Here is a 105,187-nt window from a genome sequence, read left to right as displayed (position 1 = left end):
TGTTATAGAAAAATACTTCAATTATATCAAATCCAATAACCCTGTAAAAGGAACAACTGTTTCTTTAATTGATTTTTTTTTCTCAAATTGATTCATGATCAGTATCATCCTAGTAATACTCAATTCCCATGGCCAAAAACCATAAAATTTGAATTAATTACATGATCAGTACTACAACATCCATTGCCTATATAAATTCACTCTTTTGTACACGATGCCTAAAATTAAATTATTTAAAGCAGCACAAGCAGAAATCAATTTATCACAACTTGATTCTGTTGATCACAAACTTTCGTCTTTCAAACTTCGTACACATCGAACTGACATTGGTCCTTTCAACATCGTAAATCTGTTCTTCATTTGTCCTATTACTCTCTCATGTGGATTCTTACAGACGATATTTTCCTTGATAAGTCAACCCCTGAGGCAGCCAATTGCTTTTTACCTTTGGTGAATACAGGGATAATTAATTCGGCTGAGCACTTTGTCACAAAGTCTTCTGCTAGCATGAAGCAAGATCTGGCAAAATCTGATCACCAAGTAAATGAATTCTCACACTGACTTGAACCCAGTGTTTTCGTGACCTGTGTGGTATTAGTACCATAACAAAAACAAATTGATTCAAATCAATCTTGATAATTCAATTTAATATACAGGAAATATCTTCACAATTCATCTTAGGACTTTTTTTCTATGAAATCATAACGCCGTTATCAGCCAAATCAGAAGCGACGTTACAAACGGCGACGCTATCTATTCCTTGATTTTTAAAATTTAGTTAATTGTGTAGCCATTGAAAATGCTGGTTAACTTACAAGCAAAATTGAATTATGTAGTTTGATTGTGATTACAAAATATAATAGACAACTCTCATGGTAAACTAGAGCTACCATGGGAGTGTGTACCTAGTAAAAGTTTCCTCTCTTTAGTCTGCCACCCATTCCATGCTCCTTGGCTCCCCATCTCCCCGCTTTCACTTTCCTCTTCTTCCTGACGTTAGTTAGTTTCTTTTTATGTGCTAATCCTGTATTGAGTCCTAATCATCAGTAATAGAATCTTACATGGGTCTGTAAAGTGGACAGGGATATCCCAACCTGAGTGAAAGATTTTGGCCTAATCAACCCGATGCTTGCCGAAGATTGATGGTCAAAATTTTTCACAAGGGCTGAGATATCCCTGTCCACCTGACTGGCCCATGTAAGATTCTTTTTCTCCCATACTTTACAGAGAAATGGTGAAAATTCAGTCGACATTAACGCCACATTTATTGATGACGTCACTATCTAGTGCATGTGAGCTGGTTTTTTCCCTAGCCCGGAAAAAGACAGAGTAATCTTTCCCTAGCAACCGCGGGATAACCCTGTCAAGTAAGAGAGAATAAACCATTATCATCCTATAAATAACGTAATAGATATAAGTAGATTCACTTCTATCATACATTTAACTAATATCACTGTGTATAGAAGATTGGATTGATGACACACACACACACACACACACACACAACACACACACACACACACCTTGTTGTGTGTGTGTGTGTGTGTATGTATGTATATATATATGTATGTATGTATGTATGTATGTATGTGATGGTATGTGATGGTATGTATGTATGTATGTATGTATGTATGTATGTATGTGTGTGTGTGTATGTGTGTGTGTGTATGTATGTATGTATGTATGTATGTATGTATGTATGTATGTATGTATCTATGTATGTATGTACATGTATGTATGTATGTATGTATGTATGTATGTATGTATGTATGTATGTATGTATGTTTGTATATATGTATGTATGTATGTATGTGTGTATGTATATATATTGCATGAATCGGTATTTTTATGAAAATGAAAAGAATAAAAGAAAATGCTCAAAAAATTTAATATTCTCAACTCTGAGTGGAAAAAAAGGCAGTCAGAGTAGAGACTCACTGTGTATTCTTGACTTGCAGACAGTCACTGTCATTGTTCACATTAGTTTCATAACTTGTTTTGTGTTGACTTCTAAAGTTAAGTGAATTGATATTATTGTTTTAAAATGTGATATGGAATTTGATTTTCAGAAATATTCCAAGTTGATGTTTAAATCAATCTAAAACTTAGTTTTGATCAATTCATCGGAGTCCTTTGATAATTAATATGACAAATATTAATCCATGATCTTAGCATGAATATTGATCAATTCATTTTCACAGTTTCTTGGATTATATTACAGTGATTTCATTTGAACATTCAACCCTGAAGTAGAAATAAGTACTATTAATGACTCTTGGTTAAAATAACGAACTTACTACAAGTGTACTAGTACTTGACTTCATTGCTTGTAATTTCAATAATAAGTAAAAATTAGTTAAAATACAAATATGGGGTCAGTGCGTCCTTTATGTCTATATACATTCTCAGTCACATACACACAATAAAACACGTTATTTACAACAAAACACTTTATTTGTACCAAAAGATAATAATAGCAAGTACAAAGACAGTTTAGCAAGTAGAAATATAAGGTACTTGCTGTTTTTAGCAAGTGACAAAAAAAGTAAAATTCGAGTCCTGAAATGAATACTAAGGTTATCGGGCGGAAACCATGTATTTATCGGTTTTGACGATTTTAAAGTCCCATAACTCTTGCAAATATTGATGGATTTTTGCTAGTATTAAACCCATTTCAAAACCATTGCTGTCCGGAGTACATTTACAGTGACCAGTCCATTTTCCAGGTTTGGTCGCCCATCATCATCAAATCATTGTCAACCGAAGAAAAACACTTCCAATCGTATTTATTAAACAAATGAAATGAATAAGGTGAAGGATGGGGACGTTCGATGAAAGTGTGTTTTTTTATGTCGATTAATTTTTTTTTTTCGTGTGCTTTGTTGCCGAGAAGAAGGAACACGACGCCGGTACGCTTCCTACTGATGATGCGAATAACTTCATCAGTAAAGGTCTGCCAGCCATACTCGGCATGTGAGTTAGCCCAGCCATTCGTGGCATGTGAGTCAGGTTCATTGGCTCTACAAGACAAGAGAAAGCCAAACATCATTGAAAATAGTATTACTATAATATAACAGATCTTGTCATAATCCATGGGGTGGGTCTGTGATGACTGCATGCTTTTTCTAAATTAATTTGGAAATACAAGGAGTCATTTTACTTCATTTTGGCAAGAATAGTGGTACACATACAACATGTATAAGTTTTGAAGAGAAATTCCAGAGGTAAACTGTTTCTTGGTGTAATTGGACTAAAATTTGAAATATGTAATATCCATTGCATCCAAGTTCACTATTATAGTAGTTTCAAAAATCCCCCATACAAAATCCTGTTAGGCCTACTGAACCATAAAATCAACGTCACCTACTCAGCCACAGCACCTACTGGAACGCCTTTGAATTAAACGAGGAATGCCAATACGATACTTACTGAAATGTCAGTACAGTATTGAGCAGAAAAACCCCTCTTTTGGCCCATGCTGTCAAATCTCCGTGATTAGGGGTTTTAAAATGCGGATATTCATTGGTCAACAGTTTATATATGTTCTGCAATGATGGCGGTACTTCAAATCCGCATCCGCGTGGTACAGAGAACGCCAGCCCCATGGCCTGAAAATGAGTAACCAATAAAAACATTGCAAAATTATTAAGGTATTAGGCCCTAAAATAGTGATATTATGCATGACTATATTCGGTCTTTGCATATCACAGAGTTATCTCCCTGGCGGGTAGGTATCCATTGTGACGTCATTGTTTTGTGAGCGAAACTCACGTCGTATTATCTGAAATGTATGAGTGACGTTACGCTCGCAAACACATGATGTCACAATCAATAACCTACCCGCAAGGGCCGATTACTCTGATATTATGCATGCCTATATATCACATCTTAGAGCTCTAGGTGTACTTAAACATAATTAAGATGATAGAAGATGTCTCTGCATCAGGCCTAACATTATATATTACTGTTGACTAGTAAATTGTGGTGTCATTTTGGCAAAATATGACAAAAAATGTACATTTCAATATAACAAGCCGACATAGGTTAAAACATATATATATATATTTCTGTTACACTTCAGAGATTATGTGCTTGCTGAAAATTTTACATGAACTGGTATTGATCAAGAATAAAGCAATTATATTTTTATAACTTTTTAGTAACTAAGAGTAATTCTTACCATGCCAGGTGTAGGGTATGGATCCTGTCCAACAATAACTACTTTCACCTGCAAGACAATAAGATTGATTTACATTATACTTTTTTTCATTGTGGAATTGTGATCAGTTAAGCAAGTAATGCCCAGCAACCTGTCTGAACATTCATAATCATCCCTCAATTGTGTATGTGGCAGATGATTAACATATCATGGTCTTTAGCACAGAATTGACATAGTAATTGTCTAACATATATTTCTACCAGCATACGTCGTGTCATTCCAGTCTCAGGCTAAATGTTCTGTGAAAGGAATTTAAATAAGCTTTCAATTTGTTTATGTTTATGTCCCGAAAATACTGTTTAAACTATTGGTATTCCATTGGTAGAATATGACCTTCTGGACGTTTTATTGGTCAAGAATTTAAACTTTGACCCGAACTCCTTAAATCTCAGTTTCACATTAAAAGACGTTCAGTAAGTTGGAATGTATGGAATAGTTATTAAAATTGATTTGTTATTAATACATCCTTTCTACCATTAAAGATGCTCCACCTTATAAACGTTATTCATCATCGGATTATAATTGGTGGTTAATTGTGTATATGAATTCCAATTAACACAAAACAAGAGGCCCAGAGGGCCTGTATCGCACACCTGGTTTGTAATGCTAAGTAATGTTCTGAATACAGGATCATTGTTTCTTTTCTGAAGGAATTGGAATATTTACCTCTAATTCTCCTATTGGGCCCCACTCTTTCTGCTCTAGATGGTCAAAGCCAAAAACAGAGCCAACATTTAGGCAAAATCTATACTTGTCCTAGAGTTCTGCATGGATTGTTAAAAAAACAATTTATATAAACTCTGTTCCCCTTCTCATAAGGATGTTTTTGGCAAAATTTGGTTTCAATCCATGCATAACTCTAGGACTAGTAGCAATTTATATAATTAACCTCTATTTCCTATTTTGGGCCCCGCCCCACCTGCCTCCGGGAGTCAGAGCCAAAATTTATACAAACTCTGTTCCCCTTTCTCCAAGGATGTTCCTGGCCAAATTTGGTTACATTACATGCAGAACTCTATGACTAGTAGTGATTTAAAGGATTTACCTCTATTTCCTTTATTGGGCCCCACCCCTCCTGCCCCCGGGGGAACAGAGCCAACATTTATACAAACTATGTTTTCCCTTCCTCCAAGGATCGTTTTGCCCAAATTCAGTTACAATCCATGCATGACTCCATGACAAGAAGCGATTTAAATGGTCTATCTCTATTTCCCCTTTTAGGCCCCGCCCCTCCTGCCATTGGTGTCAGAGCCAAAATTTATACAAACTCTGTTCCCCTTCCCCTTAGGATGTTTCTGGCCAAATTTGGTTACAATCTATGTAGAACTCTATGACTAGTAGCGATTTAAAGAAATGTTGACGGACGGACGACGGACGCCGCGCCATGACATAAGCTCACCGGCCTTTACTTCGGGCTAAAACAATGTTTTTAATTCCATCTTCCTTGTCGAATGAGGACACATTAAACAGATGTGGGACGTGTAAGCGGGATAGCTTTGCATTTGAGCAACAGTCCTTCATTTGAGTGATCATTTTGTTACGCAAATGCAGGATTCTGTGAAATGAAAATAGATAAAGTTGTTTTAAAAATTGTATGAAACTATAAATATGTCTGTTTTACATTAAGTGCTTCCTAACTGCTTCCTAACCTTAATTTTCAGCATGGAATCTTCCTCCACAACAGGTGTGCGTAGCACTTTCGTTTATTATCATTTGGACTATTGCAAGGAGATGGTTTACGTCCTTGATGTATCGTAATAAATACTTTCCTTTACTTCATCAGAACTTTAAGTGTGAAATTATTTTGAACTTTGTTAATTATGTGCTTTGTTATTATCATATTGATACGATAGACATGTTTCGCTGTTCAAAATAGACATTTCTACCATCGACAGAGACACAGACTCGGAGTGCGACTTCAGCGGTTTGAGGGGTCATCTCACAATGCATAACAATTTATCTTTGTATCTTTCTCTTACATTATAGTTACAAATTCGCAAATTGCGGCGAATTTATAATATCTACATTTAAAACTTGTAGTTTTGCAGCGTCATAGAATCTACGATAAAAATCAAAGATCCGTACACTTATCTCGGTTGAGATGCGTATGAACAAGTCATTTCGTCACATCAATTATTCATACATATGCTGTTAGGGAGAAATGACTATCTATATACAAAAAGATTATATTAGCTCTGAACGATATTTCATTTTACCTTTATGATTGACCAATCAGAGAGGTCACCGGAACCACAGGGATCTGAGAATTACTTACAGTTTATATAATCATGGACCCACCAGAGTGCCCTAAGACCATTTTTAGACGTTTTAGAGCTCTATATAAAAAACCCGATTAAAAGCATACTCTACATGGTACTATATACGAGAAGGGTGGAAACTCACAGACTCAAAATTTCTAACCGCCTACCTTTATCGGCTATAAAACCACATTTCTAGTACATCGTCATAACAAGAGGCCCAGAGGGCCTGTATTGCTCACCTGGTTTGTAATGCCAAGTAATGTTCTGAATACAGGTTCATTGTTTCTTTTCTGAAGGAATTTTAATATTAACCTCTAAATCCCCTATTGGGCCCCACCCCTCCTGCCCCCAGGGTGTCAGAGCCAAAATTTATACAAGTTCTGTTCCCCTTCCCCCAAGGATGTTTATGGCCAAATTTGGTCACAAATTTTGCCTCTATTTCCCCTATTGGGCCCCACCCCTCCAGCCCCTGGGGGGCCAGAGCCAAAATTTATACAAGTTATGTTCCTCTTCCCCCAAGGATGTTTGTGGCCAAATTTGGTTACAATCCATGCAGAACTCTATGACTAGTAGTGATTTAAAGGATTTACCTCTATTTCCCCTATTGGGCCCCGCCCTTCCCGCCCCCGGGGGTCAGAGCCAAAATTTATACAAGTTATGTTCCTCTTCCCCCAAGGATGTTTGTGGCCAAATTTGGTTACAATCCATGTAAAACTCTAGGACAAGTAGTGATTTAAAGGATTTACTTCTATTTCCCCTATTGGGCCCCGCCCTTCCCGCCCCCGGGAAGTCTGAGCCAAAATTTATACAAGTTCTGTTCCCCTTCCCCCAAGGATGTTTGTGGCTAATTTTGGTTACAATCCATGCTGAACTCTAGGACAAGTAGCGATTTAAAGGATTTACCTCTATTTCCCCTATTGGGCCCCGCCCCTCCTGCCCTCGGGGTACCAGAACCAAAATGTATACAAGCTCTGTACCCCCTTCCCCAAGGATGTTTGTGGCCAAATTTGGTTACAATCCATGCAGAACTCTAGGACAAGTAGCGATTTATAGGATTTACCTCTATTTCCCCTATTGGGCCCCGCCCCTCCTGCCCCCGGGGGGGTCAGAGCCAAAATTTATACAAGTTCTGTTCCCCTTCCCCTAAGGATGTTTGTGGCCAAATTTGGTTACAATCCATGCAGAACTCTATGACTAGTAGCGATTTAAAGGAAATGTTGACGGACAGACGGACGCCGACGGACGACGGACGACGGACGCCGCGCCATGACATAAGCTCACCGGCCCTTCGGGCCAGGTGAGCTAAAAACGGTTACTACCGTTGGAAAGAGCGATAATTTTCCTTTTAAAATCATCCTACACATATATACAAAGTGCCATAATTAAGATAATATAAGCCCCATTATGACAAACATCTTGAAAATCATCGAATTAAAATTCAAACTGTCTGTGTGGCCGATAAAATATGCATGAGCGAGGCTTCAGATGCAATCTCATTGGCCGGATATAAAAAGTCTCTTCTCGGGACGTTGTACATCTATATATATGGATTTCGCTGTTACTATTCAAACATAAACAACTGCGGACTTTTTAATAGTTTGAATCAATTCTCTATGTGAAACCAAATCTTAAATGGATTATTTGATTTGTACCTTGAAAGGTTTGCTTTCTTCTGAAAGGCTTGGTAAATGATGATAGTGTATTCATTCCAATCAGAAACATTTAAAGTCATTCAAGTTCCTATCGATAGATAAATGTATTTCAATATTATTTATATTCAAAATGAAATGCACGTGCACTCTTTATACATACTTCATAGCAATTTGTTGATTTGTTTAGATATACATGTATGAATCCTGAATGTGCACAAAATTTCAAATAAAAATAAATTTGAAATGCCCTGCATGTAAATCTTAAAATGTTGATAAGCTGATGACAACAAAAGGTAATCACTTTAGGTGTTGCTCGTCAAAATGAAGAGGAAACTAAATGAATTTTTATGTGAATTGTATTCCATCGCTTTGTTAAGCAAATGGTTTATAGATTGATGACAACTATATACAAATAATTCATACCCATACATCAAACAATGCTGTGATACAAATACACTATGATGATGCATGATACTGCAGTTATTAATGTAAAAATGCATAGAAGAAAATATTTTTTTTTAGAAACACAGAATCGGGGATCCTATATATCAAAAACTGGAAAGAAAACCTGGCTTATATACACATGTATTGTATACATGTATATTGTTTATTTATTATATATAAATATAATACACTTAGGTTTAGGCTAATAAAAATTCTCTAGTGTTTGGTATGCATCTTAAACGATGTTTTTGTAAATATCATATGAAATCACAGAAGCTACCACACCGCCCAAACCAAAAGAAAACTATTTTCAAATCTTGATATTTCCAATTACTTTTTCAAGCCGACAGATATCTTGTGTATCATCCACACTAGCCTCACTGAATTGTCGCTTTAATATGGGAATGGCTCTGACAGTGACACATATCCTTTGAAAAACAGTAAAAAAATATTTACACTATGTATATTATGTAAGGCACATCATAAATAAATATGATTGTAGGAGAATTTGAAGACATAATTGTTTGTTATTTGGTATGAAATACGGGTGGATAATACATTAGAATTTTATGAAAAATGATTCTTTTAGGTCCACTTTCAGACATTAATCAATTCATAATCTATGATCTTTTCTAATCAGTGACATTTTCCCTACATGATTTTATGTGTCCTTCTATATTTATCATCATTATTATTATTTAATTACACAAACAATCCAAATTACTATGCAGTATTACTGTAACAACAAGTATTTATTATGTGTGAATGTTGAATATATCTGTATAAAAGAGGCAGAGAGTGGTGCAAGTTAGGTGAATATGGTGTTCCTTAATATGCGTAAATGTGTTTTTCCCCTCGAAAATTAGAATGAAACGGAATGAAAGTCTCCCTTCTGACTATTTTATGTACTGTATACAGCAAACATGAAAAACAAGTTGAACAACAAATGTTAGTCCTATCAAATTGTAATATCAATACTACTAAACAATAACAACCCCTCTTAGATCCAAATTACAAGTTTGTATTTTCAGTACTGGCCTATCAGTTTCAGAATTTAATACACTCAACCCCATATCAGTTACTACAATAACCTACTTAGTCCCTTTTACCCATGAGCGGCCTCCCCAGTAATACTGTCGCCCATCCTTCCCCCGTACCCTGTTACACGACACCTCCCATGATTCAAGATTTCAAGATTTCAAGATTTTATTTATTCACTCATGACATATGTACATATGCAACAAGAGGTCAAAAGGAACAAAAATAATAATTATAAAAATGAAAATAAAGAAGGAAATAATAGATGGATACAGTCATCAAAAGGCAAATTTAAATACATTGAAACTAACAATTCTATTTTTCCTTATATAGTTTAAAGAAGCTTAATTACTCTCTGAATAAAACTACTTACTTTACTTAATAGAGCTGTATTGCAGATAGTAAACATTCCTTTCATTTTGTGATAATTATGATTAGTAAAGTAGTATCTTGGCATATAAATTCCTCGTAATGCTACAACAGATTCATGATTACATACATATAGATAGTGGTACTCATCTCCAATACAATTTGTACAGAGAGGACATAACTTTTCCTCGCGAGTGATGTTGTTCCATCTGCCTGTCTCTATAGGGAATTTTAAATTAGAAGTTCTAAATTTACACAGATATTTACGTTGGTTATGATTAAGTTTTAAAAGGTATGGTTCAAAATTGAATTGAGACTTAAAAAAGAATACATTTGACCTCGCGAGGAACTGTCAATTTCATGATACCATTTTTAATAAATTGATCTTGTAGTCTTTGTTTAATAATTGTTTTAAGATAATTTCTATTAACTGTACAAGATAGTTGAAGTGACCAAATATCATTAAACCCAGTATTATTCAATATATCTCTAATATATAATAACCACCTAGAACTGAATACGGAGTCCTGATGCAACTTATACAATAATTTATACATTGTAGTAGATAATTTCGTTTCCCCCGTTACGAGTTTATGCCAGAACATAATCATTTTTGTTTTTATTTCAATTTCTAAAGGGAACCTGCCCAATTCACCGTATACCATATAATTTGGTGTACTAATACGGACATTTAAAATCCGTTTACAAAATTGTAAGTGTAATTTTTTTATATTCTTAATATTTTCGAAACCCCAGATTTCACATGCATATAATAAAATTGGCATCACAAGTGCATCAAATAGTTTTAACTGTAGATCTATCGGTAATGAAACATTTCTGATTATGAGCATTCGCAATTGAAGTTTTTACACAGGATTGTAAAGCCTATATTTCAGTTCCCAAAGCCGCACTGTCCATATACTCACCAGTACTAATGTGAAACGCCTACACAAGTTTCGTTAATCAAGCTAACAAGACTAAGTCCAGAATATAAAAGAGAAAACACAGTGCAAGCTATAAACAGCTCACACATGAGAAATTATACACACATGCGTAACCAGTCAACCGAAACGTAAACAGTACACCTGTATAAATTTCTGCGAATTAGTCACAGATTACGTAATCATGGACCCACCAAAGTGCCCTTTCTACTCGTATAAGGTATCATGTATAGGATGATTTAACACCGTGATATTCGTCTCTCCTTAAACCACTCTCCAATGCTACCAACAGTGTTGCTGATCCATCTTCTAAGAATAAGCAGATGTTTTTATTCATATATCATCAAGTTAAATTTGTATAAATTATCATTGATAGCACCATCCTCTTCCCTCCTTCCTACTCCTCCAAGATCTACCCCTCAAGCTCCCCTTCCACACCCCATTTTTTTTCTTCTTCTTCTTTTCTCTCTCTCTTTCTTCTTCTTCTTTTTCTCTCTCTCTTTCCTCTCTATACTCTAATATTCACCCAAAGAAATGTAATTAAAGGAGTAAGAAATGATAATTTTACTTTATAAATTATATATAATTACCTCTCACCACTGGAAGAGGAAAGCAATAGGTTAGGTGAGGCACCCTCGTCAGCCAATATATAAATTGTCTGGAATCTAACTGTAGTTGAGAGGTAAAATTGTGTGTCCATGTGTTTGTTCATATTTAATATTCTACACAACTGTACTGTACAAACAAACATACCAGTATTCATGTGCTTCTTAAAACAGGGTTCAAGTAGTCAAGAAAAGGCAATTTAAGTCAGAACATTTCATATTTTTACAAACCATTTTGAATGATAGTTAGTTCCATTATAGTCCAAAAATTAACACTTGTTTACTTTGCCATGAACTCTATCTCAGACCATCTGAAACTTTACAGCTTAAAATGCCTCAATTAAAAATAGGCCTGAGATTACAAATGCAGTTTTATGAAGTTTCAAGTTTTCTTGCTTTTACTTATTTTTTCTTCTGCTTGAACCCTGCAGTTTTACATTGTGTCTTTTGAATTTAAATACGTGTAAAAGTTGTGAGTTGAATGGATCCCCTCCTGTGTGAGGGCAACTTATTGTATCATTTCTCTTTTAAGTAATAAAAATCTTTTTTTTTCCTAAAAAAAAAACACCGTGTTTTGATTTAGACCTCTTAACGTCTGAAAATGGTCTTACGGCACTCTGGTCGGTCCATGATTATATAATCTGTAACTAATGCTCAGATCCCTGTGTCAGAAGTGGGGTACGGAGAAATAAGTATGTTTACCGGGATCCGGTAGCATGACATCGCAGAATGGACGGCCTAACTCCCAAGTACGCATTTATACGCATTTTTATGTCGGTGTTGAGAAAATAGCAATATCTCCCTTATTTCTTGAGTTATCGGGATACTGTTAACATGTTGTAAAACAACAGAAAATAACCGACAACTTTTGTCTAAACAAAAATTCATTTGGCAACGTCTTTGTTCTCTTTCAGTGAATTGAAAAGTCATGCTAACTTAATTCTGAGAATTTTTAAATTGTTGACGTCGTGTGTCAGACGGCGTAACCGCCGGAGCGTAGATTCGAAATTGTGTCTCGAAATATGCAACAAGTAGCAAGAATTAATACTTGTATTTCACATTTTTGTAGTTGATATTGTCAATTTTATGTGTGACCACTTATATTGAAAGAAATCCACTCTTCAAACAATAATTTTCTCGTAGATTAAGTACATGTAATAAGTATATTGTGTACTACACAGTAAACTTAATCCTAATACAAAATAAAAAAAAATATTTACTATACATTTCAAAATACTCAAATATGTAATTCATAACATGCCGAAATAAGTTTTCTGTCGCCTCTACAAATTAGATAATGACTTCGACGGAAATCGCGGCACGGTACAATTTCTAACTTTAACTTCGTCGGTACAAAACAAGCACATGTGAGATCAAGATGGGCATAGATTTTTAGTTGATTTTCTCAAACTATAAATTTATTCACAAAAGAAATTTATTATTAGAATATGAATTTTAAAACATCGTTTGATATATGTGACGAAGAAAAAGAAATGTATATTGGATTCCACTTCGGGTCAAAATCTGACACGGCATGTTGATGTGTTGCTTGAAATTCCAGACATATGCATCTTTAAGAAGAAAAAATGTGTGCAGTAACACTATATAAGACTTGCCCAATGTCACAATAACTATCTATTATTTGTCAGGTTAAGTGTCAATGATGACTCATCTCATTTTTGTTTGAAAGAAGACAAAGTTACTTAGATTCTAAGATCAGTAGCGTGACAGCACGTTTGTTTAAATTCCATCTAACAAAACAAAGGATCAAATATCGAGACTGGTAAGTGTAAAGGACATTTCAAGGTGTGTTCTCTTAACTATGCATTACACAATTTTAAATCCTGTACAGGTAAAAAACAAATGTACGGTGGCCCGTTTGAGCCGTCAAATTACTGCTTTTGATTGAAGTAGAACTAGTTGTACGACCATTTACTCTGAAGCAGTTGTGCATTTATCTACTTCAAGTAAACGGTCATGCACTCTTTATCAAGTTATAAATGTACAATGCACAACTACTTAATCAGCGGCCATCGTAAAACCGAGAACCGTGTCTAACGCATCATACAATGCATTATATGTATACATGCCTTGCATCCCTTACAATGAATTCCACCACAGCGGAAACAGAGACGGTCCGTGCGCAGCGGATAAAACTATAGCTATTATATCAACTCGTTTTAAACAAATATATAAATAGTGAGGCTCGTCTCCAACACAATCAATACGAAAGGGACATACAATGTGATATGTCCTGGCGTTTTGGTTCCCCTTAGTGGAGGGTACATTCCTGGAATATCACTGATCGGTGTTCTTACACTTTTAGTCAAAGTGTTACACTCACGTCGATACTGTTCCCTGGTTGGTCGGCCAATCAGAAACGTTTTGCAAACTGGTCGTCGCCTGAGCTGTGTGGGAGATCAAAGGATTGCCGTTTATAAGTTTTCCTTAATAATAAGCGGTATGCTGTAATACAGATGCAGTCTTTGTATAGATGTTATTTGACTTCATTATCAGTTCGATCCATACTATCATTTCAATGAAAAAATACAGTACACAGCCTCATTCAATGAAAATAGTCTCAAATGATTATTTTAATTATTTCAAAATACTATAATAAAATCCATATCCATGTATATGAAACATGCTTATGAGCAGAAAATTCAATGTAGTGTTTGAGGTATATCTGATGGTGTGTTAAATTTGTTAATGAATTAGTGTGTATACGTAACTCCACTCTGCTGCTGTTGGACACCTTCACTAACTGCAGGTAAACGACCAATCAGAATGAGCGGGAAGGGCTTTCAACCAAAACCACAAACAAACCGTTACTTGTCTTTTGTTCACGGTTACTTCAAACGAAAGGAAGGCAGTGCGATTCGGCCGTGGTGCAATTCATTGTAGCGCTATTGTATTCAATATTACGGTGGCTGATTTATGCCATTTCGTCTTTTCGTCATTTCGACCCGAAAAGACGAAAATTAAAAACCTTAATTCTCGTCTTTTCGTCTTTTCGCCCCGAAAAGACGAAAATTAACAAATTAAATTTCGTCATTTCGCGGCGAAAAGATGAGAAGACGAAAACTCAAACACGAAAAGACGAAAGTGAAGCACGCTAATTAGCGCCTTTAATTTTCGTCTTTTCGCCTTCAAAAATTCTCGTCTTTTCGGGACGAAAAGACGAAAATTAACAAACCTTAATTTTCGTCTTTTCGCCCCGAAAAATTACAAATTACAGATATACTTTGTCATCTTTCATATACGACGGAGATTATAATGTTATTTCTAATGTACAATTATGATGAAGACCATGTCATGTATGTAGTCAAAATGTCTTTTCAAATAATACACAGTATATTGTACCCACTGATTGACTGTTATAATTAACGGTATTTGAGCAATTTCTTGGTACAAGTTCTTCCTTTAAACTCAAAGTCTTCACGAGTTGTCTTTCAGAAATTATTTTGTTAACAAGTTGATCCGTGGTTCAAACGCTTTCAAATATTACCCGCCGACAACTTTTTTTTCCAAGTTGTATAGGGGAGGCAACTCCTGTATGTGCTATGTTTAGCATCTTAAGTTCAGTATGTGCATATACACGGCAATGTTTTGATAAGCGTAAGTGCGAAATAGGGCGATTAGAACACAAAAAATAACATTAATGAATTAAAAAAAATGTACTAATCAAGCTAAAGGATTTGCGGAATGATGAATCTGTTAATGGCACGTGGCACATGCCACGTGTGAGAAAACTACGTAACTGCTGTAAACATACATGTTGACTTCTGTTTTAAAACTTCTAATCTTAGTTATTGACGAAGAACCTTGTAATACTATCAATTTAATAAATCGATTGTTATCATAAACTACTTTGATGCTTCCATATTGAACAATTAAGTCAATATTAAGATAAAAAGATTTAAAAATGACTTCCACACGAAAAGACGAAAAGACGAAAATTAAGATAGTTAAATTTCGTCTTATCGGGGCGAAAAGACGAAAAGACGAAAATTAAGGTTTGTTAATTTTCGTCTTTTTGCCGCGAAAAGACGAAATTTAAATTTGTTAAATTTCGTCTTTTCGCCCCGAAAAGACGAAATTTAAGGTTTTTTAATTCTCGTCTTTTCGGGGCGAAAAGACGAAATGGCACAAATCAGCCACCGTAATTATGAGCATTTTTTAAAACTATATGTGTTTATACTTAGTTACTTAGAGTGTACCATACATTTCATTTGATGCTTGTACAAACAGAGACTGCCATTTAAAGGATATAATTCAGTAATAGCATTCTTAATGGTTTTTACAAATGTGTCTTATTGAAAACTTACAGGTACGTCAGTTTGGACTACATGTGTATGGACATCAGTGGGTGACTACCTTAGGAAGATAACCAATCTCCTGTTATGAAACTCACCCAGTTCATCACCATAGTTATCTCATGTGTTTTAACCAAAACTATTTTATACCATGGAATTTTTTTTTATATAAAATCAACGTTTATAATCAGTGTTTTATTTCTTACTTGCCTTTTTCTTATCCCGATCTTTTAGATGCAATCATTGTTTATATCCTGATATTAATGTCTGACCTGTAGTTTGGCCGAAAATGACCCGAGTTGTCGATTGGGCGTAAAACTCAAACAAACAAACAAACATATTCCAATCTGCATTATTAATTAAAAATATCATACTTGTATCTCATTTTTAAGTGCTTTCTAATTTAATTTATACAGTTGTGAACATACACAAGTTATTGTTTAAAAAAGAAAACATGGCAGGACAGACATAATGTATAGATGCATTTACATGGATATTTTATATTCATACATATGTAGTTAAACCAATTGAAAACGTGTACTGAAAGTAGAGTAAAGTGTATGTAATTCTATCAAACGTGCTTGTATGATGTGACCAAAGTCCAAAGATACCAGATACATGTAATCTATATATCTACAATTTAGACAAGACAAAATACACATGCTTGTAGACACAACAGGCCTTTGGCTATACAGATATACGGACACCTCTATATATACATTGTATCTATAGTGACAAAGGCCTGTGTTGGATAACATACATATATAGCTGTGTATCATATATGTAAGGTGCAGTGTTTCTACAAACTAAACAAGACATAACACAAAAGTACCATTGCATGCTATATACAATATGGTCAAGACAGTGGAGGCTCCTGTCCTATACATCTCTTTTCCTTACCTATGGAGACAGAGCATTGTACACACGCATAATACATCTAACCCTATGAAACATTGAAAAGTGTACATATACATACATGCTTTATTTTCCTGTTTCCGTTTATACAGGTAAAATGCAATCCATATAAGTCCCTGAGTGTTACAAACTTTTGCTCTGTCAACGTTTATTCTGTTGATGGTATTGATACTTTTGTGTGGAGGAATAAGGAAAAGGTGACACTAGGTACATTAATAAATTAGTTGCGTTGGTCACTAACAAATTACTGCAGTGTACACACATATGAAGAGTACTGCATTGAAATTTTGATTATATCCAATGGCATATGTAAACATATTCACCTGAATATCTTGACTTTCGAAATACATACATGTAACGAGTCAAACAAAACGTTACATAATAAAAAAAAACCTTTCCATTCGACTGGAGGCCCAAATAAATGTTTCTATAAGCTAAACAAAATATATAGACCTGCTTTCAGTTGCCATGGTAATATTTTAGTGCCAAAATTCAATAATTTGTCATCAACTTTGACCCTGTTCTCTTCAAAAGTCAATATGCAAGTTGAAAGGTAACCAACATTTCAAAATAAAACATTTTTGCTACAGCTAAAGCATGACAAATACATCGCTAAATCAAAACATTTTCAAAAATCGTCGGTTATAAATATTTTTGGTAACCATGGTAACAACCAAAACTAAATTGAAAATATGACATTCAATAGAACTTTCATCTCTTATTCAATGATATACTTGATTATTAAGTTATTAAAAGAACACTTAAATCACTTTCATAGGCTTTAAGAGCTATACATGTACATGTAAGAAACTTTACATTTTTGTGAAAGTCCCAATTTCCGGTTGCTATGGTAACGTCATTAACGCAAAAACATATTTTTTCTTATAAAATCTGAAAAGGGTGTGATATGAAGTTTCTAAATATATATGAGTTGTTAACCAAAATTGTTGGTGCAAAAGGGTGAAAAACCACTTTGAAACAGAATATTAGAATTTCGTGAGTTCCATAAAACATTATAGGGAGAAGGGGTTAAAATTTATATTTTCAATGAAATCAAGTTGATTTGGAAACTCTCCATTCTATAATGAGATAAGTCGTGTTCTATTATCACAAAGTTTTATCAAGGATTTATAAGTGATTCATATACGTCCTTGGTTTTATCAATTATTTTAATCCAAGTATTACAAATACATCTAGATTAAAATATTACAAACCCATTTTTTACATTTTACATTCAGTTTTATTAGACCGCGGATATATCCTTGATTACACTCATTGAAACTCTAGTATGATCATGATTTCATCTATGCAAAATATTGAAAACTGAACATTCGCTATTTCTACCAGGTTAGCCCGAGATACTCTGGCCCTGACACCAGACTTACACATCATGACAGATAGATGTCTGGTTTAGGAAGGACTGTCACTTTTGATACGTATATGAAATAAATTAACTTTTTTGATTCGATTGATTGATATGAATACCAGAGGTATTACAGTCTATATCTAACATACGCTACTATTGAACTATTATCTATTCTATGTCTCAGGTTAATGTACCTTCACAAGTAATATAACTTCGTTTACGGGTACGAGTCACACAGGTAAATTGACGATAACAAATGATTCGGTTTCACCCCTATATATGGCACGACGTCTGATGATCAACCGACCGTGAAATACACATCCGTGATGTCGTATGCCATCCCCTGGGGCGGTATACAGGCGTGAAGGCTATGATACGTAATTACACCTAGGAAGGTGAAGTAAATTTTGTACATTATTCTCTTTACTTCCTCCATTTTAACAAAATACATCATCGGAGCGGTAGATTACGTGTACATGGTAAATTATTTGCTGTACGAGAAAAGTAAAGCTAGAAAATAAGAATTTTTGAATTCAAATGTACAAAGTTTATATTATTTATTCAGTCACCCAATATCGCACAGGTTCTCTACGAAAGTCGTATTGATGTATGTTTTGTTTTGATTTTTGTTTAAAAAATGATCTGATCAACTGCAAAGTTGAAACGATCGCGGCCGTATGTAGTGCAGACCTGTCCATTGATCATATTAATAATTACAGCAAATATCTCAAGTGGTTGTTACACCAGAAACATACATACATATGTATATATGTTTCTGGTTACACGTACATTGTACGATTAATATGGCGAAATCATTCAGTTTTAATGTATTTTTAAATTCTAAGTCCGCGTTAACTACATTAAACTGCAACGTGAAGTGTCGAATTGAAGTGACATTTTCTACAGAACTATAATACATATGTAAGGTATATATGTATTTGATTAGTTATTATAATGAGGTAAAAACGGTATAAAGCTAGTGTATAAATAATCCGAAATAAAAGGCCAAAATAAATTCAAAGTAAAATAAAAAAATCAAATCATTTCTATGGAATATATATTCAGCCGCTATAGGGCCTTCTTCAGTCCGAAATAACACTAACTGATTAGTTATTAAGATTGATATAAATGTATACGGGTCGTAGAGAATGTCAACCACATTGCGTACAGTATCGAGAATCCTAAAATACTATAAAGTGTTGCTAAATATGATGAAATGTAACTATTAGCTGAATCATTTGCATATCATAAACTTACTCACCAGGATCCGCGATGATGAAACCTCGGTGTTACATGGTATACAATACAATGCAATTTACTTTATTTGAGTATCACATCTCAAAATCACATAAAAACCACAGAGAGTTTACATCAAAGTGAAAACTATTTCAAAGTTAGAACCTATGATAATTATATCCAGCCAAACTGGCTTACGAGACACTAATTTGAAGAAAAAAATCACTGTCACACTGAGACAGGTAAATGAATTAAAACTGTACATGAGATCAAGTGAGTTTCATCCTCAACACTATTTAGATGAACATATATAGAGTACACAAATGATCCTGTAATTAAATGTTTCGACTTTTAGCTTAGGTTACCACAACGAAATTTTGCTAAGATTTGTTTATGGTTCATTCTTAAATGTACAATACGTTATATATATCTATTACCATTTATTTGGCCAATGTCATTCCATAGTCGTCGATATCAGTCGGCTGTATCTTCCTGGATAAATATATACCAGGCTTTAAGAAGGCACTGTTTAACATTAGGAATAGGTACATAGAAGTCGATCAACGATCGTTCGGTAAGTTATTTGTCTACCCGACATTCTCAGCTTCTCCATTTCCTTTTGACCACTGATGACTTTTTGAGTCGTCAGCCACAGCATACAAACCTCTATTTTTTGTTTCACATTACAAAATCTCCATCCTAGATCATCTCTTGTGACGACATTGGATGCATTTGTACCGGAACCGAGAAAGTAAAGGAACGCTTTTTTAACAAACTGGACGAAACGGTATTTATGAATAGAATATTTAAAACATTGGCAAGACGGTAGATTTTGCTAGTTCTCGTGCGGGCATTTCCATATTCAGAAATTCGGTAAATCAAAATCCAAGATATTTGTATTTGTCGGTAATGTCGATTAGCAGATAACAACAAATAAAATGAAAGTTAGACACCCACTATAGTTGCCATAGCTTATAGTGAAGTATCGTGCAATACCATTTGCGTAAAATAAAATAGAGACATTGAAGGCTATTTCGACAGCCAGGTCGTTTATATAAATCGTAAACATTGTCGGCGAAATATTACAGCCTTGTTTTACACTATTTGTGACGTCAAACCAATCATCAAGGAACAGGTACGTGTCAAATTAGAACTACAGTATAGTTAACTTATGACCGAATCCAACACAAACCCTTATACGTAAATCATTACAAAGACGACCAAGAAATGGAAAAGAACTTTCTATGAATTTAAACAATGAATGCAAACTCCGGAGTAAAGTTTGGTAAATACAGTAGCTGAAAACTATATACATATTGTGTTGCACAGATCGCACAGCACATGCGATGCGGTAGCGATATAGTCGACTTATATTGCGAGCCGTGCTCTCGTCATGGGTCGGTGATCAACACACTAGCGAAGCTCGCCCGCCGGCTCACTGCGCTGTCGCCATAGGGGGTCAGTGAGAACAATGGAAAAGCGGTATTTGCATGGAAAAATAACGCTTTCACGGAAAAATAACGTTTTTAACTTAATCGTAACACGGTCATGTAAATAATCACATGTTCTGTTGATGCTAACAAAGTTCCACATAAAAATCACATAACATGCTGGCAATAACAAGGGAAATTAAAATAATAATCATGCACAATAAATAATAACATCAGCCACTGAATCTTACATCATTTACAAAAGACTAACGCATGCAAAGGTAAAGATAAGTCAGTAGCAAACATATAACGTGAGCTAGAAAATGATAACGTGCTATTAGATAAAAAAAACCCTAAAATTTGAATAATAACAGTAAAACAATTATAACCAACGTAAATATTTAGATAATAACTAATATGATTAAAAATAACTGTTTGAGAACGAAAATTAACAGAATAGAGCTACCATTGTTTACTCCAGGCGCCACTTTCGCTTTACAAAGGGCGATAACTCAAAAAAGTTATATGGATAGCAAGATAGGTCTATACATCGTTGGAGTAGGTCACTGACAGTAAAAGTATACTACCAGGAAATGTGGCTCTTGGTGAGTACATACATTTAAACATACATGTCATCTACAGTCATCAGCTACGTAAAACACCTGTACAACGTCAGGTGCTGGGTTCAAGACTGGCGAGATTTGTCAACTGTACATATCGGACACACACAGCCCGATTACAACTCGACCAAACTCTTTTTCACTATATAACTGAGATTTTATCTGTGTTCTATTTTTATTTCTATAGAGGTGATTTTTGTGACTTTTACAAACATTTAGATAATGAAATTTGTTTCCATTTGAGTAATAATGTGAAAAGTTGCATTAGTGATGTTGCCATGTAAAACTATGACGCCCTTTTTTGGCGAGGTCATTACGACCTCGCCTTTGTGATCGTGGTGCAAATTCTCTTTCAGTCAATTTCCTCAATATGATTGGTTTAGAAATTGCTCGCAGATACTAGCGTTCCTAGCGGCAGTGTATTCAACAACTTTGATTTTACCGGGAATTTCAAATCGCAAATTTTGAAAATGAAAGTTACTGAAATAAGCGTATCTGTAATGTTGAAATGGGAAGAGCAGATTACTGCTTTCATATCCTTACCATGTACACTATCCAAATGATCTTTTGTTTGAATTTTTACGTGAATTGCTTAAGAATGTATCTGAATTTTTACGTGAATTGCTTAAGATGTATCTAGACTTTTCGTCCCGAAAATATTTCGCTCCGAAGTTGGTTCGCCCCACACATTTAGACCCTACTAGTGACAGTTATCCCGCAACGGAAAAAATGAAATCAATATCTCACCTCAAGCATCAAAATTGTTACAATAATGATTTCTGTAATTGGAATCATATTAGATCGGGAGCAAATCAATTTCGGGGCGAAATGGAGATGTGGTGGTAGTTTCATATTATCTTAAAATTCCATATATACAATACAAATTTTTTATCTTTTTATATGCCGATGACACTGTTTTGATATCAGAAACATCTGATGGTCTATAACAAATGTTAAATGAATTTGAACAATATTGCGATTTATGGAAATTAAAACTTAATATCAGAAAGATAAAAGTTGTAATATTCTCAAAACGTAAATTGGCCCAACAACACCAGTTTACTTTATGGAATATGGAATTAGATTAATAAGAAGGGTATACATATCTAGGTATATTTTTAATACTAATGGTAGTGTTTTCAAAAGAAAGGGAAAAACTGCTGAATAAACAATTAAATCCTTGTTTGCTATTTTAAGAAACTACGGAATGTATCTCTTCCTGTTGATCTTAAACTGAAATTTTTTTATTCACTTGTAATGCCAGTTTTATTATACTCGTCAGAAGAATGGGGATTTAAAAATACAAATGTTGTAAAACAATTCATTTGTACTTTTGTAAAAAAATCTTTAAGAAAGTGTAGAAACAATTTCATGGTCTATGGCGAGCTAACAAGATACCCAATTGATATTGAAATAAAATGTAGAATGATTACTTTTGGCCATAACTTCATAACATCAAATAAATTATCAAGTCACATTTATAAATTAATGTATATTTTATATGAAACTGGACCAGTGTTTTGTAATGGCTGTAATATATTGAAGATATTTTATCCAGAGCTGGTTTAAATTATGTTTGGATATATCAATCAACTTGCTGTTTTACAAAAGAATATATAATTACAAAAACTTGTTAAAAGTAAACCAATTGGCCAATTTATTCAGAAATGGTATGACTATATTGGTAAGTCTTCTAGAGGACAGATATATTCTATATTTAAGACATTTTGGCATAGAAAAATATGCCTCTTGTCTGTCTCTACTGCAAAACAATACTTTTTAACTGATCATGATACTGGGGTAGGAAATTGATGAGAATAGCAATTCAGAATGGATATTTTCATTGACATCAAATTAACAAGGAAAATGTTTAAAATGCTATAAAATCATTTGGCATATACCATCATAGGAAATATTAGAATGGGCTCCCAAGATTTTAGCATGTGTCTCTTATTTTATACCTTGGTGTCCAAGGAATCCTCAAAACTAAAAACTGCAGGAAATAACACCAGCCAAATGTATTTCTTATTGCCAAAAGAAAGTGTTGACCTTAGAAATATATTCCTCCTGTCATCGAGACCGAGCCATTTAGTACTTTCAGTACTTTGATTATTAAATCAACTTTATCCATTTTCATTTCACAGAATCCTCCATTTGCGTAACAAAATGATCCCTGTTTAACAAGTTAAATAGACATGAGTATATAAGTCATACATATGTCCTTATCAGGTTAGTAATAATTATATTTTAAATTCCACCTACCTTGTCCAATGGAGTTAAATTAAAGGCATTGAAAATTAAGTCTAGTGGAGGGAAATTCTGTTTCCCATTCGCATAATCTAGTGCTAATTTTTGCTGAAGCTGTTGAAAGTAGGGTTTTGTAAATTCCATCCCTAGTACACATCTCCAGCTGTCGCTCGCTAGATAATGATTTATGTTATATCTAGCCATGTTTGGTATTGAATACATACGTAGAAGAAGGACAGACAAGCAGGGACTATTTCCTGTTATGATACGTTTTTGAAATAGATAACACCGAACGTTCTCGAAGTCGACATGTACGTCACATCCGCCATCTTTGTTTGGGGTAAGTCGGGGAGTTGTGACAATATTACGTAAGTTGCACATTTATCCACCATATATACTAGATGCAAGATACAAGAATTTTTATTAAAAGTCGTGCTTTTTACAACAAAGCAACTTTAGTTCAGTAGAGCTATTCTTACTACTGTAACGAAAATAAAAGAGACATCACAGAGATATATAACAGGAGGAAGCATGCATCACAGAAGGCAGAGTAAAATAACACTAAATTGTTATAGGTCATGCAAACACAAAGCCCATGCATGCAATAAATGGCAAAAGTTAAAAATTGACATGGTACATGCTAATGTAGACCCATCCACAAAACTTTTTTTTGAGTTATCGCCCTTTGAAAAGCGATATTGGGGTCGGGAGTAAAGCAACTTCCGGTTTACATGGAAGGACAGAGAATTGTATAGTAGTAGATCTTTCGCGTAAAACACGTTAATTACGAAACTTTAGAGGTACATGTGTGTTACGTTTGGATCTTGAACTGTTGGTTAAACCACGTGAAAGAATATTGTTAACTGTCAAGTCATATCTAATACAAACGATTCAAAGTCGTCGGTAGCGTGATAATGGCGGTATTACACTGTACATAGTCTATTTGTGTGTAAGCATCTTTGATTTAATTCTAACACTTACAAGTAGCCGTTTTCAGTGAAATAGATCAATAAATATTGTGTCTTCGGCCATGGCACATGTAGAAGTTTGACCTCTCGCCATATACATGATATACACGGTTCTTGATGGTTCTTGACCCCTTTATGCTATAAAATACTATGCTTATGCTAATGATTATTTATAGAATGTGAAACATATGTGTTTAAACTGAATAAAGTATTTAATGTTACCCTAACAACATTTTGTTAAATTGTGTTATGTACACTATACTGTATGTATGTAAACATTTCCCACTATCATAACCAATTGGAACAAACTTTAAATATGAGCATGTGGACTGAAGTTGTCATCTAATAAACCACATCTGAAAGTATGCATGGTTTAAATATTTAATCTTAAATCTATCTTCCTATAGAGTCTTTAATTAAATGAATAGTTATTATGTACATCATAACATGTACAAATGTAGATGCAGACAACATTCGAAAGTGTATGTCTATGTTTTTACAACAATTACATTTAATGCCTGAAATTCTCCTCTAAACTTAAGAAATCGCCTTTTGAAGCTAAAAAACACTTTTGTGAAAAAAATGCCCCTTTGTCTTATTTTCAGCACATTTTAAGACTTACATGTATGGTTGTAAATGTCTTCATATTTATCATACATCTTCTACATATATCTACGATAAACTTAAGCTTTTTTATGATGGAGCTAAAAAAATCTGTTTCACTGAATCTTGCAATAAAATTCGAGGTGTTACAACACTTCTTCAAAATGATAATTTTCTACCAAAATGAGAATGGTCAAATATCCAATTACGCCGCTATTATAAACTTTTCCCAAATTTAAAAGGACTATAGTTTACCCAAAAACCTTTTGTTCCTTTTTTGATTTTATTCCTGGTGTATATAATATATAATGCATATTTGGTTATTACAATGTATGTACACAACTGAGATTTTGTTTTATACTAGTCCAAGGCCATGTCACAGTCATTTGAAAGCAATACAATCTTCAAACCAATGACTTGGACTCTTATAAATCCTTACTTGAAACTAACCTGGATAATAATTAACCATTTCTGGAAGTAATGGTATGGAAAATGTCACTGAATAGAAAAGAGTATAGGTTATGTATCCATGTCTGAAAGAGAATATAAAACAATCATTTTTCATAAATATCTAATGTATTATCCATCCGTATTCCATATCAAATAACAAACAAGTATGTCTTCCAATTCTCCTACAATCATCATTATTTATGAAGTGCTTTACATATTATACTAAGTATAAATATTTTTCTACAGTTTGCCATGGGCTATGTGTCACTGTCATGGTCATTTCTATAAAAGGAAAAATTCAGTGAGGCTAGTGAGGATGATGCACAAGATTTATGCCAGCTTGAAAAAATAATTGGAAATATCAAGATTTGCAGATAGTTTTCTTTTGGTTTGGAACGTGTGCTAGCTTCTGTAATAATAAATTTCACAAGAAATTTACAAAAAAATATCCTAAGATGCATATCAATCACTTTGAAGAACTTTGATCAGCCTAAACGTAAGTGTATTGTATTTATATATAATAAATAACAAATAAATACAATACATGTGTAGATAAGCCAAGTTTTCTTTGCAGTTTTTGATATATAGGATCCCTGATTCTGTGTTTCTGAAGTATGAAGGTACCACACTGGCTAAAATGTGATTCATATATAGATGGATTTCTAGCATAGTTACAATGTACTATGTTCTAAAAAGAGAAAAAAACTTTATTCTGTGCATTTTTATATCAATAACTGCAGTATCATGCATCATCATAGTATATTTGTATCACAGCATGGTATGATGTATGTGCATGTATTATTATTTGTATATAGTTAACATTAAACTATAAATACATTGATTAATTGTTGACAATGTACTTTAATATGTTAACACATAACAATGGAAGAGATTTTAAATTCTTCATGAAGGCGGTGGAATACAACTCACATAAATATACACACATTAAGTACATACATGTACATTCTCTCAGCTTCATCTTCATTTAGACGAGCACCGCCTACCACTGATTACCTTTTGTTGTCATTTGCTTACCAACTTTTAAGATTTACATGTAGATCATTTCAAATGTATTTTTATTTGAAACTATGTTCATATTCAGGATTCACTCATGTATATCTAAATATATCAAAAAATTGCAATGAAGTATATGTAAGGAGAGCATTTCCATTTCATTTTGAATATAGATAATTTAAAAATACATTTATCTTCCTAAAGCATAGGTGTTTAGGACGTTGGTAAGCCAAAGACCCACTATAGACTAATATTTCTATATATTAGTCTATAGTGGGTCTTTGACTTACCAGCGTGCTAAACACCTACTAAAGGGATGATGAATGGCATTGAATGTTTCTGATTGCATTGAATAGACTTTCATTATTTACCAAGTCTTTCAGGAAAAAGCAAACCTTTCAAGGTACAAGTCAAATAATCCATGTAAGATTTGGCTTCACATAAACAATTGATTCAAACTATTACAAGTAGCAGAAACATTGACAACACATGTACAGTGATACATGGATCTGAGAATTAAGTCACAGATTATATAATTATGGACCCACAAGGGTGCCTTAAGACCATTTTTAGGCGTTTTAGGGGTCTAGATCAAAAATCGATAAAAATCATACTCTATATAGTCTTATATAGTACTATGTAGAGTATGATTTTTACCGATTTAGACCCCTAAAAAGCCTCAAAATGGTCTTCGGGCACTCTGTTGAGTCCATAATTATATAATCTGTAACTAATTCTCAGATCCCTGTGCACAGCGATTGCAAGTTTTAACAATTTTATTTCCAGACACTAGGTTGCAGAAAAGAAATATATGTATGCACAAATGTTACCCTATTGATACTTTTGGTTTGAAAGGGGATTTTTATAATGAAAAAAAATACACAATCCTTAATCTACAGTATATTTTTTCTGTGTCCAATTCAAATACAACAACAACCACACAGTAATTCATTTGTTTGAATGATGACACGTATACCAAATATTGACAACTTGTATTAGGTTTTGAGTAAAAATGATTCCAAATGAAATGAAAGAGTCCTATATCATAATAGCCTTGCCTATAATTAATCAAAGGTACATGTACACAGTGCGTTATAAGTTAACAAGTCACCAATTTGGATCATGCACTTACGAATTACTTTTAAACTAACTATAAAGTTTATAGTTACTTTAAAAGTAATTCATACACTACATGTATAACATAAAATCAGTGGCAAAAACAGTTTGTAGAGGGACATCATGATTTTCAAGTTTGGAATTGCTAGAGAATACACAGTTACTTTTTTAAAATTTGCTATCTATACACATATGTTAGATGTTTTAGTGAGAACATTACAGTGACCAGTGTATTACAACATGTTAATTTCGCCATGCTTTAATACAGTCTCGGGAAAGGTGGAAGACGTAGGATCGGACTCATGAAGTCGAATGGACCCTCCAATGAATCTTTTAATATCCACTCACGCCCACTCAAAAAATGAACGAAAAAGTGGGGAAACTATCCAATATCTACGAGAAAAAACACATACATATATGTAGTCCAAAAAGTTTTACCAACAACACAGCAAAGAAACGTGTAACAAATTGGGAAAAATCGATTCATCGACTCAAAAATGCAGATAGTTGTAAGCTGGAAGTGTCTTACTCCGATCAAAGGGAGGATAACTCTAAAATTTCAAGATGGCGGATCAATGTGGATAGGTCTAAAGCATACTCTAAAACAGCAATACAACATCTAAGAAAATAATTAAGAGTACACTAATAAGACTGACATTTGAGACACAAGCAATAAAAATAAGCATCTAAAAAACAAAATAAACAAAACTAAAGTAAGATATGCATTAAAAGCAGCAGGAAAAACACAGAAAGCAACAAATAAGTTCAATATTTACAAAAAATCGTAGTTGGTACAAATGTTGCAGCTTCTTCTGAAGACAGTGATCGATGGATTCGGCCATTCTGATATCATTCGGAAGACTATTCTACACCTGGAGTGCCTCAAAACGGAACGATTTCTTGCCATAACTTGTGGTCCTGACCTGTGGTACTTTTGCCGTGAAGTCATGTCTAAAAGTGTAATGTGAGACTACAAAATTTACGCATTATTATGTGGACTAATACCAAGTAAAATCTTTAAAACTTCAACGGCCATACTTCGTATTCTCCTAACATGAAGGAAATAACACTTATTTCTTTCTAACAGTATGTGTAGAGGGCTAGTAAAATCGCTTTCAATGAAACGAACAGCCCTTTCCTGGATCTTCCCTTGTTTTCTTGCGTTTTCATACTACATAAGTGCCATGCTCAAGGGCAATATCAAAGTTTGAAAAAATAAAAGATTTAAAAATAGTGATTTTGCACTTCTTGCTAAGATAACAGCCAATTCTGTTTAAAATACAAAGTTGTTTTGAGGCTTGTCTACAAATGTTGGCAATATATAAATCGAATTTTAAATCAGAGTCGATGTCAACACCCAATAATATTACAGAACCTTCACATTGAATTTCTTGGTTGCCAATGTTGAAGGAAGGGATGAGGTTTACAGTTCTTTTGCATAAACAGGTTGCTTGAATTTTTTTCCGGATTTGCCTGCATCCAATTTTTACCAAACCAATTTATAAAATTCTGACTCTCTTTTCCCATTGTATTTGAAACAGTGATATTGTCATTACTGGCAAAAGAAAGGGTGTTGTCATCTGCATAGTTATATAAATTACATTTTTCTATATGGTAAAACATGTCATTAATGAAAATGTTAAACAAAAGTGGGCCAACAATCGACCCTTACTCCCTTAGCCAGCTGCTTCCAGGCACTGGTATTGGGCCCCTGCAGACTAGTCCGTTGGAGCCTGTTGCTGAAGTACCTGCGGACAAGATCTTATGATGAACTATTAAGTCCATATGCCCACAGCTTCTCCACCAACAGTCCATCAGGAGGCATTCAAAGGCCTTAGATAGATGCATTTCCTTGGCACCAACATATCTATTGCCATTCAAGGCCTGACGCCAATCCTTCAGGAGTCGCAGCCGAGTAGTCTGGCACCCAAAGCCCTTCCTGAAAGCAGCGAGAAAAGGATTAAAAATTGAATCGAAATATGAACAAAGTTGGTTGTGGATGATCCGTTCAAAAACTTTAGATAGAGAGGGTAAAACACTCACAGGTCTATAATTCTCCTCATTCATTGGATCCTATTTTTTTTATAATAGGGGTAACTTGAGTCTGCTTTTGTCTATCTGGGAATTTATTTTCTGCTATACAGAAATTAACCAAATTTGTTAGGGGCAGTGATAGTGGGTCAGAGCCAAGTTGTAAAATTTTGGCAGGTATACCATCTACGCCAGTTTATTTTTTTTTTTTGATATCTAGTTTTTATTGCTTTGTCGAGCTCTGCGGGCTCTATAGGGGTGAAACCAAATTTGGTGTCTGTACTACGATAGTTTTTGATATCTGGGTTACTAAAATGATTCGACAGGTCATTGCTATTTAGGTCAGCCCCAATACCATTGGCAACGTTTACAAAATATGAATTGAATATTTCGCACACTATAGTTTGGTCAGTGACCACCTTGTCATCTTCACACAAGACAGTGGTGTTTTCTGTACATTCTTTGTTGGACAGAAAAGGCTTGACTGTAGGCCAGAAGTGCTTGGACTTTGGCCCACGAAGAAGTAAAAACGCATACACAGCCTTGCGTAACTTACTGTTAAAAAAGATGGGGGGAGGGGCGGCTTGTTAAATTTGGGTACCTTTTCATTTATAGAAAGGTGTTCGTCAATAACATCTTTAAGCATATGTTCATGGGCTCAGTATATATCATCAGTTTCATAAAATACACATGCTGTATGAAATGTAGATAGGTCTTTTTTTAATTTTGAGGACCCCTAGTCAGGCTATGCTTTCATCGAATCATATCGTTTGATTACAAAGAAGAGTTACCCTCGGATGCAAAAGGAAGTTATATTGAGAAGTTTCACCTCATTGGCGAAGATAAATGCCCCTACAAGGTCCCTGCTTGATACCTGGGTCAATGACCCGAAACAATGGCCGCCATTACATACAGTGCAACGATGTTTACAGTAACATTATCCAATTTCCACGTGAGTATGAGTAATATTAAGTCATCAGTGACTTATAAGACAACAAATCAACATATAATTATCTTAACTGAAATATACGCGACGAAAGTTTTAAATACCTAAATAATCCACCCTAGCGCTGGTATCAATACGGACAGAAGTAGGCCTTTCGATCTATTTTTGGCATTGATACACCTGGCTGAACTGTGATCCACTACATATATTGTAAATGTCACGTGACCACGTCAACATGTGTATATGAGAATATATATAAGAGAAAGATACTGCATGGAACTCCAAAATATACTATATTTTTGTCAGCGAGCTGTGCAATTAATCTATAATAATAAGTATAGTTATACAGGAACAGAGGCTGTCACAGCATGCTATCCTAACCCCCTGGAGTTGAAGACAATATGTATACCTACCTGTGACGCCGAACTGATCATCCTCTCTTGAAAGTAAGGTGTCGCCTTACGTGGTGATGCGGGGAAAAAGGAGAAAAGGGCACTAGGCCTGGTAGCCATGACGACAGATCTTGGGCCTAGAGTTTACATAAGTTATTTATGCAGGAACCTCGTATACCTGTATCCCCATGTATATATTTGTCTGTGAAAGACATTGGGTATCAACACAAGAACTACATGTGCATATAGATCTACATCAAAATACATGTAGTAAAATAATGATTTGTAGTGTATAATCTAAGTATTTACATTTATTTGTACTTGCTAGCGCGCATTATGACGATTGACTGCAAAGCTCTGGCATCTATATAGATCATAGATGCTATAGGAAGATAGTTTAATGCTTAAATGTAGGGATTGAAAATAAAGATAATTAATTAAAATATACATGTACCTGTATATGATAAAAACATTGTGGTTTATGCCTATATCTGTAGGTATAAACGCTAAAATAGATCTATGATTAAAACGTGTCATGCCATTCCACATGATTGAAAGGTACATGCACATGTCATCACTTTAGGGTTATCTTCTGATACTTGTATATAATTTTTGCTGTATATCTTATCTACCATGTACAATGGGGCTTTTTTCTAAACACGATTTCGTCCAGAAATTTCTCATTATAACTTATTATATTAAGTGAATATCTAGATATATACAATCATATTTGCAGGGCGTAACATGTATAACTTGTAAACAAGAATACAAAATGATAACAGCAAACTGTAGATTCACATTTAAATATGAAGATTGTTTAAAACTGTTTAATTTTTACTTTGATTGAGATAAAAAAAATAATTTGAATAAAAAATATCCATTTTGATTTTTCTACCCAGCTGTATGTAAATGAAAAAACATTAGAATTATCATTTAAATGAAGAATTTATTTTACAGGTGTATATTCATTAGAGGCTATGGAAAATTACAGATCCCTGCTGGACGCCCATGTATTCTTTGTCTCTCGATGGGTACAGACAGTTCTTCACAGAAAGACAGTTACAGGAAATATCATTGCAAAGGCCGATGTTAAACCCTCATGGAGGGTAACAGATGAACCTCATTACCGTTGGGTTGCTGTAAAGAGAGATGGACCAGTTATTATTGCCCATTGCGACTATGGCAGGGTAATTACATTTATATCTCTTCATATAATATCATGTTAAGTATTTTATGTGATTAAATTAGATTTTTGTTTGACTTGGGAGGATGTAGAAATGTAATATTCTAAATATATTTTGAGATTATAATAAATTTAATCTAAAGTCTTGATAGATAAATATTCTGCCATTATTGTAATGTGAATAAAAATTAGAAATGAACATTTTGATAAATAAGAAAGATATCTTCTGGCCAGAGATAATCATCAAATAATCGTTTTGAAATGATTTTGTCTCGGAGGTGTTGACAATGGCTGCTGCCCAACAAAGGGCATAACTACTTTTACAGAAACAGTATTACAATTAAATAAGCTTGTTGTTTTATAATTAAACATATAACCACACTCACTGTCTTGGATTGACAACACATATAAGCCAGCACAATTTTGTGGTAAAATCATTCTTAAGTCTTCAAGTTAATATAATATTTAAAAAAAACTCCTTTTTTTTGGCTTTGGGAGACTTGCTCGCATATTGGTGCCCTACTATTCAAGATGTAATCTGCCGTCCGTTTTGGATATACATGTGCAAGGTCTGCCTGTACAGATGAGTCCTGTTTGTGGAACCAGTGCTTCACAAAGGATGTTAAGCCTGCACCAATCTCGGAGATTCAATTCTACAAACAAGAGGCTAAAGATCGTGTAATCAAGAAAAACAGAAAGTAGACAATGCCAACACCTGTCACTGAAGAAGAACAACAGACATTCTTACAGTCATTGAGTACCTTAGGAGAGAATCTGGTTGGGTAAAGCGCATTTAAAGATTTTTCTGGAAATCTTATTGGACTGGGACCAAAACCAGACGACAAGAAACGTCCACTTCCCCTGAGAGAATTGTACAGCAACCAGCATTCAACTGCATGTCTCTGAGTTATGTGACAGAACCTTTAGTACTGTACATATTTCAGCAACTCAATCTAGAAAAGTAGAAGGTTCAGTTCTTTGACATGGCATCACCAGACGTCTGGCCGCACTACAGCTTCAGTGGCAGGGGAGGTAATGAACACTTCTATTTTGAAACCATCAGTGTCAATCCTCAAAAAGATTTGATATACCTAATTATAATAAACACATCATCTCCTAATGTACCTGCCTTGAACTGGGGTGAAAAACTTCATGAGGATGATGGATATAAACTGTACCAAATCTTAATGAAGTTAGACAACAGGGTGGAACTTGAGACAAGGAGAAATCTTCATGACAGATATCACAGATCATCATTTATCATTGAAAGTTGACAATGCAGGATTCATGATACCGGAAAAAAAATTCTGGGGGTTTCACCGGATGGACATTTATATTGTGAGTGTTGCGGGAAAGGCCTTCTGGAAAAAAAAACCATATATAGAATATAAATATATAAAGAAGGTTAATTCAAATGTGATATGTTCTTAATATATATGCACAGAAGGCATGGGGTAATTGAAAATGTAATGGTAATTAATTGTAATGCATTACAATTTTTCAAGTAATTGAATGTAATGTGTAATTGAAGCAAATTTCAATTACATGTAATGGTAATTTAATTAATTACATTACAAAAATGCATGTAATGCTCATTTATTTTTCAATTACATTTCAATTCCATGTGATGTTTTTTAAAGGTCATGAATATAAATAGATTTGTCAGATTATATTTTCCATATTTCTGTTCTCACTAAAGTTTTTATCTTTTCATTTTAGCTTTAATATCCTTGTGATTATTACTATGCATGTCTACCATATAGTTTGATAACAGTTCTTTATTTAGCATTCATTATCATTAGTGAGAACAATGTCTTTCCCACCTATGCCCTTAATTGTATCAAATTAGGTAGAAAATAAAGTTTGATTTAAAGAACAAGGGGTCTATACCAGATATCTGGTTAGAATCACACCTAATGTGAAATTCTAAGTGACACTAGGTATATGGCTTAATAAAAGATTTAGTTTCCAGCACATATTAGTAAAAGAATATGCATTTATATATATAGAAAAACACTATGGGGTAAACTGCATTACAATGACTTTATCACATCTATAGAATTTCAAAGGTGGCAAAGTTAATACATATCATGTAAACACAATTATTACATGTACCTAATATTTCTTTTTCTTTCCATTACTTCTACCAATGTAGACTATCTTAGTATCCGTACTATGTAATATTTCTGATCACTGATATTTGGAAATTTAAAGTACCTTACTAATGAATGCATATCTTAAATTAGTATACAAATGTACATGGATATGTATTGTATGAAGATAGCTATATTTATTATAGTGCCCAGTCCGTGGGATAAAAGTTGTTCTTTTATTAAAAAACTGAAAGTAATGTGTAATTTAATTAATTACATTGGTAAAGTAATGGTAATTTAATTAATTACATTGCAAAATACATGTAATGGTAATGGTAATGCCATTTTAAAATGTAATGTGTAATTTAATTAATTACATTGCTATGTAATTGAACCCATCCCTGAAGGTTAAACTTGTTTGTAATATATCCTATATAGAAGCTAAATATATACCGTATGCACAGGTTAAACTTATCTGTGATATGTCCTACATAGAATGTAAACTTAAACTATATGAATGTGATATTTCATACAAATATAGGAAGGTTATATTTTATGCTGACGCGATATATCTTTAGTGGTGCAGATTTTGTTAATTAGGTTGTTTTTCCTATTAAATTATTGATTTTTTTTTTCAGTTTGATTTTTTTTTGTTACTTCAGATAAATGTTGTATAAAGAGATATTTTGTACTAGGAGCAGTGAACTATCTCCAGTTGTAAATCTGCTAAAATCAGTAGATCTAGAGGTGCAATGATTTATTGTGATACATTCATATCACGATATTTTTTTACAATACAATATTTGATACACTCACAAACATTTATGCTGTTTTTAATATATAATACATTAAACAGAAAATATATCTTCAAAAAATGTTAATGACTGGCTTAGTTTGAAATCTTTTTACATATGTTTGATTGAAATGACTTGTTTCGAATCTAAATGTAATTTAAGTTTGAATTTGCAAGAAGTAAAGTGATCAAATTCATAAAGATAATTTTAGGTACATCATGAATTATTGTATCGTAGCCAAATATTGTGATTTATATATCGAGACATCAGTGTGTTCTTACATAGACAAGTGACAGGTACAAAAACAGTTACATCTGTTATTGTTAATGTCACATTATGGTAACTCTATGATCATGATTAAAGATAGTTTTCTTTTTTAAATAAAATAATTTGACAAGTTTATTGACATATAATTATTACACTTACTGTATTCCCTGTAGTGAGTGCCCCTCTCTTATTTTTGAAGCAATAATTTCATGCCGAAAATACGACAACTGTTTCTTTAATTGATTTTTTTTCTCAAATTGATTCATGATCAGTATCATCCTAGTAATACTCAATTCCCATGGCCAGCTTACCAACAGATTTTGAAACCATAAAATTTGAATTAATTACATGATCAGTACTACAACATCCATTGCCTATATAAATTCACTCTTTTGTACACGATGCCTAAAATTAAATTATTTAAAGCAGCACAAGCAGAAATCAATTTATCACAACTTGATTCTGTTGATCACAAACTTTCGTCTTTCAAACTTCGTACACATCGAACTGACATTGGTCCTTTCAACATCGTAAATCTGTTCTTCATTTGTCCTATTACTCTCTCATGTGGATTCTTACAGACGATATTTTCCTTGATAAGTCAACCCCTGAGGCAGCCAATTGCTTTTTACCTTTGGTGAATACAGGGATAATTAATTCGGCTGAGCACTTTGTCACAAAGTCTTCTGCTAGCATGAAGCAAGATCTGGCAAAATCTGATCACCAAGTAAATGAATTCTCACACTGACTTGAACCCAGTGTTTTCGTGACCTGTGTGGTATTAGTACCATAACAAAAACAAATTGATTCAAATCAATCTTGATAATTCAATTTAATACAGGAAATATCTTCACAATTCATCTTAGGACTTTTTTTCTATGAAATCATAACGCCGTTATCAGCCAAATCAGAAGCGACGTTACAAACGGCGACGCTATCTATTCCTTGATTTTTAAAATTTAGTTAATTGTGTAGCCATTGAAAATGCTGGTTAACTTACAAGCAAAATTGAATTATGTAGTTTGATTGTGATTACAAAATATAATAGACAACTCTCATGGTAAACTAGAGCTACCATGGGAGTGTGTACCTAGTAAAAGTTTCCTCTCTTTAGTCTGCCACCCATTCCATGCTCCTTGGCTCTCCATCTCCCCGCTTTCACTTTCCTCTTCTTCCTGACGTTAGTTAGTTTCTTTTTATGTGCTAATCCTGTATTGAGTCCTAATCATCAGTAATAGAATCTTACATGGGTCTGTAAAGTGGACAGGGATATCCCAACCTGAGTGAAAGATTTTGGCCTAATCAACCCGATGCTTGCCGAAGATTGATGGTCAAAATTTTTCACAAGGGCTGAGATATCCCTGTCCACCTGACTGGCCCATGTAAGATTCTTTTTCTCCCATACTTTACAGAGAAATGGTGAAAATTCAGTCGACATTAACGCCACATTTATTGATGACGTCACTATCTAGTGCATGTGAGCTGGTTTTTTCCCTAGCCCGGAAAAAGACAGAGTAATCTTTCCCTAGCAACCGCGGGATAACCCTGTCAAGTAAGAGAGAATAAACCATTATCATCCTATAAATAACGTAATAGATATAAGTAGATTCACTTCTATCATACATTTAACTAATATCACTGTGTATAGTAGATTGATGACACACACACACACACACACACCCCCACCACACACACACACACACAACACACACACACACACACACACACACACACACACACACACACACCAAGTGTCTGAATTAGGTCCGCACTTTCTATTCTATATCCAGAATGTCTACATTCTATGGCTCCATATATTTCATTATATTTCATAAATTAATCCACATGTCAATTTTTTTTAGAAAAGAACTTCCCGAATTCCAGAATTTTCTTCGCAATAATTCATCATTTGTATGAGGATTTGGCTGTCAAACACACAAGTTGAGATGCATGGAATATTGATGTTTGGCCCTGGATCAACACACTGCCATATCACTACGGACTTTCGTCTGTCCTCCGCACTTGTTGCTGAGGCAGCTTAATGTATATGGTTTGGGTGGGGAATATGTGCATCTATCTCCGTAATAAGAATCAGTAAGTGAAACTGGCTTCCAACTGCAGCAACTTGTTATGGTATCCTTACAAGAATTCCCCATAGGATCAATATTTGGCCCCTCCTTTTCCACTTTTTTTTTAGTAATGTTGGACTATCGATTAATTGTTGTTTAACTATGCTGGCTACAGTAGCATGTGCAATATTTAGAAGGGCCATAAAATAGTTTAATCAGTATTCGAAAATGTTATTATGAAAATATTGAATGGTTTGTTAGGCTCCATAATGCATCAACGTATCTTAATATACCAAATAAATAGCATATTCCTGTACATGCTTAATGAATTTTAATTCCCTGCAGGAAGGGTGTTAGAATTTACCTGCTTCCCCTATTGCATAATCATAAAAGGCGACTATTTTAGTTATCTTTTCTTTCTTCTTCTTAACCTATTCAGTTAGCCGAGACACACTTGTCAGTCTATGAATGTGGTAGTTTCTGCTCCGGCTGAGCGTTCAGCATAAAGGGGCCGGCGACTTTTTCGCCCGGTTATAATTAAGTATCATGTGACTGAGTGGGATTAGACTGGCCACCAGACCCTTAGTTGCTGATAAGACTTCTTTACTAGATTGTCTCCCCCCTAGTTTAAAACTTAGTCTAGAATCAGGCATGCAATAGAGACAAAAATAATCAAGCCAAATTTTAGTGATTTTTTGATATTCTAGAGACTGGTGGCTAGTCTAGAGTGGGATGTGCTTGTTCGGTGTCTTTGTGGGCGTACTTCAGTAAGATAACACTCTAAAAAGGGCAATAGCTCTACTTTAACAAAACGACTCACCACAGATATATCGCAGCCTCTCAAAATACACACGCACATCAAACACGCCACACGTCGCATACACGAGACTGTCCTTAAACGACATTGACTGTTAATACTAGGACGTTAATATAATCACTCAACCAATCAAATTAAATGAATTTTGATTGGTATGGTTTAGGCATATCGTTCATAGAAAAAGAACAATGGTCCCAAATGGTCACTTATACCACAATTTACCTGTATATAAAGACCACTTTTGCTAATGTGTAGCTTTAAACTGCTCTAAAATATCAGCCTACTTGATGTAGAAACAAGCCTAGTACAAACTGTTGCTTTAAAAAGATAGGGGAATGCTTATACAAGTATCACTATGGATTACCTAGTACCGGAATACAGCTGTTGGCATTGCTGAGTAACCTTCGTTGTCGTCGTCAGCCAGATCCATCTATCTTCGAGGGTTCCAACACTTATTTTCTCCGGGTGACGTGACAGTTAGATGGTTAGCATCCAACTTCTATCACATATGTTCATTCACATCCACTGAGTTAACTTCTCTGGCTCCTTCCCCAACCCTCTCATTTCCGTCTTCCAAATTGCACCTCCTGTGATGCCAAGTGCTCCGAACATTCTCTAGTCCAGTATGACTGGTTGAGAAATCCTCGGAGGCAAACCTCTACAGGGAAGGTCTATGCCTGTCAGTCCTTCCTTCCGCATTCACTAGTCAACTAAGCATATTTGTCTTCTTTTGCTCGTGGGCAGATTCACATCTCGTCTCACAGGACGCATTACCAGTTCTCTCTTACTAGGAGATAACATCACTATATCCGGTCATAGTGTGGTATTTGCCATCTCTGGGAAGACTTGCTGTCTCCCTCCGAGAACCACGCGTATCTCCCAGTCATCTGAACGACCCAAAATGTCCAGATTCGTGTTCATTGTTGCATTGCCACTCCCTCTGAATGTACACCTTCCTTACATCCTCTTCAGGATGTAGTTACCTACGCACCTGATCATACTTCCATGTGGAATGCCCTTTAGCCAGTGTCACTTCACACGAACAGATGATTCTATTACTCCTAGACTTCCAGTCTTGTCACTCTGCTGGCATATCTGGTCGTCAACCAGTCCCCATCTATGTAGATTTGTTTCTGGTGACAAGACATCATATATAGCCCTCGGGATTAACTGAAGCGTACATGGGAGTGAATTTCCAGACTAGTTTCCTCTTAAGTCTCTAACCGATTTCAAGCTCCCTGGCTCTCCATCTCCGCCGCTTTTACGTTCTTGGTGCATTCTTCCTGTTGTCCTCTGGATCGACATGAATGTTACCGTTGCTTTGATACTCAATAACTTGATCAGGTCCTTTGACTGCCTTTCACACGACCTGGGGAAGGGTCTGGGTTTCCTGGCCGAATCACATCATAAGCTTAGTAAAGAACAGTAGTATTTTTTGTTCTGCTTGCCGCTCAGCATGAAATGGGCAAAAGTCCCACTATTTCAAGGCGACAACACGAATATACCCCAGTATCCCAAAACATGCAGACATCCACACGGCACACACATTACACATTTCATACAAAGGAGACCGTCCTTAGCCGTGGTTGTTGAACATTAAGACTAGCCAACCAACTAACGGTAACAGACGTTTCCAACTGAAGCATCTGGTGTAGTATCTTTATGGGGTTACTTAAGGTTCAAAATTAGGTCCCCTCCATCTCAATATATTTATTAATGACATTTTTGCTATGTGCTGACGACAATAAAGTAGTCATATATACCATTGTTAGTTAACAAGAACGAACACACTTGTTATAGAAAAATACTTCAATTATATCAAATCCAATAACCCTGTATTGGGTAAAGAAAAAAAAAGTAAAAAACATTAATGTCCGTAACTAGTTCCATTATTCCTACATAATGTTTTGAACATTTATTCCTTTTTGTGTGTAGTAACTACTTGGTTTAATACATGTATGCCATAATATGTAAAATTTATTTCCTTATGAGTATTGCTAAGAACTACAGGGTCGTGAATGTTACGGACACTACACTTTTGCTGTAGTGTCCGTAACCTGATTTCTAACTGCATGGTTTCAGATAGTGTATAACAAACCCTTAACACTGTTTTGACGATTTTAAAGTTCCGTAATTCTGTCAAATATTGACGGATTTTGACCAGTATCAAACCCATTTAATATCTCATTGATATAAAGCAATATAAAAAAACTTGGTTGAAATCGGACATTAAATATTTTTAAAGTTATCGACCGGAAACCACGAATTTATCTGTTTTGACGATTTTAAAGTCCCATAATCTTATAAATATTGACGGATTTTGACCATTATCAAACTCATCCGAGATCACATTGATATGAAATAATACATAAAATTTTGGTTGAAATGGAAAAATAAATACTAAAGTTATCGAGTGGAAACCATGGATTTATCGGTTTTGACGATTTTAAAGTCCCATAAATCTTGTAAATATTGATTGATTTTGGCCAGTATTAAACCCATTTCAAAAACATTACTGTGCGGAGTACATTGGCAGTGACCAGTCCATTTTTGTTTGGTCGCACATCTCATCAAGGCCTCGTCAACCGAAGAAAAACACTTCCAATCGTATTCATTAAACAAATGAAATGAATAAGGAGAAGGATGGGACGTTTGATGACAGTGTGTTTTTTTATGTCGATTAATTTTTTTTTTCGTGTGCTGTTGTTTTCGCCGAAAAGAAGGAACACGACGCCGGCACGCTTCTCACTGATGATGCTAATAACTTGATCAGTAAAGGTCTGCCAGCCATACTTGGAATGTGAGTCAGGTTGTGAGTCAGGTTCTTTGGCTCTACAAGACAAGAGAAAGCCAAACATCATTGAAAATAGTATTACTATAATATAACAGATCTTGTCATAATCCATGGGGTGGGTCTGTGATGACTGCATGCTTTTTCTAAATTAATTTGGAAATACAAGGAGTCATTTTACTTCATTTTGGCAAGAATAGTGGTACACATACAACATGTATAAGTTTTGAAGAGAAATTCCAGAGGTAAACTGTTTCTTGGTGTAATTGGACTAAAATTTGAAATATGTAATATCCATTGCATCCAAGTTCACTATTATAGTAGTTTCAAAAATCCCCCATACAAAATCCTGTTAGGCCTACTGAACCATAAAATCAACGTCACCTACTCAGCCACAGCACCTACTGGAACGCCTTTGAATTAAACGAGGAATGCCAATACGATACTTACTGAAATGTCAGTACAGTATTGAGCAGAAAAACCCCTCTTTTGGCCCATGCTGTCAAATCTCCGTGATTAGGGGTTTTAAAATGCGGATATTCATTGGTCAACAGTTTATATATGTTCTGCAATGATGGCGGTACTTCAAATCCGCATCCGCGTGGTACAGAGAACGCCAGCCCCATGGCCTGAAAATGAGTAACCAATAAAAAACATTGCAAAATTATTAAGGTATTAGGCCCTAAACTAGTGATATTATGCATGACTATATTCGGTCTTTGCATATCACAGAGTTATCTCCCTGGCGGGTAGGTATCCATTGTGACGTCATTGTTTTGTGAGCGAAACTCACGTCTTATTATCTGAAATGTATGAGTGACGTTACGCTCGCAAACACATGATGTCACAATCAATACCTACCCGCAAGGGCCGATTACTCTGATATTATGCATGCCTATATATCACATCTTAGAGCTCTAGGTGTACTTAAACATAATTAAGATGATAGAAGAAGTCTCTGCATCAGGCCTAACATTATGTATTACTGTTGACTAGTTAGTTGTGGTGTCATTTTGGCAAAATATGACAAAAAATGTACATTTCAATATAACAAGCCAACATAGGTTAAAACATATATATATTTCTGTTACACTTCAGAGATTCTGTGCTTGCTGAAAATTTTACATGAACTGGTATTGATCAAGAATAAAGCAATTATATTTTTATAACTTTTTAGTAACTAAGAGTAATTCTTACGTTGCCAGGTGTAGGGTATGGATCCTGTCCAAGAATAACTACTTTCACCTGCAAGACAATAAGATTGATTTACATTATACTTTTGTCATTGTGGAATTGTGATCAGTTAAGCAAGTAATGCCCAGTAACCTGTCTGAACATTCATAATCATCCCTTAATTGTGTATGTGGCAGATGATTAACATATCATTGTCTTTAGCACAGAATTGACAAAGTCATTGTCTAACATATATTTCTACCAGCATACGTCGTGTCATTCCAGTCTCAGGCTAAATGTTCTGTGAAAGGAATTTATATAAGCTTTCAATTTGTTTATGTTTATGTCCCGAAAATACTGTTTAAACTATTGGTATTCCATTGGTAGAATATGACCTTCTGGACGTTTTATTGGTCAAGAATTTAAACTTTGACCCGAACTCCTTAAATCTCAGTTTCACATTAAAAGACGTTCAGTAAGTTGGAATGTATGGAATAGTTATTAAAATTGATTTGTTATTAATACATCCTTTCTACCATTAAAGATGCTCCACCTTATAAACGTTATTCATCATCGGATTATAATTGGTGGTTAATTGTGTATATGAATTCCAATTAACACAAAACAAGAGGCCCAGAGGGCCTGTATCGCACACCTGGTTTGTAATGCTAAGTAATGTTCTGAATACAGGATCATTGTTTCTTTTCTGAAGGAATTGGAATATTTACCTCTAATTCTCCTATTGGGCCCCACTCTTTCTGCTCTAGATGGTCAAAGCCAAAAACAGAGCCAACATTTAGGCAAAATCTATACTTGTCCTAGAGTTCTGCATGGATTGTTAAAAAAACAATTTATATAAACTCTGTTCCCCTTCTCATAAGGATGTTTTTGGCAAAATTTGGTTTCAATCCATGCATAACTCTAGGACTAGTAGCAATTTATATAATTAACCTCTATTTCCTATTTTGGGCCCCGCCCCACCTGCCTCCGGGAGTCAGAGCCAAAATTTATACAAACTCTGTTCCCCTTTCTCCAAGGATGTTCCTGGCCAAATTTGGTTACATTACATGCAGAACTCTATGACTAGTAGTGATTTAAAGGATTTACCTCTATTTCCTTTATTGGGCCCCACCCCTCCTGCCCCCGGGGGAACAGAGCCAACATTTATACAAACTATGTTTCCCTTCCTCCAAGGATCGTTTTGCCCAAATTCAGTTACAATCCATGCATGACTCCATGACAAGAAGCGATTTAAATGGTCTATCTCTATTTCCCCTTTTAGGCCCCGCCCCTCCTGCCATTGGTGTCAGAGCCAAAATTTATACAAACTCTGTTCCCCTTCCCCTTAGGATGTTTCTGGCCAAATTTGGTTACAATCTATGTAGAACTCTATGACTAGTAGCGATTTAAAGAAATGTTGACGGACGGACGACGGACGCCGCGCCATGACATAAGCTCACCGGCCTTTACTTCGGGCTAAAACAATGTTTTTAATTCCATCTTCCTTGTCGAATGAGGACACATTAAACAGATGTGGGACGTGTAAGCGGGATAGCTTTGCATTTGAGCAACAGTCCTTCATTTGAGTGATCATTTTGTTACGCAAATGCAGGATTCTGTGAAATGAAAATAGATAAAGTTGTTTTAAAAATTGTATGAAACTATAAATATGTCTGTTTTACATTAAGTGCTCCCTAACTGCTTCCTAACCTTAATTTTCAGCATGGAATCTTCCTCCACCTAGGTGTGCGTAGCACTTTCGTTTATTATCATTTGGACTATTGCAAGGAGATGGTTTACGTCCTTGATGTATCGTAATAAATACTTTCCTTTACTTCATCAGAACTTTAAGTGATAAATTATTTTGAACTTTGTTAATTATGTGCTTTGTTACATAGAAGTGTGTTTATTATCATATTGATACGATAGACATGTTTCGCTGTTCAAAATAGACATTTCTACCATCGACAGAGACACAGACTCGGAGTGCGACTTCAGCGGTTTGAGGGGTCATCTCACGATGCATAACAATTTATCTTTGTATCTTTCTCTTACATTATAGTTACAAATTCGCAAATTGCGGCGAATTTATAATATCTACATTTAAAACTTGTAGTTTTGCAGCGTCATAGAATCTACGATAAAAATCAAAGATCCGTACACTTATCTCGGTTGAGATGCGTATGAACAAGTCATTTCGTCACATCAATTATTCATACATATGCTGTTAGGGAGAAATGACTATCTATATACAAAAAGATTATATTAGCTCTGAACGATATTTCATTTTACCTTTATGATTGGCCAATCAGAGAGGTCACCGGAACCACAGGGATCTGAGAATTACTTACAGTTTATATAATCATGGACCCACCAGAGTGCCCTAAGACCATTTTTAGACGTATTAGAGCTCTAAATAAAAAAACCGATTAAAATCATACTCTACGTGGTACTATATACGAGAAGGGTGGAAACTCACAGACTCAAAATTTCTAACCGCCTACCTTTATCGGCTATAAAACCACATTTCTAGTACATCGTCATAAAAACGGTTACTACCGTTGGAAAGAGCGATAATTTTCCTTTCAAAATCATCCTACACATATATACAAAGTGCCATAATTAAGATGATATAAGCCCCATTATGACAAACATGAAAATCATCGAATTAAAATTCATACTGTCTGTGTGGCCGATAAAATATGCATGAGCGAGGCTTCAGATGCAATCTCATTGGCCGGATATAAAAAGTCTCTTCTCGGGACGTTGTACATCTATATATATGGATTTCGCTGTTACTATTCAAACATAAACAACTGCGGACTTTTTAATAGTTTGAATCAATTCTCTATGTGAAACCAAATCTTAAATGGATTATTTGATTTGTACCTTGAAAGGTTTGCTTTCTTCTGAAAGGCTTGGTAAATGATGATAGTGTATTCATTCCAATCAGAAACATTTAATGCCATTCAAGTTCCTATAGATAGATAAATGTATTTCAATATTATTTATATTCAAAATGAAATGCACGTGCACTCTTTATACATACTTCATAGCAATTTGTTGATTTGTTTAGATATACATGTATGAATCCTGAATGTGCACAAAATTTCAAATAAAAATAAATTTGAAATGCCCTGCATGTAAATCTTAAAATGTTGATAAGCTGATGACAACAAAAGGTAATCACTTTAGGTGTTGCTCGTCAAAATGAAGAGGAAACTAAATGAATTTTTATGTGAATTGTATTCCATCGCTTTGTTAAGCAAATTGTTTATAGATTGATGACAACTATATACAAATAATCCATACCCATACATCAAACAATGCTGTGATACAAATACGCTATGATGATGCATGATACTGCAGTTATTTATGAAAAAATGCACAGAAGAAATTATATTTTTAGAAACACAGAATCGGGGATCGTATATATCAAAAACTGGAAACTGGAAAGAAAACCTGGCTTATCTACACATGTATTGTATATATTGTTTATTTATTATACATAAATATAATACACTTGGTTTTAGGCTAATCAAAGTTCTCTAGTGTTTGGTATGCATCTTAAACGATGTTTTTGTAAATATCATATGAAATCACAGAAGCTACCACACTGCCCAAACCAAAAGAAAACTATTTTCAAATCTTGATATTTCCAATTACTTTTTCAAGCCGACAGATATCTTGTGTATCATCCACACTAGCCTCACTGAATTGTCGCTTTAATATGGGAATGGCTCTGACAGTGACACATATCCTTTGAAAAACAGTAAAAAAATATTTACACTATGTATATTATGTAAGGCACATCATAAATAAATATGATTGTAGGAGAATTTGAAGACATAATTGTTTGTTATTTGATATGGAATACGGGTGGATAATACATTAGAATTTTATGAAAAATGATTCTTTTAGGTCCACTTTCAGACATTAATCAATTCATAATCTATGATCTTTTCTAATCAGTGACATTTTCCCTACATGATTTTATGTGTCCTTCTATATTTATCATCATTATTATTATTTAATTACACAAACAATCCAAATTACTATGCAGTATTACTGTAACAATAAGTATTTATTATGTGTGAATGTTGAATATATCTGTATAAAAGAGGCAGAGAGTGGTGCAAGTTAGGTGAATATGGTGCTCCTTAATATGCGTAAATGTGTTTTTCCCCTCGGAAATTAGAATGAAACGGAATGAAAGTCTCCCTTCTGACTATTTTATGTACTGTATACAGCAAACATGAAAAACAAGTTGAACAACAAATGTTAGTCCTATCAAATTGTAATATCAATACTATTTAATAACAACAACCCCTCAAATATCCAAATTACAAGTTTGTATTTTCAGTACTGGCCTATCAGTTTCGGAATTTAACTCACTCTAACCCCATATCAGTTACTACAATAACCTACTTAGTCCCTTTTACCCATGAGCGGCCTCCCCAGTAATACTGTCGCCCATCCTTCCCCCATGCCCTGTTACACGACACCTCCCATGAGCATTCGCAATGAAAGTTTTTACACAGGATTGTAAAGCCTATATTTCAGTTCCCAAATCCGCACTGTCCATATACTCACCAGTACTAATGTGAAAAGCCTACACAAGTTTCGTTAATCAAGCTAACAAGACTAAGTCCAGAATATAAAAGAGAAAACACAGTGCAAGCTATAAACAGCTCACACCTGAGAAATTATACACACAAGCGTAACCAGTCAACCGAAACGTAAACAGTACACCTGTATAAATTTCTGCGAATCACGAACAATGGAAATTTGCCCACGAACCAATTTTATTAAAACTAAATGTTACATGTAGCAACATTAATGCAAACCCTTGAAATACGTTTAAAAAATTCAAAAGGTCCCAGGGGCCTGTGCTGTGGCCAAATTAATGTTGCCCAGTAGAGGTGTATGACAGGGTTCCCTTTTTGATCCAAAAAGGTATCAAAATAATGTTTTATGTCATAAAACTGTATTATTTTCTGAAGAGTATAAATAATTACATATTATGATCACAAATATGTAGGCAAAATGTGACAAATAAAATTTTGGCTACATTTTAAAGACAGAAAATATCGAAATTTTGGGTGTTATTTTTGTCCATGTCAATTATCAACAATGGTGATTCACCCATTTCCAGTCTGAGTGCACCAAAAAATATTTTCTAAAAAGTTGGCTCATTACCTGAAGTAAATATTGTGAAAATTTCAGAAAAATTGTGGACCGGTAAATTTGTCGTTTAAATGTTATAATATAGCAAGGTCCATTTTTAGCAGTATTACATCGTGGTCGCACCACGGCCCTTTTCAATCTTAAAATAGAGAAAACAAAGAAAGTAATTTCTTAATCTTATTTAGTACTCATTAGTTACATTAAATGTAAAGTAATATATGATTTGATAACCTGTATATTGTAGAATAATCAAAATATTGAATCACAATAACAAAGTATTTCGGAATTTTTAGGGCATTATCGTTCACTTTTCAAGCTAGATAATGATTGCAACTGCATTCTCAGAAATATTATTTTTATTTACAGCTGAAGGGCATATAGAGTAAAATAATAACAAAATTTAGAAAAAAAAATGGGTGGGAGTAGATTATTATGTAAGAGAATCAAGTTTTTACCAATTTTCACACCTCCAGTGTATAAGTACATATATGTATAATGTTGTTGTTTTTCAAATATTTTGCTTTCAAAGTGTTGGCAATGGCATCAAATCACACCATTACATACAAGTTTTTGTTTAAAAAAAACCATAGACAAATTGATTTTTTTTCGTTCAAAATTGTATTAATTTTACTATATTAAGTATTTCTTAGCAGTTTAATATTTAGATTGTTCAGAACATTTTGTGATCAATCAACTGAAGTTTGATTTCGAGTTTTTGATTTTTTTTCAGAATTTTCATGAATTCCATAAAGATTAACTAAGAATTTTTTTTTCAGTTAAAAAAATAACAGCATCTTTTATGGTTAATGAAACAGTCAAAAGTTTTTGAGGTCCACAGTTTTATTTTTCACATCATACTATCTATCAAAATGGCATAAGTTTAACATTTCAGGCATTAAATTTTGATTTTGTTAGCATGAATCAACATAAATGTTAATCTACCAGAAGCCCTTCAAATAATTGAACTACTGTAGGTTTGTAACATGACCCATGTAACCTGGTAACTCTTCTCTCTCAAACCACACAGTTACAGAATCCCATTTTAATCACTCTTTTCACTGTAAATATGCTCTTTAATGAATCACCATTGTTAATAATTGATATGGCCAAAAATAACACCCAAAATTTCGATATTTTCTGTCTTTAAAATGTAACCAAAATTTTATTTGTCACATTTTGTCTACATATTTGTGATCATAATATGTAATTATTTATACTCTTCAGAAAATAATACAGTTTTATGACATAAAACATTATTTTGATACCTTTTTGAATCGAAAAGGGAACCCTGTCATACACCTCTACTTGGCAACATTAATTTGGCCACAGCACAGGTCCCCTGGGACCTTTTGAATTTTTTAAACGTATTTCAAGGGTTTGCATTAATGTTGCTATATGTAACATTTAGTCTTAATAAAATTGGTTCGTGGGCAAATTTCCATTGTTCGTGAAAGAGGTCCTTTCTGCGAATTAGTCACATATTACGTAATCATGGACCCACCAAAGTGCCCTTTCTTCTCGTATAAGGTATCATGTATAGGATGATTTTAACACCGTGTTTTGATTTAGACCTCTTAACGTCTGAAAATGGTCTTACGGCACTCTGGTGGGTCCATGATTATGTAATCTGTAACTAATGCTCAGATCCCTGTGTCAGAAGTGGGGTACGGAGAAATAAGTATGGACGGCCTAACTCCCAACTACTCATTTCTACGCATTTTTATGTCGGTGTTGAGAAAATAGCAATATCTCCCTTATTTCTTGAGCTATCGGGATACTGTTTACATGTTGTAAAACAACAGAAAATAACCGACAACTTTTATCTAAAACAAAAATTCATTTGGCAACGTCTTTGTTCTCTTTCAGTGAGTTGAAAAATCATGCTAAACTTAATTCTGAGAATTTTTAAATTGTTGACGTCGTGTGTCAGACGGCCTAAGCGCCGGAGCGTAGATTCGAAATTGTGTCTCGAAATATGCAACAAGTAGCAAGAATTAATACTTGCATTTCACAGTGTTTGTAGTTGATATTGTCAATTTTATGTGTGACCACTTATATTGAAAGAAATCCACTCTTCAAACAATAATTTTCTCGTAGATTATGTACATGTAATAAGTATATTGTGTACTACACAGTAAACTTAATCCTAATACAAAATAAAAAAAAATATCTATTTACTATACATACCAAGAAAACCGAGAATCCATTGTTCAAAATACTCAAATATGTAATTCATAACATGCCGAAATAAGTTTTCTATCGCCTCTACAAATTAGATAATGACTTAAACGGAAATCGCGGCACGGTACAATTTCTAACTTTAACTTCATCGGTAAAAACAAGCACATGTGAGATCAAGTTGGGCATAGATTTTTAGTTGATTTTCTCAAACTATAAAATTATTCACAAAAGAAATTTATTATTAGAATATGAATTTTAAATCATCGTTTGATATATGTGACGAAGAAAAAGAAATGTATATTGGATTCCACTTCGGGTCAAAATCTGACACGGCATGTTGATGTGTTGCTTGAAGTTCCAGACATATGCATCTTTTAGAGAAAAAAATGTGCAGTAACACTATACTACTTGCCCAATGTCACAATAACTATCTATTATTTGTCAGGTTAAGTGTCAATGATGACTCATCTCATTTTTGTTTGAAAGAAGACAAAGTTATATAGATTCTAAGATCAGTAGCGTGACAGCACGTTTGTTTAAATTCCATCTAACAAAACAAAGGATCAAATATCGAGACTGGTATGTGTAAAGGACATTTCAAGGTGTGTTCTCATTAACTATGCATTACACAATTTTAAATCCTGTACAGGTAAACTACAAAAATGTACGGTGGCCCGTTTGAGCCGTCAAATTACTACTTTTGATTGAAGTAGAACTAGTTGTACATTTATAACTTGACGAAGTGTACATGACCATATACTCTGAAGTAGTTGTGCATTTATCTACTTCAAGTAAACGGTCATGCACTCTTTATCAAGTTATAAATGTACAATGCACAACTACTTAATCAGCGGCCATCGTAAAACCGAGAACCGTGTCTAACGCATCATACAATGCATTATATGTATACATGCCTTGCATCCCTTACAATGAATTCCACCACAGCGGAAACAGAGACGGTCCGTGCGCAGCGGATAAAACTATAGCTATTATATCAACTCGTTTTAAACAAATATATAAATAGTGAGGCTCGTCTCCAACACAATCAATACGAAAGGGACATACAATGTGATATGTCCTGGCGTTTTGGTTCCCCTTAGTGGAGGGTACATTCCTGGAATACCAATGATCGGTGTTTATGGTATACATGTAGCTACATGTACAGCAAGTAGTCTTACACTTTTAGTCAATCGAAGTGTGACACTCACGTCGATACTGTTCCCTGGTTGATCGGCCAATCAGAAACGTTTTGCAAACTGGTCGTCGCCTGAGCTGTGTGGGAGATCAAAGGATTGCCGTTACAAGTTTTCCTTAATAATAAGCGGTATGCTGTAATACAGATGCAGTCTTCGTATAGATGTTATTTGACTTTATTAGTAGTTCGATCCATACTATCATTTCAATGAAAAATACAGTACACAGCCTCATTCAATGAAAATAGTCTCAAATGATTATTTTAATTATTTCAAAATACTATAATAAAATCCATATCCATGTATATGAAACATGCTTATGAGCAGAAAATTCAATGTAGTGTTTGAGGTATATCTCTGATGGTGTGTTAATTTTTTTAATGAATTAGTGTGTATACGTGACTTCACTCTGCTGCTGTCGGACACCTTCACTAACTGCAGGTAAACGACCAATTAGAATGAGCGGGAAGGGCTTTCAACCAAAACCACAAACAAACCGTTACTTGTTCAAGGTTACTTCAAACGAAAGGAAGGCAGTGCGATTCGGCCGTGGTGCAATTGTATTCAATATTACGGTGGCTGATTTATGCCATTTCGTCTTTTCGTCATTTCGGCCCGAAAAGACGAAAATTAAAAACCTTAATCCTCGTCTTTTCGTCTTTTCGCCAAAATTAACAAATTAAATTTCGTCATTTCGCGGCGAAAAGATGAAAAGACGAAAAGTCAAACACGAAAAGACGAAAGTGAAGCACGCTAATTAGCGCCTTTAATTTTCGTCTTTTCGCCCCGAAAAATTACAGATATACTTTGTCATCTTTCATATACGACGGAGATTATAATGTAATTTCTAATGTACAATTATGATGAAGACCACGTCATGTATGTAGTAGTCAAAATTTCTTTTCAAATAATATACCGTACATTGTACCTACTGATTGACTGTTATAATTAACGGTATTTGAGCAATTTCTTGGTACAAGTCCTTCCTTTAAACTCAAAGTCTTCACGAGTTGTCTTTCAGAATTTATTTTGTTAACAAATTGATCCGTGGTTCAAACGCTTTCAAATATTACCCGCCGACAACTTTTTTTTTTCAAGTTGTATAGGGGAGGCAACTCCTGTAAGTGCTATGTTTAGCATCTTAAGTTCAGTATGTGCATATACACGGCAATGTTTTAATAAGCGTAATTGCGAAATAGGGCGATTAGATTTAAAAAAAAGTATTAATCAAGCTAAAGGATTTTAGCGGAATGATGAATCTGTTAGTGGCACGTGGCACATGCCACGTGTGAGAAATCTACGTAACTGCTGTAAACATACATGTTGACTTCTGTTTTAAAACTTCTAATCTTAGTTATTGACGAAGAACCTTGTAATACTATCAATTTAATAAATCGATTGTTATCATAAACTACTTTGATGCTTCCATATTGAACAATTAAGTCAATATTAAGATAAAACGATTTAAAAATGACTTCCACACGAAAAGACGAAAATTAAGGTTAGTTAAATTTCGTCTAATCGGGGCGAAAAGACGAAAAGACGAAAATTAAGGTTTGTTAATTTTCGTCTTTTTGCCGCGAAAAGACGAAATTTAAATTTGTTAAATTAAAAACGGTATAAAGCTAGTATATAAATAATCCGAAATAAAAGGCCAAAATAAATTCAAAGTAAAATAAAAAAATCAAATCATTTCTATGGAATATATATTCAGCCGCTATAGGGCCTTCTTCAGTCCGAAATAACACTAACTGATTAGTTATTAAGATTGATATAAATGTATACGGGTCGTAGAGAATGTCAACCACATTGCGTACAGTATCGAGAATCCTAAAATACTATAAAGTGTTGCTAAATATGATGAAATGTAACTATTAGCTGAATCATTTGCATATCATAAACTTACTCACCAGGATCCGCGATGATGAAACCTCGGTGTTACATGGTATACAATACAATGCAACTTACTTTATTTGAGTATCCCATCTCAAAATCACATAAAAACCACAGAGAGGTGAAAAAGTGAAAACTATTTCAAAGTTAGAACCTATGATAATGATATACAGCCAAACTGGCTTACGAGACACTAATTTGAAGAAAAAAATCACTGTCACACTGACAGGTAAATGAATTAAAACTGTACATGAGATCAAGTGAGTTTCATCCTCAACACTATTTAGATGAGCATATATAGAGTACACAAATGATCCTGTAATTAAATGTTTCGACTTTTAGCTTAGGTTACCACAACGAAATTTTGCTAAGATTTGTTTATGGTTCATTCTTAAATGTACGATACGTCATATGTTTATTTCCATTTATTCGGCCAATGTCATTCCATAGTCGTCGATATCAGTCGGCTGTATCTTCCTGGATAAATATATACCAGGCTTTAAGAAGGCACTGTTTAACATTAGGAATAGGTACATAGAAGTCGATCAACGATCGTTCGGTAAGTTATTTGTCTACCCGACATTCTCAGCTTCTCCATTTCCTTTTGACCACTGATGACTTTTTGAGTCGTCAGCCACAGCATACAAACCTCTATTTTTTGTTTCACATTACAAAATCTCCATCCTAGATCATCTCTTGTGACGACATTGGATGCATTTGTACCGGAACCGAGAAAGTAAAGGAACGCTTTTTTAACAAACTGGACGAAACGGTATTTATGAATAGAATATTTAAAACATTGGCAAGACGGTAGATTTTGCTAGTTCTCGTGCGGGCATTTCCATATTCAGAAATTCGGTAAATCAAAATCCAAGATATTTGTATTTGTCGGTAATGTCGATTAGCAGATAACAACAAATAAAATGAAAGTTAGACACCCACTATAGTTGCCATAGCTTATAGTGAAGTATCGTGCAATACCATTTGCGTAAAATAAAATAGAGACATTGAAGGCTATTTCGACAGCCAGGTCGTTTATATAAATCGTAAACATTGTCGGCGAAATATTACAGCCTTGTTTTACGCTATTTGTGACGTCAAACCAATCATCAAGGAACAGGTACGTGTCAAATTAGAACTATGTTTTACGCTATTTGTGACGTCAAACCAATCATCAAGGAACAGGTACGTGTCAAATTAGAACTATGTTTTACGCTATTTGTGACGTCAAACCAATCATCAAGGAACAGGTACGTGTCAAATTAGAACTATGTTTTACGCTATTTGTGACGTCAAACCAATCATCAAGGAACAGGTACGTGTCAAATTAGAACTACAGTATAGTTAAGTAATGACAAAATCCATCACAAACCCTTATACATAAATCATTACAAAGACGACCAAGAAATGGAAAAGAATTTTCTATGAATTTAAACAATGAATGCAAACTCCGGAGTAAAGTTTGGTAAATATAGTAGCTGAAAACTATATACATGTTGTGTTGCACAGATCGCACAGCACATGCGATGCGGTAGCGATATAGTCGACTTATATTGCCAGCCGTGCTCTCGTCATGGGTCGGTGATCAACACACTAGCGAAGCTCGCCCGCCGGCTCACTGCGCTGTCGCCATAGGGGGTCACTGAGAACAATGGAGAATGGAGAAGCGGTATTTGCATGGAAAAATAACGCTTTCACGGAAAAATAACTTTTTTAACTTAATCGTAACGCGGTCATGTAAATAATCACATGTTCTGTTGATGCTAACAAAATTCCACATAAAAATCACGTAACATGCTGGCAATAACAAGGGAAATTAAAATAATAACCATGCACAATCAATAATAACATCAGCCACTGAATCTAACATCATTTATAAAAGACTAACGCGTGCAAAGGTAAAGATAAGTCAGTAGCAAACATATAACGTGAGCTAGAAAATGATAACGTGCTATTAGTAAAAAAAAACTAAAATTTGAATAATAACAGTAAAACAATTATAACCAACGTAAATATTTAGATAATAACTAATATGATTAAAAATAACTGTTTGAGAACGAAAATTAACAGAATAGGGCTACCATTGTTTACTCCATGCGCCACTTTCGCTTTACAAAGGGCGATAACTCAAAAAAAGTTATATGGATAGCCAGATAGGTCTATACATCGTTGGAGTAGGTCACTGACAGTAAAAGTATACTACCAGGAAATGTGGCTCTTGGCGAGTACATGCATTTAAACATACATGTCATCTACAGTCATCAGCTACGTAAAACACCTGTACAACGTCAGGTGCTGGGTTCAAGACTGGCGAGATTTGTCAACTACCTATCGGACACACACAGCCCGATTACAACTAGACCAAACTCTTTTTCACTATATAACTGAGATTTTATCTGTGTTCTATTTTTAGCTCCATAGTAAGCAATAGAGATGATTTTTTGTGACTTTTACAAACATTTAGATAATGAAATTTGTTTCCATTTGAGTAATAATGTGAAAAGTTGCATTAGTGATGTTGCCATGTAAAATTATGACGCCCTTTTTTGGCGAGGTCATTACGACCTCGCCTTTGTGATCATGGAGCAAATTCTCTTTCAGTCAATTTCCTCAATATGATTGGTTTAGAAATTGCTCACAGATACTAGCACTCCTAGCGGCAGTGTATTCAACAACTTTGATTTTACCGGCAATTTTAAATCGCAAATTTTGAAAATGAAAGTTACTGAAATAAGCGTATCTGTAATGTTGAAATGGGAAGAGCAGATTACTGCTTTCATATCCTTACCATGTACACTATCCAAATGATCTTTTGTTTGAATTTTTACGTGAATTGCTTAAGATGTATCTAGACTTTTCGTCCCGAAAATATTTCGCTCCGAAGTATCTAGACTTTTCGTCCCGAAAATATTTCGCTCCGAAGTTGGTTCGCCCCACACATTTAGACCCTACTAGTGACAGTTATCCCGCAACGGAAAAAATGAAATCAATATCTCACCTCAAGCATCAAAATTGTTACAATAATGATTTCTGTAATTGGAATCATATTAGATCGGGAGCAAATCAATTTCGGGGCGAAATGGAGATGTGGTGGTAGTTTCATATTATCTTAAAATTCCATATATACAATACAAATTTTTTATCTTTTTATATGCCGATGACACTGTTTTGATATCAGAAACATCTGATGGTCTATAACAAATGTTAAATGAATTTGAACAATATTGCGATTTATGGAAATTAAAACTTAATATCAGAAAGATAAAAGTTGTAATATTCTCAAAACGTAAATTGGCCCAACAACACCAGTTTACTTTATGGAATATGGAATTAGATTAATAAGAAGGGTATACATATCTAGGTATATTTTTAATACTAATGGTAGTGTTTTCAAAAGAAAGGGAAAAACTGCTGAATAAACAATTAAATCCTTGTTTGCTATTTTAAGAAACTACGGAATGTATCTCTTCCTGTTGATCTTAAACTGAAATTTTTTTATTCACTTGTAATGCCAGTTTTATTATACTCGTCAGAAGAATGGGGATTTGAAAATACAAATGTTGTAAACAAATTCATTTGTACTTTTGTAAAAAAATCTTTAAGAAAGTGTACAAACAATCATGGTCTATGGCGAGCTAACAAGATACCCAATTGATATTGAAATAAAATGTAGAATGATTACTTTTGGCCATAACTTCATAACATCAAGTAACATTTATAAATTAATGTATATTTTATATGAAACTGGACCAGTGTTTTATAATGGCTGTAATATGTTGAAGATATTTTATCCAGAGCTGGTTTAAATTATGTTTGGATATATCAATCAACTTGCTGTTTTACAATAGAATATATAATTACAAAAACTTGTTAAAAGTAAACCAATTGGCCAATTTATTCAGAAATGGTATGACTATATTGGTAAGTCTTCTAGAGGACAGATATATTCTATATTTAAGACATTTTGGCATAGAAAAATATGCCTCTTGTCTGTCTCTGCTGCAAAACAATACTTGTTAACTGATCATGACACTGTGGTCCCAGGAAATTGATGAGAATAGCAATTCAGAATGGATATTTTCATTGACATCAAATTAACAAGGAAAATGTTTAAAATGCTATAAAATCATTTGGCATAAACATGTACCATCATAGGAAATATTAGAATGGGCTCCCAAGATTTTAGCATGTGTCTCTTATTTTATACCTTGGTGTCCAAGGAATCCTCAAAACTAAAAACTGCAGGAAATAACACCAGCCAAATGTATTTCTTATTGCCAAAAGAAAGTGTTGACCTTAGAAATATATTCCTCCTGTCATCGAGACCGAGCCATTTAGTACTTTCAGTACTTTGATTATTAAATCAACTTTATCCATTTTCATTTCACAGAATCCTCCATTTGCGTAACAAAATGATCCCTGTTTAACAAGTTAAATAGACATAAGTATATAAGTCAAACATATGTCCTTATCAGGTAAGTAATAATTATATTTTAAATTCCACCTACCTTGTCCAATGGAGTTTTAATTAAAGGCATGGAAAATTAAGTCTCGTGGAGGGAAAGTCTTGTCCTCATCATCTTCTTCTAATTTGTGCTCAAGCTCTTTAAAGTAGTCTTTTGTAAATTCCGTCTCTAGTTCAATTCTCCAGCTGTTGTCCCCTAGATGTTGATATAGGTTTAATGGAAACATGTTTGATATTGAATAGATACTTAGAAGACGGACAGACAAGCAGAGACTATTTCCTGTTATTATCAGCGGCCGATCTACTTGTGGTTGAGTTTTAAGGTGTGTGACTATGGTTGAGGTGTTCGTATTGAGAATTAAATGGATATCAACTTGCAACACGTAACATGAGAATTTGTTTGTTTTTTAACAAAAAAATGCTTGTATATTTTTTTAAATTCAATTAAATCATGTTAGCAGTGTGATTATTTTTCTTAATACGATGATAGTTACATTTATTTCTGTTGAATAATAATTACTCCCGCGTCAGGGAGTGTGTAATCATCCTGAACTCATCGGGTATTATCACGAAAATACACCTCTGATGTCAACAGCGAACTACTTGTTTATTTTAAGATATTTCGTCACGCGACAGTATCTTGTCTACTTAATATATGTTCTAAAACGCGCTTCCGTTCCGCTTTCAGATCGAAAGAAACACCGTATTGATTTAATGCCATTTGGCAACACATGTCAAATGTGGGCGTCGCCCACCCGGAACTCCTCGGGGATATTACCCTTGGATGTGAGCGTATTGATATGCGCAGATTTTATGGAAATGCGGTTCAGACGAAGTAAAATTCCCAATAATAAAGTACATCTAAAAAACGTACTTAATGTGTTTAATTCGTTTCTAAATTACCTCATTACTTTGATATATGATAATAATTATTGTTCTACGAATGTTTAATATAAGAAAAATGCATATGATGTATTTTCTGAAAAATCACAAATTTTATCATGTTGGTAAGGTAAACAAAGATGGCGACGCCCACATTTAACATTTTAATTACAGGGGTGATGAGTTTCGACCAAGTTTCAATAAACTGGGGGATTTGACCGCTCTTTTTCCTGACATTCCTCACCTCGCATTAACAGCAAACAGCTACAAAAGATGGGTTAGATCACCTCATGAGAATTTTACAATTTAGAAATGTAAAAATAGTTAGTGTGTAACCCTGACCGTCCAAACATTTTCTACGAAAAGAAGACAAGGTTGCCAAATATCAGGAAACTTGATAAGTTTGATGATTTGATTTCACCGTTGTGTGAAAAGTTAAAAAAACAACGAGGCCAATTTCCTGTAACTATTGTGTATGTGGAAAGTTTAGATTCCCTTGGTTATTGTTTCAAATATATCGAAAAGAAATTGGGACATGATGCATATGATCCAAGAGATAACCCTATTCCAGAAAACCGTATTTTTTAAAGATTACGAACTGTGTCTCGAGAAACCCAAGCTTCGACTTGTCTTGGCTACAGTGGCCCTCGGAATGGGTTTAAATGCTAAGAGTGTAAGTAGAGTGATTCACTTTAGACCTCCTAGAACAATAGAGAAGTATATGTGCAAGAGTCAGGGCGTGCAGGGCGATCCAGTCAAGCAGCACATGCTGTTCTGTATTACAACAACAATGACATAGCATCAAACAGACCAGGCATTACAAAAGACATGCAAGACTTGTGTAGAAACACCCCCACCTGTCTCCGGTCTCAGATACTGAAATACTTTGGATTTGATGAAATGCTATATTCAGGTGACAGATCCAACTGTTGCTCCAATTGTCGTAAACATTCAAGTTAATAAGTGACAAATAAGTGACAAAAAGTAACTACTAGATAGACAATATTTGACATTTTAACAACATATCATGAAACTGAAATAAGTAAAATTTGGTCACAATTCTTTAGTACAAAATCATCCAAAAGCTAGGGTAAATGATCATGATATAAAGTATAGTGGTCACTTTTTTTAAATATTGCAATGATATTTCTGATATAGCATGCATAGACAGAGACAAATTTGGTATAGAAATTTCTAAATTTGCATAATTGTTCCAAAACATGATGATTTACAATATGTTTAATATATACCAACTATAATTCCAAGGCTACACTGTAGACTTCGCAGTTTACTTTTCAACTCCCTATTGCTACCATATTATGTGAATTAAACACATAAATTAATGTTTCTTATTGTACTTTTTTCCAATGAGTATGCATTTCAAAACAATGTCTGTAGTTGCAAAACCTTCAGAACTAAAATTCCTATGTGTATCTTCATACAGTGATGTGTTTAACAAAACTACAATTATACATCTATTGCTTTCCTAAACGTCCATATATAGTATGCATTTTTACAGTTGTTCAGAGCATATACTGTAATACTAAGGAAATGTTGGTCTTACTGTGAATAAAAAATGAGCAAAAGTGCCAGGTAATGTGATATTGAAGTACCAGTACTAGTCTTTTAGGTGTAAAGTACATGTATATAAATGTATAGATATTTTCCTTTATAATCATATCCTATATTACAATGTACCAATGTGTGATAAATATAGATAATTAACTGGTTTTCTTATGTTGATCATTACTATTCAACTACTGATTATGGTATTTGAATATTCCTCTCAATGAAATATTTTCCCAACAAAATTCAATTTACATTAAGAGGAATCCATCATTAGATAACATATATTTTAGAAATCTCTTTTCATATTAATCATAATTGTTCTTCCGAAGACAATTCATGAAACACAAATCTATATAAAAGGGAAGTTACAGTAAACATATCAATATTCAGATCTAGAACACTTGTAATTCATTATAAATTTCTTCAATTTTCGTGATAATACCCGATGAGAGAGGTTCTTACTACACGAAAATAAACAGAGACATCACAGAGATATTCAGAGGAAGCATGCATCACAGAAGGCACACTAAATTGTTAAGTCATGCAAACACAAAGCTCATGCATGCAATAATGGCAAAAGTTAAAAATTGACATGGTGCATGCTAATTTTTTTTTATTATCGCCCTTTGAAAAGCGATAGTGGGGTCGGGATAAGCAACTTCCGGTTTACATGGATGAGAATTGTTAGTAGTAGATCTTTCGCGTAAAACACGTTAATTACGAAACTTTAGAGGTACATGTGTGTTACGTTTGGATCTTGAACTGTTGGTTAAACCACGTGAAAGAATATTGTTAACTGTCAAGTCATATCTAATACAAACGATTCAAAGTCGTCGGTAGTGTGATAATGGCGGTATTACACTGTACAAAGTCTATTTGTGTGCAAGATCTTTGATTTAATTCTAACACTTACAAGTAGCCGTTTTCAGTGAAATAGATCAATAAATATTGTGTCTTCGACCATGGCACATGTAGAGTTTGACCTCTCACCATTTACATGTACGGTTCTTGATGAAAAATACCCCTTTATGCTATAAAATTCTATGCTTATGCTAATTATTATTGATAGAATGTGAAACTTATGTGTTTGAACTGAATAAAGTATTTAATGTTACCCTAACAACATTTTGTTAAATTGTGTTATGTACACTATACTGTATGTATGTAAACATTTCCCACTATCATAACCAATTGGAATAAACTTTAAATATGAGCATGTGGACTGAAGTTGTCATCTAATAAACCACATCTGAAAGTATGCATGGTTTAAATATTTAATCTTAAATCTATCTTCCTATACAGTCTTTAATTAAATGAATAGTTATTATGTACATCAAAACATGTACAAATGTAGATGCAGACAACATTCGAAAGTGTATGTCTATGTTTTTACAACAATTAAATTTAATGCCTGAAATTCTCCTCTAAACTTAAGAAATCGCCTTTTGAAGCTAAAAAACACTTTTGTGAAAAAAAATTGCCCATTTGTCTTATTTTCAGCACATTTTAAGACTTACATGTATGGTTGTAAATGTTTTCATATTTATCATACATCTTCTACATATATCTACGATAAACTTAAGCTTTTTTATGATGGAGCTAAAACAAATTTTTTTACTGAATCTTGCAATAAAATTCTAGGTGTTACAACACTTCTTCAAAAATGATAATTTTCTACCAAAATGAGAATGGTCAAATATCCAATTATGCCGCTATTATAAACTTTTCCCAAATTTAAAAGGACTATAGTTTATTATAAAAACCTAGTCTAGATTTTATTCCTGGTATATATAATATATAATGCATATTTGGTTATTACAATGTATGTACACTTCTGAGACTTTGTTTTATACTAGTCCAAGGCCATGTCACAGTCATTTGAGAGCAATAAAATCTTCAAACCAATGACTTGGACACTTATAAATCCTTACTTGAAACTAACCTGGATAATAATTAACCATTTCTGGAAGCAATGGTAGGGAATATGTCACTGAATAGAAAAGAGTATAGGTTATGTATCCATGTCTGAAAGAGAATATAAAACAATCATTTTTCATAAATATCTAATGTATTATCCATCCGTATTCCATATCAAATAACAAACGAGTATGTCTTCCAATTCTCCTACAATCATCATTATTTATGAAGTGCCTTACATATTATACTAAGTGTTAATATTTTTCTACAGTTTGCCATGGGCTGTGTGTCACTGTCATGGTCATTTCTATGAAAGGGAAAATTCAGTAAGGCTAGTGAGGATGATGCACAAGATTTATGCCAGCTTGAAAAAATAATTGGAAATATCAAGATTTGCAGATAGTTTTCTTTTGGTTTGGGACGTGTGCTAGCTTCTGTAATAATAAATTTCACAAGAAATTTACAAAAAAATATCCTAAGATACATATCAGTCACTTAAGAACTTTGATCAGCCTAAACGTAAGTGTATTGTATCTATATATAATAAATAAAAAATACATACAATACATGTGTAGATAAGCCAAGTTTTCTTTCCCGTTTTTTGATATATAGGATCCCTGATTCTGTGTTACATGAAGTATGAAGGTACCACACTGGCTAAAATGTGATTCATATATAGATGGATTTCTAGCATAGTTACAATGTACTATGTTCTAAAAAGAGAAAAAAAATACTTTATTCTGTGCATTTTTATATCAATAACTGCAGTATCATGCATCATCATAGTATATTTGTATCACAGCATGGTATGATGTATGTGCATGTATTATTATTTGTATATAGGATCCCTGATTCTGTAGTTACATTAAACATTAAATACGTTGATTAATTGTTGACAATGTACTTTAATATGTAAACACATAACAATGGAAGAGATTTTAACTTCTTCATGAAGGCGGTGGAATAAAACTCACATAAATATACACACATTAAGTACATACATGTACATTCTCTCAGCTTCATCTTCATTTAGACGAGCACCGCCTACCACTGATTACCTTTTGTTGTCATTTGCTTACCAACTTTTAAGATTTACATGTAGATCATTCAAATGTATTTTTATTTGAAACTATGTTCATATTCAGGATTCACTCATGTATATCTGAATACATTAAAAAAAATACGATGAAGTAAAGAGAGCGTTTCCATTTCATTTTGAATATAAATTATCTTAGAATACATTTATCTTCCTAAAGCATAGGTGTTTAGGACGTTGATAAGTCAAAGACCCACTATAGACTTATATTTCCATATATTAGTCTATAGTGGGTCTTTGACTTACCAGCGTGCTAAACACCTACTAAAGGGATGATGAATGGCATTGAATGTTTCTGATTGCATTGAATAGACCTTCATTATTTACCAAGTCTTTCAGGAGAAAGCAAACCTTTCAAGGTACAATTCAAATAATCCATGTAAGATTTGGCTTCACATAAACAATTGATTCAAACTATTACAAGTAGCAGAAACATTGACAGCACATGTACAGTGACACATAGATCTGAGAATTAGTCACAGATTATATAATTATGGACCCACAAGGGTGCCCTAAGACCATTTTAGGCGTTTTAGGGGTCTAGATCAAAAATCGATAAAAACATACTCTATATACTCTTATATAGTACTATGTAGAGTATGAATTTTACCGATTTTTGATCTAGACCCCTAAAAAGCCTAAATATGGTCTTCGGGCACTCTGGTGAGTCCATAATTATATAATCTGTGACTAATTCTCAGATCCCTGTGCACAGCTATGGTAAGTTTTAACAGTTTTATTAATAGATGGTAAGTTTTAACAGTTTTATTAATATATGTATGCACAAATGTTATCCTATTGATACTTTTGGTTTGAAAGGTGATTTTTATAATGAAAAAAAATAAATAAAAATACACAATCCTTAATCTACAGTTTATTCTTTCTGTGTCCAATTCAAATACAACAACAACCACACAGTAATTCATTTGTTTGAATGATGACACGTATACCAGATATTGACAACTTGTATTAGGTTTTGAGTAAAAATGATTCCAAATGAAATGAAAGAGTCCTATATTATAATAGCCTTGCCTATAATCAATCAAAGGTACATGTACACAGTGCGTTATAAGTTAATCAGTCACCAATTAGGATCATACACTTACGAATTACTTTTAAACTAGCTATAAAGTTTATAGCTACTTTAAAAGTAATTCATACACTACATGTATAACATAAAATCAGTGGCAAAAACAGTTTGTAGAGGGACATCATGATTTTCAAGTTTGGAATTGCTAGAGAATACACAGTTCCTTTTTTAAAATTTGCAATCTATATACATATGTTAGATGTTTTAGTGATAACATTACAGTGACCAGTGTATTACCACATGTTAATTTCGCCATGCTTTAATACAGTCTCCGGAAAGGTGGAAGACGTAGGATCGGACTCATGAAGTCGAATGGACCCTCCAATGAATCTTTTAATATCCACTCACGCCCACTCAAAAAATGAACGAAAAAGTGGGGAAACTATCCAATATCTACGAGAAAAAACACATACATATATGTAGTTCAAAAAGTTTTACCAACAACACAGCAAAGAAACGTGTAACAAATCGGGAAAAATCGATTCATCGACTCAAAAATGCAGATAGGTGTAAGCTGGAAGTGTCTTACTCCGATCAAAGGGAGGATAACTCTAAAATTTCAAGATGGCGGATCAATGTGGATAGGTCTAAAGCATACTCTAAAACAGCAATACAACATCTAAGAAAATAATTAAGAGTACACTAATAAGACTGACATTTGTGACACAAGCAATAAAAATAAGCATCTAAAAAACAAAATAAACAAAACTAAAGTAAGATATGCATTAAAAGCAGCAGGAAAAACACAGAAAGCAACAAATAAGTTCAATATTTACAAAAAATCGTAGTTGGTACAAATGTTGCTTCTTTCTGAAGACAGTGATGGATTCGGCCATTCTGATATCATTCGGAAGACTATTCTACACCTGGAATGCCTCAAAACGGAACGATTTCTTGCCATAACTTGTGGTCCTGACCTGTGGTACTTTTGCCGTGAAGTCATGTCTAAAAGTGTAATGTGAGACTACAAAATTTACGCATTATAATGTGGACTAATACCAAGTAAAATCTTTAAAACTTCAACGGCCATACTTCGTATTCTCCTAACATGAAGGAAATAGCACTTATTTCTTTCTAACAGTATGTGTAGAGGGCTAGTAAAATCACTTTCAATGAAACGAACAGCCCTTTCCTGAATCTTCTCTGGTTTTCTTGCGTTTTCATACTACATAAGTGCCATGCTCAAGGGCAATATCAAAGTTTGAAAAATAAAAGATTTAAAAATAGTGATTTTGCACTTCTTGCTAAGATAACAGCCAATTCTGTTTAAAATACAAAGTTGTTTTGAGGCTTGTCTACAAATGTTGGCAATATATAAATCAAATTTTAAATCAGAGTCGATGTCAACACCCAATAATATTACAGAACCTTCACATTGAATTTCTTGGTTGCCAATGTTGAAGGAAGGGATGAGGTTTACAGTTCTTTTGCATAAACAGGTTGCTTGAATTTTTTTCCGGATTTGCCTGCATCCCATTTTTATCAAACCAATTTATCAAATTCTGACTCTCTTTTCCCATTGTATTTGAAAGAGTGATATTGTCATTGCTGGCAAAAGAAAGGGTGTTGTCATCTGCATAGTTATATAAATTACATTTTTCTATTTGGTAAAACATGTCATTAATGAAAATGTTAAACAAAAGTGGGCCAACAATCGACCCTTACTCCCTTAGCCAGCTGCTTCCAGTCACTGGTATTGGGCCCCTGCAGACTAGTCCGTTGGAGCCTGTTGCTGAAGTACCTGCGGACAAGATCTTATGATGAACTATTAAGTCCATATGCCCGCAGCTTCTCCACCAACAGTCCATCAGGAGGCATTCAAAGGCCTTAGATAGATCCATTTCCTTGGCACCAACATATCTATTGCGATTCAAGGCCTGACGCCAATCCTTCAGGAGTCGCAGCCGAGTAGTCTGGCACCCAAAGCCCTTCCTGAAAGCAGCGAGAAAAGGATAAAAAATTGAATCGAAATATGAGCAAAGTTGGTTTGTGGATGATCCGTTCAAAAACTTTAGATAGAGAGGGTAAAACACTCACAGGTCTATAATTCTCCTCATTCATTGGATCCTATTTTTTTTAAATAGGGGTAACTTGAGTCTGCTTTTGTCTATCTGGGAATTTATTTTCTGCTATACAGAAATTAACCAAATTTGTTAGGGGCAGTGATGGTGGGTCAGAGCCAAGTTGTAAAATTTTGGCAGGTATACCATCTACTCCAGTTTATTTTTTTTTTTGATATTTAGTTTTTATTGCTTTGTCGAGCTCTGCGGGCTCTATAGGGGTGAAACCAAATTTGGTGTCTGTACTACGATAGTTTTTGATATCTGGGTTACTAAAATGATTCGACAGGTCATTGCTATTTAGGTCAGCCCCAATACCATTGGCAACGTTTACAAAATATGAATTGAATATTTCGCACACTATAGTTTGGTCAGTGACCACCTTGTCATCTTCACACAAGACAGTGGTGTAGGCTTGACTGTAGGCCAGAAGTGCTTGGACTTTGGTCCACGAAGAAGTAAAAACGCATACACAGCCTTGCGTAACTTACTGTTAAAAAGATGGGGGGGGGGGGGGGGCGGGCGGCTTGTTAAATTTGGGTACCTTTTCCTTTATAGAAAGGTGTTCGTCAATAACATCTTTAAGCATATGTTCATGGGCCCAGTAGATATCATCAGTTTCATAAAATACACATGCTGTATGAAATGTAGAAAGGTCTTTTTTGAATTTTGAGGACCCCAAGTCAGGCTATGCTTTCACCGAATCATGTCGTTTGATTACCAAGAAGAGTTACCCTCGGATGCAAATGGAAGATATATTGAGAAGTTACACCTCATTGGCGAAGATACATGCCCCTACAAGGTCCCTGCTGATACCTGGGTCAATGACCCGAAACAATGGCCGCCATTACATACAGTACAACGATGTTTACAGTAACCTTATCCAATTTCCACGTGAGTATGAGTAATATTAAGTTGTCATCAGTGACTTATAAGACAACAAATCAGCATATAATTATCTTAACTGAAATATACGCGACGAAAGTTTTAAATACCTAAATCATCCACCCTAGCGCTGGTATCAATACAGACAGAAGAAAGCATTTCGATCTATTTTTGGCATTGATACACCTGGCTGAACTGTGACCTACTACATATATTGTAAATGTCACGTGACCACGTCACCATGTGTATATGAGAATATATATAAGAGAAAGATACTGCATGGAACTCCAAAATATACTATATTTTTGTCAGCGAGCTGTGCAATTAATCTATAATAATTAGTGCAGTAATACGGGAACAGAAGGCTGTCACAGCATGCTATCCTAATGAACCCCCTGGGGTTGAAGACAATATGTATACCTACCTGTGACGCCGAACTGATCATCATCTCTTGAAAGTAAGGTGTCGCCTTACGTTGTGATGCGGGGAAAAAGGAGAAAAGGGCACTAGGCCTGGTAGCCATGACGACAGATCTTGGGCCTAGAGTTTACATAAGTTATTTATGCAGGAACCTCGTATACCTGTATCCCCATGTATATATTTGTCTGTGAAAGACATTGGGTATCAACACTAGAACTACATGTGCATATAGATCTACATCAAAATACATGTAGTAAAATAATGATTTGTAGTGTATAATCTAAGTATTTACATTTATTTGTACTTGCTAGCGCGCATTATGACGATTGTCTGCAAAGCTCTGGCATCTATATAGATCATAGATGCTATAGGAAGATAGTCTAATGCTTAAATGTAGGGATTGAAAATAAAGATAATTAATTAAAATATACATGTACCTGTATATGATAAAAACATTGTGGTTTATGCCTATATCTGTAGGTATAAACGCTAAAATAGATCTATGATTAAAACGTGTCATGCCACTCCACATGATTGAAAGGAACATGCATATGTCATCACTTTAGGATTATCTTCTGATACTTGTACATAATGTTTGCTGTATATCTTATCTACCATGTACAATGGGGCTGTTTTCTAAACACGATTTCGTCCAGAAATTTCTCATTATAACTTATTATATTAAGTGAATATCTAGATATATACAATCATATTTTCAGGGTGTAACATGTATAACTTGTAAACAAGAATACAAAATGATAACAGCAAACTGTAGATTCACATTTAGATATGAAAATTTTTTAAAACTATTTTTTTTTACTTTGATTGAGAAAAAAAATAATTTGAATAAAAAATATCCATTTTGATTTTCCAGCTGTATGTAAATGAAAAAACATTAGAATTATCATTTAAATGAAGAATTTATTTTACAGGTGTATATTCATTAGAGGCTATGGAAAATTACAGATCCCTGCTGGACGCCCATGTATTCTTTGTCTCTCGATGGGTACAGACAGTTCTTCACAGAAAGACAGTTACAGGAAATATCATTGCAAAGGCCGATGTTAAACCCTCATGGAGGGTAACAGATGAACCTCATCACCCTTTGGTTGCTGTAAAGAGAGATGGACCAGTTATTATTGCCCATTGTGACTGTATGGCAGGGTAATTATATATCTTCATATAATATCATGTTAAGTATTTTATGTGATTAAATTAGATTTTTGTTTGACTTGGGAGGATGTGGAAATGTAATATTCTAAATATATTTTGAGATTATAATAAATTTAATCTAAAGTCTTGATAGATAATGATTCTGCCATTATGTGAATAAAAATTAGGAATGAACATTTTGATAAATAAGAAAGATATCTTCTGACCAGAGATAATCATCAAATAATCCTTTTGAAATGATTTTGTCTCGGAGGTGTTGACAATGGCTGCTGCCCAACAAAGTCATAACTATTTTTTTACAGAAACAGTATTACAATTAAATAAGCTTTTTGTTTTATGATTAAACATATAACCACTCACTGTCTTGGATTGACAACACATATAAGCCAGCACAATTTTGTGGTAAAATCATTCTTAAGTCTTCAAGTTAATATAATGTTTAAAAAAAACCCCTCCTTTTTTGGCTTGGGGAGACTTGCTCGCATATTGGTGCCCTCCTATCAAGATGTAATCTGCCGTCCGTTTTGGATATACAAGTACAAGGTCTGCCTGTACAGATGAGTTCTTTTTGTGGAACCAGTGCTTCACAAAGGATGTTAAGCCTGCACTATATTCGGAGATTCAATTCTACAAACAAGAGGCTAAAGATCGTGTAATCAAGAAAAACAGAAAGTAGACAATGCCAACACCTGTCACTGAAGAAGAAGAACAGACATTCTTACAGTCATTGAGTACCTTAGGAGAGAATCTGTTTGGGTAAAGCGCATTTAAAGATTTTTCTGGAAATTTTATTGGACTGGGACCAAAACCAGAAGACAAAAAACGTCCACTTCCACTGAGAGAATTGTACAGCAACCAGGATTCAACTGCATCTCTCTGAGGTTCAGTTCTTTGACATGGCATCACCAGACGTCTGGCCGCACTACAGCTTCAATGGCAGGGGAGGTAATGAACACTTCTATTCTGGAACCATCAGTGTCAATCCTCAAAAAGATTTGTATACCTAATACATCATCTCCTAATGTGCCTGCCTTAAACTGGGGAAAAAAATTCATGAGGATGATGCATATAAACTCAAATCTTAATGGAGTCAGATAACAGGGTGGAGCTTGAGACATATATCCAAAAGGAGAAATCTTCATGACAGATATCACAGATCATCATTTATCACTGAAAGTTGACAATGCAGGATTCATGATACCGGAAAAAAAAAATTTCTGGGAGCTTCACCGGATGGACATTTATATTGTGAGTGTTGCGGGAAAGGCCTTCTGAAAAAAAACATATATAGAATATAAATATATAAAGAAGGTTAATTTAAATGTGATATGTTCTTAATATATATGCACAGAAGGTTAAACTTGCTTGTAATATATCCTATATAGAAGGTAAATATATGCCGTATGCACAGGTTAAACTTATCTGTGATATGTCCTATATAGAATGTAAACTTAAACTATATGAATGTGATATTTCATACAAATATAGGAAGGTTATATTTTATGCTGACGCGATATATCTTTAGTGGTGCAGATTTTGTTAATTAGGTTGTTGTTCCTATTAAATTATGGATTTTTTCAGTTTGAATTTTTTTTTACTACTTCAAATAAATGTTGTATAAAGAGATATTTTGTACTAGGAGCAGTGAACTATCTCCAGTTGTAAATCTGCTAAAATCAGTAGATCTAGAGGTGCAATGATTTATTGTGATAATATATTTATATTACTCATTATTTATATTATTCACGATATTTTTTTACAATACAATATTTGATATACTCACATATGCTGTTTTTAATATATAATACATTGAAACAGAAAATATATCTACAAAAAATGTTAATGACTGGCTTAGTTTGAAATCTTTTTACATACATGTATATTTGATTGAAATGACTTGTTTCGAATCTAAATGTAATTTAAGTTTGCATTTGCAAGAAGTAAAGTGGTCAAATTCATAAAGATAATTATAGGTGCATCATGAATTATTGTATCGTAGCCAAATATTTTGATATATATATCGAGACATCAGTGTGATCAGTTCCTCTTACATAGACAAGTGACAGGTACAAACAAAGTTACATCTGTTATTGACACATTATGGTAACTCTATGATCATGATTAAAGATCGTTATCATTTTTAAATAAAATTATTCTACTAAGTTTAAGGAATTAAGTTTATTGACAGATAATTATTACACATACTTATTCAACCCAGTGAGTGCCCCTCTCTTATTTTCGAAGCAATAACACGACAACTGTTTCTTTAATTGATTTTTTTCACAAATTGATTCATGACATATAATTACTTTGTGCAAATGATATTGTGAACATGTAGTCCACATTTGATCTCATTAGAGAAGTGGACTCTTATTGGGTCGAATACATTAATCTTTAACGTCAGCTTTCAAATTAAGCAAACAACTCTTTGGTAGAATATGATCTCAAATTTATTATATTAATATCAATGATATCATCCTAGGAATACTCAATTCCCATGGCCAGCTAACCAACAGATTTGGAAACCATAAAATTTGAATTAATCACATGATCAAAAAATTAATCACATGATCTGAACTACAACACCCATTGCTTATATAAATTCACTCTTTGTACACAGTGCCTAAACTTAGATTAGTTAAAGCAGCACAAACAGTTATCAATTTATCACAGCTTGATTCTGTTGATCCCAAACTTTCGTCTTTCAAACTTTGTACACATCGAACTTGGCATTGTCCTTTCAACATCGTAAATCTGTTCTTCATTAGTCCTATTACTCTATTACTCATGTGGATTCTTACAGACGATATTTTCCTTGATTAGTCAACCTCTGAGGCAGCCAATTGCTTTTTAACTTTGCTGAATGCAGGGGTAATTAATTCGGCTGAGCACTGTCACAAAGTCTTCTGCTAGCATGAAGCCGCGATCTGGCAAAATCTGATCACCAGGTAAGTGATACTATGGACTTATAAAATTTGACTCGTGCACAATTTGGACATATGAAACACGACCTCCCCATGCTTTAGATAAAAAGTTAATGGATCCTAGTAGGCTGCATGAAATGAACACTTTCACTATGGTATGTCTCTTATAGTTACTAAAACATTGTGCCTTAGCTAATAAGTTGCTAGGAGCTTCCATGAAGATTTCAAAACAGTCAATAATAGATGTCAATTTAGGAAACTTTTCTATGAACACAGGTTGAATTGTTGGGAAAATGGTTTCTCTATCTTGCCATTTTACAAAATATAACATATGTTGGCATGCAACATATCTATACACTTCCAAAAATAATCCACCATCGTTGTTTTGGGGATCGCTTTCATATGTGCAAGAAAAACAAATGAAACATTGTGTCACAGCTTGTAAGGATAACTGTTTCAGCAGTGGTAGTTTCTTGTTCGTGTCTTTCACAAACACTAATTAAGGAACAGGGAAATTTTCAAAAATGCTCCCCAGCTGATACCTATCATTTTTCTACTTAAATCATCATTGCCATTGACACTTTCTGACGATAAAGAGGAATCACTTATCAGTTTCGCAAGAGGTTTAACCTCTTTATTAGCTTCATCACGCTCACACCTCAAGTAATTGATCTCAATTTAGAGCATTTTCCTCTCTGATGTTTCCAGTGGCCTCAGAGCATTTCCCTCTCTGGTGGTTCCAGTGGCCTCAGAGTTTTTCCCTCTCTGATGGTTCCAGTGGCCTCTGCATAGGGGTTTGAGAGTCAATATCTCTCCTATTCGAAGATTCACTGTCTGATTGAGATGCTATGTTGGAAACATCTTCTTCATCCTGATCAGTAGGGGAAACCACAGGTTCTGACTGAGGATCAGTTGTTACTTTTTCTTTCTCAGTGTTGATCTCAGGCTCATTCAATTTCAGTTTCTTTCTTGCATGTGATATGAAAGGAGAAACAAAACCATTGAAACACTTGATAACTATATTATCTTTAATCAATAATTATGTAATATAATATTTTGTGTTTAAGTGTTTAAAACTCAAAGCAAAAATAGCTCAATAATCTTATACATGTATATACAAATGTAAAAGCCTAAGCCAAAATGCACTCAATATTTAAAATGAATAAAAAACAAACCATAATGGTACATGTTTTCCACGTAACTAGGGCTAATTATACTTAATTCACAAAATAAAAGCAGAATAAGTCATAATCATATTATTTTTTCAGCTAAAACATATAACATTTCACATATATATTCAGCAAAAAATGTTAAATTTGTATCACAGGAATATCAATATTTATAAAAAAAACATATATGCTTAATAGTTTTACCTTGACTGAGGTAAGTTAGGACAGCCCAATCATGAAAGCTGTGCCTAGAGCTTATATCCAAAATTATACTTCACTTTAAATCAGCATTAATTTATTTGGAATTTCAATGTATACACTATGTATTGATGTGTTTAATTAGCTAACCTGAATTTATGTTTGCTGACCTTTTCATGACTCTCTGATAGCGGTTCATATTTCCTGTAGACTTGGCCGAGTTTGACTGGTAATAACTGTTTTCGTTGTAAGGGAAGACAGAAGGCACATAATCGGGGTGACGAGGATCATTTATTTTCTCGCCTAAATGATAAAACAAGAAGATGTTAAGGAGATTCGTTTTAAAATTAGAAAGCCAAAATATTAACGCACTATACAAATACAATATTACTGTGGTAGGTAGCTAATATGAGAAAACAAATTAGGTAGATTAAAGTGAGCTTAAGGTTATTAGGCCTATCTTATTTTCCTATAAGCCTACGCCTTCACTATCTACCACGCGACCTAAAAAGGTTACCGATGACCTGGAGAACTGGCACTTCTCTTGATTTAACGTTAGTCCGGCTTCCTGTTCAATCTTCGCGAGAGCGGCGGTTAGTCTTACATTGTGTTCTTCCAGAGTAGACCCGAATACGAGCGTGTCGTCCATTTGACAAATGACTCCCTCTAGCCCCTCGAGAATCATCGTCATTTTCCGCTGAGTTATACCGAATGGGAGACGATGATACCGAAATCTTCCGGAGGAAGTGATAAAACAAGTCAACATGAGCAATTCTTTGCCAGGAGCACGAATTAGCATCAAATTTACTGAACACTTTCGCGCCACTCAGTTGAGTAAGTGTTTGGTCCACAGCTGGCATGTGATGAATCTCGCGTTTAACAGCTTCGTTAAGTTTCGTATAGTCGGTACAGATTTGTATCTTTCCATTAGGTTTCGGTACCATGACCATTCCTGCGCACCAATCAGAAGGTCCTTCGACGCTTGAAATAACACCTAGATATTCATCATACGAGTTAGTTCTTTTTTTTTTAATTTCGGCATGACTATTCGCAACGGAGTAGTAACGCCATGAGGTACAGCTTCCGACTTCTGCGTAATTTGGTACGCACCATCAAGTTACCCGAGACCACACTATCCAAAAATTGGATACTGGAGATTTTTAACAACGTAGATGTCTTTTCATCTGTCCTTGGAATTTTCCCATTACATTTAGTCTTCTGTAGACTTTACTAACGGTTTACGGATTCTGCTGTACAGACTCTCAGGAATATTTGCTGTATGCTGTGATATCTCTGGTTTGCCACATGTTTTTGTTGCTTTTGTCTGTATCTTTCATATATCTGTATCTCTGTATGTTTATTCATAATACTAATTTATGTTCTTTGTTTACCATATTCGACTACAAATAAAGTTTATTGTATCTTGCATGACATTTCGACGGACCACAAAATAACCTTCAAACTTCCCTTTCACAGTTTCAAAGACTTTCTTTTCATCGTCCTTAAGTTCAAATGAATCTTATATTTTCTAGGCTTTCACTGATACCAGACTTAGACATTATGACAGATAGATGTCTGCCACCCATGGCAGTATACCACACGCCACCCGACATAGGTCGTAATGTCCACGTCTGGTATCAGAGCCAAGTATCTCGGGTTATTCGTCCACCAGTCCCCATCTATTTAAGATTAACTTCAATAGATTTTCATGTTGTAGATATATAATAATATAGATTTTTATGTTTTTTAAGCATAGGTTGTCATATTTTTGTTAGCGCACCATGATAGATATGCTAGAACACCCAATGCATGTTATACACCAATGCATATCAAAAATATGACAACCAATGCTTATATTTAAATTTAAAGTAATCATTATCATTTTAGAAAAGAAAATAGATAAAAATAAAGCATGAAAATGAAACTTAAACGCCTGTATAAAGAAAAATATCAGTCGATGGAACAGCCTATGATTAGGCGGGAAAAACTGTGTGCCACTGGCTTCCGGTTGACTAAACAATAGCAGTAGATGAAATAGTCCTATAGATAAAACAGATATACAAAGATAAATACAACACTTCAATTCAGTTCAAATATTTAAATTAGAATATATTGTCATATTGGTCAATTTTAAGAATATTTCAAAAGTTTTTGCAGTGAATTCTCACACTGACTTGAACCCAGTGTTTTCGTGACCTGTTCAACTTTGATTGTGGTATTTGTATAATCTTTATAATTCATTTTAATACAGTTAATCTCCTCACAATCATCTTAGGACTTTTTTCTATGAAATCATAACGCCGTTATCAGCCAAATCAGAAGCGACGTTACAAACGGCGACGCTATCTATTCCTTGATTTTTAAAATTTAGTTAATTGTGTAGCCAATGAAAATGCTCGTTAACTTACAAGCAAACTGAATTTTGAATTATGTAGATGTGATTGTGATGACAAAATTTAATAGACAACTCTCATGGTAAACTAGAGCTACCATCGGAGTGTGTACCTAGTAAAATTTTCCTCTCTTTAGTCTGCCATCCATTCCATGCTTCTTGGCCCTCCATCTCCCCGCTTTCACTTTCCTCTTCTTCCTGACGTTTGGCCCTGGATCGACATGAGTTTTACCGTTGTTGTCATACCCAAGGATTTGATCAAGTCCTTTGGCTGCCTCCTAAACGACATGCAAGTTGCTGAGGAAGGCGGATGTAATTGACTTCTATAGAATGTGTGCCTATCTCAGATATTCCTACTGTCTCCTTTCCTACAGCTTCACTTTTAGTCTTCATTTCCCACGTTTGTCCCTGTGAGGAAGGTTCTATGCTATCTTAGTTCACAAAAGTGGAAGTGTCTGCTCCTGCTTGACGTTCAGCATAAAGGGAGTTGGACGACTACCCATTGTCAGTGTGTGATTGAGTTGGGCGTGTTGTTTGGTGTCTTTGAAGACAAGGTATCACTTACACATTGCATACAGGGGAGATCGTCCTTGCATAATCGACCTCAGCCGTTAACAGGAGGTTAAGACCAACCGACCACAAAACAAACAGACTTTGATTGATTTATTAATGTCCTATTAACAGCTTGGGTCATGTAAGGGCGGCCTCCCGTGTATGCGGTGTATGTTTAGGGAGACTGCGGTATATTCATGTTGTGTCTTCTTGCATAGTGGAACTGTTGCCCCTTTTTTATCGAACTATATCACTAAAGCATACCAGCGAAGACACCAAGCAACACACCCCACCCGGTCACATTATATTGACAACGGGCGTGATAGATGTGTCAAACTGAAGGAACTGGTGAAGTATCTTTACAGGAGTTACTCAAGGTTCAAGATTATGTCCCCTCCATTTGAACATATCTCTTAATGACATTTAAGCCAATGTTAGAGAGCATTTGCTGTTTGATTTACAATACCATAGCTTTAGGTACCATTGTAAGTAAATAAAAACGAATGCACTTTATGTAAAAATAAAATAATTTAATGACATCAAATCCAATAAAAATTAAAAAAATCCATTTGAATTAGTTGTGTTCTTATTGCTAGAGTATCATCTAAGGGTATATTCACATATCAGAGTATCATATGCAACACAGAAGTTTTGTTATCAAAATAACAAAATTATGTAGTATGAACAACTTTCAATTTCTATTAGAATACAGTTATTCAGATCAGCTTTTCAATACTATACTATATATGTAATTTGTTATATAATCTCTTCATAAATACAAAACACCAAGTAAAGGTGAACCACAACAACAAAAATAATGATTAATCAATAATCTGTGTACAATAAAAACAAACTCTCTTTTTTGTTTATTTTTTTTATAACAATTGGAACTTTAATAAATCAACTTCAAAATATGATTTACCAGTAAAGTTAAATATATAAAAATATTGGTTAATGTCTGAAATATACAAAGTTGCCCTCTATTTTTTCAATATTTATATGCATTTCTTGTCATAGTTTGAGACCAGACAATTTGACGGTCGATAACAGATTGTGACCAACCTCGCATGAGTCCAATACCCTGTATTCCTCGTACTATTGATCTGGTCCCTTGCTGTTCGAATTATAGTGTTTTTACTGTATAATAAGCACACTGTAATCAAAGTTACCATATCCATACATTGCAAGGCTCTCATTAGGTCAAGATGTATAGAGCATGTTTGGTGTTATTAAACAAAAGTCACTAAAACACTTAAGTATAAATCCAGATTTCACAGGGACCAGTCCATTTTACTTTGTTTTTTCTTAAACAAGGCCTCGTCAACCAAAGAAAAGCACTTACAATTCTCAAATTTTTTAAAGGATAATGGTGAAGGGTGAGCAGTTTTGATGACAATGTGTTTTGTTCCGTCGACTAAACTTTCTTTTTTGTGTGCAAAGTTGCCCCAAAGAAGGAACACGACGCCTGAGCATTTCTCGCTAATGATGCGAATAACTTGATCAGTAAAGGTCTGCCAGCCATACTTGGCATGTGAGTTAGGTTTGTGGGCTCTAGAAGACAAGAGAAAGCCAAACATCATTGAAAACGTTATTACAATGATATAACAGAGAAAGGGTGGTCTAGTAATAGTTGCTGCAGGCTTTTTCAACATTAATTTGAAAAATAGCTACAAGAGAAGCTATTGGCAAGAACACTGGTAAATTGTGAAGGGAAATTCTAGAAGTAAACTGGTATATTTGAGAGGGGTTAGGTACTTGAAACTAAAATTTGAAATAATATCTATTTCAAATAAGGTTAAAGATGCTCCACCGCTGACAAATGGTAATTTTTTACTATCAAAAACAGGAGCGACGATTTAGTATTTTTCTACAGTTACAAAAGTTACTTACTTTACACCATTACCACCATTGAAAAGTTTGAGCTTCTAATTTTACTTCAAGTTAAAAATATGAAAAATAATTAATTGCATTCCGAAAAAATTCTGTGGTACTATATCTTATATGGAATGAAGTGATCACTGCGCATGCACCAAATGCGAAATAAATTATTTTATGTTATTTTTTGTTTTAAATAGGCATATATATACAGGATTAAACACCAATTATTGTTCAAATGATGCATATCATTTATGCTCTGTCGGCTAAAAATTCCCCATGAAATAATCCTGTTACTCTAACATTAAACTAGCATAACTTCCTAAGCCACAGTAGATACTGCAACCTCTTTGAATTAAAGGAGTAACATGCCAGTGTGATACTTACTCTACTGTCAGTGTAGCATTGAGTAGAAAAACTCCTCTCTTGGCCCAGGCTGTCAAATCTCCATGATCAGGGGTTTTAAAATTCTTAATTTTCTTATCATTTGTCAATTCTTTATATATGTTCTTCAGTGATGGTGGTGATTTAACTCCTGGTGGTACAGAGAATGCCATGCCCATGGCCTGTAAGAGAGTAACCAATAACACTGCAAAACTAGAAATTTAAATACCAATTACTTCTCAAACAAAAATTTATATATATAGATATACTTACACCAGTGATGAAAATCAAGGTGGTCTAGAAGCGCTATCGCTTACAACAGACAAAAGATCAGGTATATCTGCAGGTATATATATCAATTCATGAGAAGTGCAGGAACTTAATACACTACATTCACATGGCCACCATTCATATGGAGCAGTGGCCAGGTACTGACTGTAGGCCAGTGGTTTTACTCTGGGGTACCCCCACTTTCCTCCACCTCCTAAACATGGCATGTCTTTAATGACCCATGATGATAAAATGTAATACAACAAGAGCATTGACTAGCACAAACGGCTATTAATATAGTCTGATCTACAACTTAGTTGTAACAGTTATGTGGCAACCCTGCAAATGAGTAATTAGACTAATAGCTAGCCTTTCAATTCTGTAACAGTTACTACTTTGAGTAATCAGTTTGTTATCTGAATGGAAGTGACAAGTGATTTTTTTTATTAAATTACTTTTTTTGTGTTCATATTTTAGCAAAACATAATATTGTTCAAAGATTCTGTCTGTGCAGGTACTGGTGTTTGTCATGTAATTTCTACCTGACCATCATCATGGTATGGATCCTGTCCAAGAATGACAACTTTCACCTGCAACACAAAAAGATTGATATACATGTGCAATTCATACATGGAATTAACACACATCTCTTGACTGTGACATATGCAGCAGGTGATTGAAATCTATTGTTGACTAACCCTGAATAGACAAAGAATATAGATAAGATCCTTATAAGATCCTTATCAGGTAAGTTATAATTACTGTTTTAAATTAAACCTACCTTGTCAAATGGAGTTACATTAAAAGCATTGAAAATGAAGTCTTTTGGAGGGAAAATTTGTGTCCCTGTTGCATAATCTTTTGCTAGGTTGGCCTCAAGACTTTTAAAGTAGTCTTTTGTAAATTCACTCCTAAGTTCACATTTCCAGCCCTCGTCCTTCAGAAATGATGAGAGGTCTAATGTCCCTGTAGGGTGGAAAACATTATTTTATAACATAGAAGGTCAGACAAGCACTGATACTACAATCTATATGAAGCTGAACTTTATCTAATTCTTTATAACTTTAATGTCGTTTTTTATATATGGTATGCCAATAAATAAAAGTTAGTGTTGCATCAATTATGATATTCATTTGTATGTATAATATAAATGTACATGTACATATGCATGAGTGTGTAATATATACATCTGTCAGTAGTAGATTGTAATATATCTTGATTCTAGATATCCAACAACCAGGTACATGTAGCTCATTAGATACAATGTACATGTACATCTTCTTCTTCTTCTATTCTTCTTCTATATACGGGACGCCGTCAAAGTATGACGATTATGTCACGGGGACCTGTAGGGGTGCAAGGGTGTGAAGGGATTAGATTTGTGATTTTTTTTTTTTTTTTTAAGTATATAGATAAAAAGGTGTGTGCAGAACTAATGTGTGAGGGCTTCAAGGGCTACGTTGGAAATATGTGCCTTGAAGTTCTCGAGTTTAGTGCATTGTACTGCTGCTACAGGGAGCATTATTAATTATATTAATTAGTAACCGAAGGCGCTGACATAAAAACTTTTTAAAAAATTGTATACCCAATAAACACAAAAATGTGAAATGTATTTATTTCATTTGAAAATATAATACAATGTATATATATCAAACCTGGTGCTCCTTTCTTGACAGTCACTGGGGTTTGTTTAGCTTTCTTCGCAGTTGTTTGACTATCGTCATCATCTTTCACCTTCTTACGCTTTTTGGCAGGGTTAGATTGCTTAGCTGCAACGTCACTTTTACGTTTAGGAGGCATTATGACAATCGACCACAGCTTCTGACGACAGTGTATTGTTTTAGATTACAACTGAAAATTAAGAGATATACCGAAAGTAATTAATCGTTCAGTGCACTTCTAGATCCTTCATGCCGTAAAACATCATACAATGTATATGGAAAACGAAAGTAAAATGTTTATGTACCATGTATGTAACAATTAACAACACTCCCAAGTAAAATGGCACTTTTCGAGATTAGTATTGGTTTTCAACAGAAGGCCGTGTCAATTAATATATATGTGACTGCAAAGGAATAACTTTTATTAGGAAATATCTAAAGCACTTTCGCTTTTAATTCAAACGTTTCCATGATGACGATTGGCGTAGGGACTTCTTTTCTATCCCAACTTTCAGAGCGTGCAGTGAAGTTTATTTTTACAAAATCAAATTTGCGAACAGTTAGTTATATGGTGTTTGCTATTTATACGTGTAAAAATACCTTAAAATTAAACCTGTATTTCGAAATTTTCTCGTTCCAAGATTGTTGATGTCACACCGTCACATGATAGTTATCGACATACTTGTATCCTTCCGCATGCTAAACCTGGACTATTTATACCAAGTAAATTATGCTCTCAGTTATGTTATATCCGGATAAGTGAATAAAAAACTAACATTGATGAAATTTCCAATATTGTAGCCACTTAAGAATTAAACATTCCGAGTTATTATTGAAGGACTATATTGTCTGCTGTATCATCCGCTGAACTAGTGAATTGCCGGATATTGCAATTTACATCCTACTTCCTGTTTATAAACAGAAAGTTGTTTATCGTCAGAAGGAAAAAGACGTTTTATTGATAATCTGTGACGATGCAGTGTTTAAACATATTGGTTATTGGTACTTTGGTGGCTTTGTTTGCTGGGGGTTCATATGGAAGGACGACCGACGCACCGACAACAGAAGCACCGACCACCGAGGCTCCCACTACGTCGAAACCAAGTACTGCCCCACCAGCTCCTCACACCACCCCGAAACCAAATGTACAAACAACAGCTGGATCCAATTCTTCTACCATGACCCCCGAAGAAGGTATTGGTCGCACAATAATTAATCTCTTAATTATTATTTTGTATTTTTCAGGAATTTAGAATACTACCATTTATTTATGAACACTTATAACAGGTTGGGGACCATCCCGTATATGCAGGATAGTCCTGCATTTGAGTAATAGTCCTGTATCTGAGGGATAATTTTGTTACGCAAATACAGGATTCTATGAAATGAAAAGTGATAAAGTTGATTTAAACATTGTCAATCAAAAAAGGGCATCATAATTTTTATATGGCATCATCACTAATACAACTTTCCACATTATTACTCAAATGGAAACAAATTTCATCATCTAAATGTTTGTAAAAGTCACAAACAAAATCACCTCTATTGCTTACTATGGGGTTAAAAATAGAACACAGGTAAAAGTCAATCAACCATGACATTTGCACTAAATTTCCCTGATGGCTATACATTGTAGTCTATGGAGAGCACCTAAATTGTCACTTTATTACAAAGTGAGATGATAGAATTCAATAGTTCATAAACAAATACATAAGTTTTCAATTAGTTATATGGGTATCTGAAAATGATGACGCCCTTTTTTGATACAAATTTTTAAAACAACTTTATCCATTTTCATTTCACATAATCCTGCATTTGAGTAACAAATTTATCCCTCAAATACAGGACTATTACTCAAATGCAGGACTATCCTGCATATACGGGATGGTCCCCAACCTGTATAATAACCATGTAACTACGCTGAATCATACCAGGTTTGACCACAGTGCCTCGTTACTAATGATGAGATTAAGACAGGTCACGTTTATTTACATCATAATGTATGTAAATAGACGTGACATGCAAGTACATTGCATATAAGTAGTAAGTACATGTAATTGATTAAATATTTTTATTAATTTGTATTCGAGTAGCAGTTACCACTTTGTGTTATCAGTTTGTTACCTAAATGCTGGATTCTGTTAAACAAACTATATACATAGAGATTGGAAACTCCTTCTTTGTCTTTGTTGACAGGCAGAGGGACCTCCGGTTTATAGGCATTTTGCCTTGGCTAACTACTTTTAAGTGTATTCTTGTAAACATGATATTTTTGCATAAACACAGAGTTTTAATAACATTTTATTATGGTTTAATGTGATCAGTTTTCCCGATTGATGTTATTAAATATGATTGTTGAAAGCACCAAAATAAGCAATTTTACCTGTTTTTTTGAAAATCAGGCATTCAAAACCAGAGTGCGTTTTGTTTAATTAAAGGTAGCTAGGTTTCGCCCAATGAAATATAAAGACAACAAAATTGAAATTTATTCTGTACATAGATATGATCTTCAGATCATTTTGATGCATACAGCGAACAATATAGGTGGTCAGTTGCCTAGCTTGACCAGGAAAATACTCCTCTAAAAATAGAGCGATGTCAAGTTTTACATAGAACATGACATATTTTTTTTCCAAAACGAGGCCGCATCAATACACGAAAGCGTGCAGCAAGTGACAGTCTTGCCACAGCATGTTTAGTAAAAAAAAACAACAACAAGTCGAAGTACGATAGATTGTTTATACATAACATATACATGTAATCTATAATACAAGTTACTTACTTTTGTTTGTTTGTTTGTTTGTTTGATTAATTAATTAACGTCCTATTAACAGCTATGGTCATGTAAGGACGGCCTCCCATGTATGCGCTGTGTTGCGTGTATGTTGTGTGAGGTGCAAATTTTGGGAGACTACAGTATATTCATGTAGGGTCTTCTTGTATAGTGGAACTGTTGTCCTTTTTATTGTGCTTTTACTGCTATATCAATGAAGCACATATATAGGCTCGCTAGCTCAGTACGTCAAACATATATGAAGTTAGTCTGCCGCTGTATTTGCCCTGGCATATGTGTTGAAATAAACTCATCACGTGCAACAGGAGTCCCAACAGAATAGGGGCAAGTTCCGCTTGAGATGTGGCTTCTGTTTGTTCTATTGCTACATGTTATCTCTGAATTTCATTCCCTAGAGATATCCTAGGATGCTAGCGATTCCATTCTAATTTCCTACTCTTTGTTGCCAATTCAGATACATTTTGTTTCTCACACGCTTTCGTTCAGTGATTTTGTTTACTTTTAGTGTGTAACAATGCGCATGCGCGAAAACTTTGACAACACAATCCATAGCAGCTTCATTTGCATACTATCCTGTCAGTCTGACATCGTAATAAATCAAGGATTTCCTTCAATTTTGTATTCAAGACACATTTGTTCAATCTCATACACCTTAAGGTAGCTCCATACTTTTGGGAAAACCCATTTTTTTAGCTCACCTGGTCCGAAGGACCAAGGTGAGCTTATGCCATACCGTGGCGTCCGGCGTCCGTCGTCCGTCGTCCGTCGTCCGTCGTCCGTCCGTCCGTCAACAATCGACTTCTTCTCCATAACCGCTGGTCGGATTTCAACAAAATTTGGCTGGTAGCATCCTTATGGGCTACTAACTGAAAATTGTACAAATGATGGGGCTGACCCCCCAGGGGCCTGAGGGGCGGGGCCAAAAGGGGTCAATTTGGCTATTTCCATATAAACGACTTCTTCTCTGAAACCAAGCATGGGATAGCACCCATAATGCAATGGTAGCATCCTTATAGGATGGGGATTCAAAATTGTACAAATGATGGGGCTGACCCCCCGGGAGCCTGAGGGGCGGGGTCAAATGGGGTCCATTTGGCTATTTCCATATAAACGACTTCTTCTCTGAAACCAAGCATGGGATAGCACCCATAATGCAATGGTAGCATCCTTATAGGGTGGGGATTCAAAATTGTACAAATGATGGGGCTGACCCCCCGGGGGCCTGAGGGGCGGGGTCAAATGGGGTCCATTTGGCTATTTCCATATAAACGACTTCTTCTCTGAAACCAAGCATGGGATAGCACCCATAATGCAATGGTAGCATCCTTATAGGGTGGGGGATTCAAAATTGTACAAATGATGGGGCTGACCCCCCGGGGGCCTGAGGGGCGGGGTCAAATGGGGTCAATTTGGCTATTTCCATATAAACGACTTCTTCTCTGAAACTAAGCATGAGATAGCACTCATAATGCAATGGTAGTATCGTTATAGAGTAGGGATTAAAAATTGTACAAATGATGTGGCTGACCCCCCGGGGGCCTGAGGGGCGGGGTCAAAAGGGTTCAATTTGGCTATTTCCATATAAACGACTTCTTCTCTGAAACCAAGCATGGGATAGCACCCATAATGCAATGGTAGCATCCTTATAGGGTGGGGATTCAAAATTGTACAAATGATGGGGCAGACCCCCGGGGGCCTGAGGGGCGGGGTCAAATGGGGTCAATTTGGCTATTTCCATATAAACGACATTCTTCTCTGAAACTAAGCATGAGATAGCACTCATAATGCAATGGTAGTATCTTTATAGGTTTGGGATTCAAAATTGTACAAATGATGTGGCTGACCCCCGGGGGGCCTGAGGGGCGGGGTCAAAAGGGTTCAATTTGGCTATTTCCATATAAACGACTTCTTCTCTGAAACCAAGCATGGGATAGCACCCATAATGCAATGGTAGTATCCTTATAGGATGGGGATTCAAAATTGTACAAATGATGGGGCTGACCCCCAGGGGGCCTGAGGGGCGGGGTCAAAAGGGGCCAATTTGGCTATTTCCATATAAACGACTTCTTCTCTGAAACTAAGCACGTTATAGCACCCATAATACAATGGTAGTATCCTTATAGTGTGGGAATTCAAAATTGTGCAAATGATAGGGCTGACCCCCCGGGGGCCTGAGGGGCGGGGTCAAAAGGGGTCAATTTAGCTATTTCCATATAAACGACTTCTTCTCTGCAACTAAGAATGGAAGAGCACTTATAATGCAATGGTAGCATCCTTATAGGGTTGGGATTTGAAATTGTACAAATGATAGGGCTGACCCCCGGGGCCTTAGACGACAATAGATGCGAGGTCAAAAGGTCAATTAGGCTACTATTTTCATATAAATTACTTTGTCTCTGAACCTATGTATTGGATAGCATATTTGTATGGTATCAATAGCATCATTGTATGGTTGTGATTCAAAATTAAACTTTGGGAGTCAATTTTGCTTATTTTTCTAATTGTCTGAGTCTTGTGATAATTACTAACAAAAAACCAGGTGAGCGATACAGGCCCTCTGGGCCTCTTGTTTTCTAATAGGTCTTATTTTCTTGCATTTTTCATGTAGATTTCAAATCTGTAAAGATAAATGGGTGTTCTTGAACTACTTTTTGAGATATATGAGCTTTAAATATACCATCCATGCAAATTTGCTGACCGAAAATAGAAAAATTCGTAAAATGATGTTTTCTGTAATATTAGGGTGAATGTAGTCTCGATCCTGTTGATTTTTTGTCCTAAATTTCTTACGATATAACAATATACAAAACTATTTTATTTTTACAAATGCTAACTAATTTTTGTTATTTCCCAGGACCGTTTCTATACGTAATTATCATGTTTTGCCATATTTTCGCCCGTAAAAAATCAATGAATAGGCCAAAAAGGAAATGAAAACCCATGTCAATTTCACAATATTTGTATATGATATGCCCAAGGTAATATGTTTTTCAAATATCATATAAAAACACGGGGTCCTCAATCAAAATTTCACAATTTTGTAAGCTTGAAGTTTGTAACTCGCAACACTACCCCCATTTCATCCAGTGCTCCCGGGTTATATTTGACTATTTTTTGAAAATCATGCCGCAAAAAAACATTCCACATCAGTTCATACGTTTTTGTAATATTATATCTTGTTTATGTCTGTTTGTTTTTATGATTTTCTCCAAATTGTGTGTTTAAAGGAAATCCGTATGCGATTTTTTTAGAATTCCGGAATTTCGGTCCGGCCGGGTCCCCTCTTATGATTTATAGCGACGAACGGCACTTCCAGTGTTTAAAAATCCATTCCCATTTACGACAGGGACAGCAAAAACCACAGAGTTAGCATATAATTTTCACTTCACTGCTTTTATTTGATTCATTTAATGATTTTGAACATTCAATATTATATGTAGATAATTTTTACCTATTGAAAAATATCCAAGTGTGATGTCGTGGCGTATCGGAAACCATTCTGGAATTCAAAATAACCTCCGCAACTTCCGGTATAGCGTCATATGAATTGGCGCGATTTTCAAAAGTATGGACCTACTTTAAGAAATTAAATTGAGGTATTTTAATTATATGTTTTTTCACCTTTTCTTCCCTTTATTGGATTTTACAAAAAAAGATATTTATTTGGTTGGGCGAAACCTACCTTTAATAAATAAGTTAAAATATTATTTTTCTATCCAAAATCATACTCAAACCATCTGAAAATTACTGAACTTTTACAACATATCAAAGTTATTCTTTTATATTCAACTATTAGAGTTTATCTAAAAACCCCTAAGCACATATATAGAGGTACATCTGCCGATCGTAAAATTGGAGGAGTTGCCAATCTCTATATATGTTGCTGTGTTAAATGAAAGTGCAAAAACCTTTTCTTATCAAAATATTAAATTGAAAATAGTGAGTCATACTTTTTACATGGTACATGTACCATCACTGCCATGTAAAGGGACTAAATTTATATACATGTAATCTCAATTTTTAATGTTATGAAAAAAAAGTCGAACTCTATCACCTCCATATTGTTTACTATATGGAGTTAATAGAACACAGATAATATCACACACATCCATTATTTAGCACTGAATGTCCCAAGGGCTTAAGCTTCTGATTATACACTGTAGTCAATGAATGGTATAGAATTACATTTGTTACCATACATGAATACTCTGTGTACCATACCTACTCTACATATGTACTTGTATTCTTTAATTTCGCCATTATATTTTTAGGTCATCTGACCCGAATTCGAAGGGTCTGATGAACTATATATATATACAGTCATCATGCTTCGTCTGTCGTCAACCATCTGCCATCAGTAAACTTTTCACGTTTTGAACTTCTCCTCAAGTTCTACCAGTGCAATTTGACTGAAACTTGCCTGAATGATCCTGACATGGTCCCAATAAAGTGTTGTTATTTTCCGGGTTGATCTGAAATTCCAAGATGGCTGCCATAACCACCATCTTGAAAACACAAATTTAAACTTCTTCTCAAGTTCTACCACTGCAATTTAGCTGAAACTTGCTTGAAATGATCCTGACATAGTCCTGACAAAGTGTTGTTATTTTTCCGGTTGATCCTAAATTCAAGGTGGCCAGTGACCACAGCTGCCATCTTGAAAACACATTTCAAACTTTTTCTCAAGTTCTACTGGTTTGATCTGGCTGAAACTTGCATGAAATGATCCTGACATGGTCCCAAAAATGTGTAAATCCAAGTTTGCCACAATCGCCGGCGCCACCATCTTGAAACCACATTTTGAACTTCTTCTCAAGTTCTACTGGTGCAGTCTGGCTGAAACTTGCACGAAATGATGCTGACATGATCTCATCAAAGTGTTGTTATTTTTTGTTACAACTAGTATTTAACTTAATAAGGTAAACTATCCAAGTCAAATCTTTACAGATCAATTTTCATTCCACTTCATGTAAAGGTATCATGAAAATATACAATGTACTGTATTCGACACAATAAGCGCCCAGGGCTTTAAAAAAAATAAAAAATAAAAAGGTCATTAACAAGGCCAAATAAAAAAATATTCTTGTTTCCGGCAACACCCTTTAAAAATGAAGGGTTGGAAGGAGATTTTTTTTTTTTTTTTTTTTTTTTAATATTTTTTCTCTTATCCTAGTTTCTTGCAGTGAAAAACTGAAGTAGACTTTATTCAACCTTATATAAACCATGGATTTGATTCCCAGTGGATTATTGGCATCTTAAATTTACAGAATTTGTACCAAAATTCCTGATTTTGTGCAAAACCAAACAAAATTTAGGTTGTTATTTGTTTGCTTGAGGAAAAAACTAATAAAAAGTTTTTGAGTAGGCACTGATTTTATAGAGGGTCGGTCGGGTTACCGGAAACACAAATAGTTTTTTGTATGGCCTAAGGCAAAACTAATGCAAAGCAAAGTGCAAACCTATACAGTTTTGATAGTTTTAGTCTTTATTTATTCTTGGACAATTGAAAAGGAGGAGTGGTGCTAGTAAGGACATGAGTGCTCATTGGGTTGAATACAGCGCATTGTACAACAGTATAACTATAAGTACATGTAGGTGCCATGTTGCTGAATCACCAATCAAATATTAATGGTCTTCTATCGTAATGAATCTTTTCTATTTACAGAATGTGCCAAGAATAATAAAAATTGTGATGATTGTTTGAAACTGACTAAGGTGAGAATTCACATAATACCAATTGTAATAGTAAAAGTACGCAATAGTGTACGGTGTACTATCTTAAAAAGAGACTGAAGATTTCTGATTCAAGAGAAACATGATAAAAGTATGTGTGGAAAGTCTATGTGTTTGATTATGAATTTTTGAAATAATCTCAGGAAATATAAAAAAACAGGTTTAATATATGTTTATCCTTATAGTGTATGTGGTATGTTTTAGTGGAATTTAAGTGTATTAGTTGAGGAATACGTTGATTGTTTTAGTGTATGTGGTGCAAATCTAAGAGTGTCTGTTTGCTGTATCCCACTGGTGACATCCTTCCCCACTCTTCCCTCTGTCCTCTGGATGATGCCCGCTGGGGAAAATGTTGGAGTAAGTATTACAGTAAATCATTTTAAAATATCTTTCTATATTCACCAGGATGATAACAAAACTTGAACTTTGCAAAAATATTCACCATGAGTTAATGGATTATTCAAAATAATTCCTGAATAATAACGAAATTCACCATGAATATTTGGATGATTCAAAATAATTCCTGAATAATAACTATATTCACCATGAATAGTTGGATGATTCAAAATATATCCTGGCTAATAACATGATTCACCATGAATTTTTGGATGATTCAAAATATATCCTGGCTAATAACATGGTTCACCATGAATATTTGGATGATTCAAAATATTTCCTGGCTAATAACGATATTCACCATGAATATCTGGATGATTCAAAATATATCCTGGCTAATAACATGATTCACCATGAATGTTTGTATGATTCAAAATATTTTCTGGCTTAAATCTGATAGTAATACTCTACTGTGCATTGTAAATGTTTCTATTTGTCTTTTCAGTCAATTTCAAAGTGTTGATCATTGTGATGGGCTGTATCGGAGGACTGATCGTCCTCACCATAACTATCTGTATCTGTTACTGCTGCTGCTGCAGGAAAAACAACTCTGCCAGGTAGATCACAACTTTATACACTGCACTAATGAGCTATACAGTATTCACTGTAATTAGCGCCCAGGGCATTGAAAAAATTGTAACTGAGGGGTTCTTATTAGGCAACCAAAGTGTAAGTTGTCAACAAAAAAATAAAATCACCATATTTGAACTCTTTCCATACACATTAATCTAAAGTACAACCTGTCTTCTCTCTTTAAGACATAGTATTACATGCAAGAGCATGATTTTCATGTAATATGGGATGCAATGCCAATCATCAGAAAGTTGAAAAGCATGCATCATTTAATCCAAGGAATGGGGTCATTTCATAACTTCAGCTTCTTATCCAGACTATAGCAGGGGGCTTATAGGGGGAGGGGCGCTAATTACGGCAAATATAGTATTACAATTAGCATTACACCAGAAGATGATGGGAGAGTATTAATGTTACCAACGCTATTCTGTCTTATCAAACAAATACTCATTTGATGTGGAACAAACTGATATATGTAAAGATGCTGTTTTAGTTAGTTGAATTTCCAAATTTGTGCAAGTTTTATGAACAGTTCAGAACCTTGGAGAATTATTAACATACACTTAAGAAGAAAACCTTGAAATTTATTTGCAGCTTAAACAGTAGTAAATTTGTAATTCAAAATGTAGGAGAGTTAAAAGAAATCAAGATTTTGAGATTTTTAGTCCACTATTATTAGATGTTGGGCTATTCAAATCACATTTCGCCCATGCCATGGACCGTGGTCCATCTATTTCTAAAAAAGTTTTGAAGATATCTTTCATATGTAGATTCTCATAGGACCTTAGTTGCACATATTGCATTTTGGAAATTATTTTACTACAATTTCTCATATAGTACTTAAGAGATGTAGGTTCCACTTGGACCTTAGTTATGTGTATTGCATTTTTGAAATGATGGGTCAACAAAATAGTCGACAGACCACCATCTTGGATTTTTATAGTTAAAGATTGTTACTACTATTTCTTGGAAAGTACTGAAGGGATGATCGACAGTATGGCGGACAGGCTGCCATCTTGGATTTTGATAGATTAAGTTGGAAATGCAGAGAAAAGATCCCTCTTTCAATTGTCAGACATAGATTAATTAATCTTCCCCCTGGGATATCTTGTTTAATTATATGTGAAATAACTTGCATAAAAAAAAACCTTTTCTAAAAGGAAATTGAAATTTTGATTTTTAATTGACAATTACGTTGATTCCTTGTATCACTGATTTCTATGAGAACTCCTTGGAAGTGCTTGGTATGTCCAAATGATAATAACACTCTATTCTATAATCTATTTGTTTTTCTTTAAAGTTATGCCAAAGAGGAAGCAAAGGTTGAAAGAAAAAAGATGGAACGCAAAGCTAAGAGTGACGAAAGGTAACCAGACTTTGATATAAGGAAATCTTTCTGCCAACCATATAATGTTCCTTTATGTATAAATGTTTGCACTTACCGTATTCGACCCAATAAGCGCCCAGGGCGCTTAAAAAATTGAAGCAAATAAGGGGACGTGCTTAATAGAAACAAATTTGGACTAGCATTTCATATATTATTCTACAAATTTAGCCATAAATAATTTTTTTTGCAAAAGAAATCTTTAAGGAAACCAATGCAGTTTTTATATTTTCAGTCTGCATTTAATTTGAAATAAGTGAAATTGAAGCTTAAGAAAGGGGGAGGGGCGCTTATAGGGATGGGGCGCTTATTGGGTCAAATACATATTTTATTTACTTCATGATAACTGCTACATGTCAAATTATTGATTTGATTTAATTTTGAAAAATCTTAATCAAAAGTAATTATGTTACAGACAAAACAATATTACTCAAAGATAGAAATATTTTTAATGCTTTTAAAAAATGAAAAAAAAAATTTCAGTTTGAGTTTGTTTACTGATGTTAATTTCTTGATATGTTAATTTAGGAGGGCGGAAAGAAAGAGCAGAACAGATGAGATCAGGAAAAAATATGGTGAGTGGTTTATGTTCTTTGTCAATAATAACTCCTTGGTGATACAAACTTGAGACTTTTGAAGATATTATTTGCTGATTAAAGGGAGACAATCTATTGTAAAAGGTACAATGTAGTGATGTACATACTTTTGTGTTATCATTGAAAGAATTGGTTTTCGTCAGACGTGGCAAAAATAATCCATAAGTAGTTCTGGGTAATCATGTATATTTGTGATATTTTTTTTTATCTGAATATGAAATATGGTATGAGGGTTTAATATTAAAATCGATTTGATGCAACACTACATGTAATAATGCAACAAAAAATATTAAACAAAAAACCTACTGAAAAGCAGTTAAAGATGCTCCACCGCCGACAGAGCATAAATGATATTCATCATTTGAACAATAATTGGTGTTTAATCGTGTATATAATAGTCTAATTAACACAAAAAAATAATATAAAATAATTTCGTTTGCCTTTGGTACATGCGCATTCAGTAGTTCATTCCATATAGGATATAGTGGTATAGAATTTTTTCGGGATGCAATTAATTATTTTTCATATTTTTAACTTGAAGTAAAATTAGAAACTCAAACTTTTCAATGGTGGTAATGGTGTAAAGTAAGTAACTTTTGTAACTGAAGAAAATACTAAATCGTCTGCTTCTGTTTCTAATAGTGAAAAAATACCATTTGTCAGTGGTGGAGCATCTTTAAATTTCATAAAATTGTGTTCCTTTTGTAACATAATTTTAATTTGTTAAGTAGACCATTTAGATAATGCTACATAACTTTAAACTTTTATTGTTGCAATTACCTCCCTTGCTCTCAGGAATTGGTTTCAAAGGTAAGATTTTGTCAGGAAAAGACAGAAGTCCATCTCTATCTATAATAGATTTTGGTAGTTTCAGATCTAATTTATGTTTGTTTATTTTTGTTTCTATTTTGAATACAGGTTGAACCTGATCATTTTGTGACTGTTGTACATGAAAAAACTGTTTTTATCTTATTATTTATTTTCCATGCATTTCTTTCTGTGTCTGTACCATATTTGCTTGATTTATCTGGTTATGACCAGTTTGTTTGTTTCTTTTTAAAAGTATTATTTGGTGTGCACTATATTTTTAAGTTTTGTCATTTATATGGAGCAATGGTTTTGTTGAGGGCCTCCGGCTTAGTTAATTATTTTGTGTTGATCAAAGTTTACGTCTTTATTTTCAATTAAATGTTTTACTTTATCCTATCTGTTCGATAAATAACCATATGCAATTTCAATATTGATTTTCTCCATTAAAAAAACAGATGAAATTTCATAGTTTCCTTGCTAACTATTTCTTTTAAGTTATAGGAAATTAAGAACAAATAACGAATCAAAATTTTACAAAAAAAAAAAAAAAAAAAAAAAGGAAGAAAAACAACAACATGTAAACATGTGGTTTATGATATCAATCTTTTTTTTTAATTACAGGTACAGATTTATAAAATCCTTCACTAAGGCAGTAAATGTATTTATTGGAGTTGTAAATTTTTTGTTTTTGTTTTTTTGTTTTTAGGACTCATCAAGGAGGACAACCCTTACTCCAGATTTGATGCCTAAACCCTACGAGGGACAACAGACGGTCCAGTTTGATGTGCTGTGCAGTCTATTTTTGATACCTGTGTATGCGCACAAAGCAACTAGAACTTTATTTTTAAACGTCCATTCTGGTCATTATTCACATTATTCTGATTTAATTACATATCAGTCCAAAACAACATGTAATAGTAAAATTACGTACCCACAGATATATTTTGATAGTAAATGAAAAAAAGAAATTTTATATTTAGATAGTGACTATATTGATAAGTTAAAAATTTCGATTATGTATCCTTTGCTAGATCTAAATAGAAATTTTTTAATTTTTAACTCCATGAAAACAATGAGAGATCAAAAGTGACTTTTAATTCACAACTAGATGGACCAATTAAAATGCATACACTTTCTAAAAAAACATTGGATACTCTTTCGCAAAAGAACATAAAATAAGATAAAAAAAGATGTGTAAGAATTTAATATCTCATTAGTGGGGATCTCCACTTTAACTTGGTGTTTGATACCAGCATTATCTTAGATTGCTAAGGTTGGACAAAATTCACAGAATTTTCTGGCAATATTGTACAAATTTAATATCATATTTTAATTTAACTACATGTCAGAACACGCTGAGGACAACCTTCGTTAAACAAACAATGTTGTTAAGACATATTGATAAATTATTTCAAAGAAAATGCATCACAGATATTTTGAATTTTTAGATGAAAAAAACCCAGATTGTTTTGTAATGTCTAGAACTATTGCTGAAGTATTAGTCAACATTTTGAAAAAAAACAAATTGAAGTTGAAGAATTTTGATAACTTCATCTGAGTACCATCAAGACTTGACATCTTTGTATTTAAAAAAATCTTTCTCATATCTCCAGTATTTTATAAACCTAGATAACTCCTTCACCCCTGAAATTTCATAATGGGCTCTTCCTGTTTTAGAATTAGAAGAGTTCATTTTTGTCTACAGGGGTGAATGAGTTAAGAATGACTGTAAGATACATGATTTCAAAGAGTGGAGAATTGCATTTTATAAACCTGCGTCAATTACCTATCTAAGTAACTATGTGACTCTGCTAACAAAAACAAAAGAAAACTTGGTAGATTATAAATAGATCTATGAGGAAAAATTGCAAGCCTGCATAATGTGTATACTCAAGATAATAACAAAAGGAGCAACAGAGAAGTCTACATAATAACAATAATAATAATAATAGCCCAGTTCTACATAATATCAGAATATAATATATAATATAGTGCAAGTGCTTGAATTAAGATACTTTATTTTAACTAACACACATTATTGTCTGAAAAAGATCTTTGTTTTCTGAACTTGTAAAGGATCAGTGCGTGATATATGATTTGTTTGTTTCTTAGGATGTAAATAATAAATGTTTATTGTGATGGTAAATAATATTTCAATATAAACTGTATATGATTTGGTACATAATATAAATGTGTGCCATATAATATATATACATTTGTTTTCGTTTGCATTGTACATGTGATATAAAATGATAATTCATTATTTTCTTCAAACTAACTTGAGCATTCTTATCAATGCAAATTTAAATCAAAACTCCTTTAAAAACTGACACAACTTTTGTTTTTTTTATTGAAGGATTTGCAGTGCTATTTTTAAGGTGTTGAGATTTTTTTACATTCCTGGTTTGTGTCATGAAATCACGATTTGAATATTTTGTGTACAACTTGAGCAAATAAATCAGAAGACAAAAACTGGGTGTTATCAGTACTAGTGTCATACCCATCTCAAATTGTAGATAATTCACCGGTCTTGACGCTACATCGACACTAAAAGTATGTTAATATGAAATTGAGATGATTCCTTCTACAAGAACTGTGTTATCATAGTTACTTCCCTTCAACTTGAAATCATCTGAGGAGGCCAACTTGATTTGCGCTCTTTCCAGCAGATCTTTCAAGTCCAAGTTCTAAACGGAAGATGTAGAATTATTTTCCAGAAGCAGTTATTAATTGAGTGACTGAAAATTATTTTACAAAAATAAAAGAGGCAAATCATGTTGGGCTTTGGTAAAGGGATAGATATGGTTATCATTAATTACATAATTCTATCAAATCTTGTGAAATTTTGTCTATGACAATGTGGAGTATGTAAAGTGACTGTAAACTCAATATTGTTGTCTTTTGTTTTCCTGTTCTTTGATGGAGTTATTGTGTTTGCTTTGTTTAATTCCACATCAAATGTCATCTAATATCATTCCATTATCACAGTACATTTGAGTAGACAGATACATCACTGTATGGTGTGTATTCGTCATCCGGAACTCCTCGGGGAATAGTGTATTCTCGGGATAATACCCGATGAGTTCAGGATGGTGTATTCGTATCGTACTGCAGTCTCCCAAAATCTGCACACACTTCACACACAAAACACACTGCATACAGGGGAGGTCGTCCTTTAATTACCGCGACTGTTTAAAGTACGTTAATCTAATTAACCAACCAACAAAAGTGTACTTATATCAATATTCTCAACTTAACTGTATCAACAGCTGTATTAAGTTTTTCTCATATTTTCATTTATTTTGTCCTATCAGTCTTGACAATGTGTAATTGAGGCTATCTAAATTTAATTCCAAAGAATTTGATTTTTGGCATTATGAAATGAAAAATTGGTGACACACAATATGAAATGTAAAAACTCGCATATATAAAACAAATGATACATTGTACTCATTTCACACTATTATTGAAATTTCAAAGTTCTGTGCAATCCAAATCTGTTATGTTTTGTTCATTTAAATGTTTCATTGTATATTTTCATCAACATATTGATGTAATGTATTGCCATATGCCTTATTTATTCCGATATTTTTAACATTGTTTTATCTGATACAGATATTTATCATTTCCTGAAGCATTGTAATTGGTGGCTGTCTTTAAGCAGTGCTGGATACTTTTCAATGGCGAGTTATCAATTTAACCTATATCCTCATGTTTCATCTAAAGGAAACTTGTCAAATAGAATATGAAGTCAATAAACATAGAAATCTTTGGTACTTTGTGAAAGAAATGTTATATTTATTGAGGCTTTTGAATTTTTAGAAATACGGCACTGATATAGGTACTTCCACACTTACCTAAATTGTTTTTTCAGCGACAAAATTCCTTGATGCTTTAACTCTGCTGTATATCTTTGGTATATTTGTTATCAGAGAAATGTCAATCATTAGAGACCAACGCAAATGTCATTAAATGTTCTGGTTATGAAAAATGGACTGGATTTAAAAACTAATAAATAAAGGTTTTAGTGATTTCGGTATTTAACCCAAATTTGACATTAAAAACTTGGTTTTTCGTAATGTTTTGGTTTAGATAGAACATCTTTGTAAAGTCGTTCTTTAGTAATATGTTCGATTTAATGAAAATTAAAAAATTCCATTCTAGAAACTGGTACACATGATAAGTTCCAGGTGCATTAAAACATCATACAACTTAACATACAGTCCGGTTGTGATTTTGTTAAATGTTTGCCAAAGTTATATATTTGTACAAAGCTTATCCTGTTTGAAAACAAAAATAATAAATCATGCTTTACATTTCAACATTTCGTTATTGTTTTATTGAATTGTTTGCCAAATGCGTATGGCCTTCAATCTCCAATGTAATTTGAAGTACAGAAGACATATCGTAGGCACATATGTACAGATCTATATATGGTATGGTGCTAAACTTACATCAAAATCTGACTTAATTAAGACATTTTTAGCTCACTAGCTCACCTAGCCCGAAGGGCCGGTGAGCTTATGTCATGGCGCGGCGTCCGTCCGTCAACATTTCCTTTAAATCGCTACTACTACTAGTCCTAGAGTTCCGCATGGATTGTAACAAAATTTGGCCAGAAACATCCTTGGGGAAGGGGAACAGAGTTTGTATAAAATTTGGCTCTGACCTCCGGGGGCAGGAGGGGCGGGGCCCAATAGGGGAAATAGAGGTGATTCCTTTAAATCATTACTTTATAGAATTACGTAAGCGTTCTGCATGCATTGGATTGTAACCAAATTTGTCCAGAAAAATCCTCTGGGGAAGAGGAACAGAATTTCTATAAAGTTTTGGTTTTGACCTGGAGCAGAAAGAGTGGGGCCACATTAGAGAAATTAGATGTTAATCTTTAAATTCCCTTAGAAAAGAAACAATCATCCTGTATTCAGTACATTACTTGGCATTACAAACCAGGTGAGCGATACAGACCCTCCGGGCCTCTTGTTTTCATATAAATTGCATAGAAATAAACAAGAAAATTGAAGGTGCACGTTTATTTCGTGAAATCGGAGTATGAAGTAATCTACTATTTCCTAGAAATATCCTTGTTCAAATTTGAGAAGAAGGAAAACATTACCACTGGTTCTGAAGGAAAGTTACCTTGTTATAAATGAACGTCAAATATGGTAATGTCATCTAAATAAAAATGCTTTCATATGTAAAAGTTTATGCTTACCATATAAAAAACCCATATCACATGTATGAAACCTTTCGGAATACCAGATAAACTCTGTAAAACACTGAATGACCGAATTAAAATTTAATCGGTTCAAATGGCAAATCGCAACCAACCTCTTTATCAGAAAGATTCCTGTAATAGATAATATTTGGTATACATGTAATATTTGGGATTTTGTGCTTTGGAACAACTACATGATTGTATTACTTTCTTGCGATCATCAGACAACAGCGCCATTTCAGTGGGCGATTAACATTCAGAGATTGACTGAATGTTAATTACTTTAACTGAATAAGACTTTCTCTTAAAATCATTTTTCAATTTTGACAAAAAAAAAAAATCTGAATTATGTAAACTATCAAGTTATGATGAAGTCAGTGCTACCAAGGGTTAATGTTCAGATGACACGCTACAATCTATTTCATTTTGTGTCATTTCTGCAAGACAAAGGTTTTGTTCGATAAAAAAGTAGAACGATGTCGCAGTCTATATTTTCTGACAAGTTATTAAAAAAGAAGAAAAACGTATTTTTTTTAAAATATTTTTATATTAACAATTCATGTCTCTATCTCATGTATTAGTACCGTTTTGTACTGTGTGTATTTGTGTTTTTTCACTTTTTCTGTCGATCGGCAAGTCAACAAACAAAGTCCACCATTTTGAAGTATGACGTCACAATTCATTATAACGAAATGACATCATGATAGTTCGTTTTTGGGGAATCTCTTTGTCAAATTTTACCGCCATGTGGTGTTCAGTATGACCACAGTGACACTTTAACTGAAACAGCATACAGGCGCGTGTTACATCTGTCGCGCCAAAAAACGTCATTTTCTCATTAAAAACACATCAATAGAAATATAAATATTACAAATATTTTGATAAAAGTCCTCCCGTAATTGAATAAATATATCCTTTCTGTTTTTCAATTAAAAAAATAGTATTGCGCTTATATTATTTTACTGTTCAACGCTTTTTCCAATGAAATTTCGGCGTGACGTAAAAGTGACCGAACATTGAGCGTTATGTCTGTGCATACATGGTAGCACGTCTGTCAGTCATTATTCGAAGTTGGCATAAATGACAAATGGATGCTGTTGATTCCGTCAGCTCGGCATCCTAATGTCATTGTGAAGAACTCTATGATATCAGTTTAGGCTAATCGTCCGTTACCACGTTAAAAAAACTCGTGTCTTTTGTCACCTATAAAAAATAACTCACTCGTGTGGAATAAATTCAATATTCAATAACCACGAGTAGTGTAACCTCTATACACACCGGGTAAGCCTAAGAGTTTAGACACATTCAGACGGTGAGACCATGTAGGCCTTGTGGACCTGATTTAATTTTGATATTTTGATTAATCCATCCACCCCTTCAAATTCATTGTGAACTGTCCCAACCTTTGAATTCGAAGAGTTCCAATGTGTCTCCAGGGATGAATGAATTCAACCTAATAATATATTTGGTATCAATTCCAATAGTTACGGGATCATCAAAGAATAAAGCGCCTATAGGAAATTGGGTTGTTTACAAAAGGAACGATATCTAGTTAAAACCTGCACATCATATTTATTAAATTTATCTATCCAATATACCATATATAGTGTGCATGATCTGTGAAAGGTATTTATATGCAATGTATATAAGCTTTAAGCATGTTTTCTTATCTCAAAGATTCTATGTTTTCAAATTGTATGTACATGTATCGATATATGGTGAATAAATACTATTTAAAATAAACCCACCGTTTTTTAGCGTCCGATGAAAAGAGTGTAAGTGTTATTTTGGACTGAAGAAGGTCATATAGTGGCTTAATATATATTTCATAGAAATGATTTTTGATTTTACTTTGAACATACTTGGTCTCTTATTTCGGATTATTAATATAACTGCTTGCTACCATCTTAATCACATTATGATGAAAAATAGAAATATATATTTTTAACTTAATATTTTCATTTGATCCATGTTTAACTACGCTTATTGTATCGATGTATAAGGTGAATGTGTAATCTAAACCTCATTAGTGTTTTCATTCTTCGGATACATAGGAAGGATATATTTACATTTTCATGTAGAGCATGTGATAGGAAAAGAACCCTGGAGCGATCGATGTTGAATAAAATATGTCTTTTATACACGTGCAAGCACTCTAGATAAGCAATAACCTTATAAATATATTTTAATTTGTCTTTTTCCTATGATATTATTTGCTAGTCTCATCCGCCATTGCAGTGCAATATGACATCGGGCGTTTTTCAGCGGCAATTATTCGCAGGAAGTGTCATGTTATTTTTTATGCTGCATCCATTAGAGAGAAAAAAACCACCAAAACACCCAAACATTTCGTCTCTTTTCTGCAATGCGTTTTGACCTTTCTGCTTTGCAATCAGAAGACATTGTTTTGTAGAGTGGGAAAACTGAAAAAAAACCCAACTCTATATATTCGTAGACGAGTGAAAATATATGCTACATCTTTAAGACAGACATAACAAGTGGACTGACAAGGTCATATAAATGTTGTGTTCGTCTATCGCCCAATCTCAATAGAATGATGTTTTGATGATACTGGTGTGCTAAATTTATTTCAAAGTACATTTGTACGCACGAATTTTGTCATGGTAATCAATACTAAATAATTCTATTTGCATAGCATGAATTCCCTTGAAGTTCATGTATACATACCTGGGGTGTTTAAATGTAACTATATAGGTTTAATTTATTGTGCACTACAGAGTATATAATGTCAACGTGAAATTAATGCTGTAATACACAGGCAAATAACGGAGCTGAAACATGTGGGTATACGTATGGCATTATCTGTATAGTGTCATTATTATCTGTCGGAAAAAAGCATCTAATAAAAATCTGCTTTATTCGCTAAAGTGTAGCATTAACAGGTATAAGAACAAGGTATGTCTGGCTTTAGGGGGCAATGACCAGACAGTTTTATGACTAATATTACACGGGAAGATGGGTTTGTATAAAGTGCAAGCTATTTATGCCTGGTTTTGGTCTTATTGTCTTCCGTTTCTTTCTGCGGTTATTGCGTTGTGAACGACAAATAAAATTAATTTGAGTTTGCATGTTCTAGTGCTAAGGCAAAATTGTCTTGTCGTAGGTGTATGCTTTAATGTTTTTGTACCGTTACTGATAAAAATGACATGTTTTTCCTAAATTGATTTAATTATAATTCGGAAGTGTTAATGAAATAAACTGTAGACAAGTACAAACATGTTTGATATGTTTTATAACCATACCTTGTGTACCTCACAATGCAGATATAGCTAGGAAATGGCCGTCACAAATCCTAATGTCTAATCCTTATTATCTACAATTTATGACAATGAAAATACGGTTGTATGTTTAAAATAAAACAAAAAATCATAGATATAACACAAAATAAAATTGCGGGTTTTTTTTTAAATTTTAATATTTGTACAAATATGTAAAAGAAATAGTCGGGTTGTCGCCTGGTCAAATAATGTTGCTCTTATACTTTCTGACCACGATCGGTGAAAGGTTGAGAGGACTAATAGCACATCACTCGCACATCACTGTTCTTATTCTAAGAATACAATGTACAGAAGATTAAGCTACCAGGAACAGAACGTCGAACGTTGGTGGTTTTTACGTCGGATCTAAAGGTTCACTCCATCACGAACTGTCACAAATGCTCTTTATATTAAGAAATATGCTTGTTCTATAAATACATTCCAGTTGTCATTCGAAACAAAATCCTGATTCCATTGAAATGTTGATCAGTTCAGACACCTTTTATTTTTCTATAGAAAACTTAGCAGACTGACGTACATTCTATGTAAAACATAGTAATTATTCATTCAGTAATAGGTCGCTAACAGGTTCCTCCTGACATAAAACAATTTGACATCCCTCGATAATAACAAATACTAATTGATCGCACACATTATAGAAGTATTACTACAATATAATATTGAAAGGGGACTAGCGTATTATACCTTAATGGCGGTAATTGGCCTAGATCGGACGATTTACAGGGTCATTAGAGACCATTTGTTGGCGCAATGTAGTCGTCACTAATATTTTTATCTTGATAACACATCAAATACTCGAGGCCTTGTTTTGATTCGTGTGAGATCTGTTTTTCTTCGTCTCCCCTTTAAACAAAACACGCGATTATAGCAATTCATCACTGCTGGTAAGTCGTATAATGTAGAAGAGTGTATAAACTCAAAAACATCACATTCAATGAACGCCTTTTCTGCATACCATATTTGAAGGATTTGATTGTCTTTAAACAATAGGATAGCGCAGAAGACAAAGGATTTTTTTTTTTCATTTTCTTTATTTAATCGTTTCATATATTTATGTAGGAACAGCTAAAAAATCACAGTTTTCTATTCATATTATAATTATGTAAATGTCAATGACGCCTCCAAAATTTAGAGACATATGGAAATAATACATGAAAACAATAATAACTAGTTGCTACCACTAATATCCTATAATTATGATATATATTTTAATACCTAATAACTTTCTGATAACTTGAATTTGTCTTTTTTATACTTCAATGAAAAGAACAATTGACGTCAACAGTATATATCTATTGTTGTAGTGGAATGGACCAATATCCTAAAAAGAACCCTTGATGCCGTGACAGATCAGAGTGAAGAAAAGTAAGAATAGGTAATTTGATCAGGGATGGGCACAGGTGTTACGTATTTATATCAGAAGCTCGCCTAGACTACCCTGAACGCTTTATCATTCACTGCCACTGCTTTTCCTGTATCGAGGGAACACCAGCTAAAGCATCACACAATACAGACCATCCCTACAAAGGACGAATTGGAACAAAGCAACACTTTTCTGCCTACTATCATAATATCCAGCAGGGCCAAGTTTCATGAACATTCCTTTAATTTAAGGAATTCCTTAACTTAAAATTCTCCATAGGAAAGCATTACAGATCAAAAGGAAGGCTCCTTAACTTTAGATTTGTTTCTTTTTTGTAAAGCTTTTCTATGGGAAAATTCAAGTTAAGGAATTCCTTTAAGTAAAGGAATGTTCAGGAAACTGGCCCCAGGTCTTTTTGACCTTCAGCCCTCATTTCATGATCGTAAAAGACGTCAATTATCGTTTCTCTTTGACCTTATTACCCGACTCCACCTAAATTGTGACTTTAAGTTGAAAGGGTCTGTGTTCAGCTCCTGACTAAGACACACCTTAGTCTATAAAAGTGGGATTTTATTTCGTTTTTCTGCATAACGCACAGCACAAAGGAAATTACATACCAACTGCCCTGCAGGTAGGGCGTTAGAATTGTACCTGCTGCCCCTATTGCATGATCGTAAAAGGCGACTAAATTTAGGATATTATCTTTTCCATTCTTCCTAACTGACTTAATCTTTCCTAATGCCTCCCTTGGCATCGCCTCACTTTTGGCCTTGAGATGAGCGTTAATAAATCAAACAAACAAACAAACAAAAACCACTTATGAAGTGAAGTGTATGTAACTGTAAGATCACACATAAACATATAATAATTAAATTATTAAACATTGAAAAAAACCTTATGTGTCACTTGTGTTGTTATGTTATTTTTATTACTTTTATGAAATGCTTGTGGCCGAGTGGTGAAAATGTCTCATCTATTATATTTATTTTGAAAGATTGAACATTAAAGTGAATAGAATTAGAATAAAGACGTCCGTCCCCACATTTTACCACAAACATTCTAACCTCTGGGTTGCGAGTTCCAATGACAGAGAGCCTTATCATGGCAAGGAAAATGGATACCCGATTCTATCTGAACAAAGTTAGTCAAATATGTTTTTTTGTACCAGTAACATTAGAACACATTTCGAACATACGGCAGTTTTCCAAAACACGCACATTGCACTTCACACACGCTATACACCGCATACATGGGAGGCCTTCCTTACATGAGCATGGCTGTTAATAGGACGTTAATTAATCAAACAAACAAACAAATATTTCGACGTAATGATTTGTGTCGGCTGGAAAGGGTCAAGCAATGTGATGGATTATGTTCAGATTTGGTATCATACAAAAAATACTTTGTGGGGTGTACCATATATATTTTGATAATTTTTAAAAGCTTTCTGAAAACATTGATTTTTCTATTTTATAATTCAAGAAAAAAATAGCGAAAATTTGAAGCAGAATATGTTTATTCTTGTGACCTAGCAATATATGTATTACCAGTAACTGACCACTGGACTGGGATTTTCCTCCGGGTGCTCCTCTTACCAATCTCAATGTGTCTTAGGTAAAAAAACCATGGCAGACATCTGGTGCTGTCATTTATCACAATACAATTGTAGGTCAATAACTGTTAAGGTTATAAACAACCGACCGCGAGGGACTGTGATGTCTCTTACAAATATACACAAAACACGTCTACTGAACTCAAAACAGGAAGTTAAGTGAGACTACATGTAATGATATATCAGAAAGGAAAGATCATTGCCGCTCATTGATTATTTGGCTTCTTTCCTGCTGCATGCAGAATTGATATCCAATTTAATGTGTCGCGACAATTTGTGGCGCCATTATAAATTGGCCGTTGGTTACATGTAGGTTTTATTTCGCGTCTTGAGAATTTCCAAACGGAACCTTTCTCCTTTATTCCATTCATCTTTATTTAGCGTCGAACTTCATTTCAAAAGTACACTTAATAACACCTAACAAAACGAAATAATTCTGTTGCTTTTCTTAGAGGCTCATTCATTGTGAATCCCTCATAGTTTTACACTATTGCCACAGTCCGTTTGTTTTTTTCATTTGAAACAAAATTAGTGCAAGTCCCCTGTAACCCTTCCGGATTAGTGCTAGAGCAGCTTACATTCAAGTCAGTAGTTTTATACCTTAGATTCTTTACAGCAAGTTTTGACAGTTGACTTTCTTTTGACTTGTTTGTCACTGCTATGCGTCATTTTGACCTGCAGCCCGCATTAATTGATCGTTAAAAACGACTAAACATGGGGTATACTCGTTTCTCCTTACTTATCACTCGACTCCGTCTCACTTATGACCTTATAAGTTGGAAGGGCCTGCGTTCTATCTCCTGGCAAAGACACACCTTAGTCTATAAAAGTGGTGTTTTGTGTATAACGCTCTGCAATAAGAGCTTTCTTAGATACTACTAAAAATGGACAAGCGTTTCACAATTACAAAGGGAAACAAGCAATGCCAATATATTACATTTGTCCTTAACTTCTTTCACACTCAAACTGAGGAAACTGTCATTGAATGACATTAGCTGTAATTCTTTCTGAGATGGACTTCCTAGCATTGATTAGCGTCCTGCTATACTATATTTTGCAGCAGCATTAATAGTGGCTTACACTTTCTATATGTAAAGGGGGGATTCAGAATTAAAAAGAAAAAAAATAGAATATATTTAATAAAATTGAAAAACCCTAATGTAATTTGTGACTAGGTCCAGACGTTTCATAGTGTAATTTTAATCAGATGCTGCTAGCCGGGGTTCGTCTGAATACTAGTTACAATTTTTTATTGACAGATGTCGATAATTAAGACACCTGATACGTATATATTAAGATAATTAAAAATGTGGTCTTCGACTTATCTGACTGTGTGCTAATTAAAATATCAACACGGCACTTTTGATATTCCTTCAGCTTAATCAATTTTAGAATCGGAAGCATTCATCATCTGCACTACAAAGTCAGGGGTAGTCTCATTTATGTTCATATGATATTTCTTAAAATAACAATAATATTTTAAGACCATTTTTTCTATTTCTTCGTATAAATATACATGTATATTTTTATTTATTCATCAGATAAAAAGACATACATATCTATGAAACATGACGCAATCGGCAAAATAAATCCCAACTAACACAGCC

At 34.2% G+C, this 105,187-nt stretch overlaps 4 protein-coding genes, 1 long non-coding RNA gene and 4 pseudogenes across 7 annotated transcripts; 4 read left to right on the top strand and 5 right to left on the bottom strand.

Moving 5' to 3' along the window:
* Positions 1-2,432: 2,432 nt before the first annotated feature.
* Positions 2,433-23,877, bottom strand: LOC138314206 (uracil-DNA glycosylase-like). Its single transcript, XM_069254418.1, has 4 exons — positions 23,675-23,877; positions 4,181-4,228; positions 3,430-3,608; positions 2,433-3,020 (listed from the first exon to the last, which is right to left on the bottom strand). The coding sequence occupies exons 1-4, from the start codon at positions 23,861-23,863 to the stop codon at positions 2,702-2,704; spliced, it is 735 nt and encodes a 244-aa protein (XP_069110519.1). The 5' UTR covers positions 23,864-23,877; the 3' UTR covers positions 2,433-2,701.
* Positions 23,878-32,649: 8,772 nt separating this feature from the next.
* LOC138313697 (uncharacterized) lies at positions 32,650-34,695 on the top strand (annotated as a pseudogene).
* Positions 34,696-39,431: 4,736 nt separating this feature from the next.
* Positions 39,432-57,854, bottom strand: LOC138313687 (uracil-DNA glycosylase-like). Its single transcript, XM_069254031.1, is given in 6 exon segments — positions 39,432-39,535; positions 41,104-41,234; positions 41,644-41,822; positions 42,391-42,438; positions 57,329-57,346; positions 57,348-57,854. Coding segments are annotated over 6 exon segments (645 nt in total). The 5' UTR covers positions 57,513-57,854.
* A 603-nt stretch (positions 57,855-58,457) lies between these two features.
* Positions 58,458-59,289, top strand: LOC138313679 (ATP-dependent DNA helicase RecQ-like; annotated as a pseudogene).
* Positions 59,290-63,501: 4,212 nt separating this feature from the next.
* Positions 63,502-67,576, bottom strand: LOC138314207 (uncharacterized). The gene is made up of 3 exons (XR_011207345.1): positions 67,209-67,576; positions 65,505-65,771; positions 63,502-64,784 (listed from the first exon to the last, which is right to left on the bottom strand). It is a non-coding gene; the product is annotated as an uncharacterized lncRNA (long non-coding RNA).
* Positions 67,577-68,156: 580 nt separating this feature from the next.
* Positions 68,157-70,732, top strand: LOC138313669 (uncharacterized; annotated as a pseudogene).
* LOC138313659 (uncharacterized) lies at positions 70,707-73,618 on the bottom strand (annotated as a pseudogene).
* A 2,632-nt stretch (positions 73,619-76,250) lies between these two features.
* On the bottom strand, positions 76,251-80,520 carry LOC138314204 (uracil-DNA glycosylase-like). 3 transcript variants are annotated; one of them, XM_069254414.1, is made up of 6 exons: positions 80,403-80,520; positions 79,797-79,992; positions 78,923-79,107; positions 78,684-78,731; positions 77,875-78,053; positions 76,251-77,163 (listed from the first exon to the last, which is right to left on the bottom strand). In XM_069254414.1, exons 2-6 carry the CDS (start codon positions 79,939-79,941, stop codon positions 76,884-76,886), a joined length of 837 nt encoding a protein of 278 aa, XP_069110515.1. In that variant the 5' UTR covers positions 79,942-79,992; positions 80,403-80,520; the 3' UTR covers positions 76,251-76,883. The 3 variants fall into 3 exon arrangements, with proteins under 3 accessions (XP_069110515.1, XP_069110517.1, XP_069110516.1); XM_069254416.1 differs by having other exon boundaries at positions 80,416-80,473; XM_069254415.1 differs by lacking the exon at positions 80,403-80,520 and having other exon boundaries at positions 79,797-80,076.
* Positions 80,521-80,686: 166 nt separating this feature from the next.
* LOC138314205 (pituitary tumor-transforming gene 1 protein-interacting protein-like) lies at positions 80,687-96,410 on the top strand. Its single transcript, XM_069254417.1, has 7 exons — positions 80,687-80,996; positions 88,262-88,311; positions 88,578-88,686; positions 89,171-89,282; positions 90,599-90,664; positions 91,211-91,257; positions 92,795-96,410. The coding sequence occupies exons 1-7, from the start codon at positions 80,777-80,779 to the stop codon at positions 92,836-92,838; spliced, it is 648 nt and encodes a 215-aa protein (XP_069110518.1). The 5' UTR covers positions 80,687-80,776; the 3' UTR covers positions 92,839-96,410.
* The last annotated feature ends 8,777 nt before the right edge of the window (positions 96,411-105,187 follow it).

Source organism: Argopecten irradians, chromosome 2, assembly GCF_041381155.1.
Source record: "Argopecten irradians isolate NY chromosome 2, Ai_NY, whole genome shotgun sequence".
NCBI lineage: Eukaryota > Metazoa > Mollusca > Bivalvia > Pectinida > Pectinidae > Argopecten > Argopecten irradians.
The sequence above is the reverse complement of the archived record's forward strand: the minus strand, read 5'-3'. Positions and strand labels throughout refer to the sequence as shown.

Excerpts from the sequence above, each read along its gene's own strand:
- LOC138314206 (XM_069254418.1), bottom strand. The coding sequence starts at position 23,863 with ATGGCTAGATATAACATAAATCATTATCTAGCGAGCGACAGCTGGAGA. Across the intron at positions 3,609-4,180 it reads CATACCCTACACCTGGCATG|GCCATGGGGCTGGCGTTCTC; the intron begins GTAAGAATTACT and ends ACTCATTTTCAG. Across the intron at positions 3,021-3,429 it reads AATACTGTACTGACATTTCA|AGCCAATGAACCTGACTCAC; the intron begins GTAAGTATCGTA and ends CTTGTCTTGTAG.
- LOC138314204 (XM_069254414.1), bottom strand. The coding sequence starts at position 79,941 with ATGCCTCCTAAACGTAAAAGTGACGTTGCAGCTAAGCAATCTAACCCT. Across the intron at positions 79,108-79,796 it reads TGTCAAGAAAGGAGCACCAG|GGACATTAGACCTCTCATCA; the intron begins GTTTGATATATA and ends TCCACCCTACAG. Across the intron at positions 78,054-78,683 it reads CATACCATGATGATGGTCAG|GCCATGGGCATGGCATTCTC; the intron begins GTAGAAATTACA and ends ACTCTCTTACAG.
- LOC138314205 (XM_069254417.1), top strand. The coding sequence starts at position 80,777 with ATGCAGTGTTTAAACATATTGGTTATTGGTACTTTGGTGGCTTTGTTT. Across the intron at positions 88,687-89,170 it reads CCGCTGGGGAAAATGTTGGA|TCAATTTCAAAGTGTTGATC; the intron begins GTAAGTATTACA and ends TTGTCTTTTCAG. Across the intron at positions 90,665-91,210 it reads AAAGCTAAGAGTGACGAAAG|GAGGGCGGAAAGAAAGAGCA; the intron begins GTAACCAGACTT and ends ATGTTAATTTAG.